At 41.8% G+C, this 144,179-nt stretch overlaps 3 protein-coding genes across 4 annotated transcripts in view; all 3 read left to right on the top strand.

Moving 5' to 3' along the window:
- Positions 1 to 30,876, top strand: part of mpp7a (MAGUK p55 scaffold protein 7a) — a 127,442-nt gene extending 96,566 nt beyond the window's left edge. Inside the window, exons 12-20 of one of the 2 annotated variants that reach the window (XM_029457765.1) lie at positions 577 to 597; positions 710 to 724; positions 1,573 to 1,605; positions 8,956 to 9,126; positions 14,424 to 14,504; positions 17,687 to 17,780; positions 19,993 to 20,101; positions 21,398 to 21,541; positions 28,101 to 30,876. In XM_029457765.1, the coding sequence (XP_029313625.1) occupies positions 577 to 597; positions 710 to 724; positions 1,573 to 1,605; positions 8,956 to 9,126; positions 14,424 to 14,504; positions 17,687 to 17,780; positions 19,993 to 20,101; positions 21,398 to 21,541; positions 28,101 to 28,280 (848 nt within the window). In that variant the 3' untranslated portion in view covers positions 28,281 to 30,876. The remainder of the gene's footprint in view (positions 1 to 576; positions 598 to 709; positions 725 to 1,572; positions 1,606 to 8,955; positions 9,127 to 14,423; positions 14,505 to 17,686; positions 17,781 to 19,992; positions 20,102 to 21,397; positions 21,542 to 28,100) is intronic. The other variant, XM_029457766.1, reaches the window with a different exon arrangement.
- Positions 30,877 to 49,108: 18,232 nt separating this feature from the next.
- On the top strand, positions 49,109 to 88,572 carry odad2 (outer dynein arm docking complex subunit 2). Its single transcript, XM_029457731.1, is given in 22 exon segments — positions 49,109 to 49,228; positions 50,516 to 50,763; positions 51,138 to 51,295; positions 51,684 to 51,891; positions 52,091 to 52,197; positions 52,760 to 52,896; positions 54,548 to 54,664; positions 58,654 to 58,871; positions 59,407 to 59,480; positions 59,483 to 59,555; positions 60,472 to 60,625; positions 67,744 to 67,890; positions 68,226 to 68,435; positions 69,551 to 69,784; positions 70,487 to 70,597; positions 70,699 to 70,853; positions 75,706 to 75,886; positions 75,992 to 76,053; positions 78,414 to 78,528; positions 81,471 to 81,659; positions 81,867 to 82,088; positions 88,263 to 88,572. Coding segments are annotated over 21 exon segments (3,213 nt in total). The 5' UTR covers positions 49,109 to 49,228; positions 50,516 to 50,539; the 3' UTR covers positions 88,380 to 88,572.
- A 12,198-nt stretch (positions 88,573 to 100,770) lies between these two features.
- On the top strand, positions 100,771 to 127,824 carry mkxa (mohawk homeobox a). Its single transcript, XM_029457271.1, has 7 exons — positions 100,771 to 100,890; positions 102,081 to 102,351; positions 104,931 to 105,090; positions 107,822 to 107,975; positions 110,886 to 111,308; positions 124,936 to 124,969; positions 125,109 to 127,824. Exons 2-7 carry the CDS (start codon positions 102,176 to 102,178, stop codon positions 125,314 to 125,316), a joined length of 1,155 nt encoding a protein of 384 aa, XP_029313131.1. The 5' UTR covers positions 100,771 to 100,890; positions 102,081 to 102,175; the 3' UTR covers positions 125,317 to 127,824.
- Positions 127,825 to 144,179: the final 16,355 nt, after the last annotated feature.

Genomic DNA, 144,179 nt, shown 5'->3' with positions numbered 1-144,179 from the left:
AAAATAGAAACGTTATTGAGTAGAATGTAAAAGTTCATACTTATAGTTTGATAATATACTGTAGTTCTAAGAAAAAGAACCTAGCTTTTTTCCTGGGCTTTCAACTTGGTCTTCATCAGTGGATGTAGTTTACTCGGTCACGTAACTTAGATGGAACTTGGGTTTCTGGTTACAATCTCCCTTCGAGGTACCATACTTTGTTCATGTCATGACAACAGAGCTATCTCCATGACAACTGAGCACACTTGACCAATTGATGAAGACCATGAGTTGCAGTTGAAGTCCTCGTAAAAGCTAGTAACTGGACCTTGAGTTAGTGTTTTTTGTTTTGTTTTGGTAAATGAATGTAGTAATTGTACTTTTAGACTCGATATCGATGGTATTGAGCGTTTTTCTTAAACATTGCAAAATGAAATAGAATTATGAGTTATGAGTTATTTTAAATGTTGTATTGGAAAATTAATAATCGCAAAACAATATTTTAATATGAACTTTTCCCAGTATTTCACATAGGAAATTAAGATGTTAATTCTTCTTTTTGTCATTTTTCTTCTTCTTTTGTTTTGCTCTTCTAAGATGATGTGGCTGTAGAGTTTGGTAGGTTTCCTCTTCTTTATTCTCTCATCTTGTCCCTCAACTTACTTTTTGTAATCCCAAATGTTCTCTAACTGTGACTTATTTCCATTCCTTGCTTCTATTGCACTCACAGCTGAGGAGATCGAAGGTATTACTTGTCTGACATCTCCCATTGAATAGGACATTACTAATAGGTCACTGGCTGATACAATGTGGCAATACACAAACCATAAAACCATTTGTGATTGGTTCCTCTTCATCATTTGTGTGTGTGTGTAACGAAAGGTCTACCTCTCACCTGTGGTCTCTATCCTTCCTGTTTTCATTCGGCCTGTCTTCTCACGTCAAAGCTAATCGCTAACTAACTGCGAAGAGTTTACGGGTTATTGACTCTTGCATTGTACGAAGCCTCATCTTTAACCTGCTAACTTGTCGTTTTCATTAAAGTGGACACCGTTTGGAGAATCATTTGTACACATGAACAACTCCAGTAATCTTGCGCCTTCCAAACTCACTCATAATATAAAATGATTTATAAAGTTAAAGAAAACAAACCAATCCAAAGCAATGGCCAGGGATGTAGTGGATTGTAAACCTGAATGATTACTTTTATTTATCCACAAGTTTTGTTGACGTAAATAAATGAAGAAGAATATTTTTGATTATGTTGGTAGTCATTTGCCTCATGATGCATCGGCTGGAGTTATAGTTGACCTATCTCTTATTTACCACTACATCATTGGCTATCACTCTGGACAAAGTGGACATATTTAACAGAAACTCCACCAACATTAATAACACGAACAATCTAATCAGATGTTTTTCTTATTGACTGTACCTGTATGTATTTTCTCGTGTATTTCTGTGGACTTTTACCTTTCCAGTATATGGTTAGACGGGTAAGTGCCTGTTGCTCTCTGCTGTCTGACTTTTCTCTTTAACATGATGTTATGCCTCTTTTCTGGCTTCTCTTTTCTTTTCTCTTCACATCACCAGAGGACGCTGACTATAGTAGCGGATTCCACCTAGGTGAGAGATGTTGCCTTCTGCTCTTCCTTTTTGTCCTCTGCCCTCCTGATGCATTAACAGTGAAGACAGTGGCCAAGATTGTCTTAGATTGACATGTGTCCTCTCCATTAATCCTTCCTCCACCCTTCAGCCCTTCCTTCATAGATCAGCCTTTATAGTGTGCACACAGACACTGACTAATAGTTATCTGCTTTTCATAATGTACTTGACATATTCTTCTAACTCCCAGAGTGTTTTTTTGGTTCAACTCATTCAACTTGGAGTCCCATGTAAAAACACAAAGAGTGGTTCTGGTTCACTAGCCTACGGTGTGCTATTTCTGCTCTCTCGCTGACAGCATGAGTACACTGGCAGATCATGTCATGGATTTGCAGAATGTAGTAGTTATCCTGGTGTGCCTCTGCTGTGGGTCTGAATACATCTTTGAGAATGGTTCTGGATGGATTTGGGTTAAAAAGACGGCTCGTTTTCCACGCTTTCTTCTAGAGGTCCGGCCCAGCGCCGGTCTTGTTGATGTGGTCCCGGTCAGACTTAATGACAATTACCGTGGCCCACTTTTGGTTCTGCAGCCCTTTCCAGAAGAGCTGCTTCCAATTCTCTGTCTTGTACAGAAAATGTTCCTCATCGTGTTTTTATTACCACTGTCATTTTCTTGAAAATCATAAGGTATCGTCCCTCTGGAGGACCACAGGCTGTACTAGCTGGCTCATACACTAATTCTCCGTCTGTCCATCTGCCCTTTTCTTTCGTTTCTGTCTCTTTTATTTCTCTCTGTTCCTCTCTCTGTCCCATTCTGTCTATATTCAGATGTTGAGGTCAAGAGGTGAACTGGCCTCAGAGTTCTCCCTGTACACTACACAGTTTAGACTCCAGATTTCACAGGATATCCAGTGCACACGCGAGTTTAAAAATACTGAGTTTGAGCCATGGCTGCCAAGCTCAATCAGGGTCACTTCCTACGGCCGAACTATGCCAAACACCAGTCCATTTTTTCCACTTCTCTTTGTCCCCTTCAGGCTTGCCCTTACGGTCACCCTGCCTCCTTCATGAGGTCAATGACCTCAGCCTCTCTTCTTCCTCCTCGGTACCCAAACAACATCTAGCACTCTAGCGGGTTAGCAGCATTTCTTGACTCCAGCAGCCCAGAACGAGGTTTAACTGAAAGGAGAGACCCTCAGGAGGAGGAGAAGAAAAAATATTGTGAGTTATAATAACATCTTCTCTATGCGAGTACTTGCTGCATGGCTTTTCAGCCTGTTGGATGTGGTTGTATGATTTAGAGTTGGCCCGTCCCTAAAAGTTTGAAATCTTAGAACTTACAGATGCTTTTGCAATGCTACTGAGGTTGCATGGGGAAATAAAGGAGGCGGTGGAAGGGGGTAGGTAGTTGTTGTCCTTAGGTTTTGGTTTGTTTTCCCTTCATGCCTCTCTGTGATGCAACGTCTGTAAGGTCCTTTGCCAAAAGCGATCCTTGAGCACTACTGGGGGGCGAGCAGATTCCTGTGCTCTGATGTTGCTAGATGTTAGAGCCAGCAGACTAAAGGATAAAGTCCAACTCAGGAGGAGGAAAACTGCGTCCCATGATGCCTTCTTATCAGGTCTTTCTAGACGGCAGTACTTAGAGACTTTCAATTCTTTGGAGGCAATTAAAGAACAGTTTTGACATCAATGGCATCATTCTTTTGTGCACTCGAGTCACAACAAGAAAATCCAATCACTTATAATATGATGTGAATGCCTAGGCACAGTTGACACTTAACTAACAGAATCCCAAAAGTCCCACACGGAACATCCAGAGAGAAAGACAAATGGATGGAGGGCAAGCAAGTAGTTCCAAATCAGTTAAAGCTGAACGACCGGGGGCTGGGATATCCATCAGCCCGTCACAATCCAATTATGTCCCAGTTATGGAAAAAATGGTAAAGCGTTATGAACTGAAATAAAAAATGCTCATTCCAAAATGAGATGAGTTCATCACAGGCTGCAGGTTCAATAATTGTGGACGCGCAGGAGCCAATACACTGGGATTAGTGAATTTTTCCCCATCTGTGTCCAAACTGAGGGGGAACCTTTCTTTATAAGATTGAGATATCCAACATGTTGATACTATCAAGGTATTACTTGGATGGCTTTTTTTTAGCATTAGCAACCAACCATTGTTGTTGTTAAAGTCGGAAGAGAGATGTGGAATTTCCTTAACTGGTGCTTTGTTGTAGAGCATCTTCTCTTTCTGAACATCAGACTGATGAGACAAACAGGAAAGCAATCAGTACTTTGGCACTCAGAGGTCCCCTTTGGCATGTTGATAGTGGCTTCAAGGACTCCAGTAAAAGCAGAAGTACTTGTGTGTGCGTGTTTCTTTTTGCCAACACATAAGGCATCAGGCATCGTTTTGAGACGAGACATTCCTGAACCCAAAGAGCTGTGGGATAAGACGGAGGGGAAAAACAAATAGTGCTCGACACAAATGGACCTCTTGCAGCCAAAGGTCTAGAGCTCTATTCCACCATATAAGCTTGTAACACTTGGGTTGGGTACCACTTTCCAAATGCTTAGTGCGGGGGCCGTGGAAACTACTCCCAGAATGTGTTCTCCCCAGATAACACTCTTAATGAGTTCACCACCGTGGACTGCTACACATACATATTTCAAATGTCACACCAACGACCTTCACCTTCTGATTCATTGCGTTTATTATTAGAGGAGTAAAGTACATTGACTCGGCTGAATATACAGAGCTTGGATCTGGTACTGTATGTATACATCGTTGTGATCTTGTCCAGAAACAGTGTGACGTTTGATACAATCAATTACTCTAGGATCAGCCTTGGAGCTCACTTTACTACTGTACCATAATCCTTTTCACAGATGACTGTTAACAGTTGTGTGGAGGGAGCATTTGAAGGACACACGCCTGTCTGTCTGGAAATATGTCCCCTTTTTTCTTTACACTTGCCGTCCTTTCAGCTTCCTCCTCTTGTCTCCTGATTCTTCTCCCAATTCCTTTCTTCTCGCCTCTTGATTCCTCTTCTCTCCTCTCCTGATTCCTCTCCTTATTCCTCCTCTTCTCTCCTCTCCTATCCTGATTCCTCTCCTTATTCCTCCTCTTCTCTCCTCTCCTGATTCCTCTCTTTTTCTATCCTCTCCTGATTCCTCTCCTATCCTGATTCCTCTCCTCTTTTCTCCTTATTCCTCTTCTTCTCTTCTCTCCTGATTCCTCTCCTCTTCTCTCCTCTCCTGATTCCTCTCCTTTTCTCTCCTCTCCTGTTCTCTCCTCCCCTGATTCCTCCCCTGATTCCTCCCCTGATTCCTCCCCTGATTCCTCTCCTGAGTCCTCTCCTGAGTCCTCTCCTGATTCCTCTCCTGAGTCCTCTCCTGAGTCCTCTCCTGAGTCCTCTCCTGAGTCCTCTCCTGAGTCCTCTCCTGATTCCTCTCCTCTTCTCCAGACCTTCTTGAAACCTATTGAGGCCTTTAACAGTATATTAGGTTGGCCCACATGGCGCATCTTCTGTCTTTATAAAATCTGGGCATATTTAGCCTTGACAGTCGAGCATGCTTCCTTGTATTATCCAAGCAAAGCAAATTGGTGATAAATCAAGCAGAGCAGTCCTTCTGTCTACCCCAGGCTTTTGTATTTTGTCATTATGAGCGGCAACATTCCTCTTTCTTTTATTCACTGTTGGGGTAATAATGGCTGACAGTGTGGAAAGCGTCCTCTACCTCCCCGAGCTGCCTACCATGAGCCTTCCTCAGCCCTTCCAACCAAGCCAGTAATGGGCACGCATAGTAAGGGGCGAGTGAGCCGGTAATGCTTCCCACATTTGGTGCCCACGAACGGGACTAAGTGTTACAGCGTTAAACCGCAGCGTGCGGCATCTAGCCACGAGCATAATGCTCACTTAATCCCCAGCTGCCATGCGTGGTTAATTCCATAGATGTCGTCTCCATTAGTCCAAAAGGAGAGAGGGCCCCCGCCGGGAGAGCAAGGATGGCACTAGAGCTGTCAGCACAGTCTCCTGTAGTTAGGCCACGGGCCTCAGACGCCGGCCCACACGGCACCGGTGCCTTGCAACAGGTGGTTTCACTATGAGCCTTTTCCTTTTTGCTCCACCACACGTTTTCTCTCTCCCTCTCTGCACAAAATGAAGTTTGACTGGAGGGAAAATGTCATTTTGTATTCTTCTCCGTGTTGTCATCTTGATGATTGCCTACGAGTGATGTCTGGAAGACCTGATGCTTGATTTCTCAGGCTTCTCTTCTTTCACACGGCAGTTGGCAAATGCACGACTTGAGTCTTTTTTAATCATCCGGTTTTTTTTTGTTTTTTTTTATGGACATTTGTCTTCCTGCACTGTTCTCTTTATACAGTTGTAGACATTTTCTTAACAGGTGCAGATTTGTAGCAATGCACAGGATGTTAGTGTCCGAGTGGGCAGTTTGCATTCACAGTTTGCAGAAGTCTCCGGGCGCTTTCTTTATGCACATGCTGAATTTCCTACGTGGCTGTTAGATATTATCACACTGGAAAATGGGCTTGCAGGACTGCTGGCAACGTGTGTGTGTGTGTGTGTGTGTGTGTGTGTGTGTGTGTGTGTGTGTGTGTGTGTGTGTGTGTGTGTGTGTGTGTGTGTGTGTGTGTGTGTGTGTGTGTGTGTGTGTTGTGTGTGTCACAGCTTATGTTTACACTACGTTAAATATCACTCATCTTTTTGTCCTCCACTTTTTTTCATGTTTCTGTTTTGCTGAAAGGACTTTAAATCAAAGTGTCCCTGTGTGTGGGTGTGTGTGTAAAAAAGAGTGGGAGACGGTGTGTGCGTTTTGGCAATTATCCAGTCACAGCCTGGTGCACACCATTAGGATGTGCGTGCATTTGTGGGACTTAAGCAAGGAAACTTTAACTCCATACCCCAAAACACACAACTCTTTTGCAAGAAAAACACACCAGGACGCTGCCACTATGCAGCTCTAATTCCAGGGAAATTCAAAACAGATATATGGTCAACAAATGTGATTCAATCTGTCAAACCATTAAAATAGGTATTGGATCGCAGTGCCACACGCATCATACATTCCTTTTATGCTAGTAAGCGTTATGGATCATCCTGTGACAAACATGTTGGTGTTCCAACATACTCAAGGCTTTTCATGACAAACAGGCATGCTGTCTGCGGCTGAACAGGATTTGAATCATTCCTTAATTCTGGATCAAATTCATTTCCATCCCCTCTGTCTAATTCAGGCTCCGTCAGTGCCGAAGATGAGACAATTGTTTGGATGTTTTTGGCGAGGGATGGGATGCTGCTCGCTGCTAAATGACGCTTTGATTTATCTACCCTTAGGCAGCGCTAGAGGGAAGGGCAGGAGAATTCTCCATCATTACTTGGATGGAGCTGTCTAGAAAGTTTTAGGTGATCTTGAGAGGCACTACATTACTGAGGGACGAGCGATTTATCAACCCTGTGCACCTGCCTACCCTGTGGAAAGTAGAGGAGCTTGCCAACGACCTCAGCCAGTGAGATGGAACTTGTCATACTCTGCGACAGATAAAATGAATGACTATCATAGTATTACTTCAGCCTAATTAGCCAGTTGAGTTCACATTGTGATAAATGTTGACCAGAGTGGGTTTTTTGGGTTTGAACTTCCTGACAATGAACTGCTAGCTTTGAATTGGATATCGCTAACATTACACTTTTAATGTTTATTGTAATGATGTCAACCCCTGTGGATATTGGTTACAGTTCTTTGCAGGAGAAATGCAGATGAGCGGTGTATGTTTTCCACTGTGTGGCAGAGGCTAATACTTTCTGGGTGAGGGTGGGGGCAGGGGGGGGTGAGGGTGCTGAATGAGTAGATTAACCACAGGAGGAATGGCACAGACAAAGTAAGCCGCAGCTTGCCCACAGTGGAACAAAGTGGCCCTAAATGTTCAATGTAACACTATATTCGGGCGCGTGTATACCCTCATACGTATACACAAGCTGATGCAAAAACATTATTATTCTGCTCCAATGACTTACAGTGTGTTTCATTTGTAACTCAGCATAGGTCGGTAGTTCCATCACTTATTAAGGGACTGTTTGGAAAATAAAAAGCTGAGAAGAATGCAGTCTCTCTCTGCATGTCTGCACAGTGGTTTGAAAATGTTGTGGAAAGTATTAAGGGGGCGTTGTTGTAGAGCTGTTTCATCTCCTGATTCGTCTCCCAGTCCATACTTTTCATGCTAATCTTTCATCATATTTTTCCTGTTCATTAAATACTGATTAAAAACTGTAACAATAAAAAGAGAAGGCAGAAAACAACCCAATGGTCTGTAAGCAGAAATGAGTTAAAATAAGAAATGAAACGTCATGTGTTCTGGAGATTTACTTATTTTTTAGGTTCGACCTAAATCTGTCAAGAGTATGAAACCGTAGTCCTCAAATTAGGGGTAAATGTCTTCTTTTGATTCTGTCATAGATTATCAGATCGAGGCGCTCACGCTGTTGGATCGGTATGTTAAGAAGCCTTTGTGACGGCAGTCCAAGGACACGGCGTACACAATAAACCAATCAGACATGACGGCTGATGTAAAGCGACCTGCACACACGGGGCAACCTTTCCTTTGTGGCCAGCCGAGAACACTACATGCACACGCATATGTAGACGCACACATGCCTCACCACTTTCTGCAATTGCAGTGTTGAATGAATTACAAATCATAGCCTGACATTAATTACATGAAAAGAACATCTAGTTTCTTCCATTTCATACAATGAACTCTTGAGAGACCACAAGATTCAAGACAAACGTAAAAAAGGATGAGTCATACCTATCTTGACTTAGAAAAAGCAATATAGTAGAGAAAACAATGATGTTATATATATATATATATATATATATATATATATATATATATATATATATATATATATATATATATATATATATATATATATATATATAACCCTTAAAAGAAAAGAAGACGATTAAAATCCTACATGTCACCAGAGGAAAATGTGAATAAATGTTTCAGTTTGAGATCTTAGGAAACTGTTTGGCTGGGTGTTCCGCTCTTCTTCTTTCACCTACAGCAAAAATAGCTGTCATAAAACTGAGCTGCACGATGCAATATGAGGTATTGGACATGGGGCTGTGGAGTGTGTTTGCCAAGACGCTGAAACGACTATAAATCGAATAGCACAGCTGCGGCCTTGTGTGTACATCCATGTGTCTGAATTTTAAAAACCCTCGTAGACACACATACTGACGCAAACCTTTTTTTTTTGGGATGGGGGGGATGTACTATAGATTAATGTGTCTCTTTCTGTCTCGTCTCCCTTCCTCTCTCCTTTTTATCCCGACCTCCAGCTGGGTTCAGGAGAAGCTTCCGTCTGAGCAGGAAGGACAAGAAGACCAACAAGTCCATGTACGAGTGTAAGAAGAGTGAAATGTACGACATGGCCGACGTTCCCACGTACGAGGAGGTCACCCCGTACCGCAGGCAGAGTGGGGCTAAACACAGCCTGGTGATCCTAGTAGGTGAGTAGAGAGCGGGCGATGTCACTACTTAACCTCACATTTTGTTTTTGCGTTTGAAAGGGCTCTATTGCTGCTGAAGTTGGCACTGTAGATTTTTAATAAAAATCCTCTCCCCCAAGCATGGTGACACACACTGACGACACAAACGACTGTGACTCAGAGTTTTGCAGCTCTAGAATCCCCGGATGGCCTGGCCTTGCCCTCACACGACCCCCAATCCAGAAATTAGCTTCCCAATGCAGGGACTCGCCAGGAGTCATCCCGGGCCTCCTTAATTTAGACTTGTAGCACTCCGAGGAATCGACAGAGCAGACCTCGTATTAATCCGGCACATTTAGTACTTTCATTTACAGCACTTCAATCTCAATGTCCTTTCAATTTGTCGAGCCCATGGAATTGTTAACACTTGCCTCAAGAAGCGGGTGTTACAAAGCCCTTCCAAAGAGCTTTATAACGTGCCATGGTCTTGAAATGAATTTAGTGGCTTCTCATTCTGTATTTGTGGTTGGAAGACGAGCGTTGCCAGTGAATGGCGGAACAATATGCTTCGCCAGGTGCAACAGTAAAGACCTAAATCTTTCCCAGGACCGACTGTATCATCAGTGAGCCTTTCCACATATTCCTTTTTTTTAGGTTTTGTTACTCCATCATGACAAAAAATGACAAGAATGTCCCAGAAACAGATGGAAGGAAAACATTCCCTAAATTTTCGGTTTGATTCCTTCCAATCTATTTCCATTCATCAAGCAGAGAAATGTACTCAAGTCAGTTCCAGTCTTCATCTTTTCATTTCACAATTTCTGACAGCGGATTTTAAACATTTGTAAGGTTAATCTAAAAACGAACACCACTGGCATCAAGGCCTCGCTCTTTCCTTTTTTTTTCACTCTCACGCATGCTCTCTGCAGAGTTGTGTTCCTAGCCTGATTGACCAGGCCTTGGTTCACTTAAATACGGCACACAGAGCATGGACTTCATCAGGCGTGTTGCTAATTAGCGAGCCCATTTTCCTGCCAGCATGTCACAGTCTTACACAGAGGATGCTGAACCTCTCCCACCTGTCACGCTAATGTAAATATTTTCAATTAACATCCATAATTTCGAGGACAACCTATGGACAATTTCACACGTAATGAAGCGGAGGGCCATGGAAAGATCTGCTTTATGTTTCTCTGCCTCCCTCTCTCCTTCTTCCTTTCCCCCGAGTCTCTTGATTTTTCTTATTCTAAATCTTTTCTCGCCGATGCTTTTTCTCTGTAACTGCTCTTTCCTTTTTTTTTCAGGGGTGAGACACTTCATTCCTCAATATAAGGGCTTGTGTTTTCAACACTCTAAATTTAATCTATTAAAGCAAGTTGATTTGTTTAGAAATTCAACAACGCAACAGCACCAACTTCAAACCTGTAGTCTGGCCATTTTCAATTTTCACCCTAGAAATTGACCATTCACAGCGCATATGCAGTTTACAATAACAATGGCAGACACACCGTTGATTTTTAAACATCAACGAGTCAACAATGTGTCCTTGATTTCAGACAGGCAGACAAAAGCAGTCGTGTCATTTGTAAGAGGAGACAGTGGATTTTGTCACTAGCAAATTTTAGCAGCTGTAGCTAGCTAGCTGATTAGGCTAACACAACTTCCATGAATTGCTTGAATATGGTGTATCTGGCTGACTTTTTAATGTTTCCACTCATGCTAAAACAACCCTCCACCCTGACATAACGTCAGCCCTGCACTACCCCCCCTACACACACACACACACACAGACCACCATTAATTTCAAACATCCCCCTCTCCCAAAGCTTTTCAGGAATGCCTTAAGGCGTTTCCATATTAATGTAGACGCACGGGTCCACAGTACCCTCTAATGAATGACCTGGTGCCCACCTTTCGCACAGTGTCTGATATCTATTTCAAACACAAATCAAGATGCTTATCTGGGTTTTTCATACATTTAAAATCACACAGCCAATGAAAATATATTTTTACATACTGCATGCACAGTTTGACATAACCACTGATGGTTTTGAAAGCAATCTGATTATTTAACCTGACAAAATGATGTGCTGATTTCCACATTTCCTTGTAACTTGACACACTGAACTTAGTCAGATTTTGATGAATTGGAAGCATTAAGTTTGGGGTTTAGCCCTAACTTATTCCATATACACCGACGCCTAAGTGAATGTTTATGTAGTATCCAAATATATAAAATTAGGACTCTATTTCAACTCCTGTTGAAAAAGCAGTAGCAGTGCATTGTAAATGATCTGTGGTTACCACATTGCACCACTGTCATCCTTTAAATGTGGTAGTAGCACAGCCAGCACTATGAGTAGTGCTGTAATACACCCTGCCCTGGATGTGAGGCAGGCCAGGAGGTTTGAGGCTGGGTCTAGGCTCTGGGGCCCAACGCCGGGCCTTGTCGGGCCTGGCCTCGGCCTCTCCGCACAGACTGCAAGCAATGTGCTCCACGCTTGGCCTGGATGTTATTAAGCTTGCGATATTAAAAGCAACTTCTCTAATGAGTGCGGTAATGAAATCTGACACTTTTACTGGTACAGCAATCCACAAAGGCCAGAAGTACCGCAAGAGGGCCAGCGAGAGACACAAACGGAGGGAGAGAAAAACACATAAACACAATGTAAATAAGGCAGCTTCGTCCAAAAGATTAGTTATACCTTTTTTTTTTAATTGTGGCATTCAAATTTATAACGTTGCTGTTGTATTGGGGCATTGTTAAAGACAAAAACAATGCACAAAGAGGTGGCGTGTTTAAGGTCAGACGGTGGAAAGGGACCATAGGGCACAGCTTCTGCTTGTAAAAGACCTGGTGGTGGTCCTGTTGGGCCCCCTTGGCAGGCAGTGGTACAGCTGGAATAAACTTTAATCGCCATCTGAGGTAGACTGATGAAGGTCTGCTGCCATGCATCATTGATATCACAAGTGGCAAGCAGGGGAGCGATGTATAAGGTGAAAATGTTTTTACGAGCGTGCAGAAGTGGGGCCGTTACTCATACCAAGGGTAGCAGAAACGTCTCTGTTGGTCCCCTGTGCCCGGGTCCTGATATCAACGCTCATATTCAAGCAAACAAGCTTGTGTGGAGGTTTGTGGCCTGCCGGGAGGACTGTCTGCACCACTGTGATAGGGCTCATAAAAGAGCCTCTTTTACCACGCTCTGCCACCTTCGGCACCTACAACAACATTGGTCCACAGCCTTGTTCAAACAGCACCGCTGCATTCCTCCCGCGATCCCGAAACAAATTCAAAATGAACTCCATTTCCTCATCTTAATAAATCACCCTAGCTCTCAACCCCCAGGTACTCCAACTTTTTTTTTTTCTTCACTGAAAAACTCCCTCTCCCAAGCTAAGATTGATCGCTGTCTTCGCTTGGCCATGTGCTTGTTTATGAGAGACGGTAACCACAGAATGCCTCACGCCGTCGGCCCAAAGAGGGTCGGGATATTTTTCTCGGGTTTTTTTTCTTCTTTTTTGAATTCACAGTGTAAGCGGGCTGAGGAAACAGCTTTTATCACTTACAGCAGACGCACAATAGGACCCGAACCATGTGTTAGTGGGTGCAGAAGTAAAAGGAAAGCATGGGGCGTGAATTTGTCTGTGTGTGAAGGCTTCCAGTGTTCAGAGATTAAGCTTAAAAGAACCTTTTTGTCCACACCTATTTATCAGGTTGTGGATCACTCCGAAGCCTTTTCCGCCTCACACCAGATGAAATGTAGAGGAGAAGTGAAGATAGCAGGAGAGGAAACAGGAGCCCTCTTTCTCTTTAGAAATACAAAGCTTGTCTTTTTCTCTCTCTCCCTCTCTTTCCACCTCATCCGCATCGCTGAGTGAACTCATTGTCCGTTTGTTTTAGAGGAGCGGCCTGCTAAACACATTTGCCTGGAGAAATGAATTTCCAATAGGGTTTGATGCGATTGTAGTGCCTGCCCAGAACGCCAGGCATGCGAGGAATCTCGAGCCCAGATCAAGCGCTGTCTCTAACTGTCCACACACTGCAGGGCTGTGGTAAAACACTGAAACGCCGAGCCATGCACTTGTTGTTCTAAAACTGATTTCTTGTGCAGTTTGTTGGACAATTGATGCCAGTACAGTTCAACTGGGGAGGATGTCGCACCCATGTCACAACAACCAAAATACTGGAGAGACGTAAATGATGAAAAGAGACAGAAGGGGAAACGTGTAAAAGAAGAGAGAACATTTGGATATTGATTCAGTGATTTCCACCAAACCAAAACCAGTGTAAACGAGTTTCTGCCATATGTTTTTGTGTTCCTTAATATCAAAATTAAATTACTTTGCTCAGTTTGATTGAACTTGACCATCTCCACATGTTGGAGAGTTGGCTATTAAGTGCTCAGCTTTTTTAGCCACACATGAATCAATAGTCAATTCTCCAATAGTATCTCCTGCCTTCCCCTCTCCAACTCAGATTTCCCGCTGGAGATGTGATGGAAAGTCCAGCTGACTTTCAACAAAATGGTGAAAAAGGCTTCCCCCTAACCCTAACCTCTACTATGTACCTACATTGCAGGTTTAATGTTCTCCCAAAATCCAATGAGAGAGAAACTGGTTAAAAATGACCTGTAACTGTAGAGTCCCCGTGGCTTTGTCTTATGAAAACAATTATCCTCGCTCCAAAGGCTTTTACTTAGTTGATTGTGTTTTAATAGAATATTACATTAAATATACAATTCAATATGACATAACTAAACACTGAAAAAACAACTTTCTGAGAAAAACAAACTGTGACACTGGTCTTGAAGTACAGTAAGCATAGAAACAGAAAAATATAAGATAAGGTTTGATAAAAAAAACTTTATTGATCCCAGAGCTACAGACAAGAGGTAAGAAGTAATATTTGCGTTAAATTGATAAATAAATAAAAGACATTTTCGAAATTAGGTTTGAAACATAGGGACAATATACATAATAATATATGAAAGTACAAAGTAATATACTAATATAATACAATATCAAATAAAATAGTGTTAGGCATGCACCTACTTCTTCTACCACAACTCTCATAGTAACAAGAATACTGGTAATTTAATCGTGGACCAGGTGCAGGCTTATTGTTGTAATGTACTCTAATGTAGTATTTACTTTTATTTAAAGGGACACTCACACAAAATGAAAATTGTGGCTCTGAATCTACACTGAAGAGTGGAAGACCTTCAGCATGGCAGCCCAGTCTCTCTGGCCTGATTGGAGAGGCGGTGATGGATTCTGTGACTTCTGTAATGTTTTACGATGCGTTTGTGTTTGTGCAGGACCCGCGGGAGTCGGCTTGAATGAGCTCAAGAGGAAACTGTTGATCTCAGACCCCCAGCACTTCAATGTGACCATCCCACGTAAGTACTCTCCCCTCCACATCGCATCTCCCAGTAGCTTCCATGTCTCTTTATGGGCATATAGCTTTTCAAGGGATAGAAAACACATTCTGCATTCACAGCAACTTATTAGAAAGCCAGGTTGCACTGTGGGACATATTGTAGGTTGAACTACACGTACAGTAATTATGTTCCACCTACAATAAAAACATTTAAAATTACGTCATATAGTAAATATTCAAAATGCTACATTTTGTATAAAGGTCAAAGTCATAGAATCCCAAAACAAATATTATCATTTTTTGCTTTAAAGCATTATTAATGCTTATTCTATAGTTGTGTCTCTATTTGATCTGACTTAGGACAGAATATATGAAAAAGCAAATGTTATTTTTATATTTTATCTTTAGATCTGGCCTCTTTTTACTGCAGAACAAGTTAAAATGTTGAGGTTGAAATACATTTTTGTAGATTTTATTCTTTGGTATTTTTGTAATGAGTTGTCACAAGGCCACTGCTGCACCCAAGCAAAAACCTTCTGTAAACATGTCTTACAGTAAGTGACCTCAGAAGAACTTACCGTAAACATCGAGATGCTCAGAAAGATAGACTAAGCATAAAAGATTGGTGGTGTTGGAAGGACCCTCCTCAAACATTAAATAACTTGACACTACAGCTCTGTTGTCATGGGGATAAGTCACCTCCCTCTCTACTCCTCTCAATCCACATGTGCCAAAGAAGCCTCTAGTACACCTGTCCACTGAAACAAACACGTTGGAAACACATTCTCAGAGAAATGTAAGCGCACAAGATGCAAAATCAAATTCCGACTGTTTTTTTTTCTAGCAACAAATCAAAATAATCACATGAGGTGAAGGATGTTTAGCTTACATGTTCCAGTGTGTGAGAGGGCTTGTGCTGTTTGAGCGATAAAGGTCCAGTCTGACACACACACACATACACACACACACACATACATACACACACACACACACACACACACACACACACACACACACACACACACACACACACACACACACACACACACACACACACACACACACACAGTTAAAGGGAGCTGTCTGGCAGTGAGTAACATCCAGGGCACGGCGGGTCCTCTCAAGGCCCAGGCAGTTGTTTCTCCTCCTGTGTAATTGTCAGCTTTTCACAGTCTGCCTGACGAGCTCCGAATGATGGAGGAAACTGCGTTTTTCTATCTCTTGAAGACATGCCATTCCACTGCTTCATGAATTGGCACCGAGCTACTTCGCTCTCCTTTTCTTTCTCGGCTTATTTATCACTTTCTTTCTGTATTTTTCAGTCTCGTTCCTCCGCTGCCTCCTCCCTTTTTTGTCCTTATAAGGACCCAACGACAGCTTGCTATAATTCTGAACGCAATCCAAACGACTAGCTCTCCAAACTGTTTTGTGTTTTTTTTCGCAGTTCTGAGAGATGTCCCAAAGCCAGCACATTGGCACAAATGCATCTTTTTGATTTATACAGTTAAGCAGGGAAATGGCGTTAGTAATTGCGTAGTTACCACTTGGGGCTTGGAGGGGAACTGCAACATGACTTAAAATTAGAACTATGAGGAACGCTGATATTAATTGCCGTATTTGCTACATGCCGTGTGGCATAATGGATGTGTCCCAGTCGAAGTCTGACACTTGAAATGTCCCTGGTATTAAAATCCCATCGGTGGGGCCTTTTTTCCACTAGGCATGTTAATTGTTCTCAAATGTGACCTGTGAGGCTGTGTTTAATAGAGCCCAGGCAGCCTGATTCAGACTGTATAGAAGACGTATGGCGCAAGTCCTGGCTCTCATTGAGAGGAAAGAGACTCGGAAAGTATCTCGTCTCCCTCCTTTTTAATGTTTGATTGCTGCCAATGGACACATGGATGTGTTTAACACTTGCTGTTGTTTCGGATTAAGCCTGAAAGCGTTACCCCTTTTTTTTGTTAATTCGAAAACCGGAGCTTTTGGAGACCACCGGCTTGTGGCCCCGGTTAATTTTTAGATTTTTTTTTCTCCCTCTGCTTGTCGCTGTAAAATGGAAACCAGCCGTCTAAGAAACACAAGGAGCATTGCAATAAGCCATTAGAGTAGAGGGGTTAAACATTTTGATTCCAATCCAAGTTTACTGATATTTTCCATGATTTGGGATTGAACGGATGCACATTCTTTTGTTGCACTGTAATTATTTTCTGTGCCACGAAATGGATGCCAAAATAACGCATGGTGGATGGTGTTGGTCGAACTACCAAGGGACTGTTTGGCTGCGTCTTACACGTTTCTGAACAGGAGATATAAGTATATGTTATCTTATGACAAGGCTGTTTTGGCCTCGTGTTTTTCCTACTGTTGTCTGGGGCTGACGACAGAAAGTCATTGATCTTCTTTGCTGTCCTCTCCACCACAGTTGGATTTATGGCTGTCTTTCCTTCTCAAGCAAGTGACACATTGTATAAATCACACCATTGGTTTTCCATGAACCCTGTAGATCAGTCTGGACCATATGAAGGAAAGGCACTGGTCCACTAGCGGGGCACAGCTTAAACACATGCTGACAAGAAGAACAACTCAGTCATAGCAGAGTAAAGCAGTTGGCAGTTTTGGTTGCAGGTGATAAAAGTTTAATAGTTTGTTTTGGAGCTGGTTGGAGTGTCTGACGGGTGTACTCCGTCCCCTCTGACCTTTTTGAAGCACTGAAAGGAGCCAGAGTGAGTCGACCCCTTGACCCTTACAAATCCTCCAGCGCTGCCTGCTCACGTGCCGCCCCCACCGCCCATTTTACAGCGAAGCTTTTATGGTTTATGGCCAAGTAAATGTAGAGACTTGATGTTAATGAGAGCTCCCAAACTCAATTACCTTACAGCAGCTAACGGCGGCGGCTAATGCCACGGCTTCTGTTTCTACAGGCACTGCAGCCACATTACAAGAGACACATTTAATAAGACACAGTAAACCTCTGCAGAATGTCACTTAAGTGTCTGAGTTTAGTGCTGCAGCACTACAGGTTGTGTATTTTATAGTGCTATTACACAATAATATATACAAGGGTTGGCATGGCCCAGCGTGCTGTGTTTCAGACTTCCAGCGATGTTAATAAGGGGCTCAGTTCAGATGCTTTCAGCCCCAACAGTGAGTCAGACAGTCTGGGTTTGAGGTAATCACTATTTTTCTTCTCCTCTCTCTCAGACACCAGTCGGGCCAAGAAGAACCAGGAGAGCGACGGCGTGGAATACCACTTCATCTCCAAACATCTCTTCGAGACAGATATCCACAATAACAAGTAGGTACAACAGAAAAACACAAATGGCCGACCCAATAAACTGTTAAACCTTCAGATTCTAACTTAATACAGTGGACATGGATTCCTAAAAACTTTTTTAAAAACTCCTATAAATTTCCAATGAAAACATTCCACATGTTTTAACAACTGAAAATCAGGTCAAGTGTTGTTTATCTCGTATTGAAACTCTTCACTTAATGTCCTACTTTTATAATATCCTGTAGTATTACTACTAGGAGCCCTGACTGCAAAGGCTCCATCACCTTTGTGCTTGTATCTGGACCTTGGAGCCACTAGGAATGAAGCCTCCGAGGATCCCAGGACATGGAGCAAAGAGAAATCTGAGCGAATATTTGGCATGGCTTACACCATTAATTGATTATCATAATCTCTGCTGACTACGTTCCTCATGTAATAGATTAACTGAGCCCTAATCACCTTAGACGCGATTACATGTATTCCAATCACATGTATACCATTTTTAATGTAGTTTTTCAGACCAAAGAAACTTTTGAATATGATTTTAGAGCTGTCACCCGAGTGAAAACAACAGAATCCCTCTCTGAATGTGCTCTGGACCACTAGAGGAAGTGGACCACTAGAGGAAGTGCGGCAGCCTGACTCGTCCTGTACTTGCTGCCACTGCAGCCTCTCTGCTGTCGTCTGTGTGTCTCTGTAACCGAGTGTGAGCTGGTGTTGACAGGACCGGGCCCTGTGTTGGTAACAGATCTCCAGACGGTGGCCTCAAGGTCTCCTGTCTCTGCTTCCTCCTTTCCTTTTAGGCGCTCTCTGTAAACTCAGCCACACCACGGGCCCGCCTTGACATTTGTGGCCAACAAATTGAAATGCAAGTTGTAATAGTCATGAGAATGAGTGATGCCTTTCTGCTGCTCTCACACAAGCTGGAATCGAGGGGCGGGGGGGATATACTGTAGGGTGCACATACAAAACATTTATGCACGCAAGCACACTACATATGACATAGAGGGAAGCCTGTGGTGGTGAGGGTATATAAAGTGTCAGAGCATGCAGAGAGAAGAAGGGAAAGGGGGGGGCTGTATATTTAGGCCATGTTGCGGTGCAGGTCGAGGCATGCAATGTTTTTCAGGGAGTCGGAGGGGTGAGTGACAGAGCTGTGATGTGGGGTGGATGCGTGGGACACTCCACGTTGAAATTACAAGGCAGCAAAGTAGACGAGGAGTGAGATGAACTTGTTTGCGTTAAGCCTCATCGCATGCAGCAGAAACAATGCAGAAATGAAAAGGGCTCTGATTCGGGGCCGCAACAACGTGTGTTTAGCTCCAACAACTTTCCCAAGGGAAGCCCTGTTCAGTGTCAAAATGGCAACCGTGTGACAAATGTGCCTTACTGTAATCTATATACCTTCTATTTCAAACAGTGCAGAATGCTGTACGGTGTGAGATTTTAAACACAGGCTACTGTAAGCTCTTAAATGAATTTCCTATAACCTAATAAAGGTTTGTTAAAGGGTTAAGCCTCCATTCTTAAAAAAAAAAAAGAAAAGCTGAGTAAAACTTTCTTACATGGGCAATTACCATAGAACTTTCTTTTTACATGGCATCAGTCATTCTGTCCGACGCTCGTCATCAGTAGACTGCGAGCATACCACACAGTTCTATTAGCTGCACATTTTTTCCACATTTTTACTCTCCTCGCTGCCTTTTTTCCACCTTGTTTTCAGCTAAAAATACACTGGTGGCTTTTTTTCTCATGACTCTTGGTGTGAAAGGGGGAAGATTATCTGATGGAGGAGTTGTTGTTTGCTTGAGCACACGTGCGCAGTTGCTTGCTGGGCTAAAAATCCTCCTGGATTAAAAGAGGGTAGGTTTTGGCATTCAGGGACTTTGTGGTCTGTTAGGGTGTTACTGATTGGAAAGGGTTCCATAGGAGATTATATGAAAACATGCTCGACCAAAACGTCTGGTTTTTAAGTTTGCTATCTTCAAATCTGTCCGCGGTTGGAAGAGTTATCCTCCTGTCTCTGTGGATTTGTAGGGTTTTTATATGTCATTATATTTTTAAAAAAGGAATCTGACGCAGTCGACCAGATTAGCGCCAGATTCTAATGTTACTCCCAAGGGACATTAGGGTTGCATTAGACACTAATCCCTGCACCAAAGAGAAAAGTTGTTTTCTTACTCAACAATCTCATCTCTTCTCTCTTTCAATCTCTTTCCATCTCACCTCTTAGGTTCATCGAGTACGGCGAGTACAAAGGGAATTACTACGGGACAAGTCTAGACTCGATACGCTCCGTCCTCTCCAAGAACAAAGTGTGCCTGTTGGATGTCCAGCCTCATGTGAGTGACACAAACCACTTCCTCGCCATCCCATCCCAATCTCGCCACCCCTTAGATATGTATTCCCTTTGCACCTCTGCCCCTTCCTACCTCAGATGCAGATCTCTCTGGTCCCTGGCTTTCCTGAGGCCTTGGCTGCTTACTAGGTTACCAAAGTGGGTTTTAAAGGGGGCATTTTGAGGGAGCACTTACCACTAATTTCCTCTATTTGAAGATTTCCTCTTTGGTTTATGTGTCTTGGGTGGTGGCGAGCAGACCCCACACAAATGGCCGGCTTGTCGCTGAGCCCCGACAAACCCCCTTGAGCACGATTTCCCATTAGTCCAGGGCTGGGGCCGTATCATCCTGCCTCTCCGCCACCAGCCCCTCTCTGTTTGTTTTTGCTCAGTGGATAATGACGGGCATAAATACACCATTATATAGATTAGCCTGGCAAGTTCTCAAAACCACCTTGGCCTGAGCGCCAATGAGAGTCAGCCCCAGAGCCCTCGGCTACAGTGTTTGTGAGCAAGAGTCTGTTGAAGCTCATGTGGGTGTATGTACTTTTACGAATGTACATTTTTGTTTTTGGCACACATCTGTGCTGTTGTGTAAGGCCCATTCTCCAGCATGACTCATGGGTCAGATCAGTGGCAGTGTTGAAGCATGTTATTGCTCCCGTGCTGACTTGGTGAGTGGCTGATGAGAGCTGAGGTTAATGCTTCCCAGTGGTTCTTCTGCTGCCCCTCCTTTGGCTTTGTATCCATCTTCCTATCAGTTGTGGGTTTGGATCCACCGCCTATTAGCACAGTGGGAAGCCCTGATCGCGGTGCTAGAACTAGGGGAGAGCCCGAAGTCTGACGCCACCACTAACCAGCTCTGACCTCTCTTCTACCTCTTGAGTACCAGATTGGTGGTGCCGTGTCATGCAATTGTCCCCAGAAATAAGAGAAAAGAAGGCAAGACAGATGTGGACAGAAATGTAATCCTCCACTATCTTCTAAAAGAACCACATGTGGTACAAAACCAGAGGTCTGCTGTTAGTTTCACCCACCCATATATTGACTAAGTGGTTGTCAACCCTTTTGGCTTTTCACCCTTTAAAACAACAGCTCATTGTCATGAGATGTGATTTAAATAATCATTTTATCCTTCTAGTTTTGAAGCCACTGCATAAAACACACTACTGATCTTCACCCTATGTATTCACCTCATGATTATAAGGTTGATAAATGTTTAATTGCACTCGATGATGGCACCCCACACTCCTCCATTGCCTTTACATTCATGTTTATTTTTCCTTTTTTCTCCCCTCAGACCATAAAGCACCTGCGGACGGCAGAGTTTAAACCCTTTGTAGTGTTTGTGAAGCCTCCGACGATCGAGAGATTGAGGGAGACCAGACAAGCCGCCAAAATCATATCGGGCAAGGACGACAAAGGATCTGCCAAGCCTTTCACGGTAAGAGGAGACCATGAGGAGAACGTTTATTCCTCACACTAAATCAGACATTGATCAACATAACGTAAAGTTATTCAAAGTGCTTAAAGAAACCAGATGAATCAGGTAGACAATCACAGGAAATCAATTTGATATACTTTTGAGTGAGTTGCCCGGCCGGTGCTCCCAAACTGGATGATATTTATAAACGCTATTCAGACGAGATTAAGTTAAATGGAAGTTTAATGACCCCTGTGAGGAAATTGGATCACAGCAGAAAATAACAGGATACAGCTAATAGGATATACATTAAGTGAGGATAAAGGATTTTCAACATACAGCCAAGGAGCAAATTTACAACTGATAAAGTGACAGATAGTTTTTTATGACGTTTTATCCTCACAAATTGACATTTTTGCATGAAGATCAGTCCCATGAAGGGTGGAGCTGGAGAACACACTGAGCACACGGTCCAATAATATGATGGTGTTATACTGAAGGAGCAGATTAGCAGCAAGAAGAAATAACAGAAACACTATCTGGACCCTGTGTGTACAATGTGTGTGTGTGAGTGATGAGGTCATCCCTTACACACCTTCATCCCAGCCCGATGCAGATGAAACCAATTAGCCGGGGTTCGTTGCTGCTGTGAAGTTGCCGGGTGGGAGAGCAAGGCAAGCGGGGGTTGAGGGTGGATGATGGTTTTCCCAGCCGCATCGCCTGTGGCGAGCGCGTGTCTCGCTCGCCACAGGCAGCGCTAAGGCCAAGACTTGGGTCAGCAACACACCGCGGATGTCCTGATGGGACACCATAAGGAGACGGGGCTGTCAAAGAGATGGAGAAAAAGCGAGCAATGTGAGGAAGAGTGAAGAAGGGGAACAGTAGAGAAGCTGACGGGGTGTGAGCTGGTCTGCAGGTGTAGATCCGACATTGTAGGCAAAGTATGATGCCTCTTCCAGCTGGGGTTTAATTTATGTTTTACATTTAGCTTTATTGAAAACATATGCAAATACCGTAAGCAGACGCATGACATTTTAGGTTTACCATAATCTTTTACTCCTTTTAATGTTCTCCACTTCCCACTTGCTTTCCTCTTTACTGTTCTTCGACGGCCACCCCTTGACAAAAAATATCAGAGTGCCACATACCTTCTACTTAAAGTTTACAAACCCAGTTGACATAAATGACTCTTTTAACTGCATAGACTACATTTATACTGAAGGGCAGAAACACACGTCAACTCCCATTCATTTTCTATGTAAAGTGGAAAATCCCTCGCAAGGAGCATGATGGGGTAGCCTGAAAAATTCATATACATGCATTCTGATCATAGACTGATTCATAAATACTAAATAAATAAATACAACTAATAGGTGCCTTTGTCCACTTCTTGTATTCAGTCATTCTCATTGAGATTAAAAATGTATGATCGCGCCGTTTCTTCCCAAAGTCTTCCTTCCCCTGAGTTTGTTGGCATCCCGTCGTTATTTCACTTCACTGTCGAGCTTTTAAAAACCTCGATACGGACACAAAGTCAGCTTGCATTGGTCTCGCATTGAAAAAATATAATTTAGCCTCTGTCTGCTCCTCGTCTCCCAGCAGGGGTCCCGAGAACAATGAGCTTCAGCTGTCAGAAACAGGAGGATTACTAACAACCCGTGCCGTAGCTGCTATTACTCACTGTCCCTTTATTGGCTTCTGCTATTCTCTCAAGTAATACAAATGCACCTCCATAAAACTGTGTGACAAGGAGGAATATTTCAGCCAGGTAACAAACCAGGTTCTGTGTAAATGTTCATGTACACCGACGGGACGTAAGCCACCTCAGATTCGCTGTTAAAGGCTCTGAAAGAGAAGCTGTTGTTGGGTGAGTCGTCTCAGACGTATTCTATCCAGCAGCAGCTGTATTTCTCTCAGAGAGACAGGTCTGCTTTAATGATAAAGGCTGAGGAACAGTCGTCTCATTGTTTGAGCAGAGCAGACTTCAGCCCCATTGTTTGAGCAGGAGATGATTCAGAGTAGCTTTTAAGAAGAAAAAAAAGGAGCTAAAGCGTGATGTAGAAAGGACCAAAACCGCTTAATTCAGGCTGTAATGTATTTAGGCACATTATCTGAATACACTACGATCGTTAAAAACTTGATTTGTAAAGATCTGCTTGTTTTTTGACGCTTATTTAAAAAAATACAGGTGTGTTTTATTGGGATCAATAAAGCAGGATTCCCACTGAGGATGTGGTGTGTGTGGCGGTTTTAAAAGATGACACCAGAGGCTGACACATGCTGTTTTGTGCCACTGAAACGCTGAAAAGGTTTATAGTTCCATAAGGCAAATTTTCCACTCTAGACAGAATTTACAGTAAAACGGATGCCGTAAAATCCCAAATATAATAAATACAAAGAAAACCGTAAAAACATGACATCGATTAAAATGTGCAGTTTATGCAGGGTGGACAAACATCAGTGGTGAAAACCAAACAGAGTCTACAGCCTCGTATTGTGCAATGAAAACATGCCATTTATCTGTTTTAGAATAAAGTACTTAAACAGGCACAAGACGCTACATCATTTCATGTGGAAATTAAGCAATCTACTGGCAGCGGGGATAAATGAGCTTTTCTTCTCCAGTTTGGCCCTCTAGAAGTGGCATCAGCTCAAACTACCCTCTAAGGGGAGCGATCCGGCACGGATCAGTGGGCGCCAAAGAATATCTACTCGCTGCTTACTTGCCCAGCTTCCATTAGCCTCTTTTACCTTCATTATATCCATCTCTCTATTTCTACTACATCTATCTTATTATTCTCTTCCTCTGTTTCTTGATTTCTCTTTCCATCGCTCTACCCAGCTCGGCGTCCCTAAAGCGGCATCCTGCTGTGATTAATGTTCTTTTACCTGGAATGGTCTAAACTAGAGACAGACGCAGAGACTCGCTGGTGGACATGGAAACATGGCGCACACAAAGACACGCACAAGTTTCCCAAGTTCTTTTAGTTGCCAGGACAGGTCAGAGGGGTTGTGTTCCTGCTGTTGGACGCAGTGGTCATCTGTAAGTCCGATAGTGGAAGTCCTGCGTGGGCTTCGGTCCAGATGACAGAGAATATAGTCCCGCTGTGAAAGACCTTTCTCCACAGGCCAACAAACCTTCTGAGCCCGTCCTCTTCCTGTCATCCCCCAGGACACGGGCTGATAAAACCATCACATCTTCCTCACTAAAGACGATAGTGTGAGATAGCGTGGGTCTTTTCTTTTTTTTTTGAGAGAGAGAGAGAGAAGAGGAAGGAAAACAGAGTGTCGCAGCGAGTGAGCGTTTATATTTAGTTGCGCAGCTAATCCATTATGAAGCGGAAAACCACCAGAAGCATTCTGAACTTTCTAACATTCTAACTCCTGGCTGCAAGGAGCGTCTCCAAAAAAACTAAGTTTTAAACTTTAACGAGGCTGTGTTTATGTGCGTACACATTGTACACTCAGCCTGTTTGCGGGTGCGGGCACATATATATATATGTGTGTGTGTGTGTGTGTGTGTGTGTGTGTGTGTGTGTGTGTGTGTGTGTGTGTGTGTGTGTGTGTGTTTGAGTTCCTGTGCATGAATGTGCATCTGTGTGTATTTATAATTGTGTGTTTGGCAAAGGGGTTCACTATAAAACCATATCTGTCCAGAAATCTAAAGTTGAGTGTTCCCAGTAAAAACATAAGGCTAAATCGGTGCCGCCACTTTAGCCCCGCTGTTGCACCGAGGAAGGATCAGCCAGGGCCCACACAGCTGAAACCAGAAAGCCTCAGAGGACCACCGTGGAGAGATACCTGGCTTGTTTCAGAATGCTCTATCTGTGAATACAGGAGCCCCAGATTGGTAATATTTACTCCCACCCTGATAAAAATATGTTATTTGGCTATTCCTCGCAGTTAGCGTGTGGTTTGATTCTTTACACTGCGCAGCTGATTTGCATATTGACCTGGAAAACTTCTCATCCCCCTGGAGGACCCCTGGTCAAACCTCTATGTCAGCATGCAATGAGTTCATGCAGCTCCCTCAACTCGTGCTGATAACATCCTTTTTAAATGGATGTCTCACTATCTAAAAATGAAGCTAACCCTAGACCATAAAATGCTGTGTACTAGCTCTTTAATTCTAGTCATTCTAACCTAATTCAACAGCAAGCCCACGTGTTTCTGTCAGTTACATCAAAATACATGCATCTATACTGTAGCGATGAATCAAGTGAGCAGGACAGTCAACACCCTGCTTAAATAATGCAATTCTGTTTATGACTTTTAAAGTCAATGAAACCATTTGAGCAAGTGAATATGAGTAATGCAGAGTGTTAGTTTCTGAAGCCTTGTCTTCCCTCGGTAGCTATCTCTGTAGTCCAAGATTGGGATATTACATTGCAGGGTAAAAAAACAGGCATTTATTTTATTTTGGTTTTGGTTCTTGCAGTGCTGGTCCAGGATTATTAGTCATTATTATAACAGTTTTATTTTCTGTTTGATAATAATAATAATAATAATAATAATAATAATAATAATAATAATAATAATAAGCTTTATTTGTATAGCCCCTTTCATATAAGAATTGCAGCCCAATGTGCTTGACAGCAAAAACATAACAATTAGTACAAGATTAGACAGAATAAGAGCATTTACAGTACAATAATCAGTGTTGATGTAAATGAGTCTGAAGTACCATTATAAAAATAGCCAGAATTAAAATAGTCTAAAATAGCAGAATTAAAATAGTATAAAATAACATTGGCACACCATTCTTGTAAATGTTTTAAACTATCAGAGCCATATTTTGAAAGTATGAGATCAACAATGGCCCCCTGTGGCCCTTCAACTGGTTTACTCCCCTTGCTACCCATTCCTGGTAGTCTTTGGATTTACGTTTACAGTGTCAACCTCTTTATTGACCTTTTAACGTATAAAACACAGACGTCTCCGTGAGTCCAGATTCTTTTGGCAAAATCTTGGTTAAAGCCCGTTTCATAAACAAACCCCTGTTTGTTAAGTTTTATGAAACCTATCGGTTAAAGCCAGTTTTTCTCCAATATATTCTTTAGTCTTTCACTTTTCCACTAATTGTGTAAAGAACATGTAAACACATTTATCAGAGAAACTTCCTCTTTTTCCCGTGGTAGAACAGTCTATTTGATCTCAACTTTTTCAAAAATACACACTCTGAAAATGTATCCTGGTTACCTTTATACATTCAATGTTAAACCAGTAATAATTCACCATTAAAAGGCTAAAGTAAAGAGATATAAAATATCACTATTAAAAGGCTAAAGTAAAAAGATATAAAATATCACTATTAAAAGGCTAAAGTAAAAAGATATAAAATATCACTATTAAAAGGCTAAAGTAAAGAGATATAAAATATCACTATTAAAAGGCTAAAGTAAAAAGATATAAAATATCACTATTAAAAGGCTAAAGTAAAGAGATATAAAATATCACTATTAAAAGGCTAAAGTAAAAAGATATGTTTTTAGCTTACTTTTGAAGATATTGAGCTTGCTGCCTCAGAGCTACTGTACGTGTTTGGCTGTGGACTCTTTAAGTAAATATAAGCAGATAAAACACACTTCCATTTCATGAGACAGGTGTGTAGGCGAGGGACGAGTAGATCAAAAGTTGCAACTTGTAACTATCTAACTTGCAAAAAGAAAAAGCTAAAGTTTTGCCTGATAAAGCTCTAGTACCGAAATGTCGGAAATAAATATATTTCTTTGCAAGTTAGATGGTGTGCGGGAGCTTATTTGCAGGTGATTATAATAATGAATACTTCACAAAAATGTGTATTTACTTTACTACAACATGTAAAAACAAACTTATCAGGTGTGTCTTTGTATGTTATTCCTGCCACAAAATTACAATAATTTGTTAATATGATAACCCAAGGTATCATATGTTGTCTCTCTGCTGCTCTACACTGCACATTGCATCCTTCCAAGAAAAAAATGCTGAAGTTCAAATGAAGTCGCAAATTGAGTCGATGTTGAGTCATGGTTTGTGTGTGACTCAAGTCACCTGATCAGTCATTTCTTTTTAAGAAATATTCGCAGACCTGAATCTCATTTGGTCAGTGTCTTCAGCTCCAGTAGACGTATCCTGCTGTACATCATATATAATCCAGAGCAGCAATAATGTATGTTTTAAATGTCTGTCTTTAGCAAATGACGGTTATGTTCTGTCCTCTGCTTATTTTGAGTATATTTTCTTTTCTTTGTGAATGGTATAACCGTGTGAGGAAATGATGAAAATTCCTTGAGGTCAGGTCGTTGCACGGGGAGGTTTTAGTGCGTGGTCTGTGCCAGGGTTCATGTGTGGGTACCATGTCTCTGGGAGGTTATAACGGGCTCCGTCCAGGCCACTTTGTGTTTATTTGCGTGTTCGAGGCCACGTAATTTGTGTTTACAGTACGTGGATTTATCTCCCCTCTTGTTTACTGTGGCCAGTGCTTTCTCTTTGCACCCTCAAATGAACTATTTTGCCTTTTTGGGTTTGTGCATCTCTGCATCTTTTTTGTCTTTTTCACCTCTTGAAAAAATCTTCTCTCCGTCTCTCACGTGCGCTGCAGGAAGAGGACTTCGAGGAGATGTTGAAAAGTGCCCAGATGCTGGAGACTCAACATGGCCACCTGTTCGAGAAGGTCATAGTCAACGACGACCTCTCGGCGGCCTTCAGCGAGATGCGGTTGGCGCTAAAGAAAGTGGAGACGGAGACTCACTGGGTTCCGGTCAGCTGGACTCACTCCTGAGATCCACACTGACCATACAAGGAGAAAAAGGGGAAGGCTTTTGACAATAATACGCAGTTTTTTTTTAATCTTTCTATGTCTGCTGTGGCTGGGGTTGGGAGAATAACGGGAATAAAAGGAGACAGCGCCTGGCTGCTGTGCCGCCATACCTGAGCAGCACAGAGCTAAAAATAAGCTTTTTGCCTGAGATCAATCTGGATTTAGACTTCAGCTGTGGTCTGGATGTGGATCTCCAGGTCTGACCAGTTCTGACAGGGCTGAGGGTAAGGGCGTCTGTCCAGAATATGGGCCTTGGACATTGATCTGTGACTCAGTCTGTGCCACACAACCATGACCATGAGTTGGAGCTGAATGTAGAACGAGCTTGTACCAGCGGTCCTGCCAGCACATCAGCAACCGCGCCAACCAGGACTCCGTCTTTTAGTGTGTTTATAACATTAGACCATTAGAAACCAAAGGGATTGACGCATTTCTCCCTGTTGGACAACTTACATGCATTATGTCTGTAGAGGAACACAAGCTCTGAAGGGAAAAGAGCGAGAAAAGGAAAACATTTGCCTTCTGTCTTTACTATATTTCTGTGCTTCTATAATGCTTCCATGACTGTTAGTCCAAACATAACATGATCAGGTACTTTTTCAAGAAAGGGAAGTAAGTGTCATTTTTATTTAAGAGAAATTAATATATTTTCTAATATCCTCCGGTTGTTTTTTTTGCATACCTTTTTATATACAAATCTTTTAAAGCAACCTATAAGCTCACTCTCTGACAGCTTTTTCTTCTTTTTTTTTTACACCAGAGGCGTATCATATTTCAGTCAAGTGTTTTGATTTCATTACACTTGTCTACATTTTCCCCCTTCAAAGCACATACAGAGCCATTTCATTTAGGTGTTATTCCATTTCAGAGCATTTTGCAAAGCCACTCTTCACATGAAGGTGCCCAGCATAACAGCTTTGCCATTTAAAGTCCCAGAACTGGACACTTTTGGCTGTCTGCTAGAAGAAAAATGGTTACAATTGTGTTTTATTAGGGTGGAGTCTTTATTTTTATTCACATAAAAAATGGCTTCAGCAAGGCTGCTAATAGAAGGTCCACAGCACACTTCCAGCGTTTTAACTATATGCTAAGTAAGCCTAGCTGCTCCCGACTTGATGATCATTAGAAGTTTATTGCTAATTTGAGTCTCCTATTCCCAGTCTAAATTATTCTCTTTTTTTTTACTCGGAGCTTCTCTTTTTTTCTTTTACTTCAAATGGATTTTCAAAGCAGCTAGTCACTAGTCCTGGCTGTATTATTATCATCATTAACATGTTACAGCCCTGGTAGCTTCTTGGTTTGTTACTGTAGTAAAAAACCTGATAAAGAGCAATAATTTATACTTTAAAGGATTTCAAGTTTGGTTTCTTGCCGAAAGTGAGATAAGAAGATCGATACCACTTTAATGTCTGTATATTATTTATGGAGCTAGAGCAAAGAGGCGATTATCTTAGCTTAGCTTAGCGCTTAGCTTAGCATAAAGACTGAAAACAGAGGGTAACAGGTAGTCTGTCCAAAGTTCAGAAAGAAGCAGCACCTCTAAAGTTGTGGTTTTATGAACCTGTTTCTGTTTGTGAACAAGATATTTGTTCATTTTTAGGGTTTAAAGGTGCTGCTACACATATTTGTCATGCTTTGTCTGTATGCTAAGCTAAGCTAATTACCATCTGGCTCTGGCTCCATACTTCACACTCAGACATGAGAGTGGTATCGATCTTCTTGTTTAACTCTTGGCAAGAAAGCCAATGAGCGTATTTTTCACAAAAACTAAAACTCGTCCTGTAATTATATTGTTTGAACAATTGGCATTCATTCTGTACAAATAATATTTGTCTCATACACTAGCTGTATGTCTAACTCAGGTTGCATTGCCCAGGTTTCTTTATGTTTGTCTATTCTACCTTTTCCACCTACTATACTATTTATATATTTGATTTGTGTCCATTTAAAAAAAGGGTAATATCAGTGTTCAGTAATGATAACACATTTTAAAGGGCTTTTAACACCTAACCCTAACCCTCACTTTGCCCCTAGTCACATTAATTTCCCTTTTTATATATTACTTTACGTGTTCACCTTTTCATATCTTAGCCCTCTGCCATCTATTTTATTGATCAGAATCAGATTTGTACAGTCACCAGAAAATATTTTTAATTTCTTGCTGTAAATGAAATGCTGTTGTATGAATTTGCATTATTCTTGCTACATTTTATATTAAAGAAAATCCAACTAAACTTGTATTTGTAAGGTGTTCAATGAAAAGAGTGAGAGCAGTGAAGTGGAAAAATATTCCTGTGTGTCTGGGATTTGTGCCATTGAGTGCCATTCACATCTCTCTTTGTTCGGTTTTGGGAAGAATATTCCAGCCACATCTTTCAGCCGCTGCCACAGAAGTTCGCTCCGGAGTGCACAGTTGTGTAAACAGAACTGACACCATTCATCTTGGTAAATAACAGCGCTAGAGAGAAAGTAAATGTCAATTTCTGAATTTGAGTACTTTTTCCCCACACTGCAATCACCTTTTTACTTATTGAATTTGAAACGGTTATTTGGCTTCCTGTTTGTGTCGCTCAAATAAAGATGAAAAGTCAGAAAAATAATCTAAACTATTCTTGAAAATATAATCTGTCACTGTAAAGCTCCTGTGTATTCCTGTAAATGTATTCAGAAACGTTTTGGTCATCATCACAAGTGCACTTGTTTAAGCCAAGTTTTCATCAAAGGTTTAATTTAACACACACTTTAAACAAATTTCTTTCCGCAAATGAAAATACACGTTTCCATCCACTGCTACGTGGAGATAAATGGTTGGTGCTAATTCGGATGCCGTTAAACCCGAAGAAGAGGGGCAGCAACTACATGAAGGGATTTCAAGAGCGCGAGCCAAACGTCAAATGATGCAGAAAACTTGATGGAAATATGACATTTCTGTTTGTTTCATGTATTAATTTAAGGAACATTAGTCTCCTCATTGCTCCAGACGGATCTGATGTTTTCGTCTGCTGCTGTTTTTCGTCTCTTCAGTGGAGCAGAAATCTCAGAGGACGTTTAACTCTCATGCTTCATATACATCATGATACATTTGATAAGTCTGTTTCTATTGCACTGAATTTTGCTTTTATCCATACACCAACTTTTCCACATCAGCCAAGCGATATTTTGGCTTTATGCACAAATTGAAAATGTGCGTTTAAAAAAAACAAAAAAAAAAACACACACACTATTAGTTGTTACGTCCAGATGGAATATGAGCTTCTTTAAAGAGAAGTTGAAGATTTGGATCAAGATTTAAGGAAAGGGCTTAAATCCAGTTACTGTTGAAACCAACAGAGCAGTGCAGTCCAATTAAACCCCTGTGTCCTGCTACAGCTGTGTGCCAAATGACTAACTCAGATGTCACTGGACCTTTGAAAACAGTGGCTCGGTGAACAGGGGGGAGTCGGCGGGGGTGGTAAAAAAGGGGGCTCTTGAGAAGTTCAGCCTCCAACCAGCGACCCACTCGAGGATTCAACGGGCCTGCGCTTGATGAAGTTCCAAAAAAAATTCCCCACCAGTCCAAATCAGGTCGCCTAACCTTCACATTTCCTCCTTTCCACAGTCTTCTTTGATGGCTGTGTGGAGCAGGGGAGGGGGCAGGTTACAGCCAAGGCGGATAAGGACGCAGTTAGGTGGAGGAGGGCGGTGGCAGGGAAGGTCAGGAGAAGGTAACGGCACTCACACAGGCCGAACGTCTTGCTCTCTCTTCATGTCTTTCTCTCACTCTGTCTTTCTTCTTAATTAGGATAACAGAGTGGCGGAGGGAGACTGCCGGCTGTACGTACGGGAACATGGCGCTGTCCCATCATGCCCGCTGATCTAAGGCAAGTTAAGTGAGTGAGTAGGTGAGTGAGAGAGGTTTTCCCCTTCAAGCTCAATGATGCATGTTCAACACAAGACAAACGCCACCCAACATTGTCCTGGATAGTTCAGCGGTTGAGGGAATGCTTGTACACGGACATTCTGGCATAGACATTCTGGAGGTTCTAAGTGAGTGTAAATTGACCCCATTTCCTCTCACGTCGTAATGTGAAAGGCGGACCAGTGTTCAGGACCTTTTGTTTTTTTTATACCAAGGATCTCACAAGTAAAGGTGTCTCCGTCTCAGACTTGAAGGAGCCAATGTAGCTCCCTCTCCAGTATTTTTAGCTTTGAGTATTTTTCAATCCTCCGTTCAACCCATTACACTCAAGTTCGTCTTTATTCACCTACTATCTCATCCACTGTAGGTTTTTCCATGCATTTATTTGACTCTGTCTGTCTTGAGGTGTCAAGGGTGTCGAGCTATGTTTTGATAGCCCTCGAGTTGCCTTAGAAGGGAGTGACGCTCTCCGCCCAAGACCTGTTTCTGTAACAAATGATGAGCGCCTGATTCAGTGCCATCAGAGGTAGTGACGGACAAACTGCTTTGCTTCTTGGTTCATTGACGTGTCATCAGCCTGCGCCTTCAGGAACCCACGAGTGATGGGAGCCCGGATGCTGTGCTTTATTCTCTTTTAACTGAGGACGACAGAAACATGTGTTCGCAGATTAGGTTTCCCCTGACATGGATAATGAGACGAATCGGCCACATATGCCAAGGTACTTTAGCTGAGTTATGATGTAATACTGAAAAATACTAGGTGTGTTCATTTGGGTCTTTTGTATATGATTAATAAAACGGACCAGTAAATGGTATTGCCCTACAGTAAGTAGTAGCAAAACGAGACGTTCTCATAAATCTCCAGAAAAATATATAAAAGTCTGCCTGCAGACCCTGACTGATTTAAGATAACAAATCCCTCGCCCTCTCTCTTCATCTTTCTCCGTCATCTCTTGAAGAGTGAGCTGCCATGTGAGTTAAGGCCAAGCGATGGCTTCTCCAGCTCAGACATGAACACTGGCGCTCACCAAATCAAAGACCTGCTCTCCGTCTATCCCCCTTTCGTTCCGACGACTATAATAGTTTAACAGTTGTGAATCTGAGGATTTATAGTGAGAGAAGTTCAGCTTTTATCTCAGATTCCGGAGATTAATGTTGCAGTAAGGTTTCATGAATCGCTCTCTTTCTTGCTCTTTTGATGTATTTATTTTCATGTCCATAAATCCATGCATTAACGGATTCCATTGTTTAGGAGATGAGGGCCCGAGCCAGACGAGCGTGGCCGGGGCAGGAGGGGAAGTGGGCCGGGCAGACGAACAAGGGGGAATAACTTGTAGAAAAGTCAGAAAGCCCGTCTTGTCCTGGGCCCAGCGACATGTCATAGGGGTTCCTACTTTGTCCTCTTAACGCATTTCGGAAACCATTAAAGCGAAACTTCCAAGTTTCGTGTTACGATATACACTGCAATCATTTTTGATTTACTGCGTTAAAATTACAGTGTCAGGGCCAATATCCTGAACGGGGCTCAATGTGATAAGTCCTGCCTGTGTAACAAGACAAATTGTCTCGAGCATCAGAAGAGTGTAGTCAGGGTAAAAAAGAGGGGGACCCAGGCTCCTGCTGAGATTTCTCATCTTTTTCATAAGTGCTCGTCCTGAATGAGCCTTTCTTTCGGAGTCTCTCGCTTCTCTTTCGTTCCACTATCCTGCCTTTGCCCAGCCTTTCATGTGGTGACTCAGTCCATCACCATGGCTTTAGCGTAGGAGCCAGCCAATGATGCCGCTCTGTTTTCCTCATCCCAGGGTAAATGCCCTTGACCATAGGGAGACCGTTCTCTAGACTAATGGGGCTTCAGGCCAGGAGCTTCCGCCCACCCTGTCTCCTCAGCCTAATTAGCCCCACCATTACCTCATGTCTGTAGACAAAGGTCTTCAGGGCACGTTACCTTGAGCTGTATTAGAGCGAGAGTGAACAGGGGATGCCCTTCATTCCTCCCCGGCCTGAGAACGCCTTTTCACCCTGATGAGAATGTGTGGAAATCATAACAACACGCTTGATCTAATAGCCGTAGCGCAGTATGTATACACTGCCTGCTGGGGCTGCACAGGTTAGCTTGTCTCTGTGTATGCGTTTGTAAATGAGACCAAGGGGTAAAAGTTCATCTGGAGCGTCCACTGCGCTGAAAATTCCTCTGACACATGTGGAGCTAAAGCAGGGTACGGGGGCCGAGGTTGCACAAAGGCATTGACTATGTTAGAGGAGTTTGGGGCTGTCCACCTGTATTTTCTTAAACTTTCCCCCCCGAGTCTTGTTGGCCTCTATCGAAGCAGTTTTAATTACACGGACGCTGAACTGTCATCTTTAAATTTGGAGCTCTCTAGAGGTCAGGACCTTTCTTAGTGTGCTAGAAATTAGTCTCAACACTGCCATGATTTCACCTAGTCAGGGTGAGTGAGAAAGGCAAAAAATATCCCCTGCTTTCCAAATGTGTCTGTTTTCATTGTAATGAAGCGTTCTTTTACTAGTCTGTATTATCCTCTTTCCAGCAGCGCTGTCATTTGAACAACTTCGTGCAACTTTGTAAAACCCAATACATGCAAATGTAAGTACCAAAACAGTGTTTCTCCATCTCCCAGTCATACACAACTCAAATGGAATGTAGCAGCGCGTCCAGCTGGGGTATGAGAGCCCAGCAGCAGTAGCCATACTGACCCTGTGTAATGACGATAAGTGGATTACAAGGAGGCTCTGGTCACTGGTCATTAATATTGAGTCCGCTAGAGTTACCTCCATGTGGCAGCAGCTACACCACAGGGACTGAGCCCAGGACCTCCAAGATACCTGAGAAACTCATTGTGTTCATGTGCAGGTCCTCAGATGAGCTGACAGCCTTCTGAAACTGAAAAGGGCCTGCAGAAAGATTAAGAGACATCAACAGGACCATTTTTGTTTTGGATTAAGGGTTGATTAGTGATAATAGTATAACCTTACCTTTACTGACCTCACTGCTGTGAGCTTTTTATTTTTCATTAGATGTTTGGCTTTTCCGTGTCTAAAACTTAAATGGAATTTTGTATGTGGTCCTCTCAGAAGAAATTCAACCTCAGCATCTCTTTCCATTAACTGAATTTAGCCTCGGTGACACATTGAGAAAGCCATAATTATATGGTGAAATCAATTAATTTAACTGGAATCGGAGCTGTCACCGGGTTTGCTTGCAGGGTCTAAGTAAATCCAAGCAAATCTTGCCCGTCAAGTCGAACTTTGGTGAACTTTGACAATCTAATCTGCAGTATTGACCAATTGCATGACGGCGCCGGAGAGAACAAAATGAGAACAAAATTAGCGGTGTTGCACCATTCACTTTTATTTATCCCTCCTTTGTCAGAGTAAAAACTGCTCCAAGAAAAGAGCTGTGGTTTGTGAGAGTTATAAGACAGGAGTACAAATACACCTTGCTAACAGACAATGCTAGCTAGCTCTAAGAGCTATTTTGACCATGCTTGTGAGCAGATTACCAGCTGACTAGCGTGTTAGCTCACCAGCTTGAGAAGTTTACCAACCAGCCCTATTAGAAGTCACTACGTCACCAAGAAACTTGTGAACGTATTGCAGTTACTGCTTGAGAGCAGATCACCTCTACTTTATCCTACACAAATGGCTGCCCATTAAGTGATATATACTTAAGCAATAGCTCACGACAGGCCGTGGTATTTGCTCATTATATCACAGTTGAGGGGCGCCCCCTTAACTTGATTTAATTTTAAACTAATTGATTTTATAAAACGGTTACCAAATGTGGCAATATGAAAGAAAAATACACACTCCAATTTAAATAGTTTTTATTATTAAATAATGATGTTCAAAATAAAATAGTCCCTCCGTTGCCTTCTGCACAAAACATAGTGCGAGGTGATTGCTATGCAACAACACTAACAGCTAGCGAACATTATTTGGTCTACCTGCTCTTCACGTAGGGGCTTTTCTTTTAGGGGCTTTTTTCTCTGGAGATAGGCACTGATCGATCCACTCCTCCATAGTGAAGCTTTGTAAATTTGTTTCCCTTTAACACCGAATGTGTTGGCGATTGCAAGCAAAACTTTGGATTACCGTTATTATGTTATAGTTTGCGCAATCGAAAAGATTTCAACGGTTTCTGAAAGCTGAGACTCTGCGCTTTACATCATATATTGATTCATTACGGTAACTTCACTTATGGCCCTCCCGGAAGCCCGCGAAACAGCGCCTTTGTTCTGAGTGAATACACATACAGCTGATTGAAGCAAGATGGTATGTAAATCAACACTTGTATTGCGTGGTGACTTGTTTAGAACAGTGTACCAAGTCTGTAAGGTTGTACTAGGTGTGTAATTGTACTTAATCAATTAACTAACGGACGTAATTTAACAGCTGTAACGGTGTAGTTTTTTCTCAGACGCGGAGGGATACTGACTTGTTGTGAAAAGTAACTACAATTCTACCCGTGATATACGCTCATTATATCACGGCTAAGAACCAATCAGATTGCTTGATTTGACATGTCCGTTTTTTAATGTATATTATATACATTTTGTGATTTATTCTCTGTCTACTATCTGGTCCTTTGTGCAAGTGTGCAGCCTGTATGGCTTTTGCACAATAGCCTTGATTGCCAAATAAAACATGAAATGCATGTGTGGTCTTGACAACATAAGTGATCTAATAGGAGGAATATGTTGGATTCCCCATAGAAATGTGAAGACATAAGTTTGATTTCACATAGTGTAGTTCCACAAGGATACAGATCATCACATTATGAATCTCCACATTTAAGAAAACAGAGGGACACTTAACGAGCCGTGTTCATAAATGTAACAAGCGCTCCCATGAAACCCTAGAGGTTTATAGAATGTATACCTTTTTGCTGATGTGGGTTCAAGCTGCGTGCAAAGGCCTTGTAACAGACATGTAGATATCACGTTGTTATTGCCATGTTCTGGGAAACATGGTGACATGTTAGGAGCTTTTGGCATCTCTGTATCAACACCGTGCCGGGATGACAGGGGCCTCAACCCTGGTCATGACAATCACAGATGTATCGCTCAGCTTGTTCCCAGAGCCTAAATGTTTAGGCCTGGCCCCTGAACCTACACACTCCACACACTATGTTTTGACAAGTTGTCATCCTTTTTTTGACTGGCTAGATATGAAGAAGAGCACAGGGTGGCTGTGTAGACACTCACTGTGTGCTTTTTCTAATCAAGGACTCGCCCAGCCTTGATGGCCTGCCTGCCCACCTGGGAGGTTTGATGAGAACTCATGTGATCCAAGGGAAGGATAAAAAACAAACAAAATCATGGCTTAGAGTATTAAATGGGACCAAATGATAGGGAGATACAGTCTCTTCTTTGCAAAGGATAACAAGAAGCGGCGTGATTTTTTTAATGGGTCACGTCCCTTTATGAGGTGACGTAATTTCCAATAAGGAGCCATAGGTCTTGTGAGTAACTGGGCCTATGGCTTTGCCAATACATTATGTGTTGAGCAGACAGGAGACTGGCCTACAAGGCCTGGTCTAGGCCAGACCTGGTGGACAGAGGACAGGTCTGTTCATCACGACACGTTAAACTGTTGAAGTGATTGTGAATCACATGAAAGACACCATGGGATAGGGCGCTAAGACAAACAACCCATAAAACGGATTACCGTTGCCAACTAATAAGAATTAGTTTTACACTCAAGTGTGATGACTTTCGGAACTCCGGGGCGTTTTTGAGGAAATGCAGCACGAGGTGGAGAAAATAAATGGCAGCCGAAAGGGACATCTGACAAGGAAGGCGTTAGGAAAAGAAAGAGATGCTTAGGGCCTCGTTACTGAAAATCCAGAGGAGGGAGAGCAGAAGGGAGTTCTTCCCAGCAGTCAGCCGGAGCCTGTGTGTCATGTGTTAGCAGGTGTTGATGGCGGGGAGTGGTGCTGCAGCAGCTTAGGGAGCAGTTGAGGTTTTGGCTGCCGACAATAGGCCCTAATGAGTGATGCTCCACAGGGGCTGGTGTACAGCCAACCAGAGTTTGAGAGAATGGAGCGCCCCTTTAACTGAAGCCATCTGAAAGGAGGAAATGCCCACAGTCCAAAGTCTGGCTGCCTGGCACTCTGACTGTTCTGCAGCCCTCCAGAGAGGCTCCCAGGCCGCGAGGCCGAACTCCAACCCCTTTCTCAGCCTGTGCAGCGGAGCAGCAGCGGAGCTCACACGCAGGCCACAGACAGACTGATTAGTCTTTGGAGCTTTGTGATTACACTACATTGTTAACATTGGAACAGCCCTAACTTTGACTGCCTTTTTCGTGGCTTGTTGAAAACTTGTACAGAAACATATTGTATTTCCCGATTTTTAAAGCTTCACAGAGGCTAGTGGAATACTCCCTAAGTGCAGCTGTCCATTTCTTTTGAATGCTGGAGAGGCTACTGTTTGGGAACAATAGGCAAGTGATAGCGGTTACCTGATGCTCTAGCTGTGCCTGTTGGATTATATACCTTCCTGCTTCTGCAATGACTCCCCGAGACTGTTGCTAAAGGCCTGAAAAAGGATGTGCCAAATGTCGAGTTATACAGTACAAGGCTTTTAATGCTCCTGAAAATATGGTGTCACCTATAAATAGTGCTTAAATAGGACTTAATCTACTGCCAACAACTTCAGTGAAAAATACAAGTGAGTGAATGTATAAAATATTATCTTGAAATCTGCAACTCCTTGGCACAGGATCAAACAAAACAAATGCCTCACGCAGCGGACTTGCATCAGTTCATATTTGACGCTGATTAATTACACTAGTCCACCGTTTGCCAGTAAAAAATTAGTTTCCTTGTAAAACACTCTTCCTGTGCAGTAACACAGTCAGTTACACAAAAATAAACCAAACATGATATATAATATACGGTCAACGTCTATGTCATCTCTCCATAAATGACTCATGGGTTAACCAAAGACTATTGATAGCCGTCAGTCATGTACAGTGACACTGCAGGCCACCCTGGCAGCCAGCTGATGTTGAATTCACTATATACTCCTGCTGTGGCTGCCTGTTAATCACAGTATGAGGTTGGCTGAGGCACATGAGGAAAAGGCCAAGTGACGGTCAGGCATGTTATGGAATTCAGCATGGTGAAACTCAACTCAACTTCATACAGGTTTCATAGTTGCTCCCAAACCTAAACATTCACATACAACATTAATGTCAAACGTACCAATTATGTTCTGAGAAGTGCTAAAAGATGGCAAAAGTAGACCTTTTACAATCTTTTCCTACTTTCTTCTCCAAAAGATAAAACATGCTTTAGATTTGTGGTCTCAAACCTCTGGGTCGGGATTCCCTCATATGTTACTATTTGATTATTTAAGTAAGAAACAAAGACAAAACATTCTGCTACACTAAATTGAATACATTTTGGAAATTACAATAAGTTACTCTTGCTGAGAGTGAGGTGAAAAGATTGATACGACTCTCATACCTGTGCGTTAAATACGCAGCTAGAGCAGGCAAGCTGTTAGCTAAACTTAGCATAGCAGGGGAAACAGCTAGCTTGGCTTTATCCAAAAGTAACAAGTCCCAGTAAAACTATGATGTTTCTTTTTTACATTTCAAACAAACTACATACAGCATGTTAATTATAGTGAGTTTTAGAGGTTTTAGTAGGGACCTTTTTTGGCTTTTTACAAAGCCAAGCTAACTGTTTCCTATTAGCAGAGTCCCATCTTTATGCTAAACTAAGCTAATCATCCCCTGGCGCTAGCTTCACACATAGGGTACACACATATCCTACAAATTGTTTTGGTTTTCTGATCTAATCCTCGAAAATAGGATGAATATGCATAATAGACTATAAGTATATACTTCAATTTATTTTCTTTTTCATCAGGCCTCTAAAAATGATTGCATTGAAGCAATTAAAAAAGGTTACACTATAGTTGACCGGCTCTCAATTTATAGACATAAAACCTGTGACAGGTCATAAGTAAATTATGCTTTGCATTAAGGTGTCACAAGATTTAGATCATATATTTATTACAGAAATAAATGATGCAATTGCAGTGTAAATACCACCACTACTACTGCTACTGCAATACAAATTCTAATAAAAAAAAAGAGAATAGGGAGTTAAAGTTTGAACTGACTTTAATTGGATTGCTTAAGTATGACATAAGGATAACCAAGACTATAAAAAGCAGTGACAGAGGTGTACTGTTCTGTGCTCAGAATGATGTGACGAACAACAGATTTGTCTCCAGCCAAAGTCCTCTCTTAATTGCATTTGTCTGTTTCTTTTTGTACCCTTCACAAGGATGTCTCAGTATTTCCAAAGAGCCATATTCCTCTCTCTCTCTCTCTCTCTCTCACTCTCACTCTCACTCTCACTCTCACTCTCTCTTTCTGATTGGACTGGCGGCGCCAACGCTGGAGCTGCACCAACCTAAAGGTCTCAAGCAGCACCTCCTCTCTAATGATGGGAGGACAGGGGACCAGCCTCTTCTCTCACTACACTTAACAAGTCGCCCTCTTCATCTGTTCTCACTCTCTCTGCCCGTCCCCCAGCTTTTCCATTTCCATCTTCCACTCAACATCTATCTTCATCTCTGTCCACTCTTTTAATCCATGTGTTCTTCTTCACCCCCTTTCCAAAAACAGACCTGCCCCTCCCTCCTCTCCCCTCACTCCTCACTCTTTATTACCTCTCGCCTTGCCCACTCTCTCTCTCCTGTTTTAGGGCTGCTACCTCAGCTCTCCCTCCATCCTGAAACAAGGGAGGGAAGGAACAAAGGGCCCCTGATGTCTTCCTGGAGAAGTTATAACGCAAATGTCAAATTGTATTAGAGCTCTCTGAACATTAGCGAGTGAGGCAGTGCCAAACGTGGACGGCCTCTCAGACCGCACTTTCAAAATAATAATTACACTTTAAGAGATGAAGCGAGAGAGACAGAAGAGCAAGGAGGTGAAGGAAGGAGGGAAGAAAAAGAGGGACGATCTGTGTTGTTTTTTCAAGCGTGCTGAACGTCTTGAGAGAGTAGAACCAGCTGCTATCTCCGTGTGAGGAGAAGGGGGAGTGGAGGCAACGCGATCAGTCTTGCAGAACAGATTTTGCCAGCTCAAGGATATTTAGAAGCCTTTATCTAGTAAGCCGGTCAAGGTGGGGCCAATACATCCTCACATGAACCAGACAAAAGACAGCTTTTACATTTGCTTTTTTAGGTAATTGTTTGGGCATTATTGTCTTTATTTTGATACAGAGAGTCGGAGAGGTGACAGGAAATGAGGGAAGAAAGAGAAGGAATGACATTAAACAAAGGCCCCTGACCCTAACTCCGAACTTGAACTCGTAAATGTTGCTATTACTGTACAGGGTCAGCGTCTAACACCCCAAGGCCAGCGGTACCAAGGCTGGATTACTAACCAGGCAATATAGGCACCTGCCGTGAGGCCCCGGACCTGAGCGTGTCAATTGATTCTGGTGATTTTTAAAAACTTTTCATAGTGAATTAGCACAACTTTAAGTTCGATATTAACTGAAGTAGCTCTCACTGTTGTGACTCTGTCTTGCAGTGAGACTTTAAAAATGTAGTTTTACAATGTTTACAAGGATGCTTTCACATCAGGGGCCCGGATCCGAGTACACTTGCCTCCAAAGTGCAGTTTGTTTGATTAGTGTGAACACTGTGTACCGTAGGGTCCACTTGAGAAGATGGTCCTTGGATACAGTTCGTGTCAGGTGTGAAAACTATATAAAAAAAACACGGATGTGTGATGTCACAACAATCCCCAGAGAGTAGAGTTAAAAAGCCATTTCTCAACGCCACCTGTCTCCTCAAAAAATCTGCGTATGCATGCAACACGAGCCGATGTCATTCACTTAACTGCACGGATATGGGTGATAAAGTAGGAAAGCAGGTGAGATGGTCGTTCTTGACATTGTCTACAAAATATAATCTATAGTAGTCATAATGCAAAGGGCGACTCCGTTGTATAAGCTTGGGATCTTGCTATTGGCCCATTTTCTACACTGTAGTTACAACAAAAACAAATGACACATAGGCGATGACGTAAGTGTACTCGGGAACAGAACAACATTACTAATGTGAAAGCTGAGCGGCGCTGGAGTGAAGAAGAGTGGAAGTTGAATGCAATGCATGGTTCACATTTACAGCTATGACAATGTTAGCACTGAGCTAAAGTACTCAGCTCACCAGCCTGCCTGACTTAATGTAAAACGTGTATCTAGTGTACAATTAGGAGATGGATGCTAACGGTACAGGCTAAAATGCATAACAGGCTAGGCAACTAATGAAACCATTTTTCATATGAATGATGTACAAGTCTGGACTTGAAAAAGTGAAATGCATACATGAGTTCTGTATTGAAACAGCATACAGCCCTGAGTTAAACATGCTCATGACATCCATGTTGTTAATACGGCTTCACATTTCTATTTTCTATTTTTACATTAAATAACAACCTGCAGTTTTAAAGAAAACACGGTATCAGTCAGTCAGAGGTGCTGGGAATATTCAAGTTTATGGTGATATGATTCTCTCTAAGATATACAGTATATCTCAAAAGTGAGTACACCCTTTAGATTTTTGCAAATATTCTGTTATATCCTTTCAGGGGATAACATTATCCTACTGAAACTTTGATATAACTTAAAGTAGTCAGTGTGCTGCTTGAATAACAGTATAGATTTATTGTCCTTTGAAAATTACTCAGTACACAGCTGTTAATGTCTAAACAGCTGGCAACAAAAGTGAGTACACCCCATAGTGAACATGTCTAAATTGTGCCCAAAGTGTCAATATTTTGTGTGACCACCATTGTTATCTAGCACTGCTTTAACCCTCCTGGGCATGGAATTCACCAGAGCTGCACAGGTTGCTTCTGGAATCTTCTTCCACTCCTCCACGACGACATCACGGAGCGCACGGATGTTGGACACCTTGCACTCCTCCACCTTCCTCTTGAGGATGCCCCACATGTGCTCAATTGGGTTTAGGTCTGGAGACATACTTGGCCAGTCCATCACCTTAACCTTCAGCTTCTTCAGCAAGGCCGTTGTCATCTTGGAGGTGTGTTTAGGGTCATTATCATGTTGGAAAACTGCCCTACGGCCCAGTTTCCGAAGAGAGGGGATCATGCTCTGCTGCAGGATGTCACAGTATATATTGGAATTCATGTGTCCCTCAATGAAATGCAGCTCCCCAGTGCCGGCAGCACTCATGCAGCCCCAGACCATGATGCTGCCACCACCATGCTTGACTGTAGGCAAAACACATTTGTCTTGGTACTCCTCACCAGGGTGCCGCCACACACGCCGGACACCATCTGACAGGTTTATTTTGGTCTCATCAGACCACAGGACATGGTTCCAGTAACTCATGTTCTTGGATTCATTGTCTTCAGCAAACTGTTTGCGGGCTTTCTTATGCATCGGTTTCAGAAGGGGCTTCTGTCTGGGGCGACGGCCATACAAACCGATTTGATGCAGTGTGCGGCGTATGGTCTGGGCACTGACAGGCTGACATCCCACTTCTGCAACCTCTGCAGCAATGCTGGAAGCACTCGCACGTCTATTTTTGGAAACCAACCTCTGGATATGACGCTGAGCACGTGGACTCAACTTCTTTGGTCGACCCTGGCGAGGCCTGTTCCGAGTGGAACCTGTCCTGGAAAACCGCTGTATGATCTTAGCCACTGTGCTGCAACTCATTTTCATGGTGTTGGCAATCTTCTTATAGCCAAGGCCATCTTTGTGAAGCGCAATAATCCTTTTTTTCAGCCGCTCAGAGAGTTCCTTGCCATGAGGTGCCATGTTGTCCAGCATTCAGAGAGAATTGTGCCCAAAACACCAAATTTAACAGCCCTGCTTATCATTTACACCTGAATCCTTGTAACACTAACGAGTCACATGACACCAGGGCGGGAAAACAACATCATTGGGCACAATTAGGACATGTTCACTATGGGGTGTACTCACTTTTGTTGCCAGCTGTTTAGACATTAACAGCTGTGTACTGAGTAATTTTCAAAGGACAATAAATCTATACTGTTATTCAAGCAGCACACTGACTACTTTAAGTTATATCAAAGTTTCAGTAGGATAATGTTATCCCCTGAAAGGATATAACAGAATATTTGCAAAAATCTAAAGGGTGTACTCACTTTTGAGATATACTGTATGTTTTGCGGTCACATGTGCTCATTCAGCTTTTCTGGAAATACTGAAAAGCGCTTGTAAAGGGCCTCAATGATTTTCAAGTGTCGCCTTGCAGGTTTGCAACCAAAATAAACAAAATGTGTTTTAGGTCATGTAGATGTAGAATTTGTCATTGGTTTTCCCCAGAATCCTTATGGACATAAATCTTGAATTACTTCTATATTTGACAAGCGTCCATCCTCTCCAAAGAAAGCACTGGCACTAAGCAATCGCCACTTGAAATACATACTGTACACAGTATTTGAAAACCACAATTGCAGGTTTATGTCCAAGAAGCTCAAGCAGTGATATAATAACATATTCCCAACAGTATCAGGTTTTGTTTGCTCTGACTCATTTAGAACAGATTCTGATTAATTTTCATCTAGTGAACATTTTATATCCAACTTTTAGGACAATTTGACACTTTTTTTTTGGGTTATAACCAAATGTGAGATGTGTGAGATGGGTAACCTACCCCAATTATGGGATAATGTGGAGATATTCTTCAGGCTATGTATGTATTAGGAATCATTGTGTTCAGTTTTCTTTGGCATTGATATCTTTGCTTCCGTTATTGCTCACTTTCCATTGGCCTCTTGTGCTAGTGCCTATTTAAACAGTCAATAAACGAGGCAATTACTTATAAAGGCCCGATGAGCTCATCGTTGTCTGTCAGATGAAAACAAGGAAAGTCAAAGATAACATTTTTCACTGTGACCCAGAGTACAATACAGAGTACCAAATGTATGCCATAAACTGTTCCTCGGAAGAAAGTTTTACGACAGGTCTTCAAGCTTCTTGTCCATCACAACTCACCCATGCTGAATCCCATTTAAAAGCACTCGCCTCCTCTTTTCTGTTCCTAAAAACACAGATGATTATGGGAAAAGACAGGCGGGGATTCTGAAGCTTTTTTTTTACAACCAGGCGATGTGGTCACGGCCTCTTGTTAGAGTCCCTTTAACTGTTTCTATTTTAGAACCTCGTGGATTAGTGCGACACATCTCGCAGGTGCTCATTACAATGACCAGTGTCACCAATTTCCTTCCCTGCTTTAACCGCACAGCCATGAACCGTACTGAACTGGATTTGACACAAAGCCTGTAAAAATATCAGAGCTCTTTGGAGGATGTGAAACAGGAGATACGCTCTGCAGCTCCCTTTAAACCAGGAACAGGAACAGTAGTCGGCGCACCTCCTCATCATCACTCTTGTTACTCACGCACAGCTTTTGTGTATGTTAAACTTGAGTGTTAATGGAGTGCTGTGGAAGTTGGACACACTGTGAACGGATGCAATCATGATGCCCATGTGTAAAGAGGTCCGGCCGCGGTACCTTTCTGTGTGTATCATCAGCGCGTTTCCATGCAGTTCAATCAGCGACTGAACTCAGGCATTGGAGAAAAAGTATGCAGAGCAGTTGTGTTTATTATGCTGTATTAAGTTTTAGTCAAAGAACATCTAAGAGCGAGCAGGTGCTTCTGAGCTCAGAGCATATTTGTTTTACTTTGTAAAAGACCCAGGCTGGAGAGAGCATTTAATTTAATCCTTTAACGAACAGCAATTAGGCTCGCTAATGAGGCCCTGGTTTAGATGTATTAAGACCCTTGTTTATCCTGTTTTCCTTCCCTTTTTTTCCCCTCTCCCATTCTTCTTTGCTTTGTTTTTTACTGGCTCACACGCAGGCAAACTCAGACACACACTTTACGTCAGCTCTGTCTGACTTCACTCACCGGTGTGTCTGAGCTCCATAGCCCACAATCTCCAGCACCATGTTGCATACTCTCAATACTTCTTAATTTAGACAGCTTTCCCCTTGTCCCAAATAAAATACCTGGAGGGGGAGGCAATCTCATAAATCCACTCTTCTAACAACAACAACATCCAGAGAGATCTCTCTTGATGCTAGAGATGAGCTACTACTTCTCCTACCCCTGGGGGATCCTTGGTAATTGATTTACATGCAGGCTCAGTCCAATTTACCCGAACTGTTTAGGAGACAAAGTAGTTCCACCTGCTGTGCTGCCATGCACGCCAGGCTGAAAGGGATAGGTCTCTGCCGCTGCGGGCAACTTAGTGCGCCAGACAAGGCAAGCACAAATTTGTTCTTTAAAAAGGAAAAGGGGTTTCATCACATTGAATTAAAAAAATGGGTCTGCACCCCATTTATGAGAAGCATGTTTCCTACCACAGTGTGGTTTGAGTGAGTGATGATTTTCTTGAACATTGCCTTTGTCTTCCTTGCAAATTATTATCATTATATGTCTATATCATTTTACATGTGGAAGAGAGAACAGAGGTATTGCCTATTTTCACATTTGTATCACTGGCTTTTCCACTTGAAAATAATGTATTTAACTTTGCATTCTATGTCAAGAATAAGGGTTAATATACACGTGTTGATTGGGTAATTAACTTTGAACTGAGTGAACTTATTTGCTGTGTCTAAACAGAGAGTATCCACCCAAATAGACTGTTTTCACTAGCCAATGTTTGTCTGCAGGACACTGCCAAACCAGTAGTAAGAGAGGAAATAGGCTCTCAAATATGTGGTCATGTGGACACTCTAAAAAGAAAGCATACAGGGATTTTGTTATTATGACAGTATTTTACTTGACATTTCTCTGTCTCTGACCATGAAAATCACAACATGTTAGACTTCACACTGGTAGATTGCAATTGCACATTGCCTATACAGTATATCTCAAAAGTGAGTACACCCTTTAGATTTTTGCAAATATTCTGTTATATCCTTTCAGGGGATAACATTATCCTACTGAAACTTTGATATAACTTAAAGTAGTCAGTGTGCTGCTTGAATAACAGTATAGATTTATTGTCCTTTGAAAATTACTCAGTACACAGCTGTTAATGTCTAAACAGCTGGCAACAAAAGTGAGTACACCCCATAGTGAACATGTCCTAATTGTGCCCAATGATGTTGTTTTCCCGCCCTGGTGTCATGTGACTCGTTAGTGTTACAAGGATTCAGGTGTAAATGATAAGCAGGGCTGTTAAATTTGGTGTTTTGGGCACAATTCTCTCTGAATGCTGGACAACATGGCACCTCATGGCAAGGAACTCTCTGAGCGGCTGAAAAAAAGGATTATTGCGCTTCACAAAGATGGCCTTGGCTATAAGAAGATTGCCAACACCATGAAAATGAGTTGCAGCACAGTGGCTAAGATCATACAGCGGTTTTCCAGGACAGGTTCCACTCGGAACAGGCCTCGCCAGGGTCGACCAAAGAAGTTGAGTCCACGTGCTCAGCGTCATATCCAGAGGTTGGTTTCCAAAAATAGATGTGCGAGTGCTTCCAGCATTGCTGCAGAGGTTGCAGAAGTGGGATGTCAGCCTGTCAGTGCCCAGACCATACGCCGCACACTGCATCAAATCGGTTTGTATGGCCGTCGCCCCAGACAGAAGCCCCTTCTGAAACCGATGCATAAGAAAGCCCGCAAACAGTTTGCTGAAGACAATGAATCCAAGAACATGAGTTACTGGAACCATGTCCTGTGGTCTGATGAGACCAAAATAAACCTGTCAGATGGTGTCCGGCGTGTGTGGCGGCACCCTGGTGAGGAGTACCAAGACAAATGTGTTTTGCCTACAGTCAAGCATGGTGGTGGCAGCATCATGGTCTGGGGCTGCATGAGTGCTGCCGGCACTGGGGAGCTGCATTTCATTGAGGGACACATGAATTCCAATATATACTGTGACATCCTGCAGCAGAGCATGATCCCCTCTCTTCGGAAACTGGGCCGTAGGGCAGTTTTCCAACATGATAATGACCCTAAACACACCTCCAAGATGACAACGGCCTTGCTGAAGAAGCTGAAGGTTAAGGTGATGGACTGGCCAAGTATGTCTCCAGACCTAAACCCAATTGAGCACATGTGGGGCATCCTCAAGAGGAAGGTGGAGGAGTGCAAGGTGTCCAACATCCGTGCGCTCCGTGATGTCGTCGTGGAGGAGTGGAAGAAGATTCCAGAAGCAACCTGTGCAGCTCTGGTGAATTCCATGCCCAGGAGGGTTAAAGCAGTGCTAGATAACAATGGTGGTCACACAAAATATTGACACTTTGGGCACAATTTAGACATGTTCACTATGGGGTGTACTCACTTTTGTTGCCAGCTGTTTAGACATTAACAGCTGTGTACTGAGTAATTTTCAAAGGACAATAAATCTATACTGTTATTCAAGCAGCACACTGACTACTTTAAGTTATATCAAAGTTTCAGTAGGATAATGTTATCCCCTGAAAGGATATAACAGAATATTTGCAAAAATCTAAAGGGTGTACTCACTTTTGAGATATACTGTATATATATTCTGTCTTTTATTTTTTATTCTTTTATCTTTTTTAAGTCTTATTTTTAATTCCTATCCCATTACTATCCTCTAGGCTATTGCCCACTTTCCTTTCTAGGCTCAATAGTGTTCCACCCTGCATTCTACTACACATATTGTATGAGCATGTGACAAATACAATCTTTGAATATACTTATTCTTAAAAGTAAACAACAATATGTTAATGGAAGAGTTTCTGTGTTGCAGTGCATTACATTACACTATGGCTCATGAGTTATCATAGTTTGGATCACAGAGCTCCTGTGAGTTATACGGATTTCCTTCAAAGTTTGGGTTTGGTTATATTTGACCCAACACGCGTTCCGTTGTATATGGTTGTATCATAGCAACCAACTGAGGGCGCGTGTGGTTTCCATGGACACCGTTGATACCAAACTGTCGGTAGAAGTTTAGAAATAGAGAAGAAACTTGAAATACACGGTAAGTTTGCTCTCAAGTACATGTGTAGACGTAACAAATCATGGTCCAAACATGTACCGTGTGTTTTATCGACGAGGAAAAGCTGAAAATGGACGTCGTTAGGCTTTAGTTAGCTAAAGGATGTTTATCAACTTTGCTAACTGGACTAAAGCGTTAGTTAGCATAGTTAACGCTAGTCAGTGTTCTGTTAAAACGTCGACATTAATTTAAAGAAGAAGAACTTGACAAATAACAGCACGTAGGCATATGTGTGCATATATTCAAACTGCATAACGGTTAAATAAAGTTACAGCAAATGCTGTAACCTCTAAGGTTAATTGAACGTTAAACGTTAAATGATTGCGCACCATACACACAACATGTCATAGCAAAGTTTTTTTAATTTTATATTCCCGCTTTAAATGCATTGTAAAATATATGCAGCTGTCAACAAACAGGTTTGCTGGAATTGTTTGAACAAAATAGATATCCTATCCAGTATTGTCTGTTGTCCGAGAAGAGTTACTGAAAGGTAAAAAGAAATAAAAGGTTTTTTTTTTAAAAAGGGTGAGTTTATAGTTTAGTTACAGTTTTGACAGCCAGGTACTTGGATTAACTTTTTCATGGCCCTTATCTTACTTTGAAGATCTCAACATCTCAAGACCTTAGCAGCATTTACAGAGTGGTCAAGTTGTCATGTGAATATTAATATGACATTAATTTGTATTATATTTTAAAGGAGCTCTGAATGGATTAAGCATTTAAATTCCAGGCATGATAAGCATAGCCGGTTTAATTTTGGCTGAAAACATATTAGGGCTGCAACTCGCGATTATTTTTATTATGAATTACTCTGACAGCTATTTTTTAAATCTATCACTTGAACTATGAACTGTCGAAAAATAGTGAAAAATGCCCAGCACAATTCCCTTAAACCCAAGCTGACATCTTCAGCTTGGTTTTTAGCTGACCAACAATCTAACCCCCCCAAATTATTCCGTTTACTATCAGAATAGACGAATAAAAATGGCAAATCCTCAAAGTTGAGAAGCAATCAATCTATTATCAAAGTAGTTGCCGATTAATTTTACGTCTATCAATGAATCAATTAAAGAAGACTAATTGTTTCATCTCGGAAATATATCAAACTATCATATCAATTTATAACGTATCATATAGATCAACTTAGAAATCTAACATGACCTTTTCTTAATATCTCCACCCGGGGTTCCAAGCCCACAGGTGATACATTGTGAGTTTGTGTAAAGTGACACACTGTTTAAGACAGTCTTGTTTATATCTTTTTAGTTTCAGAATATCACAGCCGGTGCTATGGGGGTATCACTGACGAGGGCAGCTCAGTGGACCACGGCCAGCTCTGGTACTGGCAAACTTGAGTTCACGCCAATGAATGAGTCCTTGTTGAAAGAAATCCTGAGCTTTGTGGAGCAGTTCAGCTCCCGACACCCACAGGAGGCAGAGCATGTGTTTGAGGAGCCTCTCCAGTGGAGTACCACTTTAGTGGCATCTGATTTCAAAACAGACTATGACATCAGGTTGGTCTAATCATGAGGCCGGCAGCTGGTTGGCCAGTGCTTTCAGTATTACGTGTCTGTGCAGGATATGCTGTCACCATGGTGTCCAAATGTATTTTACCTTGGCTATACTCAAAGCAGTAGCCTATAATTAATATGTTTTTCAGCTTCAGTTAGACTGAGTACATTCCATTTTATTTCATCAGAAGTTGCGGTTCAGTGTATGGCTAGCTTTGTATCTCGTAGCTTGGAAGCAGAGAAGTACAAAAACAGACTCTGATCTTCCTTAAGTGTATCGGCATTTACAATATTATACAGAAAAGTCTTACTAATATTAATAAAAAGGATGTTTTAAATGTTTTTTTCATTTTCTTTTCACTTTCTTTTCACCTCAGTGACTCAGATGTACAGTCCCATGAGACAGACAGCAAAGGGCTTCCATTGTTGCAGCTCTCCCCTCCTACTGTTAATGTGCGCAGCTTCAGCCAGCTCTCCAAACTACTTCATCTGGCAGATGATAAGAAACTGGAAGAGGTTCAAGCATGTCTAGAAGGTAAGCATGATGACCACAGGATGATATTTGAATCTAATTTGCATCCCAAGCAGCCACCAGCATACCTCTACAACCCACAGACTTAATTTGTTTGTCCTCCTAGTTTTTCTCTACAACCATTCAATTATGCTGCCATTGGTAATTCTTTACAGATACTGTATGCATTTGCTTCAGGGCTGCTACCAGAAAGAGATAAGGTAATATGTATTTGTCTGACAAAAGAATAGATGATGAATATGGTAAAAAAGAAAGAAATGTGTAGGAAAAAAGTACATGTGAGGCCTGCTCTACTGTTAGTCCAAAAGTAACCCAATTCACGTTTTCGGAAGAACTGTGATCAGAGTCTGGTTTCAAAGATTCACTAAGGCTGACCTCTTTTACTGTTCAGAAAATAGAGACCCTGTCGTTAAGATTCTTGGTTCCAGCGTTGCCAGCATCCCGGAGAAAGAAAATGCCAAAACTGATGTACTAAGTCCGGTAGACAAAGTGAAAGAGGAAGATCAAGGCGAGGACTCGGAGGTCAAGGTCAAGCTGTTCCTCTTGCTCCAAGATTTCGATAACGAGCTCCTCAGCAAGTGCCTCGAAGACATGGCCGGGTATGTGCTTCTTTTATCTCCAGCATTCAATCTAATTATCTGTCCATCCTTCACGGCGATCCTCTTTCACTCAGACCGAACCAGTTTTCCTGCAACAAGCTGTTGTTTTTGATTGGAATAGACAGTGGGTTTAGAAAAAGAATTGAATGAGATAAATTGGATGTTTGCTATGTTTTGTTTTTCTACATTTTCATTACAGACAAGTCAGGCTTGACCCCACCGCAGTGAAGGATGAAGTGGAGTCGTTGAAACAGTTCTGCAGTGAAGGGGAAAAGAGGGTGTTGAAGTTGATTCGATACACATCAGGTTTGAATTATCTCCACATTTCACTGGGTTGCAAGGAAAGCAATTGCTATTAACACTAATGCTGGATATTCCAAAGCATAAAAAGTATGTTGTTTGCCGCCACAACAGACATGGAGCTCATTATATCTGTCAGATTCTAGTTTACCAAGTCGTTAGTCAGCTTAGGTTTTTTGCTTCATTGCAGTGGCCTAACAAAGCAAGTGCATACCAAGTGGTAAAAGAAGTCCCCATTTCTCATGTTGAATTGACACAGTCTATGAAAATACTCTCCCAACTAGCCTTAAATAATAACAGTGTCACTACTGTGAGTGGCTCTGTTTTTTAGCGGATGATTTATATTGCGAGTGAAACTATAGCTCTACACCGGGCTCGTGTCTCAGACCTGTGCTCCTTTGAGCACTATGTCATCCCATTTAGCAGCCCCAGGCATTTTAATGACTTCTCTTTCGCTCCACTATTTTCCTCTGTTTCCTTTAGAGACAAACTGTTGCAATCAGGCTGCAAAACAGAATATAAAGTTTGCTGCAAGATTTTTGCTACTGCCAATTTTTTTCTTCTCCAGATTATATATTTTCAAATGGCTGCCGTGCCCCTCCATGGAGACAGGTGCATGGGGAGATTTGTTACCTAGTGATTGAGCCGTGTGACACCGAGGCCCTCTGCATCACCTGCAGCACGGCTGGAGTTTTTCTCAATGAGGTAAGTCTAAGAAGATAAAAACACTGGACTACAATAGCTGCAACAGTCAACGCAATATTGTGTCAGTTAAGTGGCAGAAAATTCATTTCTGTATGTTTGGTATGTAGGGATCTACAGGGATTTTGAAAACATTTATTCCGAGTTCTTGAATCCTAAAATATAGACCTTATCAAAGTAAGTTACTGTGTGTATCCTCCTCCCCAGCAGCTGTTATAATACCAACTTTAAAGTGACATCACAGCACACCATTTTCAGTTCTGTTAAATTACCTCAACAAAAACAACAACGTTGACATGTCACCACTATAGCCGTCCCTGGGTCCATTGATTCAGCTGGATACATTACTGAAGGAGCCAAACAACTGTAAAGATACACAATGCTGCTATGGTATATTAATAATCTCAAAATAATCTCTTTAATAATGGGAAGTTTCAAAACACAAATTAAAGCTATGATGCATAATCCAAATGTAAACTAAATCCAGAACATAAAAATAGTAAACACAGGATTTGAAGCAGCTGTCATCCTCTAACCGATTGACTTAAACATTTCTTTAATTTTCCATTTTCTCTTTTTCCTTGTTTAATGAGGTAGAGGTTTTACTGAGGTTAAAATCTCTTTTTCAGGAGAGACATGGTTATGAATCAATAGCTCAAACAACTTAAACAGACTAAGACAACTGTCACATGCTACAAAGGAGTATAGACAATAAGCATTAAAGATACACAAATAGTGGTGATTTTACAAAACAAGCAACATAAAATGGAAAAACAATACCTTTTACTAGCAAAGAGTATATATACAGTCTATGTAGCAAAGCCACTGACCAACATTTTTATTTTGACTAGACTTGAGTACACCAAGAATAATCACTTCTGACATTTGTAAGTCCCTCTGTTCATTGTTCCAGCTGGAAGGGCTATTTAAACAAAGTACAGTGGTCTACAAGATAACCACACCCAGTAATAACATCACAGTGGTGTACTTCATCCAACATCTTTAGGACATGTGCACTCATTAAGAGCAGATCACCAAAATCCAATGAAGTAAAAAAACTAAATCAAAGTTTACAATGCATTGACCATCACTCGAAAACAACAACATCTAAGTTTTCTGATGCTGTTGAAAATCTAATGATCTGGGCACAAACTTTGAACCACAACTCAAAGATTTCAATTATGTTCATAAATATACCTCAAATTTGTGTGGTCAAAACCTGTTTTTTCAGTCCCTACGTGTACTATTGCATAGAGAGCTCCAAATACTTTACAAATTCTAGGAATCTCTCTGAATGTGTTTGCAATCATTTCTAAGAGAGGATTTTGCATGCTGCAGCACCTTTCACTCTTTTCACTGACATTGCTGACAAGCCGTAGGTTTCCTGCCTCTGTTTCTTCACCTGGAAACGGTTCGGCCAAGGTGAAAAACTACAATCTTAAACCCAATGGGTGACATTGATGCAAATGAAACCTCAAAGAGCACTAGTGTCTGAAACCTAATTTAGCGGTTTACATGGTTTTACACTTCCTCTTCGAGGCAGCCTGGAGATACTCTGAGCTTTCTAACCTCAGCTATTCCAGCTGACATGTGGGTCACATTATAATTGTGGTTTTTAGAATTAATGAAGCTGTTTTTCACTTTGTTTTCACAGGGCATTAAACAGGAGGGGGAGGAAAGTGGCTATGAGCGAACAAGTGATATGTACAAAGACCTGAGAACTCTTCTGAAGAACAGATCTCCACATTTTGCTGAGAACACAAACAAGCAGGTACAGTGGAATACAGGCAGATGCAATTATCATCAACACATTAAAACCTTGAATTTTATCTCACAAAGCATGGATATGTGGGTGATGAAACGCCTCTTTGTCCCATGAACAAGGTCCTTCTCTCTAAGCCTCTGATTTGATCCCTGTGACTCATATGCATAAACACAGTTAGGATTGTGTAATCAGTGTCTGTGCTGTTCCACGCGAGTGAGCTAGTGTCTGCTTGTCACTGTGTTGAAACTGACCTCCTCCGTGTTCCAACATCAAAACAGAAAAGCTCCATCACACCCACCACCAACCCCCTCAACACACACACACACACACACACACACACACACACACACACACACACACACACACACACACACACACACACACACACACAACCACACATGGACGGACAGACAGACACATTTCCAGACATTGCAATATGCATAAATTTATTCAGTAGTGCTATTTCCTGCTTTAGTAATTTGACGACATAACAAATCACCTCAATAATAGATTCCAGCTGCACCCAAAAATCTGTTAATCATTTAAAAATATGATCTTTTCTTCTCACTCACACTGATGTTTGTTGGAAAATATGGCCTCATCAAAGCATTTAAAGACCACCTACCGCTCACTGCCGGCTTTGTATCGATCTTGTGTCTTTAAAAAAGTATAGATTTTTGTTTGCCATGATGTCATCCTCAGTAAAATACAAGGTAAATAGGATTCAGAACGTGTAAATGAAAATGCCTTGCCTTCTAAAGAAATAATCTAAAGTGCAACTGTCTGAGTAATAGAATATACAGATGTTAACTAGGATTCACACAGGGATGCATTTTTCCCTTGCTTGAATTGTTCCGTGGGATTTAACATGCTTGCACATCGTTATAAGTTCTCTTTAACAGCAATTAATGTGCAAACTTGTTTAATTAGCCACACTAGCAGCATGGCTCTATGGATGGCAGTTGGTCCAGACTGAAATAACTCCACACCTATTGGATGGATTGCCATGCACCTTTTAAATATACATTGATGGTCCCCAGAGGTTGAAGCATAATGACTTTAGTGACTTCTTGACTTTTCCTTTACCCAGTGATACTGTATAACACCTCAACATTTACGAGATTGGACAATGTACAGACATTCATGTTCCCCTCAGGAGGAATTGTAAAAGATGTGTTGATCCCCTGACTTTTTATTTAGCACCATTATCATGGTATCATATTCTAGAATTTTTAATGTCCAGTGCTTTGATAAATACCTGCAAAGCTAATGGCATTCCCATTGGCCTCAGATGTACGCTCTGTGGAGTGCTAATGAGAGAATGCTAACATGCTAAAGATTATAATTGCTAAACATCAGCATGTTAGCATGTTGACATTAGTATTTAGCTTAAAGCACTGCTCGCGTGGCTTAGAGGCTTAGGTTGTGTCCAAAATCACTCCCGATATTCGATATAGTGCACTACATTTACCCTCCACCATTTAACTTCATCGTCCCAATTCTGAGTATGAAATGGAAAGAAAAGTAGTGTCTATGGCATGTACTACTACCTTTTGCCAACGATTCCACAATGCATTGTTTCTCATTTTATGGATGAGAAAATATATAGACGATGATACAAAAATGTCTGAAATCTCTATTTACTGCTGACTATAGAGTATACTATTGAGTCATCAGCATATGGGAGGTAGTGAATGAGTGAGTGATTATGGACGTAGCCTTAATGATGTTACGAACTTATCCTGAATAGCTTACACAGTAGAATAGCGCTTTCATTATATCTGTGAAGTTGTTATTGGACCGTCCCTATAGTAAGCTGGAACGGGGTTAGTGAAGACTTTAATAAACCAACATGTAGTGCCAGGCTGAAGCGTGTAAAAAAAGACATTCAGGCTTTTATGTTTTACGAGTCCTGTGTGAAGAGTGATGCTTTGTTTCTGAACGATCTAGAAATGATGGACAGCCGCAGTAAAAATAGCTGTGAACCAGTTGGTGGAGGCACAAATCATTGTCAAGGTCTTTTTTCTTCTGGTTTCTTTAACTCCTTTGATATGGGCCCTGCAGTGTCCTGTAACTTTTGTTTCACAATATCTTCTCTCTCTTGAGCTCATCTCCTTCATGTGATTAAAAAAAGGCATTGCTTTGAAATGTATTTGATTGATTGCCAACGACAGCGTTCAAATGGTGCAATATGCATCCTATGTCTGAGATATTAAGTAATAGCAGTCATTCTTGTGGACATGATCCCTTCCTAGTCATATTTGAGACTCTGTCAGAAACACAATCTCGGATAACTCTCGGCTCAGTTCCCTGATTGCAACATGGAGAGCATAAACTCGGATGGCGATAGCCAAAGATAACAACACCTAATCTCCAAACATATCAGCTCGTTTTCCAAAGTGAGGAAGCAGTTTTTTTTATTTTTTAAACAGTTCTATTAGATGAGACAGTTTCAATCAAATGAGCAGAGGCAGCCAAAGGAGACGAGGGCTGCAACACGGGGAGGAAGCAGACTCGCCCTCTTTGTTCAGTGTTGTGGATTCGTTTTGACATCACAGTGATTGGAAATTGGACATGTGGTGTATTTGCATGCACAAGACGCTCAACTGAAGAGCAAAACCGCCCTGGGTTGTAGATTTGTTTTCGTTTTTCACATCCTGAAATTAATATAGACTGTCTCACTGTCACAATCAGTCAGTAGAGGCTGTTTGAATCGTGCCACTGACAGATGTTTTATGGCCAATGGCTTTTAGTTTTGCTGCCCTGCTGATTTTCAGTACGGATCAAGTAATTAGACACAAGTCTGCGCCAAACACATGTAAATAGTTGGATTTAGGTTTTAGTAGTCAAATGAAGAAATGAGAAAAGTGCTAATGATTGACTGTCACCTGCTTTAATAATGTTCTTTTACATTTATTTAGGACTGAAGGCGTCAGTCCCGCTTAACACAGCATTAGTCTCCAGCCCTGTAGTGCTTTCAGATGCAGAAAGGCACCTGTAATAGGACTTTTTACTGTGGCATGTCAAGGAATGTGGAGTGTTCCCTCCTGTGTAAGCTCATGCACTTTCTCCATTTCACATATAATAGAATTAAAGAAGGTTGGTTAGCCTAATAAAGTCAGACTGTGGGTCTGTGGTTGGGTGAATTGACTTGTATGTTTCCAATAGCAGGTCACTTTGTGTTTTTGGAAAAGTGATTGGGCATGCTTGGCTCCAGCTTGTGCGTGAACACAAGCCATTGGAATACATCTTAATTCTTTTTCCCTGCCCTTAAAAAAAAAAGCTGAGCCACTAACAACCAATGACAGTCTGAGCTGTTTCTGCAGAGCAGGTGTCTATGATTAAAAATTCTCCTGCCTGCAAACCATTCATATGTGTCTTACTGGCATTCGTATATAGGTTGTAAAGTTTGGTATAAAGACCTTCAAAAGAAAGAAAATCATAACTAAATAACAGTGACACAAAGGCGTTACTTTGTCTGTGCCAAGCTGCAAGGTTTTTAGGGGGAGGAATGTATAGAAACAATAAACGTTTTGATATTGTTCAGCCAATTAACAGAGGGGGACCTCTTCTGTGTTAAGCATTGGGCAAAGTGTTATTCTACTCCAATGCCTCAATAAAGACCGAATTGTTATGCAGGTCTGCACACTGTTGAGAAAGGGCTTTTATGGTAATTTTATGTTTTTCATGTGTCACTGATACTGCTGTGTAGTTTTTATACGCCTGTTCTCTGAGTGAAATGGCCAACACTTTGTCAGACATTAATACGTAATGTGTCTCAAATAATGAAGTGGGTGGCATCATGTCAGACGGAGGGTGGAAAATACGGTTCAGCTTCACGAGAAGTACATCACGACGACTATTTTGTTTTAATAAGCGTCATTTGGAGACGTAAACAAACAAAAGGTATTGTATATCTCGGCACCAGAACTTTGTTTGCGAATTGGTCTTTTGTCCTCACTCTCCGCTCTTTGTCTTTTTCCACTCACCGACAGGATTTTGCAGCTCAAGAACTTCCATCAACACAAAAGGTCCAGCATGTGGAACCGGTTGATGTGGAGGAACAAGGCCAACCCCAGAGGTCTTACGAGCAACAGGAAAAGAATGTGCATGAGAAGCCGAGGCAGCAGCATACGACGAACAAGGCAGGCGGCGAGAAGAAATACGAACCATGTCCGAGATGGAAGAATCTCGGTCTCATGTCTCCGTGTGGGTATGTGATAATTCCTCTTGTAAGATGTGTCCTGAAATTACTTAAAGCTACCCCGTACTGTGCGTAGTGGGGATCCCTCTAGATGACAGCGATGCCAAGCCTTCGTAACATGTGCTCAGTCTGCCAGCAGTCACACATTATAAAGAGACGATTATATGCTTTATAAGTTTTAGGGCAAGTCACAATATTCCTGATTACACAATGATCTGAGTTAATGGATACATTCATAGTGTGGAAACCCTTTCTGCCCAATTACAGACAGAAATGTTGGGAAAAGAAATCCCAAAAAGATCTGTCACATATGGTCTTTGATTGATAAATAGATCTAGCAAGGGCTGAGCTGTTGCAGCTGTACCTTGTGATAACTATACCCATTTGAAGAGAAACTGGCTCAAGATAAAAGTATCTCAATTTAAAAAAAAAAAAAATGCACGCTGAACCCTTGTCTCGAATTGTTAAATAATGATTATGTTAGAAAAATAACCATTTTCAAAATAGAAGCAGGCGTAATGACTCTTATTTCACATCATTATAGTGAAGCAGAGGAAAAGAAAGCCAGTAAGAGCTCCGGAGAGGAGAAGTATGGTGAAATCCAGAAAAAAAAGCTGGGAGCAGAGCCAAGAGCAAGATGAAAGCAGAATTCTCTGTGTCCTCTTTACCTGGACGCCTGTCCTCCCAGAAAATGTAAGTGTACCAAAAGAATTATGATCAGAATCTACTGTATATGGATTTATTTTTCTACAGGGTCAGTAACCTATACAAGATTTAGGAACTGATAGCTAAATGCAGTTTGTGGTGAAATGTGTACTGTAACCTGTAAAGATATTAGCCGGTTTACTGAACAACAACATATGTAAAGTCTTTTTCTTCCTCCGGATTTTTGGCAGCTACACCTCCTCAGCTCTCTGCCAATGCATACAGACTGCTAGCATCATAAATTGACAATCGCCACTGTTCATTGAGAGCATTCTTTGCTGTTCATCAGTTATTGTATGTGCAATAAAGACCCCAGGGTGCATTCACTCAGTCATGACTGCACTCCACCCAGTGCAGTGTGTAGGTGTGGCAGCTTCTTGAAGGTTGGATGTTTATCATGTTGCTTCCTGGAAAACGCTCCCTCGTATCGGCTCCTTCTGATCATACGCTCCCCTGGAAATGCTATTTGTATGTACATGGGAACCGTCCCTCCATTTGAATGTGTACCAAATTTCATTGCTCCACAGTGCCCCATTTTCGTGATACAGTTATCCAAGTGAGCCGAGCAACTTTGAAAAGCCATCTGCATTTCTGTTTGCATCAATAGCCTTGCAGGACTTTTTGGTCTGTATATGATGATGACGACTCCAGTCCTCCCATGACATTATTCCAATCCTTATTTTCCTGCTGCTTAAATTCTGAGGAAGTTCAAACTTGACACTTGTATTTCAAAATCCTTAATGGGTCTCCTTGTGTGGGACGACCATGCTGTTTTCCCATTTATAACACCGGAAAAGAGATTTCATGATATTATATTCCATCCCTTTGTCTGGCTATGTACTGTCTGGTTGTTACACTATCCCAAACCCTTATAGGTTGTTATCTCCTCTTTGTTTTTGTTCAGTAAGACCCCGGCAGGATCCATGCCATTGGACGCTTTCAGTGAGAGTTCATCTGAGAGTGAGGAGGAGGAGGAGCAGCCCGAGCGTCGTCCAGAGAGTAACACAGACCTGCCTTCTGAATACTGGCAGATCCAGAAACTGGTTAAGTATCTCAAGGTATGGGAATGTTACCTTACACACCACTGTTTCCTCACTCTGATGGATTTCAATTTGTACGATTTGTACAGAGAAGTTGTTCTACTGCAGGCTGATACCGGACAACATCTAACAGGAAACAATAAAGTTCACGGTTTTCCTGTCATCTGTTCAAGAATTTTGATGGTGTCCTGAGTCGGTATTCAAATTTCAAAAAACGTTCTCAGAATTCCAATGCATGGAAAATAATGTTGTAAATCAAATAACCCCACCTTGTCTGTTGGCCGTGGTCATATCAAGGTGCACCTTGGTAAAAAAAAAAGATGATGTCAGATTAGATATAACAGCACTTTTGCAGGACGATGCTTTTTGAAGTGGTTGGCTCGGCTCGTGGATTCCTGGTTTCTGACACAGGCCATGTGAGTCGAGGCACAGGGGAAAGAGCTGTCTGACGGCAGCAGCTGTACGCACTGTTTGCCCACACCGCAGAAGCATAAAATTGAAGCGCGTCTGTGATAGGTCTGACAGGGCATATGGTGAATATTAATGTGTCAAAACATGGAAGGAAAAGAAAAGGAGGATAGAAACGCCACTGAGCCAGACTGGCTGGGAATACCTCCGACCACTTGACTTCACAGATTACACCAGCTCACTCAGTGGTCCTTATTATCTATTTATCTGGACAGTATCATTCAGACACATTATATTAAAACAGACTGTGTTTATTTAATTTTGACGTGAATATTTTTTGCACGTTTCAAACCTGTCCCCTTCTATTTAACAGTAAAAATACCTTAAATGCTGCTTTAAATGAAATTGGTTAATGTTATTTCAATGTGTAATAATAGTTTACATCACATTTTTTTTAAATACAGTATAGGGTTTCTTGATATTACTAGCAAATTTGTGTTCTGTGGCTTGAATAAGATCGTTTAACAGTGCAACCGAGTAAATCTTTTATAGAAAACACTGCTGTAAAGTTCAACTCTTGGTAGATATTTTTAGCTTAGCAAAATAGAATATAATGGAAAGGAAATTCCCACTCTGAATGCAGGCTGCTACTCCTTAAGGAAAAAAGAAAGATGTAAATGATATGAAAGAGGGGAATTCAGATAAAAGAAAACCTCACTGGTTTGTATATTTTGTACTTTTCAGCGAGCTTTCGGTTTGTGTGTGTGTTCCTGTTTCAACGAGATGCAGCACTGCAGTAACCAACATGTCCCAGCTTTCTATCTGTCTGGAAACCACACAGCACAGTTATTTATGGGGTTTGTCCAGTAGTCATTTTATAATATCATTACCATCAGACGCTGAAACTTACCATGAGCCAAGTTAAATATCTGTTTTATTTTAGGAGATCTTTTTTTTTCCCTTTCCCTTGCACTATAGACAGCCGTTTGTACTCTAGGAAGTTTAACACTTTCATAAAGCGACACATGCATGTTCTGTTTTGTGTTTTAATGATATTTATGTAGAAATATTTGCCTAGGCTTCCGATGTGTTTGTTTTTATACTTGTATGACTGGAGATCTGTGCCTGTAAAATAGTTACATGGTCTCTCACACAATCCAGCATGTAGATTTCAGTCTGTGTCTATCAAGCATGGATTTATATGTGTGTCTGTAACACACTTGCATGAAAAATTAGTTTTAACATAGTTCACCGTCCTTATTCCAGTCTGTAATGTATTGGTGCCATACTTTATATTTTTATAGTCTGTATTCTGTAAATATATATATATATATATATATATATATATATATATATATATATATATATATATATATGTATATATATATGTGTATATATATATATATATATATGTATATATATATGTATATATATATATATGTATATATATATATATATGTATATATATATATATATATATGTATATATATATATATAGTATATGTATATATATATCTATATATATATGTATATATATATATATATATATATATATATATATATGTATATATATATATATATATATATATATATATATATATAGTATATATATATATATATATATGTATATATATATGTATATATATATATATATATATATGTATATATATATATGTATATATATATGTATATATATATATTTCTCTATGTCTCTTCTATCTCTTCTATATTCTATTCTCTTTATCTCTTATCTTCTCTCTCTCTATATCTCTTATCTCTCCCTCCTCTCTATATCCTATTCTTCTTCTCTCTTCTCTCTCTTATATCTATCTCTCTATCTCTCTATTCTCTATATCCTGTTCTTATTTTTCTCTTCTGTATCTCTCTATTCTCTCTCTATTATCTCTTATTATTGTCTATTTATCTTCTCTCTCTATGTCTCTGTCTCTTGTTCTCTTTCTCTCTTTCTCTTCTCTCTCTCTCTCTCTCTCTTCTCTATATATATATATTTATATATATATCTATTATATTGTATAGGCCTTTCAGTAAAACCAGGACTGGTAAACAAGCTTAAGTAACAGCTTGCTTGAAAGACTCAAGGGTTGTTTACTGGTCAGTCACATGTTTAAGTTAAGCAACTAAGCAAATGTCATTTGCCGTATTTTGGCTCAGTTTAAATAAATACAACATCATCCAGCTGCTATCAGTTAGGTTGCCCTGTGGCTTAAACATAAAACCCTTTTCATATTCTCACAGATGTAAATATTGTGTCTGATACACAATATGTTACTAGTTAACTGATAAACATTCAAACATTGAGTGTTGTAAACATCTTAATTTCATTTTTGTAATATTCATAATTTCTTTCTTTTTATACTGAGCAAATGTTTTTTTTAAATTCTTTTCTGAGCAGCCACAATGAAATAATTAACCAGACTGCTTTTAAAAAGTGTTACAATTAGTGCAACTTTCCTCCACTGCTTTAAAATGGTGTTGCTAGTACTATAAATGTCGCTGTAGTGTAAAAGTACTGCAGATTAATAACAAACTAAACTGGGTCCTTGACACACATGGTATTGTGTTCAGCCCTCATTAAGGTTGCTCCCCCTCTTCTGGCCAGTCGCAGTACTACTGCTCTTCTCTCATGAGAACCATTCTTCTAATTGCTGCATTAAAACTAATCCCGTCTCCAGTGTAAAAGAGCCCCTATCAGCTCATTTTCACAGCAGAAGGGAAAATGCAGCTAATTATGTTATAAGTAGTTAAGCATTTTTGATGCTTTTTTAATAACAAAAGCACTCAATTAAAACATTTAATTTTTAGTGTCTGTAATGCATTTACAACATGTCTAATCCTGAGAATTTACTTACAGAATAATTGCTTCATTTCATTCTCATGAGTTAAGCAACTTTTCAATTCAAAGACCCGACTAGACGTTTGCTCAGCGTGCATTGCACGCTTTATGGCCTATTAAGTGATTACATTTTATAGGAGATCCTATGTCATATATGAAGCAAGAAACAACCAGTGATCATTAATTCTATCCCTACAGTACGTTTCCCATTATAAAGCAGGAGATTGGGTTTTTTCTTGTCATTAGTAGCCTTCCCTTTAGGCTGCAGAGAAGTAGGAAACCTCATGCATCCTCTATGGCTCGACTTCTGCCAAGACCGGCTACTTCTCTCTTACACTAAGCTCTATGAAGTGCTGGCAGTGGCCCGAGTCCACCTGTCACCAGTCCAGCGTTGCAGACATACGCTCTTATGTATCTGAGCACTTATACTCAATATGCACGTTTACCCCTGCTGACGTGAAGTCCAAGCCAAACACGCACTCATTCACAAAATATATATGACAACAGTATTAAGAAAAGGGTCTGAGGTCAATAGGGTATCATTGACAGCCCTATTAACCCCCTTCCTGCTCCCACATGCTTAGTGCTGCGATTTATAGGCCTGGGGTGGCTCAGGCAGGGCAGTCGGTGTCTGCTGCTGCAGAGGAACCAGACAAGAATAAAACCTCCATTCAGTAGTGGGAAGGCATCAGCTATTTAGTAGCTCAGGCCTGAGACACCTGCAGTTAAAGGAAGAGACAAAATGCGTAAAGCATCTTTAAGTGGCTGATATTGAGTTGAATGGAATTTGGTCCCTCATTCTGCCTAATGTCTTCTAAATCAATTTCTAGTTTTGTAATTCAGTGAGACATGGCGATACATCATTTATAAAACTGTCTTTAATCATTACTAGATGAGCTGCCATTAAACTGCTGATTAATGAGTATTATCTAGCTAAATAGCATGCTGCATATTCCACTTAAGCCTTAATGTCAGTCTTAATGGGATGTGTTATTGTGGAGGTGACTGTAGATGCATAAGTACTACTTTTTAGGAATATGTTTGCCGTATACCGTCATTAGATTTTTCTTTCAGCCTTAGCTTAGCATGTTTAGCATATTTTCTGTCACTTCTTACCATCATTTTTTGTATCATGATTTATATGTTGTTGTTTTTTATCAGCACGTGCTGCGTTGCTCTATGAAAGTCAATGTTAATTGGTCTGACTTTGGTCCAGACTTACTTATCTCAATTATTATTGGATTGATTGCCATGAAATGCCCGTGGAGACACTCATAGACCCCAGAGCAGACTATGCACACTGCAGGTCAACATTTTCACTTTTTCAGAGAAATAGTCATCTACTGGATGGATTGGCACAACATGTTGTACAATAATTCATAGTTTCCAGAGAATGAGTCCTGATGACTGTGATCTTAGTGATCCTCTGACTTTTCCTCTACGGCCATTTTTGGCATTTTTGGTTCAGAGTGAAATATCAACTATATAACATAATATAGACAACTATAGAACTTGGGACAAATGTGGACATTTATGTTCCCCACAGGATGAATCCTCCTGATTCAAAATTCCTGCAAAACTAATAACATTTCAATTAACCTCAGCTGTACTTTAGGGCTAATTAGTAAATGTTAGCAAATACTTACAGGCTAAATTCAAATGGACAACCTTGTAAATATTACCTGCTAATCACGAGGATGTTAGCATTTTAGCATGCTGATGATAGCATTTAGCTCAAAGCACTACTACAGTATGCCTAAGTACAGCCTTACAGAGCTGCTAGCGTGGCTGTGGAAATGTACCGAGACATTCATCCCTGCTGTTAGCAGTAGCAAATGTCTTAAACGGTGGAAGCTCACCCGGGTTTATACAGCAGGCCCGTAAAGATTCCATTTGCTTTTTAAAAGACTAAATGAAACGCATCGCAGATTGTGTTTCCTAATACCCTATATAATAAAATAAATGTAACTTAGTGTTGTTAGCACATTTTGATTATTGACATACATACAGACATACAGTAGCTACACAAAGTTAATATATCCCCACCAAGACAGTGCACAGATATGAAACTGCTTTTTGAATTTCTTGTTCAGAGGTCGACGAGTGGTTCCACTTTGAGCATCTGCCCGTCATGCTCAGAGAGTCAAAGATCTTTCCTCATAAAAGATTGTCAGATGTTGTCAATGTTTTAAAGAATGTCGACAATACTTCAAGACCAAAGCTAACCAAAATGAAAGCACATGATCTGTTTTCTGTTCTCCCTGCTATCACTCCTAAACATAGCTTTCTTGTTGTTTTTACAAGGTAGGAACCTCGCCTGCCGAACCCTTTGAAGAGTGAGAACGGAGAAGACAGAAGAAGCCGTAGATCCACTGCTGTTAATGGGCAAATGGTTCACATTTAGGCTAGCATCACGATATGGAGAACACATGTGGCCGTTATCCTGCTGTGTCAGAGCACTGCTTTGTGAGGGAGATATGATCAAACACCACTTGAGACTCTGGTATATGCCTACAGTGATGAACCGGCCCCTCCAAAAGCTGCATGAAACACATTACTGCCCCAGCCTTCTATATAGTGATGGGCTATTTTCCACTCATATGGGTTAGCTGATAGCAGGACATGTTACATTCTTATGTTCGGTTGAAATAATCTTCTCACGATGGTCCCGACGTCTCAAAGTGTGCAACTAATAAAGGTCTGTGAAGCATGGAACGGTAGACGCGGCCTTGAATCCACAAGATGAGAATTCTATCTGTGGCACATTCAAACCGCTGCAAAAAAAGGAATAATATTTGATTGTTCACCCGCCAGGAGATTTTTGGACTGGACGTGTCAGTGTCACATATCAAAGCCGTGTAGCGGGTCTAGTATTACAGCAGCTAGCTGTTGCGTTTGCGTGCCACGAGCTTCTGTTTTATCTGACTACCGATTTTCTTTCCTTCTCATGATCAAAACCATTGCATGTCAACAAAGATTGTTATGCAACTGCATATGATACAGACTAAATATGGCGATATAAAAACACCATTGCTGCCTGCCTGGACGGTATCTCAAAGCACCAACCCTGAGACTGGTATTTTAAGTGCCATAATGCTGTCAACCTCCATCCACAGCGAGGACATTACGTAGATTTATGCATTGTGAGGGGAATCTGAAAAAGAATACTATTTGGAGGCTAAGTTTAGGAGAAAACAGTAAAATAGAGCCACATGTCAGGATTTGATCAACGGGCAAATTCAAATTTGTGTATTTTATTTATTTTTGTGAATATATTGTAGTTAAGTGGCAATACAACCAAATCAGTTCTCTACCCCCATGTGTGTTGAGGGGCTTGAATTTAAATCAGAGAACACATCCCCCCTCCCCCCCCCCCCCCCCTTAAAGCACTTGTTGACTTAGTAGTGTTGTATTGTAGCTACTGAGTTGCTAAACGCTGTGGTGCTGGTCTAAAATGATATGTGTGTATGTAGCATATCTGTCAAAACATATTCTGCTTTTAAAACGCTAACTCATCATACATTTCAGGGTTTGCAGCGCTGATAGTGTTCTTTTTCATCCTAGGGGGCAATGTTTAATGTTTTCTGAGCTTGGCGCTGTTGTCAGAGCTCAGTGCTCTGTTAACAGATAATTTCTTTCCACCGGTGTTTATCGCCACAAAGCTTAACACTTACCAGGCTGTGGTATAAACAAAACAACCCCAGCAGGAGTGGTATTATGAGGGGAAACAACAGAGGGAGAGAGAGCGTGGGGGAATGGAGGGAGATTACTATCCTCCTCCCTTTTCCAAATGTCTGCTTAATGTTTAATTCTCTCCTCCTCTCTTTCCTTTTTGTCTTCCTTTTTCATTCATTCATGTTTGGCATTATTTCAGGGAGGCAACCAGACGGCCACTGTGCTCACTCTGTGCGCCATGATGGACTTTAATTTGATGCAGGAGACGTGCCAACTGGCCATCCGGGACGTAGGTGGCCTTGAAGTCCTCATTAAGTTGCTGGATACACATGAAGTCAAATGCAAAGTAAGTAGCTGTGCCAAAGCTGGACCTGGATGGCCTGCAGGCACAAACAGAGCCGGCCGTGTGTGCCAGCCTGTGTTTTTTTGTTACAGAAACACTATTGCAGGGTAGAGAGCATGCCTTTAAAGACACGGGGTAGCAATTATTCTGCAGTATACCTAATGACTTGTGGGTGCTTTTTAACCTGATTTTATTACGGCTTCTTGTCCTGTCTATTTTTAGTAGAAATGTGGGTGAACGTTTGGCTACTAGATACCGCTGTATGTTCTCTTACAGCACAGATGGAGGCCTCATGTCGGCGAAGACAGAATTTGAAAGTTATTGTGTGTGTTTTTTAGATTGGATCTCTCAAAATCCTGAGAAAGATAAGTCACAACGTGCAAATCCGTCGAGCCATTGTTGACATGGGAGGCCTTCAGAGCATTGTGAAGATTCTGGACTCACCGGTGAAGGAGCTCAAGGCCTTAGCTGCCGAGACCGTCGCCAACGTGGCCAGGTTCCGCAGAGCAAGGAGAAGCGTCAGGCAGTATGGCGGAATCAAAAAACTGGTGAGCATAAGCAGGTTAATGTAAAAAAAAAAAAAAAAAAGTTCTAAAAATGTTTTGTCCCATGGTGGATTTTCCATTAAAACACTTAGGCTCCTTGGAACCTAAGGAAAAACAGGATGATGACTTATTGCAATGTTTCACATATTAAAAATGCAAACAATTGCAAATCAATAACCTTCAGACTTTACGCTGTTATTTTGATCAAAATCCTCTTCATATACATTTACTTAATATCAATTATTTTAAGATTAAGAGGCATTTCTTCATTGTGAAGGCAAGTGTGAGATTTGCTTCTCCAAGTAAATATTTCATATTTGTACGTGGTTGTGAACTCAGGCTTTATCTCAATCAGTTGAGATTTGGGGAATCAGTCCCGCCACAACTCTGTTTTAATGCACAGCAAATTAATCACCCATTCATGCCTTTGTACACTGTACGCACTTTGCCAGATTGTGGCCCATCCATCCTTTTCCACCCAGGCTTTGAAAACAGCAGAGTGGGTGCTGTGGTACAACAGATAGAATGTCCCCTACATCCTCTGACCTGCATTCATGTTTGTTGACAGAGGGACCTGTGATTAAAGCCTCCACGCCTTGTATATTTTCCTCAGCCCCAAATCGGATGTTCTCATGTGCAAGTCACTCACGAAGGCAGATTCATTTCACGCTATGCTATGAGACCACCTTTGAACTGTGCTGTGTGTAATAGCTTTGCCTGCACTGTCTCACAGGCCAGGAACTATGGATTAGAACACTGAATGATGGCCATAAACCGTCACACTGGGCTTTTCAGGCCTAACATCAACATCTATTCTGACAGTTTTCCATTCCTAACATCTCTGGCTTTTTCATCTTTGCAGACCCCAGTAGTAATAGAATTTTAATTACACCTTTAATCACAGCCAACAACTTGCTATTCCCATCTGGAACCATCCATTATCACTCCAATCCTGCAAGCAAAGGTCCTTGAATGTATGTCAAGTTCACTGAGTTTGAGTAAATGTGTGTGTATATGGAAGTGTTTTGCTTTGTGGTCTCGCTGTTTGTTTGCACACATTTTTGTTTGTGTTTGTGTTCATCCACGTGTACGTCTGGGTCCTGGGCCTCTCTGCTCAGGTAAAGCTGCTGGGCTGTGTCCCTAATTTAGCCAGCCTGACTGCAAACCAGGAGAAGGATGTAGAAGTGGCTCGCTGTGGCACTCTGGCACTGTGGAGCTGCAGCAAGAGCACCAAGAACAAGGAGGCCATCCGTAAGGCTGGGGGCATCCCTCTGCTGGGACGCCTGCTCAAATCTCCACATGAGAACATGCTCGTTCCTGTGGTGGGCACCTTGCAGGAGTGTGCATCAGAGGTGAGAGGGGCCACACACTGTATGTTGTACATATTGCACAAGTTGTCAAGCCATAGTCTGTGTAATAAAACATACTTAAGTAGGATTATATAAGACATTAAAAATACAATACAAAACTGTAAAATATGTACAATGATTTTATAAGGATAAGGCTGTTGGAGGACAAAAAACTAGTAATGAATTGATCCTACCATCAAGTGCTCTGTGTGCATTCTTCTGTACCCCAGAGCTCCATTGTTGTCCAAAAAACTATAAAAAACAAACAAACACATGAATGAGCTCACTGTTTCACACAATTGATGTGCTTCATTATGATGGACACACTCACCAGAGCACCTCATTTGTGTTAATCTAATCTAAAATGAGTTCCTAACAAATACAGTTTTCTTCCTGTTTGAGTAATGTTACTGCTGTGCCCAGATGCTTAAAAAAAATGTTTGCATTTGTTCAATATATGTATTTGTGAGCTGCACTTAAGGATTTGTGTCTTGTGTCCTTTAAACTATCACAATGCCATTGCAGCAGGGTGTGCACAATATGGTGGTGCATACACAATAAATAGATGTAAAAATACGTGTTTTAACAAAATACAAAGATACAAAATAAAATGATATAAAAAAAGATAGTCCCAGCTCATGTCGGACATAATTATAGATTAGTCCATGTTGTTCATGTGGTCGGTTCCTTGTTGTGTCACCACAGGAAAGCTACAGGATCGCCATTCAGATTTTGGGCATGATCAAGGATTTGGTTAAAAACCTGAGCAGTGACAACGACGAGCTACAAATGCATTGTGCCAGTGCAATCTTCAAGGTAACTGTTTTCCCAAAAGGACACAGAGTAAAACATCTTTTTCTCAGACTTTGTCTCTAGAGGACTTAATATAGATCGTGACCCTCTCTTTCGCTTTGTAGTGTGCAGAGGACAAACAAACCCGTGACCTGGTGCGTGAGTACAAAGGGCTGCAGCCGCTGGTTTCACTGCTGCGCAAGGCGGACAACAAACAGCTGCTGGCCGCTGCCACTGGAGCCATCTGGAAGTGTTCCATCAGCATGGAGAATGTGGCTAAGTATGCCGCGACTCAGGGTCTCACCTTATTACCTCTCGTTAACACACGTGGACTCGCGCACACATTAACACACACTTAACATACCAAAGATACAGAAATGCATCGTAGACATATTTTGGCATGTATGACTACGTGTTCGTAATTAGTTGTAACAGATTATAATGACTTTGATAAATCAATCATTGTTCATAGGAACAACAATCTAATGAGACTCAGTGTAAAGGGGGGGGATTAATAGCAATTAAGCATTTCACCCACATGTGTCCATAACTTCTGGAAAATATGTTTCCTGAGATGATGTGGTTAACAGCAGTCTTACAGTATGTTAAAACAGAAAAACCATCTTGCGTGCATTATCGGTCGCCATGCCATCAGCACATATGTTACTTTTATGGGGGGGGGGCTCTTATTCTTTCACGACTAGCTGTGTCACTTTTTCCACTCATATGCTGTTGTCATATCTCCCTTTACTTTACAATTGTTTCTGGTTGAAGTGATTACTTGCGTAAAATGTAAAGTTTTTGTACGGATTCTATTAGCTCTGATCTTTTTATATGAGTGTTTGCTGCTAGAATTCAGTCTTTCCCATTGTTAACGAAGGCTCAAGTCTACGTGTTGATTTTATAGACTTCAGTGATGTGTTAGTCCAGGCCTGTTAGCGTCGACCCAGACGTAGGCATGCTGAAGGAATCAGGAATCTGAGATGGTGATTTTCTAATGTCAGAAGACGCAGGCTGACGGAGCCTTTTATCATTTGTCATGTACGGCAGAGGTTTATTTAAGTGTCATTTACCCCGGTTCCTTCAGCAGTGACATTTCTGGAAGGGTTTTGACTTGTACTTTACTGTCAGACGATTTTTAAGTCAGTAAATTTCTCTCTAAAATAAATAATGCCCGGAGACCGTGTCCTGGCAGCTCCATACATTTCCACTAGTGCTCCCTTCAAAGAATAAATTAGCTGTATTTATTTTCATATTCAGTGTGAGGCCGGGTACATAACATATAACCCATATGCAGTCATTTAATACCTTTGTAACATATTAATGAATTCAAAACCTATTCTCTCCGTTCTAGCCCATAAACTGATAAGACATTGTTTTAAAAATGTTTTTTTGATAAATAGTCTTTTTCCTGAGGTGATATTATGTGAAAATGCTTTTCTTCTGACCCAGAAGTGCTGCATAGTTCAAATTACAGTAGGCTTCTCAAAAGAAAAAGGAGCAGTAGCACTCACACGGATCTTTCCTCACTTCATATATCATAACTGACAGAATGATATCCTACATTTAAAGTCTGAGTTAAGTCCTCCCAACTGGAACTGAGAGTCTGCTGCCACATCGAGTTAAGAGAGGATTCCTTTACAGGAGCAGAAGCATGACAATAACATTCCTTTTAAGCAAGATGGACAGATCACTGTCAATTTAACCCACTTCATGAAAGATTTTTTTTTGGGGGGAAATTTAATTTATTTGAATGATTAGAGAAGTTAAATTAAAGTTCTATTTTCATGGTACAAAATCAAGCTTTTTTAATAATTATTTAACATAATATTTTCTTAAAAATGCAACAAAAAGTGGCACAGATTGATGATTAAACAAGTTAACTACACTGACCATGAGTAATGTGGCAGCTAAATATAACGTAATGACTTGTCACACCGTTGCTATGTTAAATACTTATATTACTGCTGATAATAACAATAATAGAAATAATTATGATGGTGCCATTAATCACATGTAACCCACATTTAGTGATACTTCATTTACAAACTAAAAAACACTTTGCCCTCACTCTAAATTTAACGTATCGCAAAGAGAGTGCCATGATATGAACAGTTCTCATTTCGTGGTTTCTTTCCTGCGTGCGTCATGTTTTATTTTGTTTTTGGACGATGTGGGCAGTTGGGTGTGAATGAAGGTGAAATTTGGCCACCTCCTCAGGAGGAAACCAGCATGATGCACAGCAAATGTTTTTAATGCACACTTAAATGTGTAAGTGGATCTGTTTTTTAATACTCTCTCCGGCTTATTTGAATCACTTAAAATGTCTAGGTCAGGCAAAAGCTTGGAATAAAGTGACCAAGTCATTACTGTCAAAAAGGAAAGGCTGCTAATGTAACAGGGTTTTAGGGGCATGCGCTCATTTCAGAATCAATCATAGGTTGAGTGGTGTACAGAAACGAAAACCATTTTGGAATATATTTTGCTCCAGCAATAATGACAGGCAGAGAGTGTTTTTCTCTCTCTTTTCTTTCATTAAGTACATGGTCAAATAAAACAGACCCTTTGGCCCGTTGCAAACAACATGATTTTTTTCTTTCATATCGCTGATGATTTGCGTGGTCTGGACAGTATAGAGGTCCAGGGACCTCCACTCAAGACAAGTAGCAGCACGTGTTAGCCATTTTCCTGATTAATGATGCATCAAAATGAGAGATGATTGATGCCCCGAAATATAATTACATTCATAGCTTAAGTGTGTTTGTTTAAAGACCACATTAGTGTGTGTTTTTCATAGGACTTTTACTATTACAGACACGGCTCTACCTGGTCCAAGTTTATATCGACTATGAAAACGCCTTGTCCTTTAAAAGTCCTGCTCGGAAACACTGCAACATTATTTTGTGCGGATTTATGGTCGTATTGCTATGTGGTCCCTCGAGCCTGTATACTGAGGTGTTATGGACACACAAACATGCTGTAAAAAAAGCCTTAAACAAAACAGTGAGGGACTAACTTTGCAATGGAAAGTCACCACTGCCAAATCTCCGACCGAATGTGTATGTGTGTGTAATGTTTTGAGTCAAGATTGTGGGGTTCGCTTCCAATTACTGACTACTCCACCATCTTACCTCTGTTCCTGCCCTATGATGAGGACACCATAATTGCCTCTCTAAATGATACTTCTCCTTACCTCGCAAAAAAAGCTCTGTGCTGAGCCAAGTTATTCACTGCTCGTTTTCTTCTTCTCAAATTAAATCAATCAATCTGTCTGTTCAATTTCAGGTTGAATGAGCAACTATCACTCTCTTCATAGTAATTCTCGGAGTCCCCGTAATGTCTTACTTTCAGTTTGGGCCTACCTTAAAACACTAGTTAGTATAAAAAGGCAGCATTTAAGTTTTTTACACTTCAATCAATCATAAAAATCTGCTGCACAGAAGCTCAAATGTGGTTCCTGTGTCTTCTGACAGGCTTTAATAAACGTCCCCTTTTGTGGAGCCCAGTGTTTGCAGTAGAAGCCGCTTCACGCAGCCTTGTGTAATGTTACTCTTACCATCACGTAATTACTTCAGCTGGGATTGGCTCCACAAAAATAGGCATGATTTACCGTTCATTTATCAAAAGTTATGTCTGTGATTACGAGATCATTCTAATGCAGTCAACTGTAGATGACACTTCAGTGATGCCATAGGCATTGTTTTTCTTTATGGTGAATTTCACTGAAAAGCTCCTATGTTCATTAGCAGTGTTTTCACTTGCAAGAATAGGCTGTGTGTCGGTGGCCCCTGACCAAAACCAAATGACCTTGGCCATCTACAATAGCTTACGGACCATGATGCCAGCAACCGTAACTGTGAATAAAAACAGTCGTACAACTTAACTGTACATCAGAGGTTTGTTGAGGTTTTTTGCAACCGCATTATATCCCTTTTAAATGTTTACTGTAGTTTACCACTCTATAGCATTGGCAAACAAGTAAAAATCACAGCAAAATAGGGAGGGAGAGTTTCCAAGCCACAGCAAAGCTTTGGTACGTACAAGGGACAACTGTGAGCAGTCGTGGGAAAACTGCCTGAACTGCTGGGTTACAGTAAGAGATCTATGCCCATGTGGCTGAAGGCACTGTAGCTGCTACTTGTCATTTTACTGGAGGGAGAAAGAGTACAAGCAGAAACAGCCGCAGTGAAGAGCTGCAGACAACAGACACACTTTCAAGCGGGTAACCCTGTTGTAATGGAGATGCCATGCTGGACTGACACGCCAAGTTAAACTGAGTCAAGTGAAGCCAGCACATGTGTATGGAAAAGGGGCTTTAGACAACTAATAGCATTTTTAGCCACACTAGTGGTGGGGCTGTATTGATGGCAATATTGTCAGTCTGTTGGTCTATTAGTTAGTCAATCCACCACTTTGAATCTAGACTGAAATATCTCAACAATTATTGACAGATTGCCATTTGTGGTCCCCAGAGGATAGATCAAAATGACTTTGATGATCCACTGACCTTTTCGTCAAGCACCACATTCAAGGTTCTCACAAAATTTGGTACATGGTTCACAGGTGATGTATCGTTAAAAATGTGTTGATCCCTTAACTTTTCATATAGTGTCATCATGAGGTTGACATTTGCGGTTTTTGAGCGAAATTTCTCCTCAACTATTGGTTGGATTGCCATGATATTTGGTACATGCATTAAAAAAATATATATTAATCTCCAGGTAAAATGTGTTATTTGTCCAATAATTTGGTTTATTACCAAACACTAGGAAAACCATCAGCCTAATCTGTACTTTGTGTTTATTATTATTAGCAAATGCTAGCACGCTAACACGCAACGCTAATTTGGTGAACATGGTCCTTCACGTCCGGGTCCGTCTCACCCTGTTTGGGTTCATTTTGAATAATCACCCATGTGCTGTACATTATCCCTTACATACCATCAACTTGTTAGCATTGTCTTTGCGAGTGTGTTAGCATGCTGATGTTAGCATTTAGCTCAAAGCACATCCTCTCAGAGTCACTAACACGACTGTAGATTCTTCTTTCTCGTTCATTGATCAACAAATATAATGAAGCAATGTGAAGCGATTGATTAATATGATGCCTGCACTCTTTTCCACCCTTGACAGGTTTCAGGAGTACAAAGCCCTGGAGACCCTGGTTGGCCTGCTGACTGATCAGCCTGAAGAAGTTCTGGTAAACGTGGTGGGAGCCCTGGGAGAATTTGCCCGGATACCTGCTAACAAGGCCACCATCCGCAAGTGTGGAGGCATCAAGTCACTAGTTAACCTGCTCACTGGAACAAACCAGGCATGTTGAATGTTCTGTGGAGGCATAAAAGGCCATCTCATAATTAAACCATGCTCCTACAGTGTATTCATACTGTTGTACTTTTTATTTGTGTCTTTTCACCAGGCGCTGCTTGTGAATGTAACCAACGCAGTGGGTGCCTGTGCTACAGATATGGATAACATGGCGTAAGTCTCTTCCAGGGCATCCAACTACCTAACATGGTTTTGACTTTTAGTACAGTTTATACAAGGCAAACAGCCCCATGTGGGGTGTCTCTTAAAATATCATTAGTGGCTTGCTCACTGTCATTGCTGAATTACCTTCAAACACATATTCTTGGCCATGTGTTTATGTCATGTATGTTTGGACAAGGGAATAACACCAATTACTGGATCCAAACACAGTATCATTAACCTGTCATGGGCTGATGCTTAAAGAAATCTATGCTCTTTTAATTTGTAATCATCCAGGTACTTTTCTCTTTCATCCCTACCTTAATCACAGATTATAAAAGCTTTGTTTATTGTACCTGCTGTGTTAAATATAGTTGTGGCGTTTTACTATAGCTTTGTGGTCTCTGTCAGGACTTGAGCTGGTCACACGAACATACCTAAAGCTCTACCCTGTCCAAGACTACATGGTTGGGAAAACACAGTGAACCACAGTCCAGAGAAGTCTTTGTGCTGTGTTCATTTAACCTCACCCTCAGTACTGCAGAACATTGTGGAACTTCCATCTGTGTCTCATTGCTTTTACAAGGCTGTTATGTACTACAAGACTCTTCTTAATTAGCACTGGACACAAATACAACCTAATGTCTGAGTTTACATTGTTAGCTAGCTGTTAATGCTACCATATGAGCCTATTACATTTGTTTGGAGGAAAAAACCAAGGGGTTCAATAAAAAAGTGCAGCATGTCAAAATAAAGCCACTAACTGTGGTAAACTTCACACAAGAGGAGAAGTGTTTTACGTTGGTTCATCATGTTCTCCATGTTTTCTCACGTTATGTATATTTAAGCCAGACCTTGTCATTTTTCAGCCTTCACACTCAGCTGTAAACAGAACGTTCTTACTTCAACGGCCGCTTGTATATCGTGTATGTTTTGTGGTGTTGGCTTATTTTGAGACATGTATGTGTACAGTAGTTTGCTGAGCAATTAACATAACTCACATTTGATTGCTTCCTGCTCCAACCCAACACAGTTTTTCAGGTTCCCGGTGATTAGGCGGTACTTGGCCAGCTAACAAATATGATGATGTATGGTACCACACGGTTAGCTACAATATTCATGTCAGTTAACATGACTTCATTTTACCAACAAAAACTATTTCTCTAATACCCCCTTCTGTTGATCAGCGCAATCATTCTCTCATCATCATTCTGATGCAGGTCATCCATAACTACCGAAAGCCCAAAACAAACACGATCGCTTTCAAGTTTTCCATGAAATACTCACATGTTTGTTTTCATTCTCAACCAGTAGGCAGTGTGCGGTTAATGACATAGCACTTCCTTCGATGAATCCTGTGTAGCTACAAGAGTGAACACACGTTGTATAATGCCTCCCGGGTTTGTGGTCTCCTCCTCTAATCCATCAGTGTCAGCTGCAACTTCATTGCTAATCTGTTTCATACCTGCTTCATGGGAAGAGGGAACTGTTTTGGCGGATGATATGACGCTTCACTTTTGTTTTCGGTCCGGATTTAAGAGGCCCTGCAGACTGGAATCTGATGTTATGATCCCTGTAGACTGATTTATGTGCAAACGGAAGACAGATGGCGCAGGGGACATCCCTGATGAGTGTTCGCTCGTTGCCATACACGGAGATACTGTGATTAGGGAGTGTTTAAGTAATTATGACAGCATTCAATGTCGGCCTTGTTGGTGGAAGCACACATGGGGAACACGTTACATGTTATTTATACCAGACAACGGGTGCACTGTGTTGTAATTCTCTGGGTTCCCAGACCCTGACTGCAGTTTTGACTACAGTCATGTATACGACATGAAATACAGTTCATGCCTAAGTAAACTTCACTCAGACCCCATGAAATATAGAGCGACCTGTCTGTGGCTCTGTTTGATTTGGAAAGAGGTCCTCTTTTTGGCTTTGGTTGAAAAACAGGTCACCAACATAAAGTGTAAGTTTGTCTCAGTTTCTATTTATAAATGTATGTATGAAGCACTATACGCAGATGTATGTGCGTTAACCTCTAGCCCTAGCAACATTGAGCTTTTCTAGAGAGAAGGTTTTTAGGGAGCAGACAGTGGGTGGGTTTCAGCCCTAGAGAGGAACTGAGGACCGAAGGCACGATGAAAAGCCAATGCTGAAACTGATTGATGTTTTGATCCCACTTGGCTGTAGTTGTGTTGAGCCTTCAGCTGGCCAGGCTGATACAGCTGTAGCAAACATGATCAAGATGATCATGATCATACACTCTTACATTCTTCAAGCAGAAAATTACAATTACAAGTCTTGCTTTTCCTTTCTTTGTTCCTCCCTTCTCACAATACTTCCTGTCTCTCTCTCACTCCCAATAGAATCATTGACCAGCTTGATGGAGTCCGCCTGGTGTGGTCCTTATTGAAAAACCCCAGTGCAGATGTTCAGTCCAGCGCTGCATGGGCCCTTTGTCCATGCATTAAGAATGCAAAGGTACAGTACAGGGAAGTACTTTTGTTTTCTGCCTCTGTCCTGTCTGTGTGAGTGAAGCACGACTAAGGCACAGAGATTATTGCCTCTAAATCAAAGAGGTCTGCAGAGTTCGTGTCGTTTCAGAATTATCCCACTCACAAGACAGAAGCCTGCTTATATCACCATGCTTGTCTCCTGCCTCCAACCTGCTGCTGCTGCTGGGAGGTTAGCAGGGGCAGAGCCGTGTCAGAGGGGGCTTACATGAACCTTGGGCTAATATGAAGCAGAGAAGCCTCCTTGGCACACTTGGGATTGGTGAATTGGGAAGCAGGCAGGGAGAAAGACTCAGTAATATCCTGTGGCATGGCTTCTGATTTCCCTGCTGAAAATCTCCCCTCAACATGCTACTAGTTACAGAGACACACAGTCCACACACAGCATAGTGTAGCAGACAGTTTCTGTGAAACCCACTTTATTAATGAAAACACCGCACAAATACCTTGCAAAGAAACCCACAACATGGACGTGAATACTTACTATAAGTATAGAGTTTTAGATACAAATATATATCAAATAAATACACTAATCAAATAACACAGACCGAAATGTTGGCGGACGAGTTGCATTGTGGGTAAGGTAGGCGCCAGGCTTTGAGAAGGAAGACGAAAGTGTGGATTAAGAAATACGGTATGTGATTCTGCTGCATCGATTTCGATACTTTTATTTATTTGTTTTTTTCTTGAATTACACATTTTATAGAAGTGCAATGGTTAATCAGTGGAGTACTGTTTTAAAACATATGAGCAATAGAAACATTATGCTATTGTCACAGGCCTTTAGTTTAGTCAGTCAACTCCAATTTCAGTTACACATTAGCAGGTCTTTGATCTCCTGAGCACTTCCAACTACAAACGTAATGTTGTTCTATTAGATTATCGCAGTGATTAAGGTAAACAGCTTGTCAGTGGTACAATCTGGTTAAGTTTAAACAGATATATTGGGTTTAGGCAGGTGTCTTGGGGGTGAAGCCCATTTTTCTCTGGCTGGAATTTCTCTGGCCCAGAAGTGTAGCAAAAATGATGCATGGCAACCGTATGGAGGGAGACGGGGACCCACTATTGAGCTCTAACAAATTTGACAATGTTTGTCTGGACGTCAGCGTGCCAATTTTGAGGGGAAATTCATGAACATGCTACATGCTTGGGTGATTTGTCTGGGACGGGGGGCAATGACAAAGGCTAAATAGTGCTCTCTGCCCGTCGAGTTGAGGAACCTGATACAGCTGCTTCGATGGAGTCACTATTTAGATAAAAACCCCATGTGGTTTGTGTTAGCAGTTCCATAGTGGATTTATGAGAGAGCTGTGGTATAAATGTATCTGCTGGATGCTCCATACAGTGCTGCTGCCCCTCCACAGACACAGACAGATGCTATTCTCTATGCCCACAGGTCCACAACTTAAACTCACACACCATACTGTAAAGACTTAGCAGTGAATCATTCAATTATCTTTTTTTTCTCCAATCAAGGAAGTAGAACCATCCCGGCCGCACGTAATGGGGTGTATCATTAATTTGCTTGGACGCAGAGGCACATTTAGATGCTTGATTTATTTTTCCTTTACATTATAGCCATGTATGTTAGAGAAGCCTGATTGCTTCAGAGAAGAGGTCAGGGCACGCTTCTGCCATTCTCAGCTTGGCTTGCTCCCCTCAGCTTGAGATCACGCACAGCAGATAATGTGTTTTCTATTTCATTTCATCCTGGCTAAGAGGAGGCGGAGAGAGAGGATAGTGAGAAAGGCCTTTCCGTGTGCAGCCTCATAATGTTGCGGTTTTCAGATCTGGGGGCCCGTGCAGGCCATGAAAGAGATTCTGGCTAGTCTATCGCAGCTGGTGGCTTGAGAGAGCTTCCTCTGTCGCAGGGACTCCCTGCCAGCCGTCATCAGTATTCCTGAGGAAAGGCTTCCTGTGAGTCGGGGGGTCAGCTCCTGGCCCCGGCACCCCCCTCCCTACCCAGCACTGCACACATGGCTCATCCTCTGGCACGCCATCACAGGGCCCATACACCGTGCCATGGCCTGATCTCAGCTGTGAGCTCTCTGTCGGTGCATACAGGTCTCCCAAAGTAGCTCAACACTAAACCTGTAAATCATCTACTGCTTTTTGATGGTGCTGAATTTGATGAAATCCCCTCATTTATAGAATAAAGAACAGCCCTACAGTGCACGTAACACATTCTGTGATTACTGTACTCATGTGGACATGTAGATTGATGTTGAAATGGACTCAAATTAAGCATGCTTTGTGATCTGCATCAAGTCATCCATGATTGTATGCTTTGGGGAAATGTTTTGTTCTATTTTCAAAGCACTGATCATTACAGACTCGGCCACCTTGATGTATTTCTCCCATGGCTGGCGATACGGTGACTTCTGATTTTAAACAGCGGCCTGATGTGCCAAGCCATACTGCAGCCAGTGTCTCTGCCAGCTCTTCCGCTGTGGTTCTCTCAGCACGCCCTACCAGCCTGTCTGTTTGGTAGGCATTGCCCCATAAGTGGCTGAGAGTCCTGTGGTACCATCTTGTGCCATGAACCCAAACCATGAAGCCTTGAGTCTACACTGTCGTTTTAAATGTCACCTCTAAGCTCTAAATTCTATGTGTCATCTTCATTATGACACGTTAGGGTGAGAAGAGAAGATGTTGACAAAGATGTCAAACTTATTGCTTGTTTACCCAGATCCACAACACAGTTCTTCGGTAGGAGTGGTTGTTGCTGGCTTGTACTGATGGGACTTGGATTGTTGCCTGATGAAAATACTTTGTTTGTACTTATTTGGTGTCCTTTGTTTTGTCTACCTGCCTCTCCTCTTTCCCAAGCCATTACTATACCTCCCTCTACATCTTCGTATTTGCTCATTTGACCAGAGCACCAGCTAATAACAGACTCTTTGACTATAGGATGCAGGGGAAATGGTGCGCTCCCTCGTCGGTGGATTGGAACTGATTGTTAATTTGCTGAAGTCAACAAACAACGAGGTGCTGGCAAGCATTTGCGCCGCCATCGCCAAAATAGCCAAAGACAAGGAGAACCTGGCAGTCCTTACCGATCACGGGGTCGTCCCACTGCTGGCCAAGTTGTCTAACACAGTAAGTACACCTCACTGCTGGAGACAAACAACAAGGTTTTACTATTCAACAACACTGAAGTTACTGTCAATAAACAAATAACATGAACCCAGCTAATGAGAAAAACATAGTTAGATTTTGCCAAGAGTCTCTTGCAGAGCTTGTTATATTCGACATTGTAAAGACTTGTCTCTGGGGAGCAATAGCATCCTGTTCTCCTCTCCATAGACTGATGACAGGCTCCGTCGCCACCTGGCTGATGCCATTGGCCACTGCTGCATGTGGGGCACCAACAGGGCATCCTTCGGTGATGCAGGGGCTGTGGCCCCCCTGGTGCGTTACCTCAAGTCAAAAGACAAGGCAGTCCACCAGAGCACAGTTATGGCCCTGCACCAGCTGTCCAAGGACCCCAACAATTGCATCACCATGCACAAGAAAGGGGTGGTCAAGGTCAGTTGTAGTGCTTTTGAAGCTGGTTTCATGCCTCCTTGCTTCTGCCTTTTGGAGCGTATTTCCAAAGTAATTATGCCTCTAGTTTATTTGGTGCTTTTGAGACCAAATCTGGAACAATTACATTGAGGAAAATGTGCTTTGGACTACCATCACCCTTGTTTTAGCGATGTGTGAAGAACACTGAGTAATAAACTTTGAAACGCTGTGACTATTTTCAGAGCCTTTGACCGACGGAGCAGAAACAAAGTGGGTTTTATTCGGCGGCGGAAACATGGCTCCGCTTTCTAGCCGTCATGGGAATTCAGAAAAGCAAACAGCTCAGTGTGTGCGCAGTGCCATTTCTCCGGTAGACCCTAGATGCCATTACAACACAAGTCAAAGGGCTGTAGCTGGGGGTAACTGTTGCTAAGGGCTGTTCCTGGACATCAGGGTAGAATGCTGCAGCGATATGGTTCAGGCCAAAGAGTGGGGTCAGAGCTGTTCAAGACTAGAAGAGAACAATGTTTTTTTTCCCCGACTCTCTAAAGCTACATCCGCTTTCTTCATCATTGCAGTTGTGTAGGACTCTTCCAAAAAGAAACAAGCATTGTTTTGTCTCACATTCGAGCCCGTCGGGCTGTTTCCAAGCTCAGCTCCGGGGACTGTTTACGTTTGTCTCTGACAGTGATGTAGAGATTTTATGTTGAGATTACGCTGTAATTGATGTCTTGTCACAAATGATAATGTACCCATAGTTCAGCATTTTGGGAAAACATTGCTATCTTTTTCTCTAATTCAATCATGTTTCACATAGAAAGACTTTCACATGAGAAATCTTTTTGCGGCCACAGTGAGTTACCCCCCTCCCCCCCTAAATAACAACTGTGATATAAATTATGAAGTGGTTATGCCATTGCAGCCAGATATTTTTTCCCATGTTCATTAAATGGTGTACTTTAGCTTGATCTGCTGTTACAGTGCATGTGGTTCAACACTAGCCATAATTGGTAGCTGGACTGAACATTGGGTGTTCCGAAAGAGTTAGGTCCAATTTGCAAAAGTCATTAAGCTGAATGCTTTTTGTAGTTTGAGCCACGACAAAAAAACTGGACATGCCCTCTTTTTTGCTCTCAGTGTGTGTGTCTATTTTTGAAATTCTTGAAGTGTGTGTGTGTGTGTGTGTGTGTGTGTGTGTGTGTGTGTGTGTGTGTGTGTGGGCGTGATTTTTTTGCAAATGCAAGACATACCACCCTTTTTAATCTGTCTCTGAGTTTGCCCTTATTAATGTACCAGTTAAGAGTTGCAACACTACTCCATAATTTATTTTTGGACTTTTAAAGAGCTTAATTACCAAAGGCCACGTAACTACACCAGCATTGCATTTGTTCTTAATCTCAGACGTGGAAACACAACACAGGCAGCCTCATTGTTCAGTCTGGCCTCGGTCTCAGCCAGTCTGAGAGGGAGGCTGATACTTACCTGCTTGACCCCTGGAGGAAACATTACAGTGTGAGAGCTTGTCAATCTCCTTCAATTTTGGGGTGCACTGTAATGCTTTGCTGCATGATATACAAGCAGCTGGTAGACAGAATGTGTTAAAACAATATCTCCGCTAGATCTGAATAGGTTGGAGAGGGTTTATCGAGGATTGATACAGCGCCCTGTGTCTAATTTACAACCCTGTGTAAAATTCTGGACTGCCTCTTTTATTATTGCAACCATATTTCAAAGAGCTTTTCCTTTGCCACTGAGAAGCTCTCAAAACATGTTCACCCACGTGTAGTATACGATTTCGAGCGGGCAAAGGTCTCGTTTACTCCAAAGTTGGTTTAGAAAGCAACTTTCCTGTCCAGCAAACTTAATGGTGTATGGCCCGGTCCCTCAAGATTCACAGAAGAACTCAAGCATTGAAAAGAAAGTATTTCACACTGGAAAACACATTAGTGACCGTCTTAGTCTTTCATTTTACACCTTCCAAAGCCTTCAAATTTGGTCCAGAATCAATGAAATCATTTAGTGTAAAAATACTGTGAGTATTAAACCTCTTTTAATTAAAACACTTTGATTTGGACACAACCTGCTGTCATTCACAAGTTCTTTTGTTGCCTAAAAAACATATTTTCCCGCAGAGGGATTCAGGTGCTCGCTCTCACAGGAAATACATACCGGGGGAAAAGAGAATTTTCGCCTGAGAGATGAGTCACCCTCCCCATTTGATTTGACATCCACTCTTGGTATCTCGCAGTTTTATACGGATTTGCTTCTTTTTTTGTCATGTACAAAATCAACATGCCGTCTCCCTGCGCTTTACATCGCTTCTAAAAGTGCTGGGGATTGTTTGCTGAAACCATAAATCCTTGTCGACAGCTTCTGCCAGCTATTTGTATTAAAGAGGCTCTTTCACCAGAAAAGCTTTGTGAAGTAAATTGATGAAAATTACAAAATGCGGATGGTAATTATTGGTCATTTTCAACTGAAGGTATTCCAGTGCGTAGCTTTTGCCAAGTCCTGTTATGTATTTTAGGCTTTTGCTAATGTAAGTCAGAAAAACGTTTGCACTTTTGTTGCCATGAGCACACTTCTGCCCCGGCACGGTTAGTGTTTGTTTAATATTTTTTTTTTCTCTTCCACGGTGCGACTTTGGGAGTGAAAGGGCACAGTGAGGCTGTGGGGGGGGCCCCCCCAAATTACACAAAATGTGAGGGAAGGAATAAAAAGCAAGCAGAGCATCACACGTTTACTTCTACAGTTTCCTGTTGGTTTGCATGTAACATGACTTCAGGGTGCGGGTGTGGTGAGCAGATGAGCTGCCTGCTCTGTTATGACTACCATGTTTTTGAGCTCCACGCAGGGTAATGTTTTAGAGCCTTTGACTTAAGCCTCTCTTCTTCACGCCTGGACCAGAAATGCAAAGCCATGTTCTTCAGGTTGCACAAGCTTTCTGTGAATACTAATGATTCTATGTAGTAATTAATGAAGGATTTCATTTTTTTTATTCTCATCTGCCATGTGAGACAGTAGCGTAGGCTCAGACTGAAACTTTCCCCTTAAAGTCATTGATTTGAAAGCAGCCCTCCCTCCTTTTCCTCTTCCTCTTTAGAGACACAGAAAAAGCAACTTAACAGTCTCTGGCTCACTGGAGGCTGCAGGGAATGTTGTTTACCTTGACTTCCCTCACCAACTTCCCCTCAGCCTGGCTAAACACTGCTGTCTGTTTGTGCTGTTTGCCTCCTCAGTGGAGTCTAAAACATGGGAATTCTGGGACAGAAGGGGGGTGATGGAGCCATAATGACTGTCAGACCTGGCACGGGGCAATTTTAAAACCTGAACTTCTGCAGGCTGCAGCGGTCCAACAGAGCGCACTTAACACCGTGACACCTCCATGTGCGATAAGGTGTGCGTGTACACATGCAACAATACGTGCAGCCCTCCCAGACTGCATGTCTGCTCCCCCCCCCCCTCAGCCAGGGGGGGGGGGGGGGGGGAGCGTGTTCCCCAGCTCCCTTCTTGGAGGTCAGGACTCAGTGGAGCTCTCTGAAGTGCAAAAAACCTCAAAAACTCACGATTCAGTTTTTTCAAAATTGGGCAAGTGTTCATGTTACCACAGTCAGGCAATATCTAACAAGTGGCGTATTATATTCGCAGAGATCCCAGCTGGGAGGGAAAGAGCAAGCTAGAGGAAAAAGGCAGCAAAGAGACACGCTTATCTTAGCCTAGCTGTGCGCTTCGGGAGACCTTATTTGGCGACGTCTGAATAACATGCTATGAGGTTGGCAAAAACGTTGCCTCTGGCACTTCTCAGGCATCCTCTCTTTTCACAAAAGAGACTTGTTTAGTGAGCGGCATGTTTTCTGGAGCCTGTGGATGTAAGTTTGCTTTTGGAGGTGTTTTGGATGCTATTTAAAAATCATATAAAACCCTGAAGGCAAATGTTTTACATATATTCCTCGACACTGGTGCATTGAGAGGAGCTGACATCTTGGACCGTTGTGTGCCTTTCCCCACAACATGATGTGATTATAATCATGAGGAAGGATATTATTTTCTCAGTTTTTAAACTGGACTTTTACTGTAGGTTCACAAGCCCTTTCGTGCTCATTCACACAAGCTGGCTCACCTCATCTTTCATCTGTTTTCCTTTCACTGTTTGTCTTTGCGCTGAAAATCCTGGGAATGTCTTCTCGCTGCTTCTTTGGCGGTTTGCTAACCACACAAATGTGCGGCGCGGCGTTTAAAGTCCGTACGTAGCATGGAGAAAGGGTCGGGGTCAGCCTCAGCTCTGGTCTGACATGCATTATGAAGACAATGATAACTGAGATGAAAAAGAGTCTTGCCCTAAGCACAGGAGGGAAGAATAAGAGGGAGACAAGGGGAGAGAAAATGGAGATTAGCCAGAAGCTTTTAGGATCATTCTGCTGCCTTAAACTAAATCTAAATCAGAGGCTGGATGTAGGTTTTAAAGGGGCTTAGTTCTTGGATCAATTCCTTTGACGGTGACAGTCTACATATTGTCCTCTGTGTTGCTCAGAGTCTACAGGGACTACATTGCTGCTCTGAAACCAGGGAAACAATCCCGATGGTGTTTAAACATCACTTGTAAGCCAGCTGCAGCATGATCCTTGTGAAAGAAATCTTTTTCAAAATCCTTATTCATTCCATGGAGAACAAGGCATTGATATATGGGGCTTTAAAGTGCCCCAGACGTCTCAGCAGTTACTGTATTTATCAAAGCGTCATTATGTTTAGGAGCAGGGAGCCCTTAAGTGCTTAGTTGAGGGATGTAATGTTGCCGTTGGTTCATTATGGATGTAAACAAGACGATCCGAAATAATTGCAAGTGTGGCTTAGCAAACCTCAGTGGCACACCATTGTGATTTTACCAAGGAGCACACATTGAACACATTTAGATACATCCATTGCACCAGAGTATTTACGCTTACATTTACTTTTATTTTGACTCAACCCCACAGCCGCCCACAACCATAATGTAGTGATTTTGCTGCAGATAAAACAGGAGAAAAAAAAAGCTCACCCGTGCAAAACACATGCCACTCCAGTGGTATTCCATATATCCGGTGAGTTCCTGTTTGCTTATTTCTGCACAATATGCAACCCTTTCAACGGACAAAAGTCTTTGAATGTTCACTTTTATGTAACCAATGAATAAACTTCCAAAGATAGAGAATTATGTCGAGCGCAAAACCTTGTTCTGCAATAAGATCTAACGAGATCCATTACACAAGCCACTAATAGTCGGATATAATCTGACCTTTGGAGCGGCGGGAAAGGCTGTCAAGTGGTGTGGTTCATGCTCAGGTTTTTAATGTCGAGCCTGCTCTGCACGACTTTCATCTGAACAAACTTACAGAAGCATGTGTGCTCGCAGCTGTAACCCCTTTGCTGAGGCATGGTTTGGAAGGGTAAAGTTGGATATACACACACTGAATACACACATGCATACACAGACACACTTGCAGCGTTAGACTGTTGCTGCACAGCCATTGTATATCTTTACAGGTCATGCTGGTGTTAGTGTGCAGAGACGGCTGCTGACATGACAACATGTGCAGCAAGCTACCTATTTTGGACCTAGCTATGGATGTAAGGTGTATTAGCACACTGTTGGAAAATAGTATTCTGATGGTCCACCCATTTCCAATGTTATCAGCCTATTATATGGGCGTTATCAGTGGTTATCGCTACTTTTCTAATGCGTCAACTGCACCTACGGTTGTAAAACTGAATGAAACATAACGTTTTAAACAACAAAATAACAAAACAGGTTTATGCAACAAAACTACTTGGTTAGTTTTAGGAAAAGATTGTGGTTTGGGTTATAATACCTAAATGTGTGTGATGAAAGTGAACTTAACTCTGTGAACACAAGACAACAACATATTTTCTGGACACACCTGCCTCCTGGGTGTAAATCCTGTGTCCCATCCATTGCGCCAAATCAAACTCCAACTTCCACCTGTTATGGAGTTTCTCGCTCTTTATACAACGTCACCTGACTTCCGCCATTGCTGCTGTCGTAATGACGTGATTTTGTAAATAATGATACAATCTACTAGTAGGTGTAGCAGGCCCTGTTTGATCCACATCTATAAGGCAGATGATAACGCCTATTTAATAGGCGGGTCATCTGTTCCTGCTGCCAACTGTAACCTCTGTCCTTTTGTACTCCCGCAGCCGCTCATCCACATCATGGGCTCTGAGGATGAGACGCTCCAGGAGGCTGCTGCTGGCTGTGTGCGCAACATTCGACTACTGGCGCTGGCTAATAGGAAAGCCCTGTTATTTAATTGACAGTCAATGAGCCCTGGAAATTCAAACGGTACCGTAGAAGAAATCTGCCTTCTGTCTTGTTGTACCTTATCTTAGAGTTAGCTTCAAATACAATGTATGAGAAAAGTGCAACAAATATAAGTACCACAGGTGTTTCTCATATGTCGTATCAAATGATACGAGAAAGCTTTCAAATAAAAAAGTTTTCTCTTGATTGACGAGTGCGTGTTTATTTGCGCTCCCGCTTCCGTTCTAGCGGGCAAACTTGTACATCAACTACCTCATCAGGAGTTTATACAAACATTTGAGGAAGGCCTCTCCTCGCTCTCTGACTGTGATGATAAAAATAAACGCTCCTTCTCCATGTTTGATCTCACGCCAAATACCCCATACGTTGTTCAGCGTGAAAAGCTCCACGTTCGCTGCAGTAACATTCCGTGAGTAATCCACACAAGACCACAATATCTAAACAAGATCCACATCTGCTTGGGTTTTCTCAACCTTATGAAAAAGTCGGTACTCTTCTGTACTTGCGATGAGACATTTAGACAAACAGCATAGCTTGCTGTTGGTTATGCAGCATCAGCACGTGGTCAAATGTTCAGTATAAATACCACACGATAATATGAACACATAAATTCAAGCACTGTTATCGTAAGGGGATAAGAGATATCTATAACAATTAGGAGCACAATAGTGCATCCTGTCTCCAAACACAGATAATATGTAGAAGAATGAATTTAAATCAGGATTTTCCACATTACTCAGAGTTTATTTACAGTTAGATGTTGTAGGGGTATTTATTTTAAATATTTAAATATATTTTACAAACAAGCTCATTATTTTTGTCAGTAAAAACATGTTGTAGATATTCTGCCGGCTGGGAACTTCTCGTACCAAAGCACTTGCATGCATTTAGTCAGCCACTAACTATAAAAACAAATATAATGAAGGATTTTCTTTGGAAAACGTTTTTCCGATTTTTTTGTTGTTGTTGCTGCATATCTTTTATAAATGCTATTTCTTTTGCTGTACTTTACATATTTAGGCCGTGCATGAGTAATAATGTGTGTGCACGTCATTGCAGCTGATCCGGTTTCCTCTCATTCTTTTGTCTTCTGTTCTTGTTTATTGTAAACAGGCCGTGTCAGGCTTGACAGCGTTTTGCACAGCAGGTTTCAGTAAAAGTCTGTGGGCCTCCTTCACCGCTGCCCTCTCGCGTGTCTTTCAGCCTCTCTGTCTCTCTGATCCCGCTGTCCTGCTCCCAGTTAGCTGAGATGCTCAGCACTCAACCACAGAGGCTGCCGCAAACTCTCATGGGACTTTCATCATTAATATCAGCCACGTGCTAAAATTCGAAAATTAGCAAAACATTGAAAATATGTGGTTGAAAATCTTCATCACTCTTTGAAGTTTAAACACAACCAGCTGTTCGCGGGGGTCAGTGGAAGAGCACGGATGGAGGAGAACTTATTACTCTGAAGAAGCAACTTCCTCAAAAAAATAAAAAATAAAACTCAACTAGGAGCTGAAGGAAGCCACTGTCTCCAAACAAGTCAGAGCACATAAACTCACAATGATTAATGGCTCTTTAATTCAATGCAGCAAGCTTTATAACCTCTGCGACATACCCAGTGATAAAAAATGGATACTGTTTAAAGGGAAAGGATTTAGTCACTTCAAACAAACAAAGAGGGACACATTGTTTTCTTCTTGTGGGGCTGCTTAAAGTTTCCTTTTCATTCATGCTTTTATACTTTGCTCACTAATTTCTCTTAATGTCAGCTTGTTTTTCTTTAAAAAAATATATGCCTAGCAACACCTCTAAAGCTAACAACATTTTATTTTATATTTATTTTTGTATATGGACGAAAAAAACATACAACGTACTAACCACAAAGCTTCAGCAGCTGCTAGGCGTTTGCACACAGCTACGCTAGCTGTTTCCCCCTGTCTCCAGTCTTTATGCTAAGCTAGCCTAAACACCTCCAGCTCCATACAACGCATAAACATTAATTTGATATAGATTTTTTTCAAATCTCTCTTTTGGGAACAAAGCAAATAAATACATTTCCCATACATGTTGAAGAATTTACGAGATGCAATTCCACTGCGTTCTAGTCATTCAGGGTCACTGTTGGCTTTCTGCAGTAACCTGATTTCAAAGCAAACAAGAAACTTTTCTGCAAAAACTCTGCACATTGGCTTCCCATCATACCTTCAGAACTTGATGAGGCTTGATTTAGCTATATTTACAACACTCTTTTATAAAGAAACAGTGCTTTAATATCCTCTCTGAACCTGATTTGAAACCTTGCAGAGCAACAGGGGAGACGCTGAGAGGAAGCTGGTTTCAGGAGCCTGGCTCTCAGGCCCATTGGTCATAAAGCCACAGTTGAGTGTATTAGTCGAACCACGAACCCTCTGAGAACAGAAACTGCCACTTTTCTTTGGCCGGCACGTCCGACACAGGGACATTATTCACGAGAAATTAGAGGTTATACCTCCACGCCTCAGCAGAGGCAGCAATTACGTCCGGCTCTGGGCCTTCTGGTCACCAGTTAAGATCTGATACTTCAGATCGCTTCACGGAGGGGATAGAAATAGTGGAGGGATATCCCCGATGTTGTTGCTCCTGTTTTGAGGTGGGCTCTGGCATCTGCCACACCCCTGTATCTCTGGTAGTCTCCCCACTGACCTGTCCTTCACCCTGTCCAGACTCCCCTGGAGGTTTCCCATAGGTCAGGGCGATGGATGCAACCCCATTCGAGGACTTTATTACACATTACACAAGACTTGTGTGTGGAAATATCCTTTCTACAGTGCTGAAAATGGTCTGTGCACATTTTGGGTGGACAGAGCAATAAATATATATATCGCTTATTTTTACAGTCAGGCAGTCCTTCAGAGAGTGTGCTGTGTGTTGTGATACTATAGCTCAATTGTTTAAAAATGGAACAGCTCTTTTGAAGTTTTTTTTTAAAGATCCCACATCTCCTCATGTGTCCTGCAGCAATATTTCCTAAAAAGAAACTAATGAACAGTAAAAGTCCTGTCCAAGTATTAGAAGTGGCTTTCCGTCCCCTTCAGTGTCTAAGGACCGTTTTTAATATAAAATCACAAACTGTTGCACAGCAGCGGCAGCAGCAGCAGCAGCAGCAGCAGCAGCGTGGTTTACTTGCGATGTTGCCATTAAAAACATGTGCGTACACAACGCCCTCTCAGAGCTCCGTCCAAACAGAGACCGGCGCTCACTGGCAGCCGAGGACGAGGGGGTGAACACGGCTTCTGTTCTCAATCTGTAAATTAGCTTTTATATCATTACAGTGTGCTCACACCACCGGGTCTGTTGGAGTGAGCCTCGCGTGGCGTGCTCTCACGCCGTTTGCTGCCTCTCTGCATCCGTTTCCTTCTTTCAGTCGCTCACAAAATCTCCAAAACTTCTACTTGTCAGGAGGTTGAAGTGCTCAACTAGGATCTCTGTGCATTTCTCAGTGGTTTTTGAGGACTTTATTTTTATTTTTAAAAAAGGGCTTTCACTGCACTAATGAATCCTGACATTCCCTTCCATACCGTGTAAATAACAAGCTGGTATGACAATAAATAAACAGAGAAATGTGTGGGCAAATACCACAGCGTCTGGGTCAGATTTCAAGGCCGCAAGAGTAATGTCTCCAAAAAGGTCTCAAAAATATTAATAATGCCGTCATTCGTCATGACGGCTGTGGCTTTTACTCATTACAAGCATGAGGGTTGTAATTAATGGTAAAACAAAATCTGAGTATTACATGTTCAAAAAGTATATTTTGCACAAACAAAAAGTATATTTTGTACAGAAACTATTATGCAAATAATAATTTAAAGTTCAGCCAACAAAAACCTCTTCTTTGCTCATTTTAATTACTCTCGTTTGAGACACCGTGAGCAAGTGTCCTTAAGGGTTAAACGTGCTCAATGTAGGGAAGAGAGAGAGCAAATGAGTAAAACTGAGTCAGAGGGTTTATTATCATGAATAATACCAAACAATCACATACATCTATTGAACACAGACTAGATTTTCTGTCAACTCAAATTATTCTTTGTGTAAAATGATTCCTTGTGTGATACTAATGTCTATACTAAATACAGTATAATACATGTACTGGCAAAATAATCTTTGCTGTTTCTTTTCTTTTCTTTGGCAGCACGCAAAAGCCTTCTGTCGCAAAGAGGAGCATAAAGCTAATGGAGGGAGTTATCATAGCTTAATTTGCACGATCCAGTTATAAAGTCTGTCAGAGTACAAACTCTAAGAAGGCATCATTTTTAGAACATGTGAGATGGGAGATTAATGGCACAAACATGTATTTTGAGTACATTTTATGAACTTAGGCCTGTTAGCAACTCTGAGAACGTGTTTCTCTCCTTCAGTAACTCCATTGAATACAATTGTGTACAATCCTGTTATCAAAAAACTTGGAGAGCTGTTGTGACTAAAAAGCACTAGCCAAGCCGGCTAGCATGTTAGCGGTTAGCTCACCAGCTACAGTAGTTCACCCACTAGCGACCTACGAGTAGTCGCTGCGTCACCAAGCTTCTCCAACCACATGGACGCAAAAGACACAGGGATAAACTTTGGTGTGACGCTTTATGGTTTGACGAAGCCTTAGTGACTGAGCTTATCAAAACTCACATTTTGCTCTCATGAATGTGAGCGGCGGAGCAGATTGGAGGAGGCTCTGTGCAGGACTTCTGTCAAATTAGTCATCCTGGCTCATCCTGAACTGTTACGGCACTCAACATCTAAGCATTTCTAATGAAACAGTCTTTACTCCCCGGATCTGTTGTAGGAAGGTGGAAGGAGGGGGGGGGGCTTAGGTTTAGGATATGCCTGTCAACCACATTAACAGATCATAGCTTTCTTTTTTTCTGTACCTGACCTTGAAATTGAGGAAATTGTGAAATCTTAGACACCATTGCTGATTTGAGAAAACTTGGAAGGTATGACTCCATCTTTAATAAAATCACGCTGATTGGCTTCAAAAGGTAACTCCATCTTTTTTTTTTTAAGGAACAACAGTTATTTTTTTGTGTGCTGATTCACCGTCTTTCTCACTCTGCAACTGTCTTTGTACTGTAACGTGATGATGTTCGGAGTGCTTTTCAGCTTTGTGTTCACAGAAGTTTCTGCATGACCTGCAGCCTTTTTCTGGACCTTTTTACTTCTTGCAGTTACATCAAACTGGAAAGGAGAGGATACTGATAGCCAACAGGCAGTCACGTTCATCTGCAGACAAAGGATAATGTCGAGTAAAGATGATAAAAAATGCCAAGTTCCTCACACAGCAGACAGTGATGAGTTGGCACACGCTCCCAGCTTGCACAGCTGTGAACCATAAGCCGGGCCAGGTTTCCCTTGCTGGCTTGTGCACCAACCTGAGAGCACCGTATGGCACCCCACCAAAAATTATATTATCCCAGAGTTTTCATCACAATCTTTTCATCAAGCTATCACAACCCTGGACCTGAGGGGAAGACATGCAACTGAGGGGGAATAGCACCAAATCAACAAATCATCAGCAAGGCATTATAGAACATCCTATTTGAATCTGTAACTGATTGCGCACTTTGAGACATGAGCACAAAGTACAAACGGCTAGGCGCTGCCGGCTTGAGTTTCTTCACAGAATTAATAGTAACATTTGTAAAAAAGTGGTCAATTAGGTAAAATGCATTTTTCTGCTTCGGTGTGGCGTCGTATCCTTTTTATGAGGCGTTCTCTTCCATTTGAACCCTGAACTCCAAAGTTGTTGTTTTTTTTTAATATAAATTATAAAGTCCTACTCCAACTCTGACATTAATAAATGTCCTTTCCCTCCGTGCGATGCATAAATAACACCCTGTTCCAGTCTAGCTCACTGCTGTCTGTCAGTTTTCCCAACATTACCAAATACTTCAGAGCTTTGTAACTGTCTGCTCACAAAGAAAAATACCTGGACACTCAACAAGCAAAGATAGCACGACGAGAATTATAGAAGCTGATGACACTCGAATAACTGTTTTCACACTGGCATTATAAATGACAAAGTCAAATAGGCCTCTTTGTTATTCCAACATGACGGAGTAGTTCTGGCAAGCTTTAGGCCTAGAAAAAGTCAGCTTTGTCTGACTTAATTCAACACTGGATCACCCAGTGCAAAGAAAAAAAAACAGAGGGTCCGGTTAACAATGAAAGCATGTTCTCTGACAGATGTATCCATCACCTCCATGCACACTGCATATTGAATTGGCATCTCCTCCCTGTGAAGTAGTATGTGCCTCTGTAGTAGCCATTTGTGTATTCTTGGAAAGCCATATTTAGAGAGACAAGAGGACGGTAGGGTTAGTAGAGTATTGGGTGTTCCAAGTCGCAATTATTCCCCACTGTAATTTCAAGGAGCAATTCCAGTGACTTCTAATGACACTTGGTTTTGACTTGATTACTTTCAGTAGACATGGACAGACAGCACAAATGGCTGATTAGTGTCCCAAATGTTTACCCCCCCCCCCCCCCCTGAAAACAGTAATTGGGTCATTTTAAACAACCTGCAAATTTTCTCTTTGGTCACATTTTCCACCAAAGCTGGCAAACTATTGAACAAATATGTCTGTGGCTTTACAAGTAGTCCGTGTGCTACAGTGTGTAATTCCAACTCGGTTTACACGCTGAAATTAAGTCCGAGTCTGGAGTGAAAACATCATCTTAAATGAGGGGCAGATTGTGGGTGCAGAGACTGAGGTTTTACAAAATAATTTGGATTGTAATGGCGTAAGGTGTTGACATTGAGCTAACGCTGATTTCAAGTAATAGCCACCTTTCATAGCCAGATCCTTTAATACACATTGAATGATGAAGTACCCCAAGGCCATAACAGGGTGTTCCCTGCTGGATCCATGATGTATAATGAATGTCTGCTTTTCAATTTTACATTCACCGCCTTAAAAAAAGACACACAAGTCTTCTATTTGAGGCTGTACAATGTTGTTCTTCTGCTGCCTCTTTATTCCAATATTTTGTTTATAAAAAAAAAAAAAAAACTCCGTAAGTGACGTGTTCTATGCAGGGATCAGAGTTAAATTGGAAGTTTTAGGAGAAAACAAATGTTATGAGTGCAAGGAAATAAAACTTTCATTACAACCACCCCTCTGGCAGGCCAGACTGAACCCTCATACACATGTACTCCAGTAGATGTGATATAAAACAATACAAGACTCAGTGGCATATGTATATAAAAACATATACAGAGGTTAGATGCAAAAACAGCGACAGCACATATGTTCCCAAAAATACACTGACGTATAGCATTTAAATTAAATCGTCTTGGATAAAGGAGGTAGGGTGATGTTAAACTGAGGTTTCCTTCCTGGCATAGTATGAAAACAAAGCTCCAGATGTTGGGATACAAATCAGTATATGGATATATTGGAAATTGGACGCTTATTAATGGAGAACTGGACTTATAAAACTAATACAAAGATTGGGAAATATCAAATGAAAAATGATAAAAACAATGATCAAAATCGGAAGAGGTGAAGATATCCTGACTTTATGGCCCAGTCACACCAATATTTAAAATGTTATTGTTTTCATGAGCGCAACAGAAAAGGCAATACAAATCTTAGGCTTCAGGCATCCTCAAACAATGCTCAATAAATATATTTTAAAAAGAAAATCCCGCAAATACAATCAAACTTAAAATCTAAGACATAAAATAATGCAAGTTTAAATATTGGGCTAATATATAAACAAATAAAATACATATAAAGTAATAAATATTTGTATAGAAAGTATTGCAAATCAATTAACTGAATGTAAACAGGAATAAATGAATATATATATATATATATATATATACATACAGATCTTGAAACCGTTGTAAAACAGTAAGTAAAAGTACTTATGGGTAATGTGACAGTTTAAAGGTACAGTGACAATAGTGATGAGCTCAGAGCTTTAGAGTTCAGAAGTCTTATGGCCTGTGAGATGAAGCTGTCCATGAGCCTGGTGGTGCAGGACCGGTTGCTGCGGGTACGTCTGCCAGACGGCAGCAGGCAGAACAGTTTGTGGCTGGGGTAATTGGGGTCTTTGATAATCCTTTTGGCTTTCCTCCTACATCGCTGGGTGTAGTGCTCCTCCATGGATGGCAGCTCCATCCTGATGATGTGCCGGCCTTAAGGGCGTGGCAACTGCCATACCAGGCGTTGATGCTTCTGGCTCTCTCCACCGTCGTCCTGTTGATGGAGATGGGGGGCGTGTCCCCCTTTCGCTGCCGCTTCCTGTAGTCCACAATCAGCTCCTTAGTTTTGCTAACGTAGGGAAAGATGTCTCTGACCTCATCTCTGTAGGCCGTAGGGGATCAGGCTGATGATGATCTTTGCCGTCAGCAAAGTCAGGATGTGGTGGTGCCTATCCGCAAAGCCTGGAGTCTGCCTGTCAGGAAGCTCAAGATCCAAAACCACCTCATGGTGGCGAAAGTGAGTGACTTTGGCAAGGAAGTTGTTTAGGCAGAGGGCTTTGGTCTGTTTGAGACCAGGACAATGGGGGTCTTCTTTAAACACGTGGGGACTATAGAATGGTGGTTGCGTTGGCACTGGAGGTTGAAATATTCCAGTTGATCCGCACACAAGTCAGTGTGAAAATAGTTGTGACCGGCTACGACAGCAACAACTTGGATGGCTAGCTTCTTGCGGACATCTACTTGGAAAGAAATGTCTTGCATGTGGTCTTGTGTCTTTTTGCGTTTCACTTATTACACATTTTTTGTTGACTTAACGGAGACCAAACAGCGTCGTCTGGGATTGCACCTTTTCATGTGTAACCTTCTGTCGCCGATCACTCGTGTAATGTGCAAACCACAACAACCTCAAGATACCCTGTTATAAGACACATTTAAAATTCGTATTGTGTGTAAATGCCATTCCCTGTAATGAAGACACGTGGATAAACTCTGCTAAGTCCAGCCCTTTAGTCATTTGTATGGGTCACACTCTAAACATACTGGATTCATCACTTCCCATGATGCATTTCAATAAAAAATCTTTCATTACACCCTTTCTGCCTGGAAGAAACCACATCTTTTAAACTCTGCGCGTCTAGTTTGTAAACTGGCTTTGGCTTTCTGTTATAAATTTGTAGTCTTCAAGTCCAAGATAAGAAAACCCTGATGATGTCACTATGACATCATCAGGGTTGACTTGACAAATTTCCTCCAGAGCCACAAAAAACATTATATAATTGTTTTCACAGGCTGAATTGTAGCTACTCTATACGAAAAGGCAGCTGACTTTGATGGTTTAAATGTGTGAGGTGCCCCTTTAACCACAAATCAGACCGTAAATTATGTTTGTATTGATATAATGGAGGTTTCACCATTTTTACATTTTGTATATTTATGGATTTAACTTCTCATTTAAATGGGTGACGTATGCCAGAGTTCTCTATTCCATGTAACGGATATAAGAAAGAGTTAGGTGTCACATGAAAGTCTGTTTTTTAACCACTGACTACACAAATTAATTTCTGAGCTCCTGTATCATATGAGCACAAAATTGTCAATATCTGCGCAATGTCTCTCTCAGCTGTCTGAAACTTCAGACTGAGAATACCGGTATATTGGTATTGGTGCCAGGCTTAAAAAAACATTATTGGTCAAACCCAAGTGAACAGTAGATTGACAAAGATTAGAGGACAAAGAAAACAGATGCCAGTGTAATTCAGGAACTCCAGCTTGAGATGAAGCAGAGCTGTGTACAGGGAACGCCTGCAGAGTTCTTGCCACCAACCTGCTACGAAGCAGGACATCATGATTAATGTCGTGCCTACCTGTTGAATCGTTTCATACGCCCACACTAGACAAAAGACAGGAGTCTGAAACAGAGATAATGTGAAAGTAGAAAGTAGAGGCTTTGGAGAAAGTGAATTAAGATTAAAGAGATTCTAGCGACACGTCCATATTTTCCCATCCCCAGAGACGGTCGGGTACTGACCCACAGGTTTAGATAACAGTGACAAGGTCACAGGAGGTAACAGAAGTTTACTTCAGGCAAGAAGGAAAGCTTACATATTATGTATAACCTGAGCAAATAAACTCTCCTCAACCTTAATTAAAGTGATTACATGACTGGGTCATTCATAGCATGTTTGCACAAGCTGTTAGTAAAAGTAAACTTTCCTCATTAAATGAAAATAAGCACAAATAAACAATAATTACATGGATCCCTAGTCCTTCATATGGCTCTTGCTGCTTAGTCACGTCCTTCGAATCACTACCTTGGATAAACCCCAAGGGAACACACAGCGGAGGACCTCAGAAGCTATGAGTCATGGGCCCATAATGTGACAACTTTTATAATGGAAGTCAATGAGAGGGTGCATCAGGAATAATCAGCAGTGGCATGGCTATATACAGTAGGAATCGTTCCTTTTTTCTGAATGTTGCTTAAAGCAGCTTGGATTGTGTTTGGTTTGAATCTGATGGAATAAATATCATTGCAGCAAGAGCACTGATATTGACTTCCTTGAAGAACATGTTCTATAAAAAAAGATGTTCTAAAAACTAATGTGATGATAATGAAACTAATACCGTGTCATGTGCTCGAAATGTCACAAAATCCTTCTAATGGGAGCTAGTTGGTGTGCAGATCGATCTGTTTCAACTCTGCTAGATATTTTTTTGATCCAGCATTAATCTTATTGGGCACTGGGACCCTTTAGGACCAAGGTGCGATCTTGCAGTGAAGGAACATGATACAGTCTTTACAAGCATCCAACACAGGTTTATTGCACTGTAAAGTATGCCTGCAGCAGACAGTTGGTAATAGGTTTAACTCCATGCACAGTCCAGGGGCTGTAAAAAGTTCCACCAAGTGACTTTGTTTTAGAAGTGAAAGTCTTTCCTCTGCAAAGTCCCAAATTCTGCAAATGTGGTAATTGGTTCCAATGTTGTTTCACTTGATTACACAATACCTGGGCACCAATTCTGCATTACCAAGGGGGTAAGGCTTGGAGCCCCAGACCCCGAGTGGCTCCAAAAGCTAAATTCACTGCATGTCAATAGGTTTAGAGTAGAATTGTTCCGACATTTGCCCAAATAAAGCTCTATAACAGCTAAGGCAGATTCTGCATTCTGCAGTATTATTCCACCAAGACGAATTGGACTTAAATTAATCTTTGGGTGACAGGGTACAAATTACACAGCTTAGTTTAACACAAAGACCTGGAGACTCTGTCCAACAGAAGCAAACTTTGCCTAGCAGCACCTGCAAATCTCACTAAAATGTTGAAGTTCTGAAGTGTAAAAACAATAATTTGCCTTGTGTTCTGTTTCCTTCTTCGTAACTTCCTCGAGTCTATGCTGTTATCTGGCAACAAAATGGTGAAATTGTAAAGGTTTGTATAGGTCAATTTGTAAACAGAAAATAAAAAACAAAATATTGCGTGTTAATCAGTGAGCTGTAAAAGTGCTGGTAAGTAGATTTTGTCAGCATTGAAGAGAGCCAAGATAGCTGGTTCTCCTGTTTCAACTGTGTGCTAAGCTACGCTAGCAGGTACCCCCTGTTTCATCTGTGTGCTAAACTACACTAGCTGTTTCCCCCTGTTTCAACTGTGTGCTAAACTATGCTAGCAGGTTCCCCCTGTTTCATCTGTGTGCTAAGCTACGCTAGCTGTTTCCCCCTGTTTCATCTGTGTGCTAAGCTATGCTAGCAGGTTCCCCCTGTTTCATCTGTGTGCTAAGCTATGCTACCTGTTTCCCCCTGTTTCATCTGTGTGCTAAGCTATGCTAGCAGGTTCCCCCTGTTTCATCTGTGTGCTAAGCTATGCTAGCTGTTTCCCCCTGTTTCATCTGTGTGCTAAGCTACGCTAGCTGGCTGCTGGCAGTATATATAGGCTACAGCATTCTTGAAAGAGAGCAAATAAACGCACATTTTTAAAATTTGATCTATAAAATATTAGTTAATATTATTACCTATTAATAAAGCTATAAGTTACCAACAAGTTGAACCTATTAAACCTTTATAAGGGATGCCTTAGAAAGTGGTTTCAAGACAAGAAATAAGAAAAAACGGGATAATATATTAATGAAGTGTAACTTCTTTCAAGAGAATCTTTGAACCCAGCAGTATCACTGGGAGGAGGAGCTGAATACATTTGTTTCAAGAAAAGTAACAATTTCAAACTCTACCATGGATTCGATGATTTTAGACAGCCTACTTTTTGCAGTGTGATGCCTCCCTCCCTCTCTTTCCCTCTGCTGGCCACGGCCCCAGAACCGGCGTAAACCATCAACAGTATGTTCGCAGGCTCGGGCTGTGTACTAGGAAACATGAGCAGGGTGAGATATTCAGAGTCCCGGGCGGCGCGGAGCAGGTCGCTGGATAAAGCGGAGGAGGAGACGGCGGTCCGTGTGGTTTGAGCTCAGGATCTCAGGACGGGAACATGTGAGCAGGGAATGGGCGACTGGAAACAGGATTATTGTTCTACACAGCAGAGAGACGCAGGAGGGGCCCAAGACAGGTAACTGACCGAGATACACTGACACATTCATGATTGATTTAGGAATGAATGTCAAAGTTTGGAACCAGGGATGTAGTGAAGGATAAATACACTTAAAGCAAGTTTATCCAACTTTGAATGGGACTTGCTGTGCTGTTTATTCTGACGTTAAGCCTCACGACTTTTAGTCTTATAAGAGCCTAAATATAATATATAATCTAGATCATCTTTCTGCCAGTATGATGTTTATTTCATCACTTCTAGGCTACATATTGGCTGCTGCTGATGGCACCACATCACGGTGCGTCTATACCCGTGACACATTCAATATTCAACCTGTGCAGAGAAATTCCAAATTGAAAGTGAAGAGAAAAACAAAATGTCACATTTCTACAGCCTGCAGGATTTGTTTGGTTTGCATTAAAAAGGGAGAGCCCCAACCAAAATAAACCATTCAGGGTTTGTAGTGACATGAGACCGCAGTGCAGAAGAGACAGGGCAGCAATATTTAAGATGCTTGGAATTCTAAAACACGTTTTTTAAAGACCTAAATTAAGTTTTTACAACCCAAACCACCGTGTATGTAGGCTACTGTAGATTTTGATGTTCTCCCAAGTTGTTGAAAATAAAGCGAAATTGAATAAAATAGAATTGATTGGAATTGTGCCACTTGTTCTAAGGAAAAGCAGGTTTGAAGCTGAGTAAGAGTATAAACAGTCTTGCAACGCGAGTAAAATACAATTAGTCATAATGGACCTGCTCTCTGCACTGCTAATCACCACAAGCAACGTCTATCTATCTATATATCTGTAACATGCAGTGCACACGCAACTGAGTGCAATTCTTTGGATTAGACTTTACAGAAAGCCTTTTTTATGAATTGGAATTGCAGATGCAAATGTTTACAAAGAGCGATCTTATAATGACACATCACAACAGCACAGTTACGCACGGCCCGCCTCATCTTAAGATCGTCTGCAGGCTGGTTCATTCAGTGTATTTGTATGAGCAGACTCATAGTGGAGGTTAACCTATTCACACACTCCAGAGAATCATCAGAATGTATCGGGGAAATGCGTGTTTTCCCAAAGAAATATATATTTCTTGTGTTTTTCAACGACCCATTGTCACATTTTAGTTCATGACCACATCACAATTTGTTAAGTGTACGAAGACTGTTTTTGTGAATAATATCCACACTTGTTTCACAGGAGAGACACGGAAACATTGTGACAAATCCGGGGAGACTTTTTTTTCTTTTAAAATTTTTGCGAATCAGAGAAGTCGGGGAAATATCTGGCCAAAGATGAACACCATTGTCTTTAACAAGCTGAGCAGCCAGGTCCTGTTTGAGGAGAAGGCGAAAGAGGTGGAAATGAGCAGCAGAAATTATCTAGAAGTCATCGACGGGCAACATCCAGACCTCCTCTCCAGCAACCAGACCATCAGAGACAACCAGGCCATCAGACACAGGCGGAGCGGGTATGTGGAGTGTTCTGCTGCGTTTAACGCTGCTGGTCAACATGTGTGGCTTTTATTAACATGTCCGGGGTTACTGATGAGGAATACCTCTGTTTCATGGTTATTTTTCTCGGCATGACTTAGCACACCGAGAGAGTGGACACCAATGATGGATTTTGTTCTCAAAGCTCTGTGGTTATATCTCCATCTAAAATTAATACAGGGTAAGAAGTATTAGACTTACTTCTTGGGTGAATTTCCTATAAAAAATGACATTGGTGATCTATGTATGTGCATAAGCCTCCTTTAGTTATAATACAAAACTATTAATTAAATTTCGGATTAATACAATTGTATCTGCAGGTGTGCGTTAATTGCGCATTTACGCACACAAATTAGAATTTTACGCGCGGATAAAATATCCACAAGGACAGTTTTTTATCAGTCTAAAACTGCAACTGCTGATGCTTTGCATATCAAGTCTGAAACACAAATTTAATTATCCAGTCTGACTGTTTTTCATGTGAGTTTAAAGCAACAGGATCTGATGGATCAGGGAATTAATATTTCCCTTTTTTCCAATCTGGTCCTCATTTAGGTGTTGATGTTCACAGCTAATCTCAAAATTAATAAGTAGGTCAGCAGTGTTCGGTAGCGTGTCTTATAGAGGTCTCCATCTGTTTCCAATACATAAATTCACCCTTTAACTCTCTGTGTGGTCTAGTCAATCACACAAGAGCCACGTTTTAAAAACATATATTTTTATTTTGTTTTTCCTTTATGTGACTGTGAGCAGTCAAATATCACGTAACTATTATTTGTTATGTATTATTTGAATGTTTAATGGGTACATGTGTGATAGAGAACAAGAGGGATAGCGGTGACCTCGAGAAGCCTCCTCAAGGTGTAACCTTCAATAATAAGATAGAATATTACGTGTTAGTGAGCTTATGTGACTGTGAGACGTCACCTCAGGGGAAGCATCAGCGCTAACAAAGAACATTAAATTATTAAACAGAGGTGTGTGTGTGTGTGTGTGTGTGTGTGTGTGTGTGTGTGTGTGTGTGTGTGTGTGTGTGTGTGTGTGTGTGTGTGTGTGTGTGCGTGTGTGTGTTTTTAGTGTTTAAACCAAAGTTCAGAACACGGAGTAAAATGTCCTTTCGGATGTTCATACTGATCTAGATTACAAGGAAAATATTTGTAGAACATGAACCTCAGGCAGACTTGAGGTTAGACTAAAATATGTTACATCTGCAGTCGGTGGAGCTTTTTGGTGAGATAAAGGGAGAAGCGGAGCACAGCACCATACTGACATCTACAGGTTCATAAAACCTGGAGTAAGGTGAGACTGAATCCTTCACAGACCTAAACCATCAGGCTGCTTAACACGGACTTGAATAAAACATGTTAATATTTGTTTCGGAACTCACATCTGTGTTGCTCAATTAGACATTTATAGTGTTTTCATTATATTGTTGTGTTATTTTACCTTCTATAATAGTACTACAGTAGTCTTATAAGAGCTGTTAGTGACTGTACTCACCGATGAGTTTCTGATTTGGGACTTTAGAATGTGCCTAAAAATCTAAACATATTTTGGTAGGAGCACTTTCTGGACTCAAAATGAGTTATATTTCTAATATATATATATATTCCTGCTGTGATGTTTTTATAGCATCCTCTGGACATGTGTCATAGTTCTTTTCTGTAAAGGAAAACCAGAAGTAGAATCTCTGTTTTTTTTTATGTCAGTCCCTTGTGTGATGGCTTGGCTGTGAATGTGACCGGGCTACATTGTTCTTGATCCACTTCTCATGAGTGTGAAATGTTAATCTGGCAAAAAAAAAAAAGAAGTGTGCCTGAGTAAAACGTTTTTGTTTGTTTCATTGCAACGTGTTGGCGGTTTGTGGGACACGCAATGAAAAATAAACTGAGTGGGTGCGTGTATCTCTCTCTCTCTGCCTCTGTCTGCTTCAGTCTCTCTCTCTCTCTCTCTCTCTCTCTCTCTCTCTCTCTCTCTCTCTCTCTCTCCACTGCTATGTCTCTCTCTCTTTTAATCCAACCTTTCTTAGTTTAATTGCAGTGCGTTGGGTGAGAAAATTACACACTGTATAGCGTGTTGTTCACTTTATGTGTCATGACTAACGAATTCCGACAACATGCTAGGACTCCACTTGCAGCTGCACAACATTGTTTGGTTCACTTCAATAAACAACATAATCCTGTTTCTCTTTCAAGGCTTTAAAACCAGATATTACTCTCATTTGTAAAATTAGATGGAATTTAGACTATTCTCCGACATTGTATCCTGATATAATGAACACATGATGTTACTGATTAATGCAGAATGGCTTCAAGTCAAATCATCTGCTTTACACCTATAAAGAAAAGACAAAATCCTGCATTGTTTGTTGGCAGATTATAAATGAAATAAAGAGTATTTTCTTAAAAAATAATAAATGTGCTGGACAGAAATGTGTCACATAATTCCCATATACATGGCCTATCTAGGTTTTATGTCTACATTTTTTACAATAAAGGTGTTACTTCTATCTTCAGTGGGATATCTGACTGACATTATTCTACCTGCTCGTCCACAGGGGTCGTCCCAGCGGCGGTAAAGTGCGACACAAGCGTCAGGCCCTGCAGGACATGGCGAGGCCGCTCAAGCAGTGGCTCTACAAGCACAGAGACAACCCCTACCCCACCAAGACGGAGAAAATCCTGCTGGCCCTCGGATCGCAAATGACCCTGGTCCAGGTGAGTCTACTTTCTGGTCAGGTGATAAAAAAAGAGTATTGATGGAAGTATGGGGGAGGGAAATAGTGAGGTTTTTGTTCCTGCGGTTGAGTTTGTGTCTAATTAGGTCTGAAAAACTGGATTTTGCAACTTGCATTTGCAATAAGGAGGCTGTGAGTAGAAAGTGTTTTCACATCTTGAGCTGTTTATTTTACAGCTCACATGCAGCGGTGGTTATTTCTACTTTCTTCCAAATGCTACAGTTGGCCATTCTTTTTCATTTCCCTCAAAATGTGACAACACGTCTGTAAATACAATTAGAAGTTTTACAATAGAGGTTTTTGTTCCCCCACATTTTTGAATTGTGAATTTCAATTCATTGGACCAACAAGTGATTTTCTTTTCTTATGTTATACATTTTAGAGGCATGAAGAGGTAACACGAGTCATAATTTCATAAGAAAATCTAAAATTAATTAAATGTTGTACTGTCGAAAGGTATTTTCTTCTTCTTTGGTTTGTCTCATATTCATCCTCAAAGCCCGTGATGGCCCAGACCTGCAGGTTGGGAACCCCTAGTCTGGGTGAAGTTATACTTTACTAGTAAATTCATGTTTCTTATATGCTATTGCACCCTCTACTGATAATACAAGAGTACAGTGGACAATCTGACTTTAGTGACTACTGACCACTGAGAGGAAAAGCCAGTGGTGAATATGAGTGTGTTTTGTGTCTGGCACTTACAGCTGTGTATGTACAGTATCATCTGGCTGACAAGGTCACTGATACGGCCTCATAAAGTCTGCGGCGGCTTTTTCGGGCCGCCGGCCACGCTGCTTAATCTGGTTCTCATTTGGGGGAGCCTGATGGAGCTGTTTGTTTTGGTGAGGGCGAGCAGAGTGCAGAGGAATGCTTTGTATTGGACACCGGGATGCTGTGCTGCTCACACACACACGCACACACACACACACACACACACACACACACACACACACACACACACACACACACACACACACACACACACACACTCACACTCACACACACACGCATACGTTTAAACTGACACCCAAATGCCAGCAGCCGTGTAAGGTCAGTGGACGAGGCCGATGACAGGCAGGTAAATTATTTTCATCACATTTTCCAACACGAAGGAGGTTCTTCTTCTTCTTCTTCTTCTTCTTCTTCTTCTTCTTCTTCTTCTTCTTCTTCTTCTCTTCTTCTTCTTCTTCTTCTTCTTCTTCTTCTTCTTCTTCTTCTTCTTCTTCTGTGCTTATGTTTGTGAGTTTTTTTTTTGGATTGCCAAAAGTTGTTATAATAGATTTAAGTAATATTTTCACTAAAATATCTAACATTCTCTTTCTAGTTTCTCAAATGTGAAAAAAATAACTAATGGTCACAAAACAAACAGGCAATTTAAAAACATCACCTTGACTTCTTGGAACATGTGCCAGGTGTTTTTCACTATTTCATGACATTTTAAACTGTTAATGGGTTATTGGGAAAAATAATCAACAAATGATTTAATATGAAAATAATTGTTATTTGCACAGTGGCATTCTTTTCTTTGCCTTTCCATTTATGGAGCCTAAGAACTATCCAGTTGTTCCACTGTTCAGTCCAAACAAACCACCGCTGCCAGTAATGTAGAACGCATCACTTCCTGTGCATTTTTCCCTGGAAACACCCCCCTGGCACCAGGTGTTAAAAGCAACTAAATCTGTCATGTTTTAGCTAAACAGCCCCTTTTTTCCATCTAAACATTGTAAATTATTTCTTTAGAGTTTTTGCTCATACGACAGTGCCATCTCTCCATCATTGTTGAAATCCCTGGGCGCGCCTGCATGCCGTCTCCTCTATGATGCGTACAGCACAGACGGGCCACGGGTGAAAGAGTTTGGCTGCTTGGTCCCCCTTTTTTAATCTCTCTGGGTGTCATCTGAGCAGGCGTGCCATCCCTTCTCTCTTCTCTCACCCCATTGACAGTCATCTTTCCTCCAGTCCTCATTAGCGAGCCGTCCCATGCCTCGCCTCCCCTCACCTCACCTCCCCTCCGGCCAAGCCACATGTACTAGATGCCGCCTTCCCCCTGGAGTGCCACAGCGCTGGGCTCGAGACAAAGGGATGTGGGATGGTCTTAGTTAACGAGAAACACGATACTAGAAGAGGGGATCAGAAAAATAAGTACTCTAGCATAAGGCCCCTGTCCCAGCCCCTTCATAAGCCGCTTGAAGTCTATTGAGCATGAAAAGTTATTCTAGTATAACATCTAATGGTCTCCCTTCCCAGTGAAAGGAAGAGCGCCGGCTCAAGTGTCTTTTTTATTGCATCTTGAAGACAGTGTTGGAAAAAATGTATTATTGAAGGGAGACTGCGAGTCCAGAATAAGCACTGGGGACGCACATCTCGGTCGGAACATTGGTTAATGAAACGTTGCATTCGCTGGCCCTTCGGCGCTTGGATGGTGTTGAATGTTTCTACATGGCGTTGATATAGAAAAGATGCACGCTGGGGTGTCTCTCCGGAGCATCTGGGATGTTTCTGAAAGCTGCTCTGCAACCTGACTCTGGTTCTGTCTTTTGCCTCAGTCTCCCTTTGGTTTTTCTGAATGAGACTGATGGCTAGGCGGAGAGCAGACATTTTCATAGTCAAGTCTGTGTTTTGCTATGGATGTGGAGGTGTTTGGAATCCAAACAATAATATATGTTTCTGTTTGCTGTTTCTTCCCTCTTTCCTATTGCTCTTTCTCGCAGGTCTCCAACTGGTTCGCGAATGCCCGAAGGCGACTGAAGAACACGGTGAGGCAGCCAGACCTGAGCTGGGCGCTGAGGATCAAACTCTACAACAAATACGTGCAGGGCAACGCAGAGAGGCTGAGCGTCAGCAGCGAGGACAGCTGCTCAGACGGTACGGCTCGACTGCATCTTAGCAGCAACTCCTTCTGTCTTCCAAGTTCCATTCCAAGTTAAAAGAGACAACTAAACATCATTATTAGCATATATTATCATTACTTATTGAGCACTTCTCCCTGTGACTCTTGACCTCTTTCGTTATGGTTGCTTGTAACGGGGAAGTTTGTGGGTTTTCTTCAGTTATCTTCTATTGAAGGTATTCTTAAATCTATATCTGAATCTGAAAGGGGACATATTATGAAAAACTTACTTTTTCACTGCTTGTGCATATACATTTGGGTTATGAAAACTGTGAAATAAGACAACTCGGTTAGTTTTTTGTGGGATGCCTAGGTCAGAAAACTTGGGATTCAACAAGCCATTTAGTTGTAGCTCCCCTTCCTATGTCACATGCAGGCTCTTTACAATATAGAGGAGGGGGCTTAAAGAGACAGGCACTACAACGGAGTGTTTCAGACAGAGGGTGAATACAGGTATATTCAGATTGACAGCATGTAAACATATTCTAGTAGAAACTGAGCATAATATGTCCCCTTTAATTTGTTTGATTGGCAGGATTTAACATAGCTATAAAGCATGGTGAAAGTCTTTGCGTTACTGCTCTATCCATCAATCACTTTAAAGATATCACATCAAAAAGGACTTCAGTTATAAGTTGGTCACACACCCTTGTGTGAACCTGATGCTCTTTGCACAGAGTGACTCGGATAATCCCCTTACATCATACTTCTTGTGCCCCTGAAATTAAAATCTAGCTTCTAGCCAAAGGCCATGTCCATCTGTACACGACCTAAAGCAGGCGGATGCTATGCAGAGCCATGTTCTGGGTGTATATAAATGGCGAGTGTGTGACCCAGCCGAGAGACGCCGAGGCCGGCGGTGCTGCGACACGCTGTCATTAAAACACCCCGCTGAGCTAACCCCTGTGTCCCAGCCTACAATTGAAAATGAGTAGCTCTCTGTCAGACCGTGTATTTACAGCAACTGCCTTTTTCTACTCACTGACAGCACTGAAAACATGGTAGGGAAATAAAAAGTATATAAAACATACACAACTCACGCTGTGAGAGAATAAACAGAAAGGAGGAAGAGCGCTGTGGTGTCAGTGACCTCTAATTAAGTTTTTGAGGAGGAGAGGCTGAGCGTGTGGCTGAAAGAGGAATGTGTGCATGGTGTTTGCATTGTGTCCGCCACAGGCCACTGTACCACCGGAGGCTCTGTATATCTCTCTGACTCTTCTCCCTGTCACATTATGGTTATGAAGCTATCCGCAGCCTGCTCCCACTTCTGACCCATGCACTAAAAAGCCCTCCATTATGTTTTTAAGCCTATGCTTTTGTTCCAGAGGCTATTTATGGGGCCAGACCTGACCCCACTGACTCGGCGTACATTCCTCTTACTGTCCTGAAATGGTCCAACTTGTTTTGTAGAGACAAAATGCTGTTTCCTGCATGGGATGTCATGTATAGGTGTTAAAACAGGTGTTTTTAATAGGTGGTAGACCTAGAGGTAAAAGGACACTATTAAGGGATTATAATGATTAGATTTATTATAGCTGAGATGCTGAAGCACTCGCTGTATTCTACCTCAGACTGCACAAGGGAAAGAGAGCAAGAATGCTACCTCCATGTGTTTCTGATAAGTGGGAGCTATAATTTTAATTTGGCCCAGACTGAATCAAAAGTCTTGCCCAAATTACATAATTACAGCCTTGGCAGGGACAGTATCTCGAGTGAACTTCTCCCTGATTTCCCCACTGCCTGAGGATATCTGGTTTTTCAGTACAGTGTTTTATCTCCCCCCCCCCCCCAGTTTCTTTCATCAGGTAGAGACCTTTGCTTTAATTCAATTTTTTCGGCCGCAGTGCGCCCTGGAAATTATTTATTTCTGCAGGGGAATAGAGGGGCAATGTGGTCTTGATGGAGAGGAAATAGGCTACCATCCGTTATGGTTTGGTAATGCGTCTTAAGTCTCGGCTGGGCTTTCTGCTCTTGAGGTGTTGCCAACGGGAGGGCAGGAGCGCCAGGTTGAAATCTCCCTGCGCTGGTATTTAGATTCAAGATTAGCTCAAAAATAACCAGACCGTGAGTCAGCGGGGATGAACATGCAATGCGCAGAAGCTAGTTAGATTTAAACTGGAGGAACATTTGCTGAATAAATTGTGTGGGATAGCTGTGCGCTCAGATGCTGATTGGCAGGATTTTTGGATGATGTTATAGTCATTTGAACACAGATTAACCCTAAATTATTGGCAGTGTGCAATAATGAGCACATATAAAATAGAAATGTCATAAAATGACATAAAACATATATAGAGTATATATACAGTAGGGGCTATGTTATTAATGCACTGGTGCTGAATGGACCTCCATTTGTTTTTAATTGATTACATAACTAATAAAGTTGTCATCATTAATCGCTTATGTACAGTTAATCAATGTTCAATGATAAATATTTTACAAATTAAATTGAGTTTTTACTGTATACGGGTGAAGACATCTAAATATATTGTATATCTAAAGAGACTGCTTTTAAGTAAAAAATAAATTAGTTTTATTATAACAGTTACCAATAAGAAAAAGCAAATAATCTACAAATAATTACACATGATTTGACATATTGTTACACATCTGTAAGAGAGATAGGATCTATATCTAAAATATATGCACATTTGATGAAACCACAGGAAACCACATACACTTATCTACATGTAGATATAAGAATGGTTTATGTAGGTTTTTGAGTTCCAGGTGAGCAAAAAAGTCACAAATAGGAAGAAACATGCAAGACAGTATGAGTGTGAATAAGTAAAGAATACTTGGAAAGATTCCCTTTGCTTTGGAAAATGTATTTCTGCAATGCGTCTAAATGATCTTTTTCTGATTTTCACCCCTTGATGTTGTAGACGGGGACAACCCTCAGAGGACACAGAGCGGCCCCGAGGAGCTCAACAAGCCCATGTACCCGGGCGTGATCAAGAAGGAGGGTTCCTCCATGGTGGGCATGGGCATGGGCATGGGGATGGGCATGGGTATGGGCATGGCCATGGGTATGGGTATGGGTATGGGTATGGGCATGGGCATGGGCATGGGAGCGGGCCTGCGCTCTGCCGCCTCACTGACCGAGGACTACGTGTCTCCACCCAAGTACAAGAGCAGCCTGCTGCACCGCTACTTGAACGACTCGCTGCGCCATGTCATGGTGGCCAACGCCGTCATGGACGCTCGCAAGAGGAACCACTCCGGCTCCTTCAGCTCCAACGAGTACGACGACGAGCTGCTCTCGCCGTCTTCTTCTGAGGCCGAGGCGAACTTTGTTTATCGGGCTGGTAAGGAGCCACATTTCTTACATTCTTTCCCCTTCAAGAGTCTCCCTCGCACACACGACATCCTTCATTTTTGTTCTTTTTCTGTCCCCCTCCATCTGCACATTTTGTTTTAATTCCTGCAGCTGGTCCATTATTTCCAACTGTCTGCCTCTCTCTATATTACACTGCTGCTGCCTGCTCACACTGTTCCCCCCTCCCTACATTTGATAATGATTCTTATGACTACTGAATTGGAGATGCAGTAAAGCCCAGAGCCTTTACACATTCACACATTCACATATCCACAGTAGAGGAGCCCGTGTGCTGTCACTTCACACTCTCACACGAGAACACTGGCTGTCTCTCACCCGCTGCAGCCAAGCAGAGAAGGATTTCCCCCCAGCCAGCTCCTCTGACCGGGCTTTAGCAGGCCAGACACAACAAGGCCATGTGGAACATGCTCACTTTCAGACTACTGTTTGGCATGCCTTTGATCCTGCCATGAGGTCCCACTGAGAGAGCAGGGGCAAAGCAAGCGGGCTGTGTGTTTGTGTGTCGGCAGTCTACGCGCGCGTGTGTGTGTGTGATCTGTAAAAGTTCTTTTTTTAGACAAAGGCTGTATCACTTTTTAAAGGAAAGTAATAACAAAAAGAAACCCAGAGGTCATGCAAAAACAAAGTTGAATCTGTTGATATAGGTCGTTTACATTATTGATGCTGATGCCCTTGTATTCGGCCTCATGTTGCTCACGTCATTCTCTGTCATTAATTTCTCTGCTAAATGAAAAACACATTCCAGAGTGAGATAAGGCCAGATGAAGTGTTGCTTTGGTTTTGGCAGAGCAACAGCTTTGTTGTACCTTTTTGCCTAGACGTGTGCTTTTTTTGCACAATATGTTCTGTTTCTGGGATTTGACTCCTACTGGAGGGAGATAATCCTTTAAAAAATGTCGCCTTGCGGACTTTATTACTTGCACATGTTTTTATTTAGGGCATCTTCGTTGTACATCAGTTAATTTCAGGCTAGACTCAACATTGTCCCACTGAAGGTAAAAGGAAAAAAATAACTATATAAATGGGAAGAATTGACTAGAACCAACTAATATTTTATAATTATTTTGATTTTGTTAATATGTCTTATTAATTTAACATGAATGTATCTTAAAGTAAAGTAGTGTAGTAGTGCTGAGTGTTCACTCAAAAGAAGCATCACTACAATATTATTAGACTTCCCAGCATGCATTGTTTGAGGGTAAACGCTATAGAAATGGAAACTTGATATGTGTCCTGTTTGTTAACACAGTTGTTTCATATTTTAGGCAGCAGAGAAACTTGTGTATTTGCGTTGAACCAGCTTAAATGTTTTACAGCTGGGAACGTAGTGTCAGGAACTTGCAAATCAAAAGAACTCTTTCACAACGCTTCAGCTCGCAACTGGTCTAAGCTGTGAACAATCAAAGTCAGATCTGTCCAAGTTCTTCTTCAGCTGAGAACACTGGGTCTTTGTTCACAACCAATAGTGATGTTTTCACTTTCTGTTGAGCGTGGGCAGTACCGGGAGGGGGGTTGGATTTGAAGGTGTAGGTGATGGAGTGATGGAGGACGTGGGCTTTGTGCGTGGAAGAGCAGATTTTATTGTGTTTCATTCGAAGCTCTTCTTATGGACAAATGTGTTTCTTATTATCTTGAGCGTGAAGGAGGGTGGGGGTGTATGAAATGCATCAACTGCCGCAACAGTTACAATCCTCCCGATCGAAGAACTTGAAACCCTGTGACCTGAACGAACATCGGGCTTTTTTCACAACGAAGCACCTGCTGGGTCTCACAGATGGAGAAAGAAAGAACGACATGGATAGACCAAGTGAGACTTATAACTCCCTCTCTACCAGATTTTAATAAGAGAAATCCCCAAAAAAGGATTAATTCACCTGGCTGGCCTGCTGTTTCTAATAGAGAGTAACTATTTTATCTCTATCGTTAATATAATTTCTTGGCCCTGACGTCTCCCTCTTGGATTTCTCGGGCTCTGGCACTTTTACAGAAGTGTTACTCTGTTACATGCAAGAGAAGCTTTTGAATCCGCACATGGAAAGTTCTCTGAGGCGGTGTTGACTCATGGGATCGAACACCTGCTGGGGCCCTCGGATCCCATCGCCCAGTTGAACAAACGAAACAAAGAAAAGTGGAGAAAATGAAATTTTAATTCCACATCTGATCTCGCCGACGCAGACAGAGCAAATGAAAGAGGGAGGAAGAGAGAAATCATTTTAAGCTCGGGTTTGCATCATTTCCTCCGCCGTCTTTTTTTCTCCTGTGGCTGCACATTCCAGATATTTTTGTAGTGAACGCATTCCTCTTTTACAAATACTTTTATTGTGTTTCTATAATAACAGAAAAATGTTTTCCGGAGTAGCAGATTTTGCATAAATCTGTAGTTATATCAGTAAAAACAGAGAGAAAAAAGACGGCAATAAATGTGATTTAGGCTCTGTGAATTTGACAATGACAAAATGTCTGACATTTTCAGTCGGCACGGAAGAAAAGAATTTGAACTTGAAAGAAAGAGCACAAACAGTGTCTCTTGGCACATTCTTTTGACGGATCCCGGCCTGTAAAATTATTTGGATTGGTCAAAGCAAAAGTGGCGTGCCTGGCAACCATCATCCCATTGGCTAAAAGTCCAGTAATGGACCAGTTGGCTGTTGTGGCCGCAGCCTGAGCCCACAGTGTTATCTGTGACTACAGAGGGCAGTCAGACGTGGCAGGAGATGGAGAGTGTAGATTTACCCCTGTGGAAAACTACACTTATTCTGGCTTGAAACGACTCACACACTTGAAAAAACACACACAGTCATGTACCATTCACAGGCCGCATACGAGCACATGCACACACACACTTCCAGTACAAACACCCACACTTGCACACACACCTACAGTCCAAAGCCTGTGGGGAATTTCATTGAACACAAGGAGCAGTAGAATTCCATCACATATGCCAGGGGTTTCATGCCAAATTACCCTTTAATGGGATATTAAATGGCAGGAATCTGACTCAATGTTTTTCTTCTCGCTCCGTACCAGATTTTGCCCCGTCCGATATCATATAGATCATTTTACGGCAAATAACTCCCAACGTTTCTACGAAGGGAGACAGAGAGATCTCGATCAGACGTTTTACATGAGGTTGACACCGGTACATTTTCTCAGGTTCTCTCCTTTATGGACTTTGGTTACAGCTGAGTACGGTAGCCTGATGGTGGATGTAGAACACTTGCCAATTCCTCTATTGATGTGGAAAATACGGATAGCTGAAAGCGAGTGGCCACCAGCAAGTTTCCAATAAGGATATTTTTTCGCTGCCACTTTTGATCGTACACCTATTTTATTAAGATAATAAAAAAAATCTCTACATACATATTTGTGGCTCTTTGAGCTAAATGCTATCATAGGCGTGATAATATGCTCTGAAGGAAAATGCTAGTGTAGGGTTGTTTAGCAGATAATGTTAAACCTTCTTAGTTTAGGGTGTTAATATGCTGACATTTGCTAATTAGCACTAATCACAAAGTGCACATGGTTAGTTTGTTTCGCTGGTATTTGGTCTTATTATTGGACACATTTTGATCCCATGATGGCGCTACATGAAACATTAGGGGATCACCACAGCTCTCAAGACATTTTACTCAAAACTACAAGTCAGCCTCATGGCTACGCTAGATGAAAAGTCACTGGATGACCAAAGTTATGGTGCTGGTGTCACGCCGCCAGAGTGGTTAAAAATTAATTTTAGAAAGCATCTTTATTGTTTTTCTATTTACTCTCCATTGTTTGCGTGCTGCACATTGCTGCCTCATGCTAGCAGCTCTGTGAGGCTACAGCAGTAGCTAAATGCTAAAGCATGCTAATGTGCTCTAAATGCCAAAATGCAGATGTTTAGCATGGAAGCTTTTCACCATGTGCACCTCATCTTAATACAGCATTTTGATATTTGCTAATAAGCAGTTAACAAAAGTTGTTGGTGAGGTCAATAGTCTTTCAGGTATTTGGTCGTAAACAAAGGTATCGTTGAAATAACAAATTTGACCTGATGATAGTGTTTTTATGAAAAGAAATTACTCAAATACTTCCAACATGAATATCTGCCATGGCTAAAAATGTAATTGTTTAAACTTCCACAATTATACATTTTTGTTGAATTAAATAATATATGTCAGAGACTCTTGGTCGTACAAAGCCACAAGTTCACCATCACTTTACAGCATTAAAGTGACTTCTTTCTAAGTCCCGTGACAGCGGCCACTAAGATCCGACAGGCCTTTTTAGAATAAAGTTACAGTGAGTGTGCCAGACAATTATTGAATCCTGGAGAGTTCAGTGGCACTTAAGGAGCTCTGGAGTCGTCCAGGTGAATGGAAGAAAAGTAATCTTAATGTGGAAAAAAAAGGTAGAAAAGTAGAAAGATATGATGGTTGTTCACGATAAAAAGAGATTACTATCATGGCTGTTTTTTTATATTTTTGACTAACAAGATATACTTAACTTGATTTCCTTTACCATTAATGTCTTCCTTGGTTTCCTCTCTCAGACAGAAACCCTACTGTGTGGATGGATGGTTGCTGTTATGTCTGATTTAAGACTCCAGTGTCAAGTCCTTAACTGATGAACAGCGCCGTAATTTACTGTAGGCCGCAGAGCAACAGAAAAGACAATGCTTGACACGAGGCCGCTCGGTGACAATGAGCCACTCCCGGGACAGTGATTGATGAGCGTGCCACATTTTCGGAATCCAGAGATGTGGATAGACTGGCTACGATTAGCTCTTTCCACAGTTCCATAGGAAAGGAGAAAGGGAAGACAGAGAGAGGAGGGGGTTGGGAGATGTTGTTCCAAGACAGCAGCTTTTGCCAAGACTCACTGGGTTCAGGTTGGGCTTTAGGAATCAGTGTGGAAGGGAGGAGAGGAGCGGGAGGCACGTGTTCCATCCAGATTATTAAGAGTTGAGTTTCTCCAGCCGCGGCCTGTTGGGAGAAGAAAGACAGCATGGTGGTGGTGACTAAGACACAGAGACGGTGGTTGGAAGAAATGTGTATGAGAAGAGGGGAGTCTGTGAAGACAGCTGATCAGGCCTCGCTTTATTAAGTGGCTGTTTTAGGAATAGGACTTGGATGTATGGGTTGAGTTTAAACTGAGGTGAGGGTAAAGCTCATATTTGACATATTTTGTTCATATGTCTGCACTTCCTCCTAGTGGTGTCAGGCCATGTGGATAGATTGCGTTTGAATATCCACCTCTGAAATGTTGTGCAATAGATATGATAAGAATTGTATTTGTGCTCCTCAGAGTATTTAACTATTTAATTATATAAACAGCAAGATGTCTTTCCAAAAACAGTGTCACTGTTAAGCTGTATTATCCAGAGATAAAGGTTCAACTTGTTTTCTCTGGCAGAAAACTAGTTGAATCAGGGAACTTCTTAAAGCTTCTATTGTAATGGCCTATTTCTCAAAAGAATTAGTTTTTTGCTGTGCAGATTTGCAGCAAATATTGAACTTGAATGAACAAGGGTTAGGGTTAGGGTTTAATTCAAAGTAAATTGGCGCAAATTAGTTTTTTAAAAAGAAAAACACACACATGACATCATGCTGTTTATTATCTAGCTCTCTTAGTTGCTTTAAGTATTGCATGTGGTAACTTTTCCTTGCAGACGAGTCATTCCGGCATATTTAACGGAGATGTTTGCTGCTTATTTCTTCTCTTTAGACATGTTTGAAAATGTGATATGACACGGAATGATGCAGTGAAACGCTACTCTAAATGTAATAAGGAAAAAACAAACAATCTCGTAGCACCGTTGGTAACAGGGGAAAAGGGAAATTGTTTCTCGAGGAATTACAATTGAAAAGATTATGGATGGCTACATATCAGTAGGGATATGTTGTGTAATTGACCATTGACCATTTAAATAATGTGGACTTACTATATATTGCAGATAAGCATGGTTCATGCAAAGGTTAAGGATTAGGAACACTATAAACTAACCCGCCTTAACAAGTGTAGCGTTACACACATATTTGTATATCTAAGTATGTGTTGGTTTCTGCTCACTTGAGACAGAGTGCAAACATGAATTTCAAATCTAATTTCTAATAAATAAATTAAAATAAGAGCCCTACATCACATGATATGCTCTTAAGTCATTTTTGCACTCTGTCTTGACATGGTGGAGTCCTCAGTGATGTATATGAAAGGCTGTGAAGTGTCCTGCAGGGTGTGGCCGGTCCGACGGTGGGAACGACTGGGAGTTGGCAGAGGTGAGGTATAATCCTGGCATTAAGCTGTGGTGCAGCTTCATGCGAATGGAAAGGTGGATAAAAACACAGAGAGGGAAGAGAGAGGGTGAACAAAAAAGAAGAGAAAAGAAACCCTGATGGTGAACCTCTGTCACTGGAAGATTGGCTTCCGACCACTAAACAGAGGCTGGGTGCGAGGCGAACAGAGAAGACAGCACCAGACTTAGACAGTGTTCATTCTAGCCGTCATGCTGCGGAGAAGTGTTAACAGACAAACATCGGAACAGACACTGTTTATACGCAACTCCCTAACATAGAACTGGAAGAGTGCGGAATAATGAGCCCTCTCAACCTGATCGTTTTTAAATCATCAGCACGCCAAGGCTTTTAGACAAACACACGCACACGCACACACACACACACACACACACACACACACACACACACACACACACACACACACACACACACACACACACGCAGACACACACTCACACACACACACACACTCATACACACAATCAGGTCATCAGTTTCAGAAAACACAGCTGCCTGCCTAGTCAGGGAAACCGAGCCGCACTGCCCCGGCCTGTATAAAACACAAATTGTTTCCATTTTAAAAGCTGTGTCTAGAACAATAGGCTTCCATTGTGTTCCCACGGGACAGAGGAGAGAGGTGTGACATAGTGAGTGCATGGGACACACACACACACACACACTCACACACACACACACACACACACACACACACACACACACACACACACACACACACACACACACACAGAAATCCCCTAAGTGTGTGAGAGGGCAATTCAACCTACCACTGTGAAGAATTGCAACATAATGATGCAGGGAGTGCAGTGCAAACATATCATTTGGCCTCCAGCTCCTGGAAAAAAAAGGATATTTTTGGGCACATGAAAACACTTAAGAATCTAAATAATGTTTACTCTTGGTTTCTGCTTTGCTTTTAAACTAATGTGTGTGTTTTGTGCACCGCAAACAACAAACCTTCTTCATGAGGATGTTAGTGGGATGGGATGGCTCAGCCCAGTTGTGTCTCTTTTGTACCTGCAGTGGTGACAGGCTCATCTGTTCATCATCACACGTGTCTCTGTTATCATGAAGTCAGCATTTGAAGTGTGAGCCCTCTGATCCTCAGATGGCTATCAATGTCTCCTTTGCAATCTTTTGTGATCATTATTTTTATGCGATCATCTGTTGCTGTCACGCCTAATCCCGATTCCTGATTCCTCATGATGAGCCGCCTTTTTTTAGTTTTGTCCATGACACCCTAGCAGTCCGCACACACACACTCGCCATGACAACGTATTTACTTCTCCGTCGAGACGCTCTTCTCATTTTGGCTGATTTATGGCGGGCCCTGATTACACTCTGTTTACTGGCACTCGTAAACACAATGACAACCTGGCAGTGCTTAAACATTTGAAACACTGTTATTATTTCTCCATCTAGCAAGAAGACACAGAGCGTAATCCTCATTTCTGGATCTTGGTTATCTGCCCCGACCGCAGCCACACACACACACACACACACACACACACACACACACACACACACACACAGTGTGTCATCTGCCGAGGCAGACATGGACAAAAAAAAGCAACATAGGCGAAGAAAGAGTCATTTTTAGGCAGCAGGCTCAGTATCTGTCTGGCTCTGTCACTGAGTGTATGTTCTTTTTAATAGTGTAAGAGCTAATTATTCAATATTTTTTAAGTGATGAAAGTGTTGTCAGGGCAAAAGGAGAAAGCATTCAATTTACGCCCTGTATGATGTCTTTGGCTAACTGAGTGGAATTGACAGTATGGTTGTTTTGAGCCTAAGATTCAGACTTCTTCACCACCTGTAAAGACAGTAAGAGAGAGAGGGAGAAGAGGGAGAGAGAGAAATGGCTGGGAGGGGTAATATAAAAGAAGTGTTGGCGGAGCGCACGGCAGTGGAGTGCCAAGGCATCTCTAACTTCATTTACAGACTCCTTTTGACATTATAAAAAGCACAGATCATTACAGAAACATATAAAAGATGGTTCTGGAAAGCCTGACACCAGCAAATGCCCCGGCCTCTGTGTGCAACATCGTGCTAAAGAAGTGGCTTGGGTTGATGTCAAACAAAGATAGCATCAATAGACGCCGCCATTAGTTGCCCGAAGCGTTGGTCGGAAACCAAAAACACTTTTCTAAAAGTAAGTGGTCAAATGTCTGTACATTCTGTTATTTGAATGTGACTTTACGGTATATCCGATGAGTTCACGACACAGGCGTTGCTGGAGGTAAAGTGTGGCTGCGGGATGAGACAATTTCTGCCCAGAGCAGAGTTATGACTCACCTGTGGTGACAGTAAGTGCTGACTCATCCTCAGACCCGGACTGGTCGCCTGAGGAATCAAAGCAGCCGCGTAACGACATGATGATCTGTTCTCGTGCTGAGCTGCTCTGTGGTTGTACAGGTCAGCGGGCGAGAAGATTGTCCAGTCTGCAGCGCCACTCTGGTTCTCATCAGGTGCTTGAGAGGAAATCAGCTTAGCTCATTTCCTTACTTCAACAAATGAGTTTGGATTTGTGTGTGTGAGCATGTGCATGTTTGTGTGTGTCTTTCTCCGGTGGTGGAATAATCTTCTCATTCTTTTAGAATCACTTTCAAGTCCTTCTTAAGGGTTTATACGATAGCTTTTGAGTTGCCAGGTGGTTAAAAAGACTCTGCTCTGTGTTTATCCTCCTCCAGCAGGACATTTGCCTTGCCTTTTGGTAGATCTCTATTTATTAAGTCATGTATTAACATTTACAACTTCAGACATGGTGGATTTTATCAAATACATTGTGACATTTGTTCATGACTAATTGTCTCTGATGACTAATTAGAAAGTGAGAAACTCATGCTTTTTAATGACTTTATGCGAAGCTACAGCCTGGGTGGTTTATTAGCTTTTGCATTATGTTTTATATGAATGCATTATAACTGATCCAGAGGGCACAAATGAATGAGTAAATAACCATTAATAAAGCCATAAGTTACACATTGTTGTACCTTATGGGAAAGTTGTATCAACTTACTTTTGAATTTTGACTTTATTTTGGGCAAATTAACCATAACTTACTAGATTGTTTTTGTAGCTTTAAACAGCATGTCACGTTCTCCATCAGCAAATGGAGTCGGCTCAGATGTCCTCACGTTTCTAAGTTTGGAAACTTTGGTCTGGTGCTAACAGGTGGTGGTAGCTTGTAAGGTCGTAGACCTTGAGTTGAGATAGCCCAGGCAAACTACATTACATTTATTTAGTTTTGTTCAAAGACACTTCCGATTACTACATTAAATTATGTGAGTACAACAACAAACATCGCATGAATCATGAAAGATACAATCAAGCACAAATATTCACATTTTGGAAAATACGTTTATTTGTTATAGTTCGATGCCAGTCTCAGATATGATATTAATGTTCTTTCCGTAAAAAGGCCAAACTATTCCTTTAAAAATCATTGTCCTCCCTCTTATCTGCTCTGGTTTTTTAAACACTTGATTTAGTTGTTTTATGGTCATGGGAACATTGTAAAGCCACTTAAGTCCTATTTTTGGCAACACGTTATTTTTGGGTGACCTAACACTTGTTCTTATTCTAAGTCACTTTGGATAAGACCACCAACTAAAAGCCTAAAACGTAAATGTCCTATAAAATGTGTTTGTGTGTGTGTGTGTTTATTTGTCTGCCTAATTCAGCCCAGCCCTTGGTTTGTGCAACAGGGTTTGCCTTGTTTATTGTTGTATGTTGCTAACAACAGCACCAGATGGTAATGATGATACTCAACCACTCTCCTCCGCAGTCATCTTAACAGGTGTAACCTCATTCTCTTTGTAATTTGTCAGCCCCTGCTTGTTTTCTCTCATTTTCACCAAACGAGACGTTTTGTTTTTTTCTTTTTTTGCCCTCTTATTGCTCTCACTCCATTACTCCGCGGTGAAGTTAAGTGAGCTAGTATTTTTGGACTTCCATCACGACGCCAGAAACCATCAAACTTCTTAGCTTTCCCCCTTGGCGGTCCGTGAAACCCCTCTGTCAGTGGAGCCCAAAGGCAACAGCAGAAGCGACTGAGTTTTCGGCAGCAAAGCAGTAAAGCAAAAACGAAAAGGTGAAAAAGCTTGATAAAATAATAAAAGGTCCTCCGTGAGTTATTGCCGAGTTATTGAGTCTTTGGCACTGTTCGTGTTTTTAAAAATCTGAGTTTTACAGGTTTTAGGAGCTTTGAAAATATAGTTTTTATACGCAGTGGTACATTTTCAGATCCTGGGGTCCGGGGTTCCCAAGGGCAGGGACTGGAGCCTACTCTAGTGGGGGATCCTGGGGGTCAGGGCGGCCTCAGAAAACACTTCTTTGTATGTTCTGAATGGATCATGTAGACAGTGGCTGCCTAAACCTGTGGAATGGAAAGACTCCCATAGCCCACAGTGACTTCACAACACACAAAAAGAGACTCTCTTCTCTCTTGTTTGTCTTTGATGCCGCTGCTATTGACCTTTTTGCTTCTGCCACCAACCAATCTATACAAGTAGCACCGCAGCAGTAAACACCAAGCTAATATATTCCGGGGGAACATAAACAACACATGCAAACAGTGTAATTGCTTGCAATTACAGAGCTGTGATTATGGAAATTTTCACTACGAACCAATCTGTTTCCGAGCACAGAAGACAATCAAGAGAGTATATGGAGAAATAATGCGGAGAGGATGCTGTCACAGTCTTCACGTATCTACCATTCATCCATCCATCGTCTACCGCTTATCCGGGGTCGGGTCGAGCGGGCAGCAGCTCCAGTAAGGAACCCCAAACTTCCCTTCTCCGGGCCACTATCCGCCAGCTCTGGTGGATCTCTCCACCGAGTCCTGGGTCTTCCCCAGGGTCTCCTCCCAGCTGGACGTACCTGGAACACCTCCCTAGGGAGGTGCCCAGGCGGCATCCTTACTAGATGCCCGAACCACCTCAACTGGCTCCTTTCAACGTAAAGGAGCAGCGGCTCTACTCCGAGTCTCTCCCGGATGGCTGAGCTTCTCACCCTATCTCTAAGGGAGACGCCAGCCACCCGTCTGAGAAAACCCATTGCAGCCGCTTGTACCCGTGATCTCGTTCTTTATCTAAGAATCTACCTGATTCACAAATTCACAAACTAGGCCAAAACTAGTCACAATATACAAGTTTGAAAAATGGCTAGAAAATAGAGAATAAGGAAACATAGGAGATAAAGAAGCGATGGATTACATCAAGGGCTTTTAAAAGCAGCTTTGAAAATGTGGAAAGTAGTGCTTATTCTTGACATAGCACAGAGTCACCCCTTACTAAAACATAAACGGGAAATATTGCATTTGTTTTGGCTGGGCTGCATGAGAATGGTCAGTCTCCGATAACCTGGATAAGGAGGTATTACAGCAAATCAGTACAGAAGATGAGGGACCTGAGGAATATCAATCAAGAAAAAGGGACTCTCTGATAAAGCAAGATAAAGACCGAGAGAATGATAGGTCAGCAGGGAGCTGTGGCCAGATAAGAATGTGAGGATTTCATCGGAACGCTTTGACGCACTAAAACCTTAAATCTCATTCTGTGGTTTGTACTTCTGGGTTATCATGTTCTCATCTCCCTTGTGCACACACACATTCCTCTCTTCTTCTATCTACGAATCATCAACAGCAGAAAATTGCTGAGAGTGAAGTCTATCTATCTCTGAGGAATACACCTATTACAGAGCGAACAGGGAAACTATAGGAAGTTTAGAAATCAGGCTCATCTTAGCATTGCAATCCCTGTACTGTCAGTGTGGGTTACGCTACACTGGGAAAACATTATAAAGTCAAGGCAGGAACAAAGCATGGTATTGGAAATAATTAGGCGCTCAAGGTTAGAGGTGACGAAGCAGAGCGGTAAAATCCTGTGTGCGCTTCCTCCAACGCCAGAAGAGTTCTGGCACTCCGTCTCTGTGGCTGTCTGGGATGATGCTAAACTCCTAAAAAGCTGTCCTCGCACAACCTTTTCCAGTGTTAACGATCATGGGAATAAAATCCCATTGAAAATGAAGGGTGCAGATTATCATTAGCAGGAGGGAATACTCAGGAACGCCCGTCGACTGTTGTGTTGTGGTGACGGCGGCGCGAGGAAGGGCTTGTTAAAACGACAGCTCAGGTTTAGAAATTTGCTTTACGGGGAAATGTGGCATGAAGGGTGCAAAGAGAGTGGTTGTCCCTGCTGGGACATCTGGGAGGGTGAAGAAAGAAGTCCATGAGTAAGAACTCATTGTTGAGCAAAGGACCTTGTTAAAATTAACTCTTTGGTACTTTTGGACTAAATGGAAATCATAAGAAAATGTGCCTTCTTTCAAACGTTCCATGACCAGTTATCTATACCTGGTCACGACTGAACTTCTTAAAAGCTCACAGGGTCTTAGCTGTTTGTTTAGTTTACTTAAAGAGAGCGCCTGGAGGCTGCATGGCTAGGAAATCCAGATGCTCTGCTCTCCTTTAATGACTCATGAAACGCCAAGCCTGTGTCATCATATTGACTGCTGGGTAAAACGAACGCAGAGCTGGACCCAAGACTGAAGACAGGTTCACAAACGCAAATCAACCCACGCACACACGCCGACGTGCACATGGTCTTTCTCTCTGAGTGAACAGCGAGCTGAAGTAAACACACTGGTTGCCCTGAAGAGAAATTTGCATTCAGTGTTTAATGACTGCTATTCCCCTCTAATGTTTTACATATGAGATGGAGATTGCTCCCATTTGAAGAGAAAAAGAAAATAGAGCAGACATCCATCTTTCTCTCACTGACTCACTTGCTGCCTTTTCATTCCCACTCGAATCTTTTACGCTCAGTCATTTTCAATCTGATTTCCTCAGACAACTCAATTACGCTGGCCGGGGCCCATTTGTTTTCGAACTAAATATTAGGGAATGGAGTTTATGAGTCATAAGAAACATCTTTCAACTCGATCCTATTAGTCACCTTGTTTCTTGACGGCTTCTTGCAAAACGTCCTTTTTGTCCAGCATCTGAGCAAAGAGAGAAAACAGAGCAACACATGTTTGCATAGGACAGGGTGTACGCTTACAGTACAGACCTCACACAGAACCATGCAAACACACACACACACACACACACACACACACACACATACACACACACACACACACACACACACACACACACACACACACACACACACACACACACACACATCCTAGCACATATCCTGAGCCTCTATGTTCAGCTAGATTTCAATAAATCCTCATTGACCCCAGAGAACTCTGCAAAACTAACCTTTTTTTTTCTTCTTCTTGTACATTCAGAAACCACAGACCATGGATCAAGTAAATGTGACATGTGAGTTGATTTTCTTTTACCTCGCAGCCCAGATCAAATCCTTTATTTGTCATTTGTTACAAGCTAAACTTGGCCTCTAACTCCCTGCTCTCTGTTCTGTTCTTTCCTGTGACTGTTTGCATATTCGTCTGGTCATCAGTGGCACCGGTGGCGTCAGACCTGCGCAAAAGGAGAGAGTGAAGGGCAAAGACGAGACGTACTGGAGGGAGATCAACGCCGCCATGGCCTTGACCAACTTGGCGCAGGGGAAGGACAGCGCCTCCGGGACCACCAGCTGCATCATCCAGAAGTCCTCCCATATAGCAGAGATCAAGACTGTTAAAGTGCCGCTGATGCAGAAATATTAGCCCTGACGTCATCCTCCCATCTCTCTATGCAAACCAGCAAACATTCCTGTTTCAGCAAACTCGCCGGAGTCCAAATAAACTCCCAAAGAAGTGAAAAGAGAACTGTTGTTTAGAGAGGGGGATGTTTGAGGTGAGGAAGTGTGGAACAAGAAGAGAACTCTTTCTTTTTTGGTTTGTTATTGGTGTCTGAAAAAGTTCAAAAGGGGCCTTGACCATCATTTTTTTTTTTGCTGGGTTGACAGACAAATGTTGATGACTTTCACTGCAGTATTTCCTAAAACAAGACACTTTTGTAATGTTAACTTATTTTTGATGAGTTTTTTTATGTCCTACTTTTTTTATGCTACAAAATTTGTATTTTGCCGAAAGTGCCTTTGTTATTTAGACAAATAACTCGCCGACTGTGGTCAATGCAAAGTACAGATACTGAGGTTCCTCTTTGGAATATTTTACTATGTTTAGTGTCACTATTCAGGATTGGTTTTGTGAATGAAAACTACCCATAACAGCCTGTGCCTTAAGGACTGAATGAGCTCACCATCTGAGGCACTGATCAACTCAGATACACACACACACACACACACACACACACACACACACACACACACACACACACACACACCCAGCATACCCAGCAGTAATCCCCTGAAGGTATTGTGCTTATTTTGACTGGAGTCTTCATTTTGACTGTAAACCGGACACTGTTTTGTCTCAGTCAGCCTTTTGTTGCTGGCAGGCCAACAATAACTGTTACGGACGTAGATAAGTTGCCCTAACGTGAGCAGCAGATCTACTGGCAGCCAACGTTCTCCACCATGTCCATATGTCGGCCTTGGATTTCATTACCCAGCGAAGGATTCCTTTCTTATCGTGGCTTTTAGTTGCTGAAACGTGCACAAACGCTCAGCTGGACCCGAATGAAGTCACGTTCACCCACACAGTGACTCAGATGTACGTAGATCTACAGGCTTTAAGGTTAAGTACAGTATCTGTTCTGACAGAGGAATGCCGTGACCTAAAAGGGATGTTGTTGCTATGCATTATCAGTGTTTTATGTGGACAGTGTTGCCTTTTGTGCTCAGAACAAGATTGACCGGAGTGAACAAGAAGAAAAAAGAAAAGCTTCCCCCCAGCCTTTTAAACCGCAGCCCTGTCAGCTGTTCAGCATTACATTCAAATTGCTGTATACAAAAAGCCAGAGGACAAACTTAAAGGTTTTATTTTCTCCCCCTCGTATTATCTATTTGTCAGCCAAGCAACTGTTCAAAGTATTTGTTATTGTCAGTCTGTATATGTGTGGTCGTTTTGTTTTTGATCAAAACTTTGTACTTGGTTTCACTTAACCGTTCAGCATTAAGAGCTTCTTTTGTCATCCAATGGAAAGAACCTCTTTTCTAGAAAGAACTTATGTACGATGCATATGTTATAAACGTTTGTGGCGAACGATGCCAAGTTCTCAAACTGGGGGAAATGGAGTTGGACTTACGGGAGAAACTGAAGTTGGCTCTCTATGCTGACTTTTTAATTTTATGTATATCTTTAAGGTACTGTTTATGTGTGTCAAAATGTACACTCCTCCATAAATTGTGCAGTTTTTTTGTTTTGTTTTTGACAACCCATACTGTGCTTATGGTCAAGGACTTTGAGAGGGAGTGAAGCTGCACAAAGTGACTTTTTGACCTTTTTTTATGTCTTGAATGTGCAAACGAAAAATATCTGCACTTACAGTTCTTGGTTTTCAACCAGAAAACACACAGCCTCCATTGAGAGCTTATGGTGTTTTTACATAAAGGTGAAGAGAAGTTAAAGAAATGAAGGACAACCCTATATTATTCCTGTTAGCGTGCCTATGGAGGTATAATGAAATCAATCGCACTAGCCAATCCCCAGGCACTATTTGCTTATGCAGTGGGGGTTGCGGGCTCCCACATGTGTTTTTTATACACCTGATCCAGGCAGGGTAGCTGTGGGGTAGTGCCGGGCCCGCTCCTTGTGTTTCTAATCACACCTCTGAACCTCTGGACCACTCGCGACCCTCACACCTCACACGATACCCGCTCCCTAGGAAGAGAGAGAGAGTGAGGGAAGGAGGCTTCAGAGTCAACAGAGCAGCCTTTGTTGTTACTACCTGCAGTCTCTCCCCAACAACCAGTTCTAACAAAGGGATTTCTTACGGCCAACACTTTGGTACTGTACGCGCCTTTCTCCAGCACAAGCCCTGCTTTCACAACCATGCCGACAAATGGAAAGCAACGGTATGTATTAAAGCCTATAAATTATTATTGCGGACTTTGTAAAAAGAAAGTGGTGACCATAGTTTGTTTTTTTATTGTTAAGTTATATAAATTGAGATTTCTTTTTTTTGTTTGTTTTGATAGAGACTGGATTTTCAATCCAATGACCAAATGCATATCACCTTGTATTGTCCGAGTTGCTCTCATGTAACATTTCTTTTATAAAAACAGTTGTTACTTGGTCAAAGCAAATAATGAATGAATAAACCTCTGAATGAAATGAAAAGCATCCTGTGTTATTGTTTTTTTGTCCGCATGGAGGCTGCAAAAGAATCTCTAAACACAACATTGACATATTATTACCTTACAAATGGCTAACGTGTTAGCAAAATATTGGAACTTTATACATCCCCTAGATATATTGCAACATTAGCATTTATTTGAGTCGTGTTTGAGTCCAGCTAATATACGCGAGTGCATCATTGACTCTCCTTTTAGCTTTGCTTTGGTCTCGATCAACTATTTAGAAACATACAGTATCTGGCTCTTTAGCTGCTAAATGCTTCACTTTGTTCACCAGTTGCTGCTGTCTGTCTGCTGTTTAGTGCTGGGCAGGTAGTGTACAGTTTCGAGTTTTTGTTATACTGACAAAAACCCAAAACAGTAAATTTACATACCGTGTATTAAAACAATTAGCATAAGAAGTAGAAACTGTAGAACTGAGAGGAACTAAAAACATAAAAAAAGATCAATTAGTGCAGCTTTAAAGACAAATGTTAGAAATGTATCTTAATCATGAATCTTCTCTAAATCGCCTCACCCCAGTGTGTTTGAAAGGAAAGGAAAAGAACAAATCGCAAACGCAAAATACATATTCTGGGGCAATTCTATTTTTTCCTTTGTTGATGTCACCAGGCTAAAGTCTTAATTCTAACCATGGGCCATCACTCGACACTGATCGCACTATATGAGTTGTTTGTTTATGGCGCACAAGGCAGGGTGGTTTTTAAGAGCTAAACAAACTAATCATGACAAACCATTGGAGGAGCTGAATGTATACAGCAGGGATCTGCGTTAACCACACACCACACATTAGTGGTTTGGGCCCCAGCGTTTGCTATCTCCTGTGTATTTTTGCTACCTTTAGAAGGATGTTGGGCCGTTTAACTTTATTTGTTTGACCTGGGATCAGATCGAAATCTGTGTCTCAGGAGTTCAAGAGGGTAGCAGCAGCGAGAGATAAATGGCTTTAAATAAAGATTTCATAAAGTTTGGGTTTTCTATATCCGCTGTCGTGATGTGGATACCTAGAGAAGTCTGCAGCCTACATATAATTTGAGCTCTTGTGGTATTGTGGATTCAGTACGATAACGTCAATAGACAACCGAGCCTTTGTGCAGTGTCTGAGTCTGAAGGTATCTCAGGGAGGCCAGGGGAAGACTGAATTTATGTCTCATACTTCCTAGGTGTCTCCCTTCTCTTTCCTGTATATTAATGGCTCTACCATGCCACCGCTCATCCTTAACCTAAGTCCGAGACCTATCTTATGTCGGGAACGAGAAAGATGCTGAAAGAAAAAACAAGATTGCAAGAAGTGATTTGAGAGACAGGAATAAAGATGTTGACAGCAGCAGTTCCCAAGCTAGTAGTGGCGAACGCCACAAACTGTAAATGCTGCCCAGTGTTGGACACCACTGCGTCCTGTGGTTCCATTGTCAGTCAGAACCAATCAGGATGCAGCCTGTGGAGTGGCAAGACACCAAACAAGATGCCCCGCTGGGTTTTCTGTGGATAAGCTGCCTCTGGGCCTCAGCGTGGCCCTGTGAGACGGCTCACCCCGACACTTCCTGGAATCAGGTTTGTTGACCTCTCATCCCTCTCTGCACCAAGCCGACCAAACCCCACCTTCAGTGCATGAGCCACACTTTCCATTGAAAAAAGTAAGTGATATTCCATGCTGCCTATAGCTTCTCCCTTCATTTTTTTCATCCATGCCTCCTCTCTGCGTCGCTGACAGATTTGAAAGGAGTCGTGGAACTGCACGGTTATCTCGGCGCAGGAGACGGACAAGAGGAGATTCTCGCTTGGCGCGCCCCGCGACTTGACAGACTCCAGACTTCACCTTGGCCATTTAGTCCGCCAGAAACTCAACTTCCCCGTCAGCGGGCAAAACCACACGGAATGAAATCGGAGAACGCAGACGTCCTGAAAATCATTTCCCATTTGATGAGGAAATATGACTACCGTGGCATGCTGAAGTAATTAGTTACCTTGCTGTGAAGGATGCTCCAAGGAGCCCCTGTTCATTAGAGCCAGGACTTTGTCTTTTGCTTATTCCTGCCCTTGGACACAAATATGAGAAAAATTGCCGGGCCTAATTGTTAGATTCCTGAAAGAATTGACTGATTAAAAACTTGGTCTGGCCTTGCAATCATTTTGGGACCGGGGCTGTTTTGGATCAGCTGTAACTTCATGGATGTTTGATGAGGTGATGCATGCAGGCCACTGCTCAGATCATGGACACTGTGTGAACCGGAGCTAATCACACAGGAGGCAAAGGGTCAGAGAAGCGTTATTACATTGCAGACAAATTACCCTGAAATTAGCATATTTTCCCGAAGGGCACGTCTGTAGATGAGTGCAGTTAGAGTTTGCATGATACTTGGAACCTGCACTGGATGATACTATAGGAAACATTAGCTAACACTGCACAGTTCTTACACCGATTACTGACTAAATGAATTACTTTAATGAAGGAGGTATGCGCTGGGAACAATGTGTTATTTCAGTATTAGTTCGGATTTCTGGATTTCCTGCAAAATCGTAATATTCTCTGATAATATTTGCTCATACACATGTTCAGAATGGAGACAACCTGTTGATCCAGACTGTTCTCGCCCAAGTAAGAATTAGATCCCTACGCCTTTCCTCTAGATTACAATTTTTGTGTCAGACAAGACTTATATTCTATGCCTTGATGTTTCATTTCCTCACATCATTAATTTCAAAGTGAGCAATACCTTTTGTGTTTGTCTTCTTGATTCCATTATTGTATTAAACACATTTTTCAACTCTTCCTCTGGATCCAGCTCTGCTTTTGAGTCTCCTCTGTGTTGAGCTAACCTAAGGCAGTTGAAAAATATTTCCTGTCTTCATTACTCATAATAAACTTCTTCATAAACCACCAGGAACAAGAGGGAGAGAGCTATGCTTACACGGAACCGCAAGTAAACGCTGCGTTTGGCCGAATGGGGACATGCCGGCTGTTATTCCAGGTGGACATCATCTCTATTTTGTTTTGTGAGAGAGTCTGGGTCTGAAAGGGAAAAATGTGACACATGCCAGTTTTAAACAAAAAGGGTCAATTGCTCTTGTAAGAACAGACTGTGGAGGCATGCACATTGTTCTGACCTAAGAGCATTGGGAAATGGATAAACGTAGATGGTTTAGAAACACTCTGCTCATTTGCCAGAGTAAACTGCTCTCACAGAAAGGGAGACACACTTTTCATGAAATGGAAGAGGAATGGGTCTTCGGGGACGAGGGAATGCAGGAAATCTCTGCTTTGATACCTGGTGTCAAGTTTTCATGATTTCATCGACCACAGTTGCTCATACATGCGCCACGCTGTGTTGTCGGCGAGACAGCGCTTACACGAACTCCAACCACGCAAAACGTTTCTTCCTCTTCGCTGTAAACTGAAATAACCCCAATCACAGTCTCGCCGCAAAGCGCTGCAACACAACAAGGCTCGTGTTCAGTGCTAATGTTCAGATGTTAGTCTGATCCTTTCCTATTTCGTGTTCCAAACAGGCCCACCATGCACAGCCACATGCAGCAGATCTCCCTGTTTGTTTATTAGAGGATAATGCCTGTGAATTTCCTCCTTGGATCCCTGGATCCCTTGTCTCAGTCCATCCAAGAGTCACTCGCACACGCAGCAACAGGGCAGGACAGCAGACGGTTTATCCGCCTGCACTTCAGCTGTTTCCTAACAGCCTAAATCCTGGTAATTGTCCTTCTCTGAGCTCCTGAGACAGACCGACTAAACAGCTGCTCCAAACAATGAGACCCCTTCCAGAGGTGCAGTGGGTCCAAGAAAGTGCACGCTGCCAACATGGGATCAAGACGAAGCAGAAGAACCTGCGGAGAGCAGAATGCATGCTGTCGGGGAGAACGAGTCTCTTCTATTGGTGCAAACAAAAGTTAAGATGGCATATCTTATTTCATATACACATGAAATCCCCCGATGATAGTCGATATTTCAGCGCTCAAAATGAACCCATGAGAAAGTTTTCAACTCTTCTTTTATTTCAGACAGACATAAGCTCATTCACATAATTTCTTTTGGAACTCACAGAACAAATTGCTGGATTTAAAGGATGCAACCCCACCCAAAGTGCATGCATCTCATTTTTGGTCCAGAGATGAGCCAATTAAATTCAATGCCTCAGATTTAAATGCTATCTCAGGTCTGGGCAAGCTTGGCTCCTTTCTTCCAAAATGTGCCAATTAGCCTGCTAGTAAACAATGTTTTAACACAGTTTTAGATCAGCCACATCCTGACACATTTCCATAACTCTAATCCAGGTGGTGGTGCACTACTTGGCGGTCACTCAGGACCCCCAGCAAAGGGTCAAATCCGAGATGTCACAAGATGATTAAAGGTATGGGTTAGGGTTAGAATGACAATGTTTGGAGCATGAAAGTATGACAAAATATTGACAAAATGAAAGATTTACAACTCAAGGTATTGACTTTTTTTAGGGATCAACCACATCTAATGGTTTGCTCTGTTGATATTGCCTAACCTATGTAAACAACTTTGGTTATGACAGGTGAGATTGTTGAAAGACAAAAAAAGAATATATATTCAAAAACATGGATTTTTTGGGGATGTATAGGTTGCTGAGTGGTTAAGACACATGCTTTAATGTCTTCCTGCTTTCTCTCTCTCTTCCCATATTTCCTATATCACCTCTACTGTTGCTATCAATAAAGGATGAAAATGCTATTTTTTTATTTTTGAAATACTGGATTTGTAATCTCCAAAAATCCTACAAACACAAACCTGTGATGAGGAGTCACAAGAAGATGTTGCTTTATGTCAGAAAGCTTGGGAACCCCCGATCAAGGCCTTAGTATAGCAGAAGTCATATTGGGAAATTGATCTAGAAGAGTTAGTGTAAGGACAAAAGTCATGGTCATGATGTTTAAAATATTTCAGTAAAAAAAAGTATTATTTTTGCACTGGAGGGAACTTCTCATTGCAGTCTTATTTCAGCTCCTGTGAATGAACTTTGGGAGTTGCCAGTAGCTGAGGCAGCATAATTCCAACAGTCACGGCAGCACCATATGCCATGATTGCATGATTGTTGTTTTCGCATTCTGTGGTGTCACCAGCAGATCCACTTTGCCCTCCAAAGCTCATCCTCCAAAGCAGATAGTACTGCCCGTTCCGTGTTGGGTTTGCCCTTAACCAGGGACTGAAATGTTGTTTTTAGCCTGATGGATTGGGCTGTTAAGAAAAGTGGATTCTCAAAAGGAGTGCAATTGCACACAATACCTCCACATTCACAGGGCCAGTTAAAAAGAAAAGCTTTGGAGTTTTACCTCAGAGAGTACTACTTTAACCGCCCCATAAGTGCTGTAAAAACAGGCAATAATTGCTTTGTGACAAATTACTTGCGTACTTGACCACGGAAGTTCATTCAGTATGTGTGACAAAAGATTCTCAACACTCGCAGCTTTCAACTGCATCTGATCAACCAAGATGGCGACGGCCAAAAATGCCAAATAGGCTAATTTCTGATAGGCTTCAAAACTGTAGTCCAAAAACCAATGGGTGACGTCACGGTGGCAATATCCACTTCTTGTATACAGTCTATCTACGGACACCTGAGAACGGTATCGGACTTCTAAATGCTCCATTATTGTATGTTCACTAGCTTTTCACTAACTTTGTCCTCAGTTTGGTGCTAGACGGGTAGCGTACAGTGGGTTCATCAGAGCTTCTTCCCTAAAAACAGCTGCATCTGAAAATGGCACCGATGACAGTGGTGAGACTCAACCAAGTATTAGGCCCAGTCCGCACTTACACGCCTATTTTTTTAAACCTTTATTCTCAAAAGAAATCCCGATCACAGAAGCACTGTCTCAAAACAAGCTCACACAAAATGGAGTTTCTAAAACAATTCACGTAAAGAAAAGGCTACGCTACTAAAAATATCCGCATACGGTAATAATATTTTGATGATCTTATGACTGTTTGATATTATTTTGTGTTTGATTATCATATTATATTAAGCAATATGTCATTTTTGTTAAATACTTTTGAAAAGCCTAAATCTTACTGACATATTGACTGCCAACTTAACCACCTACTTATGTCAAGTATTAAAATGAGTGGTTTCATTACTGGGGTCTCTCTGATCAATCTGCTTTTACACAATGTTTTGGAGCCAATGTCCACATCAGGACGCTGTTGGAAGTCTTACGAGGGCAGAGAGTCTTTCCACCAGCCGCCGTGAGTTGTAGCAGCAGCAGCAGCAGCAGCAGCAGCAGCACCGGGCAGACAACAGAGTAAAACAGAAGCCACAACCACTCATAACATAATGACAGCCGGGGGATCACAAATAAGACATAGAAGAGAGCGGGGCCTGGTGTCTGTGTGTAATATTTCATCATAGAAAAGCTAAATAAATTCCTCACTATAGTCAAGTGAAACCACGTCAATGCAGCAGATGTAAGAAATGGCAGCTGCTGGAGGAATGTGGTTTGGCAGCGAGGCGAGGCCTGGAGAGAGACTGGAAGGTCCTCTCAAGTTAACACTTTGTGTTTGGGAACACAAGATACATTGTTGACGGACTGAGCGGGATTCATGTCTGCCGGTTCCGTGTTGAGCGTGTGTATATATATATATATATATATATATATATGTGTGTGTGTGTGTGTGTGAAAAGGACAGGGTGGCGGGTCCAATCTCCTTCATAGTCATATGGAAATATCCCACACAAAGCGAGCCTCCATGTGTCCAGACCTAGTGAAACTCCCAGGACATATTTTAAAAGGATGGCATTACGGAACAGTCAAAGTGGTATTTAAAAGGTATTAAACACAGATGCACACACACATACTTTTTACTATTTATAAGAGCATATTGTGATATTTAAAAATACACAGAGGTGGAGAGAGAGAGAGACATGGAGACAGAGTGAGGGGCTGTAGACCTGGCAGGCAGTGTGGCATGAGTGTGGCAGCCAGTTTTGAAGGCCAGCAAATAAATAAGCCTCACATTGCTCAAGCATACAGCTGGAGCCAAAACTGTAATGTTACCATAAATCTGGAATCGAATGGGCACACTCGGCCAACGCAGGAGCCCATTCCTCCAGATGTTAGTTATGAAACTCTTATTTTTATTTATTTTTCCCCCCATCTCCCCATCAGATACATATATACACATGTTAGGCGTAAAATCGTGGAGTAGTGCTGTCTGGATTCTCAATCTAGTCACGGGTGATTTGAAATTAGACGAAGTCAGGTTACGACTTTACTCACTGAAACCATTCTGCTTTAGTGGACTGACATTCATCAGATATCTTATCGTGTCCAGAGAGTGTGGGCACAGGGCTGGTAAAGAATAAGTCAGGAGCGTTGGTTTGACTCCCTGCTGCATCAAACACTTCCTCTTTCTTCACATACAGTACAGCCCAGGAGGAGGGATTATTTGCCTCTATTGGAACACCACACTTTGTAAATATTATCCGACTGTCTCATCTATATTTATGCAGCCTCCATAAAACTAATTTATCTTTATTACCTGGCTATAATTGGAAAAGAAAATTTCCTTTAAATTCTGTCAGAGTGAACTATTAGTCGCATTTTTAAGCCATCTGTAATCAGAATAGCGTTTTGTTTGTTCAGTGTGTAAACCATAATACAAAGCAGATGTTATTGATCATCAGCTGAGGCAGCTGTTAGTATTTAATACTGATGGTGTGTTTATTATCAAACACTTTTTGAGACATTTCTGATTCGGTGATATATATACAAGGTGGAGAAGAAGAATGTATTGGTTAAAAAGCTTGCGATGCATGTTTTATTGTATCTACACCAAAACCCCTCTCTCTTCAGACATTAACCTCACAAATAATTATCTAAAAAGATGCATTCAAGTGCGGCTGTGGATCAGGAGGTAGAGTGGTCGAAAGGTTGGTGGTTTGATCCCAAGCCCCTGCAGTCAAAATGTCCTTGGGCAAGAATCTGATCCCCAATTTGCTCCTGATGGTGTGTGCATGGTTATCACTGATGTGCACCTGGTAAGGTAGCCTCTGACTCTGTATGAATGTGTGTGAATGGGTGTATCCTGACATGTCTTGTAAAGTGCTTTGAGTGATTGGAAAAGCACTATATAAAAGCCGTCCATTTACCAGTAAGTTAGTAAAGCACAAATACAAGTACATTTACTCAAGTGTTGTACACTTTTGAGGTACTTTATTTGAGTATTTCCATTTTATGCTACTACAGAGGAAAATTCTACTTGAGGGGAACATTTTATACTAAATAATATAGTTATTTTGTGTACTATTATTTCATTATTATTATATTTAACTACTCAACAGTATATAAAGTAGGCACATATAACTCTACTTGAACTGTTCAGACCTTGATACTTCATACTATACATTTTTTTAGGCATACTATAATATGACTTAACTACAATGCCGTTGTTTGACATACTACCATGACTTTTTCAACATGCTATATTACGAAAACAATGTGTACATATTATACTCTGAAATTTGAAATGAAATTTTTTTTACTTACTTACTCACTCTTATCCAGAGTGACTTACAGTAAACAAAGTGCATGGACAAGGTTAAGTACCTTGCTCAGGGGCACAATGGTAGCTGCTGAATTCACAATCATCTGGTGTTATCTTGGAAGCCATACCACTAGACCACTGGGCCATCACCACCCTAAACTATACAATGACATTTTGTACTATATCTTTTTCAACATTCAATACTATGACATTTTTTACGACTTTTTCATGACAAACATTATGACGAAATATTAGAAATGTAGCCATCATGTGGTGGCTACATTTTTATTTTATTTGTTTCAATTATAACAAATTATTATACAATTATTATTTGAAGGATAACGAGTCAGAAGGAACCAGTGACACTGACATTACAGGAACTTCAGCCTGATGACGTTTTTGGATTTCCTACTTTCTTTCTTTTTCATTGGATGTTTGGTAGGAAATTTCCTTCACAAATAGAATCAAGTCCTCCCAAATCCTCGACGTATTTGACAATCAAAGATGGCTGTGTGCACCAGCCAAACCACACACTTCAATTCCAAGACCAAGGCCAATTTCTAGAGTGGACATCTGCATGGCTTCCTCTCGTTGGAATCACAGCAGCCTCATCTTCAGCCGTGGGTCATCTGCCTCGGAGGAGACCTCAGCCATGTGTACAGTAGCACTTTACAGCCCACTGCGTGACTTTAGCACGATTTGGCAAGGACCGCATGAGACCTCCGGAGGCCTTTGGAAAATATGGTCCTTTCATTGCCGACAGAGCACACACTGTGCAACACTCTGAATTCTTCCTCTAAGTTCAATCATCACACTTTATACCATTTTTGGGTGCAGATGTCTTTGGGACCACCTCATGAGGACATATATGGTCACATACAGTATCCTTTTCATTCAGAGTCGCCTGGCTGTGACCATTGTGGGCTTCATTTCAGGGCTGTTGGAAGGACGAAGAGGAGGCCCTTCTGTGAATCAGCATTACTAACAAGGGGCATGCAGAGACGGCAAGTTGGATTGTATCCACACTACAGCAGAAAGTGTCCTTAGGTCTGATTTCTTGAAGTCCAAAAAATTGCATGGAGTTACAATTTTTTCCAGTGAAGGCATATACAATGGTATATATGGTACATGCAACTTAGAATTTGTCAGTGTTGCCATGGCAGAAAGTAAATATTCCTCTATTCACCTTAGACAAGTGTCATAACTTTTGCACCAGTGGCAGCTTGGCTGAGCCAGAGTCAGTAAGACCAGTGAGATATAGCAACTGAAAGAAAGCCTAATGGCACATTTGGTTTGTGTTTAAGGAGGGAAATCACTTCAAATCATGTACTGAAACAAAAATGTGTCTGAAACAAGAGGGAGTAAACCAAGAACAGGAATGTGTTATTGAAACAGAAATGTGTTTTATGTTGCTAGAAGTATCTAGAAATAGTACTTTTAGAAAATAAGCTCATTTGGCAAGAGTTAGATGAGAATAACTATATTTGACTATATACAGTATATCTCAAAAGTGAGTACACCCTTTAGATTTTTGCAAATATTCTGTTATATCCTTTCAGGGGATAACATTATCCTACTGAAACTTTGATATAACTTAAAGTAGTCAGTGTGCTGCTTGAATAACAGTATAGATTTATTGTCCTTTGAAAATTACTCAGTACACAGCTGTTAATGTCTAAACAGCTGGCAACAAAAGTGAGTACACCCCATAGTGAACATGTCCTAATTGTGCTATATTGGAATTCATGTGTCCCTCAATGAAATGCAGCTCCCCAGTGCCGGCAGCACTCATGCAGCCCCAGACCATGATGCTGCCACCACCATGCTTGACTGTAGGCAAAACACATTTGTCTTGGTACTCCTCACCAGGGTGCCGCCACACACGCCGGACACCATCTGACCCAAACAGGTTTATTTTGGTCTCATCAGACCACAGGACATGGTTCCAGTAACTCATGTTCTTGGATTCATTGTCTTCAGCAAACTGTTTGCGGGCTTTCTTATGCATCGGTTTCAGAAGGGGCTTCTGTCTGGGGCGACGGCCATACAAACCGATTTGATGCAGTGTGCGGCGTATGGTCTGGGCACTGACAGGCTGACATCCCACTTCTGCAACCTCTGCAGCAATGCTGGAAGCACTCGCACGTCTATTTTTGGAAACCAACCTCTGGATATGACGCTGAGCACGTGGACTCAACTTCTTTGGTCGACCCTGGCGAGGCCTGTTCCGAGTGGAACCTGTCCTGGAAAACCGCTGTATGATCTTAGCCACTGTGCTGCAACTCATTTTCATGGTGTTGGCAATCTTCTTATAGCCAAGGCCATCTTTGTGAAGCGCAATAATCCTTTTTTTCAGCCGCTCAGAGAGTTCCTTGCCATGAGGTGCCATGTTGTCCAGCATTCAGAGAGAATTGTGCCCAAAACACCAAATTTCACAGCCCTGCTTCTCATTTACACCTGAATCCTTGTAACACTAACGAGTCACATGACACCAGGGCGGGAAAACAACATCATTGGGCACAATTAGGACATGTTCACTATGGGGTGTACTCACTTTTGTTGCCAGCTGTTTAGACATTAACAGCTGTGTACTGAGTAATTTTCAAAGGACAATAAATCTATACTGTTATTCAAGCAGCACACTGACTACTTTAAGTTATATCAAAGTTTCAGTAGGATAATGTTATCCCCTGAAAGGATATAACAGAATATTTGCAAAAATCTAAAGGGTGTACTCACTTTTGAGATATACTGTATATATGTGCTACTGTCTGCTGCTTGATTGGATGAATGTAAATATTTGAGCGCATCACTGCTGCCTGCTGGGAGGCCGAGCCCAGGCCTCCAGCACCATAAGTGAATTTGGGAGCCGTGTCGGGCCCTGCGAGGGAGAAGCCAAGGTTGGAACTGTGGGGAAGCCGATTCGTGCTATACCCACACATCACTGTTATACTATCTGTCCACAGCCACAGGAGGGCACAAGGCTGCGGTGCAGTGAAGGTGGAGGTTGGTCTTTTATTACAAGCCCACTCGGGGCACAGTGTTTGTCAAAGTTAAACTGAAGCAAGCCAGGGGCAGAAGAGAGCTCTGCAGTCTGTGCTGCTCTGCGTTGAGACAAGCTGGAGCTCAGCAGGGTAATAACATGAGCCAGGCTGCAACTGGAGGTGGTGAGGTGTAGACAAAATAGCTCCCCCAGTACTGTAGCTACCATCACACCCCACTACTTTCACACACTGATACAGTCACAAAGACACTGCATGCAGGAGGGCATACAGCTTGCACACATGCACATCTGGTTAGCAAGTCTGAGGCACGTGAAGGTGTCAGATTCCTCCAACATCTACATCTGAAACAAACAATCAAAAATAGTTCTTCCCTAAATTCCACGAACAGCAGTGCTCTACAAAGCCAAAACACAGTCATTGCATATTTAGTCAAAAGTGAGTTACAAACAGAATCTAGTTTGTATTTGTTTAACCATATACAAATGATTATTCCATAACTGTGTTGGCCTAATAAAAAAACTCACCAACAACTTAAATGAGGCATTAGCTATAAAGAAAAGAGTAACAGCTGCTAAACTAGTTCTGCTAGCTAGCTTAGCTTAGCAGAGATGCAGTAGATATCAACATAGCTTCCAACTCTGGTGGATTTCATGTGGTTAAGGTTAGGTAAGCTATGTTTAAACTACACAGTTACTCATTCATAAGTTCACATTGAATACATTGTGTTTTTAGATACTGCATATGTCTTTGCAGGGTAACAACAAAGCTAAACTTCTTTGCACTTTAGGCCATTCTGGCAAGGACGACAACGACAAATCTCCATTCAAAAGACCTGCTTCCTCGTTTCTTTCTCTTTAGGGAGCTTTGAGTAACCAGAGATCAAACAATGTCCTCTTGCAGGCCATTAGACAGACAGACGTACCTGTGCTTGAACCCTGCTAAATGACTCTTGCAAGCTATGTGATTACAAAACACTTGTCACGCCTCTGTTATTCCACATAATCTGATTGTAAGGGAATCCTGCGACAAAGTGGATAGTGGAGTCAGAATTAAATGAAACCCACGTACATGTGAAGTGTCTTATGTTTGTGTGACCTGAGTATGATTTCCTTGGAGGGAGCTTTATTTGACTTTGGCTTGCTGGTGGGAGGGTGGGAGAGGTAGAGGTTGGCTTTGTGTTTTCAAATTCAATTGTCGACTATACAGTCAAAGAGCCTGAGCTTCCTGTGGTTTGCAGTAATAAACCCAAACTTGGGTTACATCCAAGGCACAAAGAACTGCAAATGGTCAGGAAAAAAACATGTGGACCTGTAATACGGTTAAGGCCTCAAGCTACAATACCTAAAGAAAGTGCCAACAAGTTCATCCGCTGAACTCTGTCTCTAAACTCTGCTAGGCTGAGGTTTGGCCTGGTGGAAAAACAATTCTGTGAAGAAACTACGGATCTTCTAGGGGCCTTCCAGACCTCCTTGTCTCTTCAAAGTCAGTGAAATCGGGGGTCTTTAGACTTGGTGGTTTACAACATATTCTCTGGTCCAAACCCAAAATCGAGATCAGCTTGGCAAAGAAAAATAAGCAGTGCAATTACAACATAGGGGCCAGATTATTTATACAAAATAATGAATTTGTTTCTATACATGCCAATCATCTCACCCAAAAGAGAGTTTATTAATGTAGATTTTTTTAACCGTGAGCAAAGCACTGCAGTAGAAGCATGCGTTGAGTCCATGGAAGTGTTTGAGGCATGTGGAAAGCTTACACCAATCCCATGTTGACACAAAGTGATTAGTTTATTATAAAAGCCGATGGCCTGAGTACATGGGTATTTGCTTCCATGTTGTAGCGGTAGCAAGAGCAAGATCCGGCTGGGCGTCCTGACACACTGAATGACGACAGGGCCGTGGAATCTGAGAAGGAGAGGCGGCGTGTGGCCAGAGATGTGCCACACAGGACATGAGAACCGTGAACAACGGGGAATTATGGATGGTGGGATGATGAGTGAAGTTACTCATCCTTCCATTTTGTTTCCACAGGGCAGCAGTGCCCCTGCTGCCGGTCTGTTTTCGGCCCTTGTGCTTATTGCCACAGTAACCTGAGTCCAGGATGAAAGCAACTCCCGCGGTGCGAGACATTTTCTCTTCTAGGGTGAGGAGTCCTGTCTCCTGCTTTCTTTAAGGCCTGTACACAGGGCACTGTATATTTGAAAATAACAAGATTGGGTTACAATACAATCATTTAGGTTTAAATTAGATTGACAGAGTATCAAATATGAGGAAACTCAATTACAGCTCTATTACTAGCTGAATTGACTTACATGGATCTGAGGCCAGAGGTTCACACCAAACAGGGATGGAGGTTTCCTGCCTACCTGGGGCCTGTTCTTATTAGGTTATGGGGGTCTGGTGTGATTGATGGGTACACACACAGGCCTGCTGCTTCTGAGGATGTCGGTATGCCGATGTGTTGACAGAATCCACAGTAATTCCTGATAGGACTCCCTCCAAAATATGTTTTGACTCTGTACATTTTACACTATGACCATTCAGGTAGTCTCTAGCTGAAATATTATTTTATATGAAAATACTGCCAGGCCCACACAAGAAGGTTCAAGGATTGTCATAGTTAGTCAAGAGAATGGGGGTTGACTGACTTCTCTGTAACCCAAAGGACGCCGAGGCCTACGGCAGGTCACACAGCTCAAAACTGATTTGAGTCCTGAAACGAGACGCTCCCATTGCCTGATGAAATGTCAAACGGTCTAAATGTAAACGGGTGCAACAATGTAAACACAAGGTTCCACATAATCAAAGTGTTTCCACCTGCAGTGACAGAGCCATCAGTTCTGGGCATGCCGGTCATTACCTCACAGTCTTCTGGTGCTCAGAGGGTAACCCAAGAGAGGCCAGAGCTTGGCTTTGGCTGACTTTAGAGGAAGGAAAGAGCAGGAGCAAAGGGGCATTTTCCTCTACCTCACCTCACAACGTAAACAGTGAAACAGTCTGCAGACCTACAGGTGCCTCAGTCTTTTAACCCAGAATATGAAGGTCGCCAGGAGAGAATGGACGGAGAGCTTTTATCATGTTTGTGAAGGTTCAATCCTAAGAGCCAAGGGCCGAGAACTCTGTTAAAAGCCGCATTTCTACCGCATGACTTATCATCCACTCAACTCGACTCGACTGACTTTTGGTACCAGGTACTTATCAGAATTTCTGCAGATAGTACTTCCTCATCGTATCGATCAGCAGTTCGGCGAAGCTTGAAACTGCTGTATAAACGGGAGACTCGCTGAATCCTTTCACCTGCAACCAAACAGAGGAATGTCTCTAGTCAGTGTTTTAACTCCACCTTTTAGTATTTGCTCAGCTCACTTGGAACCTCGGCTGAGTTGGCACTTAAAAAAAAGTACCAGGTACTACCCACAACTTGTCCTAATGGAAAACCAAAAAAGAACGAGTCGAGTAGTGGAAAGTGAACTCCAAGAAGGTGTGCTGCACCTCAGTGTAACCCAGCCACCCTATCACATTCTCATTATCACAGGGCTGACCTTATGGCGAACATATTAGTTCCTCATTACAATATACAATTCAGGTGGTTGTGGCGGAGGATGATCTTTCCAATCATCCTCTCCCTCTCTTCTTTGCTCTCATAAGCCAGCATGGCAAAACAATTACCTGATAGCAAGCCGGCAATGAGCATGACAAAGTGAGTGACGTCTGGGAACCCGACACCTTATGAAACGATGCCCGACGTCTCGTAACGTTTTTACACATGACAGCATGACTGCTCTCCTGAGTGGCTCGTCTAAGCGTTAATCCATACGGCCCGCTGCTGCGACAGGCAGAGGAGGAGCAGGGAGACACGACTGTGTTAATGAGAGCCAGATCTGCTCTGTTAGCTTAGCGCCTGGCTGCATGCTCAGACTCAGACAGCAAGACAGAGCGCAGTCCATCAAGCTGTCCTTGCTGAGCTGTTCACAGGCCTCTGAGGCAACAAGGTGGGACAGGAAAAGAGTTTTGCATGTCGCTGAGTGTTTAGTCTTCCCTTCCTTCTCCACAACAGCCAAACTTCCTTGCAGTTTTTTTTTTTTTCCGTATTTTCTCTGTTTTATATGATGGTAAATTAATAATTTTGGGTTTCGGACTTTTAATAATACATTTTATTTGTATAGCACTTTTCTAAAAACTCAAAGACGCTTGACATAGTGAATAAAACAAAACTTTTATAAATAAATGGAAATAAAGGGAGGATAGGGAGAAGAGACGGTCAGTGGTTGAAGGCAGTGAGCAGGTGAGTCTTCAGTGAAGTTTTGAATGTGGCGAGTGAGGAGTCGCCGCTGATGGTTTGACAAATCAAGCAATTTAAAAATTGTCAACATGGAATGTTGGAACTTGATGGGTTTTTTTTTTTGACATTTAATAGACCAAAAAACTATGAGAGAATAATTAAGTTCCAGCTCTATTTAAGAGTTAATTCGGCATTGAATGTCTTTTCCTGTGTAACAAAAAGGAAGCACTTTTCAAAGGGCAGTGGAGGGGGCTTTTATATAGGATACTACACACTGTCCTACTTCTCATGATGTGGCTGTAAAAGTTATGTGAATCGACCATCTTTGTAAATTATTCTCATGAAATACAGAATGTGTCAGCTCAGCCCCTTGAGCAGCTGATGTTTTTCCAGTGTAGGCATGAGGAAACGGCAGCGCTGCAGCTCGGCACATGGTTGGACCACATGAAGGCATTACTTACGCCGTATGCCTCCGTTGTTGTTTGACTGAGACATATTTCCAGACGGCAGCCTGGA

This window comes from Cottoperca gobio, chromosome 20 (assembly GCF_900634415.1).
Source record: "Cottoperca gobio chromosome 20, fCotGob3.1, whole genome shotgun sequence".
Lineage (NCBI taxonomy): Eukaryota > Metazoa > Chordata > Actinopteri > Perciformes > Bovichtidae > Cottoperca > Cottoperca gobio.
This window is presented reverse-complemented; position numbering and strand designations above follow the sequence as displayed.

Coding starts and splice junctions, on each gene's coding strand:
- mkxa (XM_029457271.1), top strand. CDS start 102,176: ATGAACACCATTGTCTTTAACAAGCTGAGCAGCCAGGTCCTGTTTGAG. Junction 111,309..124,935: donor GAACTTTGTTTATCGGGCTG/GTAAGGAGCCAC, acceptor TTGTACATTCAG/AAACCACAGACCATGGATCA. Junction 124,970..125,108: donor GGATCAAGTAAATGTGACAT/GTGAGTTGATTT, acceptor TCTGGTCATCAG/TGGCACCGGTGGCGTCAGAC.